At 32.1% G+C, this 144,179-nt stretch overlaps 5 protein-coding genes and 1 long non-coding RNA gene across 10 annotated transcripts; 2 read left to right on the top strand and 4 right to left on the bottom strand.

The window, feature by feature from the left end:
* Positions 1–25,213: 25,213 nt before the first annotated feature.
* LOC143054870 (trans-1,2-dihydrobenzene-1,2-diol dehydrogenase-like) lies at positions 25,214–37,980 on the bottom strand. 2 transcript variants are annotated; one of them, XM_076227950.1, is made up of 8 exons: positions 37,874–37,980; positions 35,710–35,817; positions 34,806–34,917; positions 33,483–33,646; positions 32,219–32,477; positions 29,756–29,883; positions 27,205–27,355; positions 25,214–25,472 (listed from the first exon to the last, which is right to left on the bottom strand). In XM_076227950.1, exons 2-8 carry the CDS (start codon positions 35,797–35,799, stop codon positions 25,351–25,353), a joined length of 1,026 nt encoding a protein of 341 aa, XP_076084065.1. In that variant the 5' UTR covers positions 35,800–35,817; positions 37,874–37,980; the 3' UTR covers positions 25,214–25,350. The 2 variants fall into 2 exon arrangements, with proteins under 2 accessions (XP_076084065.1, XP_076084066.1); XM_076227951.1 differs by having other exon boundaries at positions 37,749–37,876.
* Positions 37,981–49,177: 11,197 nt separating this feature from the next.
* On the bottom strand, positions 49,178–66,168 carry LOC143054869 (uncharacterized). 2 transcript variants are annotated; one of them, XM_076227949.1, is made up of 6 exons: positions 66,030–66,168; positions 63,962–64,060; positions 63,092–63,230; positions 58,739–58,794; positions 55,268–55,341; positions 49,178–52,916 (listed from the first exon to the last, which is right to left on the bottom strand). In XM_076227949.1, the coding sequence occupies exons 2-6, from the start codon at positions 64,053–64,055 to the stop codon at positions 52,776–52,778; spliced, it is 504 nt and encodes a 167-aa protein (XP_076084064.1). In that variant the 5' UTR covers positions 64,056–64,060; positions 66,030–66,168; the 3' UTR covers positions 49,178–52,775. The 2 variants fall into 2 exon arrangements, with proteins under 2 accessions (XP_076084064.1, XP_076084063.1); XM_076227948.1 differs by lacking the exon at positions 58,739–58,794 and having other exon boundaries at positions 55,268–55,397.
* A 142-nt stretch (positions 66,169–66,310) lies between these two features.
* LOC143054867 (uncharacterized) lies at positions 66,311–85,658 on the top strand. Its single transcript, XM_076227944.1, has 12 exons — positions 66,311–66,349; positions 70,009–70,082; positions 72,993–73,056; positions 74,055–74,159; positions 74,978–75,093; positions 77,506–77,560; positions 78,923–79,142; positions 80,706–82,395; positions 83,034–83,097; positions 83,858–83,963; positions 84,447–84,594; positions 84,912–85,658. The coding sequence occupies exons 2-12, from the start codon at positions 70,010–70,012 to the stop codon at positions 85,022–85,024; spliced, it is 2,754 nt and encodes a 917-aa protein (XP_076084059.1). The 5' UTR covers positions 66,311–66,349; position 70,009; the 3' UTR covers positions 85,025–85,658.
* Positions 85,659–87,408: 1,750 nt separating this feature from the next.
* LOC143054868 (tetraspanin-1-like) lies at positions 87,409–107,630 on the bottom strand. 3 transcript variants are annotated; one of them, XM_076227947.1, is made up of 8 exons: positions 107,529–107,630; positions 97,645–97,751; positions 95,681–95,896; positions 95,073–95,147; positions 94,114–94,224; positions 92,890–93,054; positions 89,744–89,827; positions 87,409–88,485 (listed from the first exon to the last, which is right to left on the bottom strand). In XM_076227947.1, exons 2-8 carry the CDS (start codon positions 97,714–97,716, stop codon positions 88,414–88,416), a joined length of 795 nt encoding a protein of 264 aa, XP_076084062.1. In that variant the 5' UTR covers positions 97,717–97,751; positions 107,529–107,630; the 3' UTR covers positions 87,409–88,413. The 3 variants fall into 3 exon arrangements, with proteins under 3 accessions (XP_076084062.1, XP_076084061.1, XP_076084060.1); XM_076227946.1 differs by having other exon boundaries at positions 107,533–107,628; XM_076227945.1 differs by lacking the exon at positions 107,529–107,630 and adding an exon at positions 107,346–107,454.
* Positions 107,631–113,906: 6,276 nt separating this feature from the next.
* Positions 113,907–116,533, bottom strand: LOC143054866 (uncharacterized). The gene is made up of 2 exons (XR_012971854.1): positions 116,434–116,533; positions 113,907–114,331 (listed from the first exon to the last, which is right to left on the bottom strand). It is a non-coding gene; the product is annotated as an uncharacterized LOC143054866 (long non-coding RNA).
* A 9,791-nt stretch (positions 116,534–126,324) lies between these two features.
* On the top strand, positions 126,325–142,133 carry LOC143054865 (putative inhibitor of apoptosis). The gene is made up of 4 exons (XM_076227942.1): positions 126,325–126,487; positions 131,402–132,811; positions 139,745–140,123; positions 141,657–142,133. Exons 2-4 carry the CDS (start codon positions 131,846–131,848, stop codon positions 141,851–141,853), a joined length of 1,542 nt encoding a protein of 513 aa, XP_076084057.1. The 5' UTR covers positions 126,325–126,487; positions 131,402–131,845; the 3' UTR covers positions 141,854–142,133.
* Positions 142,134–144,179: the final 2,046 nt, after the last annotated feature.

Below are 144,179 nucleotides of genomic sequence, written 5' to 3'. Positions count from 1 at the left end.
CATTCAGGAGCTTGTCGTTTGTGTATGTGTTACATATTTGTTTTTCGTTCATTTGTTTATATAAATACGGCCGTTAATTTTCTCGTTTGAATTATTTTTGGGCCTTATATAGCTGACTGTGGTATGGGCTTTGCTCATTGTTGAAGGCCGTACGGTGACCTATAGCCAATACTGTTTATTTCTGTGTCATTTTGGTGTCTTGTTGAAAGTTGTCTTTTTGACAATCATACCACATCTTTTTTTATATTGTCAAACTGAATTTTACTGTTGCCTCCATATTGACGATTGTATGCTCATACTTGCATTGTGTCGGAGAACTTCATAAGTATTTAATACTAGATTCTTGTTTAATGAAGTTCGTGCTTTTAGAATATTACAAAATATTTTTGTCGGACTCATGAATAGGGTAAAATTTAAATGTACGTCATGATATATTACTCATTTTAACGAATGTTACCCTTATAACAACTTTCATAAACTACGATCATAGATCCTTCCGTTTTTTTTCTATGTTAAGAATAACGGCAGCTCGAATAGTTAGTAAACAACTAACGCAGCAGACATAATTCTTTCAATTCACCATTATTAAATTAACGAATTTCTGAAGGAATGTTTCTTTAAAAGAAAATCCTACCTTGACTATTAAACAATCTCTGTAGGTCTTTATACACAATTATTGTACCTTATCATGCAAATAATCAACAGAAGTCCCAAGGTATTATGAGTTATCAAAATACCGATACGTAAACATATTATACATCCATTTTTTTTAAATATATCTTTACGGGTGTATTAATTGGAGCGTTAATTTAATGTATTATTAGCCACGCCAAGAAATACAATCAATATATGTAATATCGTTTGCAAACAAATAAATAATAGTTTTATTATCAAAAATGGATTTGTAATTTGATATGAAAATCTAAAGATACCTCTGGTTGATTAGAAAAGGATTTAGGAATGGGAGTAAAGTGTAATGCATCATATACAAGTCACAATGCGTATGTGTATACTGTATAAACATTGATTTTCGTGGGGTTTAATTTCGTTGTTTTGTATCCAAAAGTAAGTTCGTGTGGAATTAATTTTCGTGGATTTTAAGTTTAGAAAACAATTATATAAATAACACTTCATAATTGACAATACTTAATAAAACTGATCTGAACCTTCGCCGTTGGGAAAAATCAATACTTGCATTTTTTAGTAACAGTGAGTACTAATCAAGTGTTGTACCCTGCACATGTGAAATGGCTTCACACACCTTTGGTGTTTTATCCAAGGACAATGATTGTGTAATACATGTATTACGACTTGATGGCATCACGGACGCATTAGCCTGTTAAATGACATTGAGATTGACAGTTCTTGATCATTATTTATTACTGTACAAACAACGGATTAGGATTATCGTCTGACTTAAAGAAAACCTTTGAGTTATCGATGTCTAATCAATTAACCTATTTCATTGTCTGCATTTATGTTCATCAATTATATGATGTCAATAAGATTTAGTCTGATCATAAAATAATGCTAATCTACAGTTAAATTTTCTTTAAGGTTTTAATTTCGTGGATAATTCTTATCCACGAAATAAACTAAATTAAATCCCCCACGAAAATTTATGCTTTTACAGTATGTATTACATGTATTAGCCGAATTTCTTTATTCATTACATTATCATAATCAATGTGTAAAAATCTAGATGATATGTGAAAGATTTTGAAGGGGTTCAATTATAAATTAATAATCGATGGAAAAGAAAAAAACAATAAATCGACGGCAGCTTTCATTAAAGTAAAGTCTTACCTTGATGTGTACATTGACCTTTAAACACAATTGATATACTGGTATGACAAGCTAGCAATAGACGGAATTTCCAAATGTATTTAAAGTTCACGAAATACCGATATCTAAAAATATTTGTCTTTTTGAAAATACCGTACACATGTTTATTCCACCGAAACATGCTTTGATATGTAATTATGAATAACCTATTCGACTTTCATCTTGTCTTTTTATTAGTTAGTATCTCTTTTCAAGCCATATTTTATAAGATCGTCCATTATAATATTCTTACAACATCGTGGTCTCGATGATAAAGAAAGGCAATAAAAAAAAATGTTTTTCGAATTTTTAATTATTTGTGTGGATTGGTCGATTCTTTGAATTTCTTCGAACTACTAGAAGCACAATGGTGTCATTATTGTAGTTGAGATAGCCATCTTAAACAATTGAGCTGTACAAAGGCAACCATTCATATAAGTCGTGTTTTTTCATTCGTTTTATCCTATATACCAATAATATTTACAGAACGTATTTATTCCTTGATGTCAAACAGACTTTTTAACACATGGTTGCACTAACCTTATATGATTTCTTTTTCAAATTCCGGATTTGACAAATAAATGAAACATACAATGTGTAGTAGAAATATTTCTGAAACATGTATGTGTACCTTTAAATATGACAAATAAGAAGGTTAATTATACCTTTACAATTTAAATCAAAATAAGGTGAAGAACTTAAGTATAAATGTTTACACAGCTACTAAAAAAGCTATAAATATATGAAGATCTTTAATAAGCGTAAATTAACAGCCATTGATCGACATTACACGTCAATAAAACGAAACAATAAATTTGGGACAGGCCAAAAATTTAACAATACTATTTGTATAATATATTCAACACATATTCATGGCTCTTTTGTTTTCTCCTCATATTTTGAAAATTGTTTAGAAAAATAATAATTATGAATTCTAAGCACACACCACTTAACACTTGCATTGATCATTTGCAAAACGAATATGTCTATGTTCCTACGATCTAATATTTCTTATAAAAAGACAGAAGATACCAATTGAAATTAACATTTCACAAATGCGACTAAAACAAAAGAGCATATCCAACTACATTGGTCATCACGTGACTTATAATAATCAATGGTATATCATTAATGGCCGATTGTTTATCAATGGAAATGAACAAGCTACATAGATTAAACGATCATAACTACTTTTATTGTATTGTCTATTTTACCTTTATAATTAGATGTATTCTCATTCCCGGTTGGTCATTTTGGCAAAACACTTTATACAAGTATTGCACATTCCAAACTAAAAGACAAATTGAAATATTTGGTATTGATTTGTTTCATAAAAAAGAATGGTCAACGAAGATACAAGTATCTGTTCTTGGAAAGGGATAAATCCTACTTTGTAAAGGATCACTCTGATTCAAACAAAAATTCTCTGAAACTGACATTATCAAGATGCTTTATTTCTTTATTGACAACATATTTGTTACTATCGGAGGACATGTTTTTCAACAGACTGGCGGCATTCCAATGGGAACGATTTGTGCCCCTTTTCATGCCGACTTGTTTCTTTATTATTATGAGGCCGACTTCATACATGAACTTCTTAGGAAGAAAGATAAAAAGTAAGTTAGTTATACTTTTTCCCGGATTTGTTATAACATAAGGAACACGACGGGTGCCACATGTGGAGCAGGATCTGCTTTCCCTTCCGGAGCACCTGCGATCATCCCTATTTTTTGGTGAGGTTCGTGTGGTTTATTATTTAGTTTTCTATGTTGTGTCATGTGTACTAGTGTTTGTCTATTTGTACTTTTAAGCCATGGCGTTGTCAGCTTTTTTTCAATTTATGAGTTTGATTGTCCCTCTGGTATCTTTCGTTACTCTTTTACCTCCGAACCCCGCGATGTACAGTTTTATTTTTCATTTTTACAATTATAAAATTTAATGTGTTAAGTGTTAGTTAAGAAATGTAATTTCTTGCTTCAAAATAAGCTTAAAACTTGAGGTGATATAACCACACGGACTCCATTGACTTCTTCGTTACAACTCGATAATGTTGTCAATTTTCTTAACTTCTCTATTTCATGTATTTTTCATAATATCTTCCAACCCCTAAAAAGATCTACAACTCTTTCAATAAAACATTTTGTAAAATGAAATCGGAAATCGAATCAGTTTAGTTAATAAACTTTCTGCTTCAAAATTTAAATAAACAGTTAACAGCTGCTTCTGATTAACTTGAAGCACGCGTTGCAGTGCCATCAAATCTGTCATAGAATTGTTCCCAAAAGATTTATTTATGATTCATGACTTATCTATGAAATGTGTTTAGACACCTCCAGATCAGTTTGTTATAAAATCTATTACTCTGATTCCTTTCATGGATTTGGCTATACTTTTTGGACCTTTTGGATTATAGCTCTTCATTTTTTATATACGCTTTGGATTTCAAATCTTTTGGCCACGAGCATCAATGAAGAGACATGTATTGTCGAAATGCGCATCTGGTGCAAGAAAATTGGTACCGGTGAATTCCTTACTCAAGAATAGCTGTAGACAGTTTACTAGAAAATTATTGATAGTACCGAACAGTTTTCAATTGTTGTCCCCTAGAACTTATAATTTTAGTTCTATTTCTAGAAATATTTCGTTAGTTTAACATATCTATACAGTTATAAATCTTATAATTTATTTCTTTTGGTTTATTTGTCTATGCATTTATTAGGCTTCCGTTCTTCCCTTTATTATTATTAAGTATCATTGATCTTTAAGTTGGTGAGCATTTGTTTTATGCAAATATTCATTTAATATAAGAGTTTGAAATGACAAATGTAAAGCAATATAAATGAGAAAACTAACGGCTTGGTTTATATAAACAACAATGATATACCTCATCAAATGAAAATCCCTTAAGTATATGTTCCATGCTTATGATAGACTGATACAGGATATGATGAAGTATAATACGTCCCTCTTGCATCGGTATATAGCAATAGAATGTGCACTGGAATACAAATCATCACTACAACAATTGAATTATACCAATTTGAAAAAAGACCATTATAGAAAGGCAATCACTTCTTCAATGTGTGTCAAATCATCAATAATTTTACCGGAATGTTCATAATGGTACATCATATTTAGAAGTTGTTTCCTCTTTTCAAATGAAACCTCGTATGTGTCTTTTGAACATTTCATCGGCCCGTTTCCATTTTTTTCAAGACGAATATGCTTCAGGTGGCTTCTTGGAAGATTTTTCAAGTATATCCAATTGACAGCAAATTGTCCTACCATACGAATACTATCCCAGTCACTACTGTCCACGTTGAAGTCAACAGCAGTCTTCATTTGTGCCATTCCACAAAAATAATAGCTGTCAACCACATTAAAGAACACATACACTGGACCTTTGCCATAATTCGCCCTAAATGATTGGTCCAATATTTTTTTCCCACGTGATGTGCTGCACCATAAGCGCATGCGTATCGAATGGTAAATGGTCTCTTTTCTCTGAGTTGTTATCACAAAGAATCTGGCACACTTCGGAGAGAGGTTAAAAACTTTTGAATTGCAAAGATAAACTAACTGGTCTAATTTATTACAGCATACCATCTGCTGTTGTTTTATTCTGTCTTTTAAGCTGGCATTCTGTTCTTCCATCATTGCAATTGATAGATTTGTTTTGTCTTGATTGAGGCAAAATGGGTGGACAAACGACTCTACCTAGTATAAGAATAAACATAAATAATCATTTCTTTGTTAATCTGAAAAACAGAAAATGTTTTTTTTTCTTCAGATTTTAATAACAAGCGATATTTATCTAAATGTATGTCCTTTCTTTTGCATGGGTTATACATTTGCGATTGTAATCCATCTAAACAAAAAAGGCTTGAAGACATGATGTATTTCTTCTTTTATCAATGTTTCTAAGTCCTTGGTAAATCGCAAACTAATAAATCATCGAGAATCGTAATTTTCATTAGTTTATTTAGTTGACAATTCCAACTCATTTGTTAACCTTTTAAATTTCCAAAAATAAATAAATTTAGTCATCTTCGAACACATATACTTATGGTAAAAGACTGGATACAAATAATATACTAGTTGAATTAAAGGAAATTTTGATTTTCATTGGCGTACTAAATATTTAACAAAATAAATGAACACCGACGATCATATAATTCACCACTAAAACTCTTATATCTCATATCCATTGTGTACATTAAGATGTTATTATTTTAACAAAACTAAAGGCACATCAAGGATAAATAAAAGAACTGCTAATATTAAAATGTAAATAACAACTGTCAGTTTTATAGGTTGAACATTATGCAAAGATATAAATCGACGAAAGGAATAGAAAATAATTTGGTAAAACTTCTGCGTCTGCCCGAAAAGTTAAAATAAACAAACTTCCTAATGTGTAAAAAGGAAGTCACATAATAAACTCATCATAGATAACAGGACTAAATTTAGTATATACGTCAGACGCGCGTTTCGTCTACAAAAGACTCATCAGTGACGCTCGAATCCAAAAAAGTTAAATAGGCCGAATAAAGTACGAAGTTGAAGAGCATTGAGGACCAAAATTCCTAAAAATTTTGCCAAATACAGCTAAGGTAATCCATGCCTGAGGTAGAAAAGCCTTAGTATTTAATAAAATTTCATAAATTTGAAAGCATTAAATTTATAAATATAACCATATCAATGACAATTCATGTCATCACAACTAGTTCTGACTACTGGGCTTGATAATATCAATCAAGGAGAATTAAAGCTGTAAATGTAAAATATCTTTTAATATGTCGTTATCGAAAATATTTAGAATTTTCGTAGAAACCACAGTGAATCCTTATCAAGGAAAGATTAATTATGTATCTTTATGTCCTTCATTAAACGCTTTGTTTCTAGTAGTGCATGTAGTGGTTCTTTCCGGATTTATAATGCGTTTCCATTCTGAAATTATAAATTTTACTTTCTGACCTGTTAAACCAGATTTTGTTTTAGATACACACGGTTTATATGTTTATGTTTATCTTTTCTTTTGATACAAAAATCTACATAAATCTACATACCTTGTCTTTTGTCATGTCTTTGATCTCTAACTCTGAAAAATAAAAATGTAAACCATCATGGTTCTACTTAACATCATTTTAAAGTTTTTATCACCATTCATAATTTGTTCGGTAACACGAAGGGTGCCACATATGAAGCAGATTTTTTTCCCCTTCCGATGCACCTGTGGTCACCCCAAATTTATAGTGAGTTTCGTGTTGCTCAGTCTTTAGGTGTTTTTTGAATTTTTTGTCTTGTGCACTTTTATTTGTCTTTCTTTTTTAACCATGCCGTTGTCAGTTTATTTTTGATCTGTGAGTTTGAATGTTCCTCTGGTATCTTAAACCCTTCTTTTAAGAATAAATAAAATACACAAGTGCTGCAAAATTGAGTGACATAAGATTTAAAAAATAGAGTGGATTTCACATGAGAAGGTACTTTGAAAAACAGCAAGTGTCTAAATACAAGATAAAAAAAATTCTCCGTCCACTTTGGTTTTTGTTCGGCATGGCGCTGTTAGTCTGTTTTTTGGCTGTTTTTTATTTCTTTTTTCCTGATGTCGTAACTACAATACCCTTCCCTTTTCACGAATGTGACCTAACGAATTAGTTTATCTACTGGATTTGTAAACAACATAAGCAACACGACGGGTGTCACATGTTGATCAGGATAGGCTTACCCTTCCGGGCACCTGGGAACACACCAAGTTTTTGTTTGGGTTCGTGTTGCTTAGTCATTAGTTTTCAATGTTTTGTCTTCTGTACAATTATTTGTTGTCAGTTTGTTTTCTATTTATGAGTTTGACTGTTTCTCTGGTATCTTTTGTCTCTCTTTCAATGTCGCCTAGTTACAATTTGAATTTGTTTTATCACATGCCCACAACTACGATAAAATATTTGTACACATTGGTTTTGGATAGGCTTGCATTTCTCAAATCTTGCGCATAGTGATTAAGATTTGACTGGTTTTAACGTTGATCGTATAGAAGAAATTAAAATAAATTGTAATGTAAACAATGTAATGTAAACAATCTAAAATGTATTTGTACACCTGTGATTTGTATAAAATATTGCTGATTGCAGAATTAATTATAATACTTTTCTAGATATCTACTCTATGGATATAAAAAAGAAGCCAAGAGAAAATTATATGGAATGGGTGCTTGATTGCTTGTGTATAATGCCACTTTTTTGCTTTATTCAGGCGATCAGTATTAATTTTTCTTAGACTTGTCATTAACACATATGCAAGCGCGTGTTTTTGGGAAACGACGTCATTTAACATTTCATCGTTGTGTAAGGGGTTTACTCGAACATCTGTGTTGTTTATAGAAAACTGTCGCAATCAAATTGAGTTGAATCCAATCAAAGAAGTAAAAACTTCAAACACATCAAACCCCACAGTTCAAACAATTATATAACCGTGTAGTCAAGATTACATTTGTTTCTATTTTCAATTTGCTGCTTTCACTCGGTCACACCGGTTGTTTTCTTTTTTCTTTTTTTTTAATCGCATACCACAATTAGGGATTTGTTTCTTTAAAATAGCACCTTCTTGAAATCAATGCAGCAGAAATTACACCAACCCATGGAATTATTCAAAATGTTGAATGCAGAAAAAGTAAATCAGCAATTATTTGTTATTTCTATGCCTTGTTGCATTTGAAAATATTTACGCGAAACAGATTGTATGTGGGTGTCGATGTGGGGGAAAAGTTGTCACTTATTCATATTTGTTGTCAATACATTAAAAAAAACAATAAAAAAATATATCCAATATTTTGTTTATATTTATCTATATTAACAAGAAATGACAGTTTCTGTAATTGTTTTAGGTTATTATTTTCGAAACAAATAAAAAAAAACATTATTTGTTTTATAAATTTGAGAAAATGTGAAAATAAACTCATCCTAGAAACTAGATTTAATATGTAGAGGTGCGTTTAATCTACAAAAAAATAATCGATGGCAATCGAATATTTCTTTTTATATATTTTACAAACTTTAAAAGGCTGAAAAATGTAAAAAGATGACGAGCATTGACGACTCAAAATTCAGAAAGGGTTTGCTAAATATAGATTAGGTGAACCTATACAAGGGGTAGTAATTAATTTCTTCGTATTTCGAAAAATTTATAAATGGACAGACAACAAGTATGATTAGTCTTTTTATCATTTTTATTAAGGTAGATACATGGTATACCGCCATCTTGAATTGTAAAATCACGGTATAAAATCGGTCTAGTTATTTACCTAAATCTGCAAATTTGGAGACAGATTTGTAATTTAAAGGTTAGACTGTTTAATAATATAAAGAAAACTTGGTAATGTATCGTATAATTCAAAATATTAAAAGTTATATCATTTTTTTTGTTTTGAGAATCTTTTTTTTCAAATAAACCATTTAAGGGAAGATAACTCTTTTATTAAAAAAATTTACTGGACTGATAGGGATATTTTTTGTTTTTTACCTGTAGCAAGAAAACAAGTTCGGTGACACTATTTTTTCTTTCTATTTTCTTAAAATGTATTACAAAACCTATCTTTTCATAATTTATTTCAGATTCTATCTCATAGATTTTTTTTATATAGATATAGGAAGATGTGGTGTGAGAGCCAATGAGACAACTCTCCATCCAAATAACAATTTAAAAAAAGTAAACCATTATAGGTCAATGTACGGCCTTCAACACAAAGCCTTGGCTCACACCGAGCAACAGGTTATAAAGGGCCCCAAAATTACTAGTGTAAAACCATTCAAACGGGAAAACCAACGGTCTAATCTATATAAAAAACGAGAAACGAGAAACGTATAAATTACATAAACAAACGACAACTACTGAACATCAGATTCCTGACTTAGGACAGGTGCAAACATTGCAGCGGGATTAAACGTTTTAATGGATGCACACAAATGTATTTTTCCATAAACAATCTTTCCAAATTTAGTCAATTTTCAACGACTCATAGCTTTTAAAATAGCACGGTTACCCATACTTTTCATTATATTTTTGAAAAGAGCATAGTAAAATCTTCATTTTTGCTAAGTATAAGAAAATTCTGTCTCAAAAAATATTAACTGATGATCTACTTGAAGTCAGGATATTAAAACCGTAAGATTAATTTTTCATTTGCATTAATCAGTGAAAGTATATGTTTTGCCATAAATCATATGATAAACTCCATTTTCATGTATTACAGAAAAAAAATATTCACTGGTATTTACAAAAAAGCGACCATTGAAAACTTTTGTCTTGTTTTCTTTAAAGCATTGTTTATCATATATATAACCGATTAGTTATACCGATTTCTTATTATGATGTTCTCCTATAATCTCATTCTAGTTTAGAGTATTGAGCCGTGAAAGCATAACGTCACTGGCCATCGGAAAAGTTGTAAATAATTATTTTTTCAACAACAACAAAATCTCACAGGTTTTGAAAATTTCATCGAAATAAATGCTTCAAAAATGTCGTATGTCGTATTTCAACTTGAACATTTTTGTAAATGGCGGTGAAATAAAATTTTGACATGCCTGGATTACCAAAAAACTTTATTTATTTTCACAGAAATAAAGAAATGTACAATAACTTGAATCCCGAAGCCATTTTACAACAATTTTTCAGTTTACTTACAACATTTCGGAAGCAATCTTTACAAACTGAGATTGGCAATTTTGTAACAAATTTGAATAGTTGGGTCAATGTAAAACTCGGTTGCAAAGACAAAAATCAGCATTTTTGGTAATTGTCCTTTATTGAATCACAATAAATAAACTCATCATAGATAGCAGGATTAAAATTTTATATTTACGCCAGACGCGCGTTTCGTCAACAAAGGATTCGTCAGTGACGATCGAATGTTAAAAACACAAAAACATTTTTGTTGTAGTTGTAATGAATTATTATAAATTTAAAAAGTATCTTGATAATGATTAAATCCATTTTTGCAATATCTGCACCAATTTTTAAAAAATAATAATATTGGAATTGACGTTATGCGCATTTTAAAAAAAAAATCAAAATAAGTTTCTTTAAAGTTGGAAAGCTTGTCTTTGTATTTTCTAGCTAATATTAATATCAGCAATGTCAGTTTTATGTTGTTCTACTGTTTTGTTTTGTTAGATATATGATTACTTTCGAATTATCAGCTATTATTAACTTCAATTTCGATAACCAAGTTGAAATTCGAATAATGAAATATATACGGTTGAGGTTGTTATCCATTTGTTTTTTCGAATCTAAATTAGCACGATAACTTTGAAATTATGAGCTATTATAAATGTTAATTTCGATAAACCTAATTAAAATATGTTTAATGAAATAAGGTAAATATCCATTTCTTCAAACTTAATCAGCATAATATTGAATAAGGAACCAAATTCAGGAGACCACTTTTGTTATCAACAAGAATCCCAGTGTATGTGAGCGGACAACAAAAAATATTTGTATTACCTCTATCATATAATGGCTCTATGGTTGGTATAATTTTGTTGTCATATATAACTTGAATGTCTGTTAATGCTTTTCTCACGTTTTCTAGACTATCTTTGAATAAAATGACAGAGTTTTGCAACACTTCTTCGCTGTTCTTCAACAACTCCTTTTCCATTTTTGTAAGCTGCTCTGAACAGGTTTTTGTATTAAGAATAGTAACATTGTTATCTATCTTATTGATAACAACGTCACCGACGATACCAATAGTGTCCTTCAACGTTTTAAGTGTTGATCTAAGCATGCGATGTCTTACTCCGAGTGTAAAGGAATCGGTCGAAGTGCTGCTGTAATCACTCAATTCTTCAGAAATAATGCTCGCTGTATCAGCCATGGTTCTGGTAATTATTCACTTTTGACAAAACGTCAGATTGTATGAAGTACACACTTTTTAGTTATTTGAAAACCACCGTTTATACAGAAATCACAAATGCAGTTTAGATTGACTTTTATAGATCCAAGTCATCCAAAATATAAAGACAAATTATCAGAAAGCTAAGCGTTGGACGCAATAAAAGTGAAAATACACAAGTAATTATGAAATCTGATACATGAAATAATAATTGAAATTTAAAAAAAGACCGAGTGTTATCTAATATGTGAATTCCCAAGGTCAATGTAAGTCATAAATCAAATCATCAAACTATAAAACATGTTTTATTTTATTTTTGAAATCATTTATAAAATCCTTCATAGATTCAAATAACCCTATAGTTTTTAAGTACTTGTTTATTTATAATGTTAACCGACATCATAAGTAGCTGTCTGTGTATTTCCTTTTACAAAGTACTGGATCATAATGATACTAACTGTTTGATTATTGATGGTATGTGAATTTATCCTGTCATAATTGTTTGGAGGAAGATTTATAAAATTTGGCTAATGGGACACACTACAAACATAGTTTCCCCTTTCTTTGAATAACATAATTATTGAACATTAACATCTACATTTCACATGTCGAAATAAACATTTTTGTCTGTCCTAAATTATCTTCAGGAGCTTGTTATTTAGTGATTGTCGTTTGCTTTATTGATTTTTATTTTTCGTTCATTGTTTTGTGCATAAACTACTTTTAAGTTTTCTAGTAGGAATTGATTTACGTATGTCAATTTGGGGCCTTTTATAGATAATTATGTGGTATAGTTATCAAAAGTACCAGGATTATAATTTTATACGCCAGACGCGCGTTTCGTCTACATAAGACTCCTCAGTGACGCTCAGATCAAAATAGTTAAAAAGCCAAACAAATACAAAGTTGAAGAGCATTGCGGACCCAAAATTCCAAAAAGTTGTGCCAAATACGGCTAAGGTAATCTACTCCTGGGGTAAGAAAATCCTTAGTTTTTCGAATAATTCAAAGTTTTGTGAGTTTTGTTTATTGTTGAGTGCTGTCCGGTGTGCTATATGTTAACTGCTATGTCATTGTCATTTTGCCATTAGATTATGTACTTTCCGAATTGATTTTCCTCTACGTTTAGTATTTTTGTGATTTTACTTTTTGGTCATAGGCGAAGATTTGTCTCATTTTCCCGTATCGGCAACTAAATTATTTAAATTTCCTTATTTTCATTAAAGCAAATTTACTAAATCTTAACATTTTTTAAAAGTTGTGAGTGGCTGAAGAGAGGATAGAGCATCATCAATATGTGGCTCAATAAGAGCCAGAAGCTAATATCCTGGTTGTACATCGTAGTTTTGACACTGGTTCAGAATGATCACACAGCTTCGATCAGTTAAGATAATTATGTATATATAAAGGGTCTCATCTTGAGCATTCATGAAGAAGGTAAATCCAGGAAAGTGCTTCTGACGCATAGATAATCGTGTTGTTTTCATTTTTTACACATACATGGTTTGATAGCTTTGCTGGTTGACTATCAGTTCCCAAAGGATATCATTAGCTTATAAGTCAGAACTTCTGTCCCGACTGGATTTTTAAAAATCCTTTCCAACATGTCTAATATTGTCAATTTATAAATTTCTAAATTAAAAAGAAACTAAGTTTTCAAGTCCCTCAGGCAAAGTTTGCCTTAGATGGATTTGGTTATTTGTCAGGTAATTTTAAGTCATATATCTCACCTATTGTTTCTGTTTTAATAAATACTTTGCTTTCAAATATTTGACTTTAAGCATTACTGATGAAGATCAATCCTGAAAAGTGCTTCAGAGGCATGAAATTATATAACGTGTAATTTAAAGTTATTTTGGTTCATATGGCTCGCACTTTACCATTTCTCTAAAATAGTTCTTCGTTACATTTATAAGTAAAATAAAGTTCTTCTCTTAGTTAATGGTCTAATGAACTTGATGTCGTTAGCTACATATAAACATTTTCAATTGTTCATGCCAAGGTCTACAGGCATGAATGTAGTTGTATGGGGAGGATGCACAAAAATAATCTGATCATTTATATTTTGCATCAATAAAGTCAATTATCGCGTATGTTTTAAATTGGTTAGAAATCTTAGTAAAATTAGGTGTTGTATACAGATTATAAGATGGCATTTTCCATATCAGACCCCGTATCAGCCCTATGCTTTGATATCAGCCAAAGAGCCGACAGGCTCGCGGAATGATTTTGTTCATGGGCTGATAAGGGGTATAATATGAAATAATAACATGATATGTTCTTCTTATCATATACTTAAACATCAGATATACAGACAAGATCTTTTTAAAACATTTTAAAATGCATTTATGGTCCATTATTTATTATGCAGTTTGAATAATATATTTTTCTTATGTCTCTTACTTGTTTTTTGTTATTCTACTTGGTAATGTTTTTTTCTCTAAAATGTACTACTAATGGGTTTTTATCCGGAATTTGCGGAATGACATCGAAATGTTTTGCGATAACGTTAGCGAAAGTCAAGCGATAATAACCGGAAGCAGTTGATATAAACCGGAAGCAATTAATATATACCGAAAGCAGTTGATATATACAGAAAACAGTTGATAACGAAAGTTATATCACACGGCTAAGACATTTCTTCAAATTTGATGAATAAACATATGAACATATTAGTTTTATCAAGGGGTACAATTAATCCATTACTTTCTATAACATGTATAAGTATATGATCAACAGGTATATTACGGTTTTTCATAGCTTAATGTGAAGAATATTTGAAAATTTGTATTAGCACTAGACGCGCGTTTCACAACCGACTCATCAGTGTCACTCCAATCCGAAAAAATTAAAAAGGCAAAATACAATTTGGAGTTTAAATTAATTGTACTTAGATGATTTGTAGATTTGACGATATTGCTTAGGAAATGTAAGTATGGTAAATTATAGTTTGATAATGGTATAAAAGTGATATAATTTAAATATTAGGACTTTCGAAAGTTTTTATAAATGTGGAAATCACACAAAATATGGACACTTTATGAACTGTATGTGGTGATGTCCGTGATTCCTTGTTTTTAATCCCAAACGTTGTAAGCAATATTGTGTATTTCATATCTGATTATTTGTTGAATGATAGATTTTCTCGACTTCATGTAAACAATGAAATTGGCAGGTTGTTGAACCTTGGAAAGAGATTTTCAATGTAATCAGCATCGTTATCAGTACACTGGTAAAAATTGTTCTTTTGTTGCGTCTCTGTTGTATTTTTTTAATGAAATTAATCAGTCCACAAAAGGTAAATTCCATTGTGTATCATCATCAAATCACGAGGTTTTTTTTGAATTTGCACGACTACGTGTAATTTAACATGTATAGGTCAAGTAACTACAGGTTACGAGTTTAAACATTTACATTTTGAATTAAAACAATGTTGAAAGTTGTAGATGAAGACAATAACAATCAAAACCAAGGAGTAAACAAAGACTCACACAACCAATGACATTTACATCAACAGTTGAAAATAATAAATAAGAAACAACACCGGGAGTTGAATCAGGTGCTCCGGAAGGGTAAGCATTTTCTGCACCGTATACGGCACCCGTCGTTTATGAAATTTGATATATCTAGAAATTGAATAGTACAAGGTAAAATAAGTACAAAAATATCTCAATTTTATTCAGTATATTGAAATATCTGCTGAATGAAGAAAGGTCGATTTCAAGACATCTTTAAAGTTGATGCTAAGGATACCTATATAATTGGGAAAAAAATGAAATAGGAAAAACCAGTTTCTGATCCGAGATTGAAATCTGTAGTAAAAATCAAAAGATAAGTCAAAGACTGATTTTTAGTTCTCTTATGTTTGATACGTTTCCCTTGGTCTTGGTTTATGGCCCGGATTTGTTTTTTCTCTATCGATTTATGAATTTCGAACAGAGCGCTGGTGATGACTTCTGTATAGATAAAAATTACAATTCGAATATCAAATCTTTTTTGAAATATTTCTGATATTAAAACAAAACAAAAAACTCGATCACAGATCACATATTTGCATACAATTGCTTTTATTTATTAAAATTTGCAATTATTCTTCCGATATGTAAACAATTTTCGCCAATTAAGTGTCCTGCAAATTGTTGGTAATTTAGTAACTTAACAGATAAAACTTATCATACAAAGTATTTTGAGCCTTTAGACTGTTCCACGGACAATGTCGTCAACAGAATATGTACTTTGTGGGGGCTACTTTATGTAAGTGAAAATCGAGAAACGTTGCGTTTAAAGGACGAACCAACATTGTTGAATAAAAAGTAAAAACACAAATATACTGAACTCCGAGTAGTTATAGTTCCACAATTAAGGGTACGGTTCAATGTAAACATTTGAATCAACTGGATCATATTCCTTCTTTATTTATCATGTTTATGAAAGAACGCATCATCGAATTTTTTATCACAACACATATAGACTAATACAAGATGTAAGAACTCCTTTCCAATGAAGATAAAGAAAACTTCTGAATAAGGTAAATAGATACTGTATTACCATATGGTTACAATCATAACACCAGAAAAGTCTAGTCTGCATTGATGTGAATGTAAAAACATGAACAACACGACGAGTGCCACATGTGCAGCAGAATCTGCTTACCCTTCCGGGGCCCCTAAGATCTACCCAGTTTTTGGTGGAGTTCTTGTTCCTCAGTCTTAAGGGTTCTATATTGTTAATACGTTTATTGTGTACTATGAATTTTCTGTTTGTCTTTTTCATTTAAAGCCATGGTGTTGTCAATTTATTTTCAATTTATGAGTTTGACTATCCCTCTGGTATATTTCGCCCTTCTTTTATGAACGTCTTTGATACTAAATTTAGACCTCAGCGTAGTCATGAACAAAACACTTTCCAATCTCAAAAATATAAAACAGTTTTGAACAAAATTCACCCTCTAGGTGCTTTGATGCCATTTTTTTACATACTCATCATCCGTTACCGTTACATTAGAATATTTGTTTTCATTGATTGTTCATTTTCTTTAATATTGACGAGTTAGTGCAGGTTACAGGGAATGCTTTCATACATTTTCTCAAATACAGAAACGGGACAGTTGAGTTTGTGATGTAGCTTTTAATATAATTTCCTTTTTAGTTTTTTAATTAGGGAATCGATGTTACCGAAATCAGCAAATTTTCTTTGCAGTGCAGTTTTAGTAACCTTATATGGATTATTCAAGCCTCTATAGAACTTCTGGGTAATTTTGATCTTTCTATGAATTATTTCAAAATCATTTGGACCATTTCACATGTGATATTAAAATGCTTTAAATATAAGAATTGTAGCATAAGCTGTCAGTTCCTATTTAGCATATCATACATCATATTTGGTTAACAGTGTACAGAATGCCAAATCTAGAATCAAGTGATCAATATGCTAGAGTTTCTTATTAACAACGTATTTGTTGAACTTAAAATTATACTGTATCAAAACATTTTCTGTATTCCTATGGTAACGAATTGTGTGTTTCAGATATATTGATGATGTTCTTTCCATTAAAAATCCAAACTTTGGTGATTAACTTTCAGCAGGAACGCTCAAAGCTGTATACTTGAAACAATTGAATAATTTTCTGACCAAAAAGATAAAACAATTATCAAAATTAATATCAGAACAACTTTGCTGATGCCTGAGGGAGTTGAATCCTGTGGTTCGTCTAATTTAGAAATTTATTAACGGACAAATCTAAAAAAAGGTTTGTTAAAAATCACGTATCGAAGTACTGTCTGAGCCGATGATGCCCTCAGAGGTATTTACATAGTACTGTAAAATATGAAAACACGTTATGGATTCTTTTTTGTGATGGATATGTTGGAAGGTGTCCCTTTTAAGTGTTTAATGAATAGTGTTTTATTGGTCAAATAAAAGTTTTTCCATATCAGCTTTCTGATGACAATAAGTCATAAAATGTTTTCTTCTTTTTAAAGACGGTCCTTTTGTCATTAATCCACACTTCCTGTAAGGAACGAATTATTATATCTAGTTTCTTATTAGTTACATGACATAGTGTTGATATAATTAAATGGAATAATCAATCTATTAATTTCCTTTTAGCATTCTATTCAAAATTATCAAGGATACTGTCAGCATGTTGATAATAATGCATTATTTCCAATACTTTCTTCCCTTTTTCCAATGGAACCTCTTGGGTATCTCTGGAGTTTGTTACTGACTTATTTTCATTATTTTCAAGGCGTATATGTCTTAAAACATTATTTGGAATATTTTTAATGTAAATCCAGTAGACGGCAAACTTTCCCTTGAATCCGGAGTGTTCCCAGCCACTAATGTATGTGTTAAAATCAACATAACTCATCATTTGAGCCATTCCACAAAAATGAAAGCTGCCACTTACACTGAAAAACATATACACGGGACCTTTACCATCTCTCTCTTTGAATGCAGCGTCTACTCTACGGCTTCCTTGTATTGTGCTACACCATAAACCAAGTTTGATCGAATCATGAAGACTCTCTTCTATCCGGGTCTTCATAACAAAAAATCTTGCACCTTTGGGTGAGAGGTTAAACTCGGCTGGATTGTATCGAGAGACTAGCCGATCTGATAGTGTAGCTCTAGCACTTTGTTGTGGACCTTTCTGTAGATTTGAGTCTGTGTCTGTTAAACTGCAGTCAGTCTTAGAAGTTGGTAGGAATTCATGGTTCCTGCTCGAATTTGGTTCTATCGGATCAGAAAGCGTATTTCCCTATCAAAACATAATGTCTTCAAAATCACATATTATCGCTTAAACTGACATACAATTGTAATACAATATTGATTTCTCTATTCTAATTAAACTTACATAAAACAACGTTAAATTATATATTTAAAATCAGTCGTGGTATGCGCTTGTGTGTTCGCTTCCAAAGCACCAATTGTGTATTGATGAAACGAAAATAGATGACATTACCCAATTAAATTGATTGTTACAAACGATTTTGCATTAGAATGCATGAGCAATAATTTGTTTATCCTGTAATTTAAAATTCACGCGTATACAATTTGTATTTATTTTTAACTATTAGATTGTTTTCCATGATGGAACTAACATTACTAAAATGCACACCACGATGAGAACTCCAAATTTTGATATAATCTGCCATTTACAACAGAAAACAGATACCAGGTTACAATGACTTTGTATAACGATAACAATACTCATATATCTTTATGTCACCTGTCAACTTGTATTTGTAGGAACGTCCAATGAGGATAAATGATAAGAACCATTTTTTTCCTACACAAGATATGGACATAATAGTTATCAAAGGTACCAGGATTATAATTAAGTACGCCAGACGCGCGTTTCGTCTACATAAGACTCATCAGTGACGCTCATATCAAAATATTAATAAAGCCAAACAAGTAGAAAGTTGAAGAGCATTAAGGATCCAAAATTCCATGAAGTTGTGCCAAATACGGCTAAGGTAATCTATGCCTGGTATTCGAAAATCCTTAGTTTTTCGAAAATTTCAAAGTTTTGTAACAGGAAATTCATTAAAATGACCACATTATTGATATTTATGTCAACACCGAAGTGTTGACTACTGGGCTGGTGATACCCTCATAAACATCATTTAAAATTGTAATTTAAGGAAAACATGTTGCTTCCTTGTCATACATTAAAATAAAACAAAAACCAGGAATATCGAACTGCGAGACAAATCATAGACAGAAAGATCCTAGAAAAAATGATATAATCAAAAGCTCAAACACATCAAATGTTGTCATATTCTTAACTTGGGACATTCATATTCTTATGCAAAAATGGTGGATTAAACCTGGTTCCATAGCTAGCTAAATAGCTCACTTGTATGACATAAAGTTCAATTATATTGACAACAATGTGGGAACAACAAAAACAGACATAACAGAACTCAAAGTTAACCATTACAGGTCAAAATAGGCTTCCGACACCAAGCTCTGCAATTATGGTGATAGACGTTAAGCTTTAAAATTTATATTGTTTACGTAATTTGAATGATGAAAAACGAAATAAATTCATATTTTTTTTACCTATTTCAGAACTAGTATATTTACGACATTATTCGCATCTGAGGTGTTCTTATGGTATTCTCGCGTATTGTGCCATGCTTTGTTTGTTATATTTCAATTATTTCATGATGGCCCCAGTGAAGGCAAGTTTTATCATTATCTTTGTAAGTTATGCTATTCGAAAGGAGAATTAAATCATTTTTATATATGATTCGTCTGAAATTTATCACAACAAGATAGATCTTCATATGTACAAACCTCTGCTTCTGGGATGTCTTTAAACTTTAAATCTGCAACATAAATATCTAAAATATAACTGCAGTATCGGATAAGTCTATGGTATTTCTTTAAATAAGAGTAAGCAAATTCCGTTTAATTTTAAGAGCACATATAAACATTGAAAGTTGTTGATATAATGATTGGTAATTAAGTAAACATTTTCGGTGAAATTCATCAAGTTCGTGCATATTCAAAACATGAACAAATAAACAATAAATAATAAATTTAATTATACAAGAGTGGGAAGATAGTTGATGCCATCAGTATGTCACATGTTAAAGCATGCACTGTAGTTATCCTCGCAACTTGTTTTCCTTTAAACCATTCATGTAATGTACAACTCTTTGAAAATATCCGTACGTCGCTATTGTAAGGTTGATTCAATTATAAATGTGTAAATATTCTGAATGAACTATATCGACATGAACTTAATCGTCATGAAATGGAAAGTTAAAATATTTTTTAAGATTCAAGTTTTGGATTATAGAATATAGTCTTTAAACAATCTTTTATAGGTATACAAAAAGTTGTAACAAATGTTTCAATGACTGTTTAGATTAATGTCCTTTTACAAGGTGCGAAACATTCCAAAGTAATAAATCTGCGGTTACCGCTTTGAATATTGTAATCACAAAAAGATAACAGCTCTAGTTTTTGAATAAATTAATTGAAATCATCATATATTTGTATTGTAAGTCCATATTACCTCTATTTTGTGTTTGATCATCTGTTGTTGGTACACTTGTCTGTTTACATATCTCTTGAATTTCATTTAATGAAATGGACATATTTTCGAGGCCATCTTTAAATAAAACAAATGCCTGTTGAAAAACTTTTTCGCACTGTTTTAGTCGATCCTTGTCTAGATTAGTAACATGTTCAGGACAGGCTTCATTGTAGAGATAATTCGCTTTGTTCTCTATTTCGTTCACAAGGACATCACTGACAATACCTATATTGTCTCTTAGTGTTGTAATTGTTGTCATAAGTATGCGGTGTTTAAGTCGCACGGAATATGAGTCTGCTGACGTGCTGCCAACAGCACTAGAAGCTGCTGAAACAGTATTCGAATTGTCATCAATAGCTCGCACAACGTTTGAATACATATTATCATATTCTACTTCGTTCTTATTTTAACACATATAGATTGTCATTATCTACATGAACTTTCATATTGTACATTTTAAACAAAGATATCGAATGAGATAACTGTTAAAATATTAAAATAACTTCAATTTATCTAAAATATATTGACATAAACTTAGTAGTATTACAAACATGCATTATCAGCTCCATTTCACGTGTACCTTAAAACAAAAAACGGCAAATAAGTGTATTAATTGTATCTATAAATATTTTTTCGTTTAACCCAATGAATATAATTACTAAAAACGTGTTCAACCAACTAGTCATCCAAGTAGTGAAGAGATACCATTACTTATTATTGGACAGGTAAAAGCGAAATAAATTTGGTTGATTTGTTTTTAAACGGAATAAAAACAAACATTGTTTTAAACACCAAACATACATCATTGAGTTATCCCTTCCGACTTAAATGGTCAACGGTTTATTAACCTTATTCGTATTTCTAATGTCGAGTTGCAACATGTTAGCCATTTTAATTTTCTCTAAGTTCGAAAACATAATATTGATTTTGTCCGTGTTGACTTTTAAAAAGAAATTCCAGATAGTTTTTTTTACAGTTTACCATGGAACAAATATTATATATGTCTTCACTTATCAAAGAAGCATTGGTTACAATTTAAAAAAAATACGATTCTTTTTTATTTAAGTATTACTTATAACATTTCAAGTATGTTTTTCAGTGCTTTTAATTGGCTGACAGCAGTTACGAAGAACGTCTTTATTAAACTTCATGTTTGTGTAAAATACAACAGCTATCCGTGATATGCTTAAAAAGTGTCCCAAAACCGCGGGAAACACAAATTCTACTGTGAACGTATTTTCTTGGATTGAGAAAAAGCAATATGTCTGTGTAAACTTACATTTGTCAAATTTATTCATCTAAAGTAAAACAATCGGGCGAAGTATTTTTTTTATTGATTGATTTTAGGGGACAGTGCATAATATATTTTTACTAAATTCTTCGTCTTTTAATCATGACAACATTCAATAAATATTTCATAAAATAGTTGCTATCGTATATAAGCTATGCTAACAAGTTGTCACGATTTAATGATATTGCAAAGTGATATTATTCATTGTTGCATACGTGAAATCAGAACTGATGACACTCATTAAACTGAGATAAACAGATAAATAAACTCATCATAGATACTATATATATATATATATATATATATAGGATTGAAATTTTATATTAACACTGGACATGCGTTTCGTCTACAAAAGACTCATCAGTGACGCGCGAATCAAAAACATTAAAAAAAGGCAAATAAAATACGAAGTAAAAGTTTTGCCAAATACAGCTAAGGCAATCTATTCCTGAGGAAGAAAAGTCTTAGTATTTCAACAATTCAAAAGTTTTTTAAACTGTTAATTTATAAATATGACTATATCAATGATAAACGATCATCGAAGGTGTTATTTGGGCCAAAATCATATCACTTGATATAACGAAAACGGCTACGTAAAAAAGTCATAAAAACAAACTTTGCATTGTAGAATTCAACTCTTTCGAAATTTAACAACTAGCATATTTTTTTTTTGTAAGCGCTTCAGTAAATAATCAGGCATATCGACACTGGAAATCTGACTCTCAACGATCTAAGCTATAATTTACTGTTAGCATTAAAAGGTACATTGTCGGACAATTTAGGTTTCTTTAATAATTTTAAAAATGGGTAACATCCACTGTCAGGTTTTAGATAAAGGTTATAATGTGTTTTGTTTATTTTCGATATAATATTTGAGTTTAAATCAACAATGCCCGAATCCATGTAATCAAACCTACATTGGGTCATTCGATATATATCTTGATTTAGATAACAGTTGCACTATTTCATTAGACATTTTAATTCGGATATAAAGTAATCCACGAAAACCACGAAAATAAATACCCACCGAATAAGACTAGGTACAGCACATTTAAAAAAAAAGTGAGTTGAACCTGGTGGCATCAGTCAGAGCACTGCTATCAAATGCCGTATTTGTTCATCTTAAAAAAATGGTATTTTTATGATCATTTATTGATTATAGTAATCCGACAATCGTCGCTTTTTCCACGTCAAGTTATGAATGCCTACAACATGATTATCTATAAACTGGTACAGAACTTCGTTCAAGAAAGAGAACACGTGTCGCCTTATATGCAATAATTTTGTTAAAATTATTTTCGATCCTTAAACAATGAGTAAATCGTCTTGTAAAATATAGTTGTGTCAGTATCGTTGTAGAAAACAAGTGTGTCAGCTGACCTCATACATAAGCATTATTAGGGGAATGGAATATCAAAAAGTAGTACATTTCTATCTGTGTCTTTTAAGATTGTCAATAGCTATATATACATTATGTAAAATAATCAAATACTTTCGCATCCTTCTATGTCTATGCCTCTAGTCTCATATGATTTTAAGTTGTAGTTCATTTCTACGTTTTGGAGTTCAGTATTATACTTCGACTTAATACCTGTTTGGCTTTGTCATTATTTTTATCTTAGCGTCTCGGATGGGCCTTATGTAGACGAAACACGCGTCTGGTGTGTCAAATTATAAGCCTGATACCATTAACAATTGGATAAACGTCAAAGGCAATATGTGTATTATTATGGTTTGTATACTTATCTGATATTATATAACCAGTTGGTCATAGAAAGGTCAAATATCAATCTTTTTTAAAGTGTTAAAAAATGTATTATATACACAACAGTTACAACTAAAGACTGAGAAACACGAACACTACCAAACACTGGAGTAATATCATGTTCTTCGAAAAGGTAAGCAGATACCGCCCCACATATAGCACCTGTCGTGTTGATTTTTGGTCCATATTTCTATTTGGACTTATGTCGAAATATTTCGTTCAAAAACTAACAAGCTAACCGATAGTAAACATAGTCATGTTAAGATATAGAATATGCATACAAAATGTCAATTTATTAAGGGGTAATAACTGTTAACAGTATCCAATAAGTTTTCCTATAAATAAAAACATTTAAAATAAACTGATTTTGAGCGACGTACATTCGTGACATTGTACTATATAATTATAACCATTGAAAGAGGTCGAAACAGGAATATGTGACATGAAAGAAGTATGTTGATTGGGGACGAGGTCCGAGGTCGATATACTCCTTTGAATCGATGTATCCTGTAATTGTTATTTCATTTATTTTCTGTGGTGTACATCTAATGTATTTTAAGTATTTTAAGTATTTTTTTTTCAAACAACTAATCATAGATATACTCTTTCAAAAAAAACTTGAACAAAACCATGACATTTATTAGATGAGGCGACAAAGTAAATCGCCTTTAGATAACCGTGAAATATCACTTTTTTTCGCCATTTATATTTACCTTAAAATATAGTTTAACATGTGATTAACCGTAAACAAGTCAAATAAGTTAATTATTCGAATTGATAATATGACTATTGATGACATTGTAATGATTTTCAAATGTCATTGTCACTTAACATCGAGATTCAGAATTGGTGTAGTGTGTCATTCGTATTCAGTTGATTTTGACAAGTTGATTTCCACTTAAAATGTCCCGTACCAAGTCAGGTATATGGCCGTTCCATTATGCAATGCACTTGTTGAAGTGTTGTTGTTGTACTATTTATTATGTCTGTTTAGTTCACGCATCATTGTAAATATAACGTAATGTGATGAGACTGTCGTATAAAATGAGATGTTTAGCGCTTTAAAACCAGGTTTAATCCACCATTTTTCTACATTTGAAAATGCCTGTACCAAGTCAGGAATATGACAGTTGTTGTCCATTCGTTTTTGATATGTTTTGTCATTTGATTTCATGTGATTAAGGACTTTCAGATTTGATTTTCCTCTGAGTTCAGTATTTTTGTGATTTTCTTTCTACTGTTGCCTTTATTTGTCTTTGTTTTAGTTTGTTACCCAATTTTTTTCTGTCTATCGATGTCTGACTTTGGAACTGCGGTATACTACAGTTTCCCTTATTTAACATATATTGGTATTCCGTTCAAGTCCTGGATTAAACTAAAAGATGATTTCATTTCGATATTGGTGTTTATTATTAAGTAAGAAGGAAAATGTTATAACATTTGAGTCTGTTCATAGTTTTGTTTTTGATATCATGTTATCCATACATCAGATTACTTTCAGAAAATAATAATTACACTATTCTTTACATTTCAACGTTTATTGGTGTATGTGGTATATTTCGACCAATCTGTTTTGCTGCTTCATCTATTATGGTATGAACAATTTCTGATTCCTTATGTGTAAAATCAGGGCATTCCAATAAACCTGTAAAGATCATTATAATAACGAATAATAAAAGCAGTTTGTTGTTTATTTTCAGAGTGCATTACCAATAAAAACATGTACAAATGTAATTGTCCATTGTTGAATAGATCATTGTCATTTTGTTTATTTTCTTTTGATACATCTTCTGACATCAGACTCGGACTCTCTTGAACTGAATTTTAATGTTCGTATTGTTGTGTGTTTACTTTTCTACATTGGCTAGAGGTATCGGTGGATGATTGAGATCTAATAAACATGTTTAACCCCGCCGCATTTTTGCGCCTGTCCCAAATCAGGAGCCACTGGCCTTTGTAAGTATTGTATTATGTTTGATTTTAGTTTCTTGTGTATAATTTGGAGTTTAGTATGACGTCCATAGTCACTAAACTAGATATAGGAAGATGTGGTATGAGTGCCAATGAGACAACTCTCCATCCAAATAACAATTTATAAGGGTAAACCATTATATGTCAATGTACGGCCTTCGACATATAGCATTGGCTCACACCGAACAACAAGCCCAAAATTACGAGTGTAAAACATTCAAACGGGAAAATCAACGGTATAATCTATATAAAAAACGACAAACGAGAAACACGTACAAATTACATAAACAAACGACAACTACTGTAAATCATATTCCTGACTTTGGACATGTGCAAACATTTGTGCAAACGTTTTAATGGTACCAAACCTTCTCCTTTTTTCTGAAACAATAGTATAACACCACAACAGAGAAAAACACACGATAAAATATCAATTGGAAGACTTAACTCATCAAAAAAACGTAAATTAAAACACTATGAACAAATAAATATGATCTGCGATACCTGAATGCAAATACTAGTACATAGTTGATAAAATTATTAGGGACAAACATTCATGGCCAAACGCAAACAAACAAGTCCAAACAAAGCCATGGCAAGACACCACCGCGAAATATTTAAAAACCCTTGGAAAGTCATCCCTTTTGAAAAATAACGGTTTCATAATATATACAGGTAAATGAAAAATAAATTTGTCGTTAGCATATATATTTGTTTAGGGCCAGCTGAAGGACGCCTCCGGTTGCGGGAATTTCTTGCTTCATTGACGACCTATTGGTGACCTACTGCTGTTGTCTGTTTTTTGGTTAAGTGGTTGTCTCCTTGACACATTCCCTGTTTCCATTCTCAATTTTATCATCACATTGATTTCACCCATGATTTTCTACTAGGCATTTTGTTCCTGAACTTAATAGTTATCAAAGGTGCCAGGTTTATAACTTAATACGACAAACCCGCTTCTCGTCTAAATTAGACTCATCAGTGACGCTCAGATATATATAGTTTGAAAGCCAAAGACGTACAAAGTTAAAAAGCATTGAGGACCCTAAATTCCACATAAATATGCCAAATACAGCTTAGATATTCTATGCCTGGGATAAAAAATCCTTAGTATTTCGAAAAATTCATAATTTTGTAGACAGGAAACTTATAGAAATGACCATAGTATTGATATTCAAGTGCTGACTACTGGGCTGATAATACCCTCGGGGAACATTTACGTGTTGTATTTGATATCTTTTTTTTTACCTTTTTGGGTTGCATTTGTGTTTGTTATTTCTATCACTGCTGATGACAGCTGTTATCCATATGTTTGACGTGTTCAAATTTTCATTCGGTAATTTTGTAATTTCAATTCTTCATACAGAAAAGAGAAAATGAATTTGATAGATATAGTGTGCACCTACCATTTTTGATACAGCGACGAACCTCGTCGGCTTCATATCGTAATCCACTCGCATTTATCCAAATGAATGGACAAAATCCATGGGGTAATTCGTTTCTAAATATCTCAGAAGGTAGAGTAACTTCTTCTGGACAGTAGAAAGGGCTTGCAACCTATAACATAGTGAGATTTATTTTGAGCATTATATTATCTTTTAGAATTATATATTTTGTAATTTGCGACCAAAATATGAAAATTCTAATTTTTAAATCATGTAAATCTTGTGCTAAAATTCTCTTAAATATTATATATTCAAAATAATAGGAAACAAAATTTTAGACGAATGATAAGAATATTATTCAAACTAATAAGAATTTAAATTTTTCATAAAGTTTTTGGTCTTGAATCAAATACTAGAATGCTGTATTTCAATATACAAAAGAAGCTGTGATAAGACTGAAAATGAGACAACTCTCCACAAGTGACAAAATTACACATATATTAATAACTATAGACCACCGTACGGCCTTCAACAATGAGAAAAACCCATACCACATATAGTGAGTTATACAAGGCCCCGAAATGACAAATGTAAAACTATTCTAAACCAGAACAATAACAAATAGGTACAAATCTGAGAGTACTAGCAGTTACTGACAGCTAATTCAAAGTCATTAACAACTAATTAAAAAACATGCATCTAAGACTAAATTATCAATCAGTACACATCCAACATCCAATGGGTTTAGTGCAGAGACGTCATAAACAGTCAAAGAAAATATTACCTTGTGCAATACCAAGATACAGGTATCGACAGATTGTAGATTGATGATTATATAACAATAATATTTAGTTTGCTTTTAATTTTCTAATTTACATGTATGTTTGTGTAAATACAACTTTTTTATATTGTTAAACAACTTATCTGCTATTGAACTTAAAACGACTAAAACTATCTGTCCACTACAAATGTGTGCTCTCGGCAAATACAGAATAATTCGGTGATTTTATATTTCGTATTGATCGAGTTCTCACATGTCAAATACATGGCTTTGGGACATCACTAGTTTTTTTAAGATGGAAAGCCAAGACAAATAGTTATCATAGGTACCAGGATTATAATTTAGTACGCCAGACGCGTGTTTCGTCTACACAAGACTCATCAGGGACGCTCATATCAAAATATTTACAACGCCAAACAAGTAAGAAGTTGAAGAGCATTTTAGGATTCAAAATTCAAAAAATGTTGTGCCAAATGCGGCTAAGGTAATCTATGCCTAGGATAAGAAAATCCTAAGTTTTTCGAAAAAATTAAAGTTTTCTAAAACAGGAAATTTATAAAAATGACCACATTATTGATATTCATGTCAACACCGAAATGTTGATTACTGGACTGGTGATACCCTCGGGGACGAAACGTCCACCAGCAATGGCATCGACCCAATGGTGTAAATAGTTATCAAAGGTACCAGGATTATAATTTAGTACGCCAGACGCGCGTTTCGTCTGCACAAGACTCATCCCTGTAAACGTGTAGAATTTTTTTTTAAATGAATTCATTTAAATTAAAGTTTTTTGTCTTAATTTGAACCAAAATACAGATAAAACAGTATATTACATTTAACCTTGTTAGCTATAAAACCCGATTTAATCCCCTATCTACATAAGAAAATACCTGTACCAAGCAAGAATAAGACAGTTATTGTCCATTCGTTTGGTGTGGGTTATAATTTGATTTTGCCATTAAAAAGTAAAATCACAAAAATACTGAACTCAGAGGAAAATCAAATCAGAAAGTCCCTAATCACATGACCAAATCAAATGACAAAACACATTCAAAACGAATGGACAACAACTTTTATATTCCTGACTTGGTACAGGCATTTTCAAATGTAGAAAATGGTGGATTAAACCTAATTTTATAGCGCTTAACCTCTCACTTTTTACGACAGTTTCATCAAATTCCGTTATATTTACAATGATGCGTGAACTAAACAGACATAATAAATAAAAGAGTCAAAATATTGGTACAGCAGTCATCATCGTGTTACAATTTCAACCGGGGGGTTATTGACTATCTTTTTAGGTTTAACTGTGCCGACATCACTTGCCAAATCATACCCTGTTCTAACCAGAAAACATTGAAAATCATACCCTGTTCTAAACTGAAATATTGAAAAACATACCTTGTTGTAGAAGCACTCAGAAAATGTATTCCCTGTTCTAGACCGTATAAAAAAGATACTGTTCTAGACCCGGGTTCTATACCGTATTTTAAACAGTTAATAGGCGATCCGGTTCTGAACAAATACTTTGTTTAAAAAAAACCTGTTCGCACCAGCAGGGCATGAACACGCGACCCTGTTCCGTCCAGCAGGACATGAAAAAGGAACCCTGTTCTAACCAGCAGGACATGCCAAAGAGACCCTGTTTTGCGGCACACTTATACCACTAAAAATATAGGATGCAACCCCCCGGGCAATTTTAAAAGAAACAATTTAACAGAACACAAAAAGGTCTATCGAATTGAACATTTTTCTATCATCAAATTAATTCATGTTTACAAAACTTACCTCAATACTTCCTTTAGTTCCGTTTACAATGGCTGTATTCCTTTCATGACAACATTTGGAACTACACATGAGGCATGCCTTCTGGCCTTTGCTGAAGGTCAAGATAATACATTCATCCACGTCATAACCTGAAACACATATACTTCGGGTAAATTTTTGGAAGGATGAGCCAAAGGGTTACGATTGGCTCACAGTGGTCTGTCTGATGTTAATCATCAAATTACCCAAAAACAGTATATTTGATTGACAACATGAGAGTTATATTAAATTTACAGATATTTTTTCTGAATTGTTTACTGTGAAAGTACTTTAATTCGAGGGGTAACATTTTTTGTGGTTTTCGTGGATGACTTTATCCACGAATTTAAGTGTCCAACGAAATAAAATAACTATTGTCCAAATCAAGACATGGAAGATCCCTATGACGGTTTGACTACTGGATATGATCTAGAGAATACATTGAATTACCTCGAATCTGAGATAACTTTAATAGCAGTCACAGAACTACAATTGCATGCAGGATTATGCCCATTTAATCTTTAATATCCTATACTGTACAACTTTTGATCTTTTAATTTTCATAAAAATATTCTTTTTCAATGAAAGTCAGATTTCCGGTATTGTTATGCTAGTATGATAAAGTGTTCATTTTATACCAACAATAGTTCTCGTACATATGGGAAATAATAATGACATGCTGGGCTTGATTTTGATAAGAATTATTTGACAATTCAGGATACGTTTTTAGCATTTGTTTATAATACTGATTTCTTTAGGTGACATGTTTATAGCCTAATTAACATCTTTGATGGTCCTTAATCTGTTGATCACTTTATCTTGGATTAATTAGTGTTGTCACTACGAGTTACACGGGTCAATTCCTTCGACTATTTGTAACCTTCGTTTCTGAAGGCTTTAATTTTTCAATAATTTTTTTGTTTAGAAAACTAAAATCCACGAATTTAAAAACCCATGAATATGTAAATATTGCTCAAACCACGAAAACTGATACCCACGAATTAAAGTACTTTTACAGTATCTACTCAATCTCAAAACGATTGGAGGGTTGTGTAACAGAAAAAAATATTGAACATATGTAAAGTCTGCTCTATGAAACAGTTTAGTGTAGATAATTTTAAAGTACAAAACACTTCCATTTCAAATCTACATCACACAGAACAAATACAAACGAAATCAGATTGAAAATCCCATCTTAATTACACTTAAGAAGACTCTATAAGAAAATGTCTTTTATTAAACAGTATTATATTAGATAACAATAACAATATTGACTGTACATTTAAGATATTGAGATAAATATATGATAAATATTTGTTATTATGATAAACTTACTCAATTTATTACCACACATGAACAAATAGATATTTTTCTTTTGTGTAAAGTTATTGGCAAGAAGACGAAATCAATTTTAAGTTTATTTTTGATAGAATATTGTTTTTTAATTAGTATTAACTGAAACATAAGATATCGTTTATACACTACTTTTCATTGGACAGGAAGTGTTGGTTATTTTCTAATTTTTGATCTCGTCTGCAACTTTTTCAATACAGACTTGTTCTGAATGCTGTATTACACACATCAAATGTGAATACAGGGCCAATATTTCCAATATGGACTGGCAATGATGTGAATATAGGGCCATTATATCCAAAACGCACTGGCAATGAATCCTGAATTACATGCACACTATAAGTGTACATGTAATTCAGGATTCATTGCCAGTCCGTATTAGAAATACCGGGCCGAAAAGCCAGATAGATCACTTGAATTATATGACCAGGAAGACGTCACCAGTATGACACATGTCGTTTTTGTATTTAAAGGGCGGTTTTTATTGTATTTTTTAAGAAAATAGAATTTTATGGGACTATCATATGAGTGATTGGTATTGCTAGCAATAAAACCAGCTTTAATCCACCATTTTCCACATAAGAAAATATCTGTACCAAGTCAGGAATATTAATTTGTATCTGGGCTTTTTGGTTATGGATTTTCCGTTTTCAATTTTCCTTCAAGTTGGGTATCTTACGTTTTCCTCTGCCACCCTATAAAGACCATTTGCAATTCTGGAAATATCAGCGTTTGGTGAAGACATTAATTTTTTAAAATAATAAAAAATCATCGTAGTCTGCAGCGCAATTGGTTGAGGAACTTCTTTAATTTTTTCGTAGTTTAGATTGAAAATTAGCGTTAAATAAGGGCTTTATTATTTTAATATAAATAAAAAGATGCGGTATGAGTGCCAATGAGACAATCTCCGTTCATGTTACAATGTATAAAATATTTTCGAAAAAGAACGGCTTTTAACACTTCAAATTGTATTGTTTTTAATCTATTTTTTTGGGCAGACATTGATTTACAAATTTTCGACAATATATATTATTTTCAAAAAAATACTATCAGTTTTATCATGTTTATTGAGGCTTTACAGATATATCTTACCATTTTCGATAACTTCTCCGACCGCTGTTATTGATACGGGAATTTCTCCGTAAACCATAAGAGCAAACTGTACAGTATAAATACCAGCTTCAAGCAAAAAACCTCCAGTTTCGCTAGGGTATTTCTTATTACTAGATAAATCATGAAAATCAACAGGCGTACAGAATCGAACAGACACCATTTGTGGATCACCTATTGTACCGGCCTTTAATTCTTCTCTTATTTTCTTGTAAGTTGGAAAACACCGAACCCATAGACCCTAAACAATAAAAATGTATTAGATATAAAGCATATAACACCTGACATAGGTCCACCGTAATATTTTGTTAAATACTATAAAGCCTTGCAATACATAATCGAGTTAGATGACTGAACCCGTCAATCATAAGATGTGAACTTGATTGTTTAACATTTATCAGCGGTTTCATACTTTTACTTTAGTTTAAATCTATTTATTTACTTTTTACCTGAATAATTCATCCATTATTTTTATTAACTAGTATGTGTTTGCATTGAAACACAGATCAAATTTATTCGTTCATCGTGTGATACATTTTGTGATCTGTGTTACAATGTACTGCGTTTTTTGATTGAGTTAACCCTTCAAATTGATATTTTATAGTGTGTCTTTCTATGTTGTGATGTTAAGCTATTGTTTCAGAAAATAGCGGAGGTTTGTTATCAACAAAACGTTTAATCCCGCGCTGCAATTGTTTGTAACTGTTGTAAGTCAGGAATCTGATGTTCAGTGGTTGTCGTCTGTTTATATCGCTTTTAATTGTTTCTAGTTTCCCTTTTTATATAGATTAGACCGTTGATTTTCCCGTTTGAATGGTTTTACAGTAGTAAGTCGTAGGGCCCTTTATAGCTTGCTGTTTTGTGTGAGCCAAGGTTCGTGTTGATGGGCGTACATTGACCTCTAATGATTTACTTTTATAAATTGTTACTTGAATGAAGAGTTGTCTCATGGCCACTCATACTACATCTTCCAATATCTAATTAAAGCGATATATAGATAGAAAAAAACCAGTTACGGGCTGTGTGTAGTTAAAACATAATAACAACAAAAGGGCCGACTACTTTCTAACCAACTTTCAACAACAACTATATGTTGATGCTCACCAAACGCGTAATGGTAACACGCTGAGCGTTCGAGGGCTAAGTACTCATTCAAGGTCGTAAAACACACAAATACGCCCGCCCATTTACTATATTAAAACATGTATCCTCTCCAGCAAATCTCTAATATGACAGTAATATATACCTCCATAAAGAACAAATGTTTCTCCTTAGCAAGATTGTTCACCATTTTGACCTCATCGGCTGATATTGAACATGGTTTTTCACATAATACATGTTTCCCGCCATTCAACATAATAACAGTCAGTCTTACATGTTCTGTGCATACTGAACCGATGTAGACGACATCTAAAAATAGATGATAATGACGTCAGATCGAATATTATCAGTTAAGAAAAAATATGATGATTAGGTTAACAAAGAAGCACGGAATATAAATCGTTTACTTTCGTTTAAATCATTTGAAGTGTTGAATTATTAAAATATTTTATGCGTTTCCCTCATATTTTGTTTGTAGCCCGGATTTGTTTCGTTTTTTCAATCGATTTATGAGTTTTGAACAGCGGTAGCCTACACAGGCAAATTTCACTCACATCAATTTCATGTGAATTTAATTTCATGTGAATCTCACGTGAAATTCACATCAACTTCACCTCAAACGAGTTTATACGTGAAACTCACGTGAACTCAATTTTTGTGAGTTTCACGTGATTCTCATGTGAAACTCATGTGAATTTCGCATGAAAATCACGTTAATTTTTTTCATGTGAAATTCACATGAATTTTTAGAATAGAGTAATTCAAATAACATCTAAATTTTCAAATTTAATCGAAATTATGAAAAATATAAAAAAATAATTGTTGTAAATTTCACGTGAAATTTATGTGAAAATTTCACATCAGATTCATGTGAATCTCAATTCAAGTGAAATTCACATGAAAATATTCACGTGAGTTTCATGTATAAGCTTGATTGAGGTGAATCTCACTTGAAATTTTTCATGTGAAATTCAAGTTAGCAAATTTTGCCTGTGTACTGTTGCCTTTATTTCTTTATAGCAAATATGTTTTCAGTAATAAGGATCTTAGTGAGGGTTACGAAAAGTGAATTGTAGAGAAAACAATATCGAAGATAGAAACGTCATAAAGAAATTAGAATAACAGACATTAAGATAACCTCATAAAGAAAATATAGAGATGAAGACAATCTCTACCGCGCAATCAAGACCTTCAATTATTCTTACCCTTCCGGAGCACCTTAGATCAATCCGAGTTTTTGATGTGGTTCGTGTTGTTTATTCTTTAGTTTTCTATGTTGTGTCATGTGTTCTATTGCTTCTTTCATTTGTAGCCAGGCGTTGTCAGTTTATTTTCGATTTATGAGTTTGACGATTCCTCTGGTATCTTTCGTCCCTCTTTTATTCATGGAAAATCAGTATTTGCTGAAGGCAAACACTTCTTTTAAAAGCATTCTAATTCTACTAAAGAATTATGACATAACTGTTACCTATTTCTGGATCGTTTGCAAATTTTTCGTAGGAATCATACGTCTTCGGAATTGCGAATTTAGAAGCAAACTTCTTTGCGCTATCCATAGACCGAGAAACAACCGCAACAATCTGCAAAAGACAAATGACAAAACAACTGTCCAACGTATGATTAATGAATCTGGTTTGTATATTGTCTTTCCAGTTGGACGTATTTTGTATCGTTCATAACGGTTAATTGTCGAATTTCTAACGAGGTATGACGGTTAGTCATTTCATATGTCAGCGAAAGTACGGGATGACAACAATACAGCAGTATATTTACCCAATTTTGATCAAATATAGGATTTTCTTTATAAGGTATTTTATTTACATAATTTTGTTCTAAACGTAGCCATTTTTAAAATTTATTCATCCGATAGTTATATTTGAAAGATCATCGGACCTAAAGAATTATTGGTAACGGTAGTCATAGTAAAAAAAATGAGAAACAGAACACAGAAATAATGGTAACCTTGAAATTTAGTATAATGTTGATAATATAGGAATGATATCTCTTGGGTAGCAGTATAAAGTATTTATCTAGATCTGTATTTCATTAACAGAATAAAAATACTACTCAAAAGGTCATTCAATCTTATATATAATTAGTTCTATACTTAGTTATCAAAGGTACCAGGCTTATTATTTGATACGGAGACGCGCGTTTTGTCTACATCAGACTCATCAGTGACGCTCAAATCAAAACAGTTACATGTAAATATCCCAAACAAGCTGAAAAGCATTGAGGACCCTAAATTTCAAAAGTTGTGCAAAATACCTTTTTATACCGCCAAAGTAATTTATGACTGTATGTAGTTACGACCATTTTAACCTCCCGATATATATGATCATACCATACTACATTAATTAGTTCGTTCTCACCTGATGATCTTGTGAGGACATCGACTTCAGACAAGAACAGAAGTCATTACAAATCTTCCCTGTGCTGCATATACCCCATTTGAGCGCCATTATAAGCTTGATCTTTTACTGTTTAAATAATAATAAATTCATTCTTAGATATTAAATTGCCATTGATTTTTTTTACTTTACTTGATAGAACTTTTGGTATACTTATTTCGAATGTATTCTATTTCAAAATATACAAGTCAAAAAAAAATAACGATACACAAGTTTGAAGTCCAATTTATCATGAAATATGATGAATAGGAAAATTTTAAAATTAATATAAGTTTAAGTTCTTAAATCAATTTTGGAAATTTTGGGAAAAAATACGAAATTACGAATTTTGAAATATCAAGATTTTCCATAACAAAATTCGCGTATTTGCCTAAAATCAATGTTTTTGATAAGAAACTAACACTGTAAATATTAGACCAATTGGGCAGTTATTTATCTTGATACAGTGGATCCAATTTTTGAAAATGCATTGCCTTCTGTCGTTTCTTTTATCAACTACTATATTGATAAAAGGATTCGATAAACTGATCATAGATACCAGGATTAAATTTTGTATTTAAGCCAGACGCGCGTTCCGTCTACAAAAAACTCATTAGTGACTCTCGAATAAAAAAAAAATAAAAAGGCCAAATAAAGTAAAAAGTTGAAGAGCATTGATTACAAAAATTCAAAAAGTTTTGCCAAATACAGCTAAGGTAATCTATTCCTGAGGTCTTAGAGTTTTGGAAACAGTTAATTCATGATATGACTATATCAATGATAATTCATGTCAGCATAGATTAACATATTCTTCTCCTAGAAAAATGGTACTTTTGAATGCCCGATCCAAAATATTTAGATATTCAATCCCTGATATAAAGATAGAATTAATTACAGACTAAAGAATTGCTTCATGGACTTATTCAATATAGAAACTAGAACCATATGTAATACTGATCACAAGAATTTTTGTCTACCTATAACTTCATTATTTATTCTAGAGTTGATGCCAATTCGTAAAGAAAGTTATATATATATATATATAGTTTATTTGTAGACACCAATAAACAGATTTTTAATTACTTCTTATTTATGATTATGCTATAATGAATATGATGATTAATAATCTTGTAACTTTTCAATGTACTGGTATCTTTCTTATTTGCATCATTATTTGGCTTTTTTGCTTGTGAACAAGTTTTAATGTATAAATAGATTCGTAAAAATATTACACCAGTTATCTCATTTCGAATTGATTTGATGAAAAACAATATTTGCCATTATTCTACAGTACATCTATAACTATGTATGTAACACTTAAGTGTCTATTTCAGTTGATTTAATAGTTTATGTGAAAGAGTTTAACTGATTTAGTCATAAAAAAACCCTCCGATTCAGGTTTGTTTCTGAAAAATCTATCAAATATGCCCAAAAATGTTACTTTTTAGATGGTTTATGTCAAAAATGAAAGTGACTGCATCCGTGTTCATCCTCAACCTTTACATAATTATGTTGTGTATTATCATCAAATGCAACTAACATTTCAATATTAACATGATTAAGATGAACACAAAGGCGGCCACTTTCATTAAAGACGGAAACCGTCTACAATTTAACTACAATTCTTAGATTTTTAAGATTTTAGTAATTTAGCATGACTTGATGATGCTAGTACCCGATATATGTGCATTGTATTATCGAAAACAGCCCATATGTATATAGCAGAAGCATTCTAATTTCCATTAAATAACTTAAAGTTTACATTTTAATAATTTTGTAAAACTGCTGTATTTCGAGGCCAAAAGGGGGTCTTACTGGACCTACTCCCTCATTTTTATTCTAAATAAAATTATCATCCTCAAATAGATGAATAAGCAATAGTTTAACTACTTATTGTGGTGTACAATGTGACATCCTTGCGAATGAAAATATTTCTTATTTCATATATATGTTCTTAACCATGTTAACATAGTGATATACAACATGCCATCAAAATCACACCCAAAGTATCTGTTCGTTACCTTATTGTCTTACAAATTCGCAAAACCCATGTGTGTAGTAAGGCTCCATCATAAAAACATTTGAAACCATTTTAAAGATAGAACCAACAACATACGTAAAATAGTGTAACACTAATTTGACTTACTACTTTAATGTCACTTCCTGTTGTGTACTTATATAAGCACTTGTGTCAAGGTAACACTCGTTGCGTTACATTATGTTTTTAAAAATTCGAAATTCTTGCTGAAAATATTTTTAATTTCATTTTTTCAAATAATAGGTTTGGATTTTTATGTCACTCTATCATTGACGTCTAACTCCATTCACGCCACCGAACACTTTTCTAGAGTTATCGGCATCGGTCTGTATCGATGAAACTGGGTGTATATCTTAGGTTCTAAATATAAATCACGTGCCAATGATATATTAGTGCGTACATTTACAAACTGTTAACACATCACACTTGATAATATACTAGTCAACAAAAGAAACGATACACGACTTTGAAATAAAATTGATCAAGAAGTATTAATCATAAAACAAAATGAAATACACTATTTTAAAAAGCTTTCATTTGCAATGTATGCACATGTGATAATGAAAATGAAAACTTGTCGGAAAGTATCTAAATTCCCTGTAAACGACTTAAGGGTGCAAATAAGTTTTGCGGAAATTTGAATAAAAAATCGACACGTAATTTTTTAAGTACTAAATAGAATTTCAACTTTGTTTAAAAATATTCAATATGCTAATCAAGTTGTGTTTCATGTTGTAACTAATGGGTTGAAATATTGTTTTTTCAAATTTTTGGGAAAAAATGTTTTTTTGAAATCTCAAAAAATGCAAAAAAAAATTTTTATTTTTGTCTCAAATCAATGCTTTGGATATGAAAACAATACACAGTAAATTTGGAACATTTCGGTTTAGTTTTAAGATTGTGACCGCTTTTTGAATATCACTTTACACATACTGTCTATGGTAAATCAGTTGATAATGTATACATTTTAACGATTTCTCGTGGGGCCGAACTTTGGTAAAGAAATAAACGATGAAACTTTATGATTTTTAAAAACAAATTGATGGCAAACATTGTCTTTACCTTTAAATGAGAGGTTGGCATCATTAGTTGAAACTTCTGTTTTTCAAATTGTCGTTTCATGTAAATTTTGTAAAAAACAAAAAAAAAATCGTCAAAAAACATCACGAAAGCAAAAAAATATTTTTTTAAAACGGATTTATATTTCCATAATGATTAAGTATAACTACCTTCTATATTGGTCCTATAAACGGAAAACTTTATCTTAAATTTGAAAAAAGTCTTGTATCGTTTCTTTTGTTGCCTAGTATACTAGTCTAGAACAAATTCTTTTAAAAATAAAAACATTAGTGATATCAATTGTATTGCACCAGATGAACATTTCGACGGTTATTATCTCTTTGCTGATGAAAATTCAAATGTTAATATTAAAAGATCAAACACATCAAATGAATGAATAATAGCTGTCATATTGCTTACTGGGTAAGGGCAAATCATCACGAGTTGGTTGGCCGGTATGAAATATCCGTTGTATAGATGATAATCGGATGTGTTTCTTGCGTCGTAGCTGCAGTCCCGTTCCCTTTTTAGGAATGTGACCTACCGACTTAGACTTTTAACATTTTATTTTGTTCACGCATCAATATCAATATTATTAAATTCGATTCCACTGTCGTACCAGTAAGATGTTTAGTGCTATAAACCCAGGTTCAATCTAACATTTTATACATTTGAAAATGCCTGTACCAAGTCAGGAATATAATAGTTGTCCATTCGTTTGATGTTTTTAGTCATTTGATTTTGCCATGTGATTAGGGACTTTCCGATTGATTCAGTACTTTTTTGTTCTACTTTTTTCTTATGTAGAAAATCGGATGATGAGATTATATAACTTAAAGACATAAAAAAAAGCAAACCCGCACAAGGTATCAGAACTATATGAATAAGGGGGATTTATCTATCTACATTTTTTTCTAAATTGTATAATAGCATATATACTTACCACAGATTCGTACTAACATGGGCAATACAACGTCCTACTGCTCATTGGTTTTTTATGTTGTGTTTTTTGTCATGACGTCCTCATTTGTAGTTTTTTTTGTCCAATGAGTTTGAATGCTTCTGGTTTTCTTTCGAAAATCTTTAATCTATAACAGTATCCATATTTTAAGAAGTACTTAAAAGAAACTTATAATCATGAAAACTCATATCGTCGAACTCAGACGCGCTGTACAAACTTAATGTTGATAGAGAAAGTGTAGTTTTCTTAACGCATATGTTTTTCAATCTCGGAATGATAACAGTTAGTCTCACATAGTCTGAGAATATCGTTTCGAGGTAGATGACCCTAGTGATGTAAATATAGTCAAGTGTTCTTTAACAAGCAATCAAAATTCCCATTAGAACAAATTGTGATTCTTGTCTTGCCCCCTTCTATTGTTTATATCGAATGAAATAAAGAATACGGTTAAGTCTGCCTTCTATTTTGATCTTAATATTAACAGCATGAACATTGAGGGTTGATTGAAAACAAACCTTTACGACAAAAAAATGATTTCAGTTTTCCAGTTGTGAACTTTTAATTTCTATGTAGAAATAACGGCGGTTATCTATGCTATATGTATGTCTCAAATTGGTACGATAGTCCAGATCTTCCTAAAATGGTTGTCTTAACAAAAAGTTGCTTCTGATAATAAAACTATTGTCAAAATTACAACCTGTTGGATTTAACCAGAATAAGGGGTGAGATTTCAAACAATATCAGAAAAACAACAAAAACTTTGAAAAAATGCCACAAAAAAAATAACGTACACAAGTAAATAAAAATAATTTTGATGCAAGGTATACAGCCATGGAGTGCAGAAATATTACATAGTAAGAGAGCAGAAATGAAAATTTATAGTCATACCAAAAACAAAGCTGATATATATCTTTTCTAAATAGTGAAACTAAATAAGTAAACATTAAAGAACAAAAAATGGCATTACGTCTTGTTGATTGCTTGAGTCACAATGATTTGAATATTTCTCTAATTATGTAGAAAAACAAAATTGTGTCTAGTCTTCAATATCATATGGGAGTTAATCTTATGATTTTGTATGATTCCTATCCATTAAAACCGTTATTCGTATATATCTCATAATCACTTCAATAAAATTATCGTTTTCTCTAATGTGCTAAAATTAACGATTTATCTAATCTCTAATGAATCGTTTGTTGTTTCAAACTAGTAAAATATTATTTTCGAAGATCTGTGGAAAGAACTAACACCGACTCATCATAAAAGATTACAAAAAGATTGGTAATTATAACATTTATAGTAATTAAGCTAACTACCTCTGAGACCGTAGAATTCAATGGAAAAAGTTTGAAAGCGTCTATAAAAGGACGGCTGTTGTCATAAGCTATTGTTACATCGGATATTTTCGAAGAACATTAAGGTAAGGAATGAGATGTTAACTATCAGATCATTGCACAATTATCTTTCTAAAAAAAAGTAACAAAAGGAATTTGCTGTTTTACGATAGCCAAAATAAAATCAACAATTTATACTTTTGCTGCGTCCGACGCTTATTTCTAAAGGAGTAGGTTCAGAAAAACCCTATTTGGCCCCAAAATATAGCAGTTTAACAAAATTGTGAAAATGTAATCTTTTTACCTTTTTACTGAAAAGTAAAATGCTTCTGCTACATAAATATGGGCTGTTTTTGACAATATAATGCATGTATATCGGGTACCAGCATCATTAAGTCATGCTAAAAAAAGTAAAATCACAAAAATACTGAACTCAGACGAAAATCAATTCGGAAAGTCTATAATCACATGGCAAAATCAAATAACAAAACGCATCAAAAACGAATGGACAAGGACTGTCATATTCCTGACTTGGTACAGGCATTTTCAAATGGAGCTAAATTACTGAAATATTTACAATTTTAGCCCTTTCCGTCTTAAATGAAAGTGGTTGCATTCGTGTTCATTCATGATATTGAAATTTAAGTTATATTTGATGATAATACATAATATATATAAAGGTTGAGGATGAACTTTCATTTTTGACAAAAACCATCTGAAAAGTGATGATGTTTGGCATATTCGATAATGTTTTCATATTTAAGCTTGAATCGGAGCGTTTTTAATGGCTAAGTCAGTTAAAATCTTTCACATAAACTATTAAATCAACTGAAATAGACACTTTAGTGTTTAAAAAGTGTCCAAAATCTTTTGTTTGATGAACCTGAAATTTGAGGCCATAATCGGCCCTTACCGGACCTACTCCTTTATCTGAAAAAGGATCGATTGAATAAAAAGACTTGCTAAAAAAGAGTATAAATCAAACCTGCAAACTAATACTAAGGTAATCGCCATTTCCATTGATCACGTGTGCAATGTATGCTTCATATGCAAAAGCACCACTAATAAATGTAATTAATGTCACTATATGCGTATTTCCAAACAGCTACTTTGAATAGGTGAAGTTGCAAATAAAGTTATTTTTGGTCATGGAGAGATATATTATAATGTCTTTATCATTCTATAAAAGAGGGACGAAAGATACCAAAGAGACAGTCAAACTCATAAATCTAAAAACAAACTGACAACGCCATGGCTAAAAATGAAAAAGACAAACAAACAACAGCACACATGACAAAACATAGAAAACTAGAGAATAAACAACACGAACCCCACCAAAAAGGGGTGATCTCAGGTGCTCCGGAAGGGTAAGCAGATCCTGCTCCACATGTGGCACCCGTCGTGTTGCTCATATCATAACAAATCCGGTAAATAGTCTTAATTCGGTAGGTCACATTCACCTTTTGGAACTCTTGGTTTAATAGCTTCCTTGTGAGCAGTTACTCTCTATCAAAAAGGAATCCCATAATATAAAAAAGAAGATGTGGTATGATTGCCAAAGAGACAACTATCCACAGAAGACCAAACTGACACAGACATTAACAACTATAGGTCACCGTACGGCCTTCAACAATGAGCAAAGCCCATACCGCAGGCAGGTTTGTTTTTTTGAGGGATTCGTGTTGCTTAGTCTTTAGTTTTCTATGTTGTGTCTTGTGTACTATTATTTGTTTGTTTGTCTATTTAATATTTAGCCATGACGTTGTCAGTTAATTTTAGATCTATAAGTTTGACTGTCCCTCTATCCCTCTTTCTTAGAAAATAGTAAATAAATAATAAACTCATCATGTTACTAGGATTAAAAATTTGTATTTGCGACCGACACGCGTTTTGTCTACAAAAGTCTCATCAGGGACGCTCGAATAAAAACAGGTAAAAAAAGCCAAATAAATTTAATGTTTTAGAGCATTGATGACCAAATATTCCTTATAGTTGTGCAAAATACAGCTAGCTAATCTATGCCTGAGGAAGAAAAGCTTACGTTTTTTTCAAAAATTCAAAGTTTTGTAGACAGTTAATTGAAAATTATGATTATATCAATGATAATTAGTTTGGTAACCATTGAAACATCAACTAAAACTAGAGGCATTCATTTCCAATAGGGTCCTATGTTAAACTAAATTCCCCGCTGGCGGCCATCTTGAATGATGGATCGGCTACAAAGTAAAAACACTTGGTCATAACCTGATAAGGAACATTCATGCTATGTTTGGTTTCATTCCATTCAGTGGTTCTCTCAAAGAAGTCATTTGTATATATTTCGAATAGGGTCCTATGTTAAACTAATTCACCCGCTAGCGGTCATCTTGGATGATGTATCTGCTACAAAGTAACAACACCTCATAAAACATTCAAGCCATGTTTGGTTTCATTCCATTCAGTGGTTCTCTAGAAGGAGTTCAAAATGTAAAATGGTAACGCCGAGGAAGACAGATGACGATGCCGGACGCCAAGTGATAAGAAAAGCTCACTTGGCCCTTTTGGCAAGGTGAGCTAAAAAGTATTAAGTTGCTAATATCAAAAATACTGATGTTTAAATCAATCCAAAATTGGTAAGATAATAAAGATCAAAATGGATCCTTTACGAGAAATTATTTTAAAAATATCTTCTCTTATGAATTTTAATTTTTATTTGTTTCTGTTTTTAGGTCTGCGATGACGTATTCCACTCCTCTACTTTTGCTGTCAGCATCTTTATTATCGTACCTGGCTATAGTTTCCTCGACGTTATCTCCAGAAACTTCTGAACTTGTTAATGAAAAGGCTGAAGATGAGGCATGCAAATGTGAGAATGGAGATGTTGGATTGAAGTACCTTTGTGAAACTTTCACGACTGATATTCAAGGATGTATGATGTTTGCTACCAACAATGTACGTGCTGCATACAAACTTAATGATGGTTCGTTTAAGCGTGTAAGAAAACAATTGTCGTTTAATGGAGCGATATCATCCATAGTCAGCATGTTGAATGGAGAAAGATCACGAAATAATGGCGATTCTCTCAGATCAAGAATAAAGATGATGGGTTGAAAATTCAAACAAACCCAAATAATACATTTTGCTCATTGACATTTTTATCAATTGTTTCAATATATTTCTTTACATTAAAGATCTAAATCTAATAAAAAGTTATTACATATAAAAACATGAAGATGTGGTATGATTGCCAGTGAGACAACTGTGTGTTGGCGGTTTTTTTTTTTTGTTGCACTTCAGAGTTTCAGAGAAAACAAACCAGGGTTACAAATTGAACCCCAGGGAAACACATCAACTATAATAGGAAAACAAAACGAAATTACAGAACACAGAAGTGCAACAAAAAAAATGCATCATTCATAGAAACGAGCAAGTCCATATTCCTGACTTGATACAGGACATTTTAAGACAAGAATGTACACTGAAATGTCTTGCCTTCTTTACTAATCATTGATATTATGTTGATAGTCCCAAATATAAAGCTTTATTACAACTGTCACATAAACTTAACATTAACCAAGAAAACTAAACTTTGACCAATGGACCATGAAAATAAGGTCATGGTTAGAAGAACCATGCCAGGCAAGCATGTACAGCTAACAATTCTTCCATACAACAAAGATAGTTGACCTATTACTTATAGTTTAGGAAAAACAGACCAAAACACAAAAACTTAACACTTAGCAATGAACCATGAAAAAGAGGTCAAGGTCAAATTCAATCTGAGCGACTAACACATAGATCATAAAATATTCCCATACACCAAATATAGTTGACCTATTGCATATAGTATTAGTAAAAAAGACAAAAACTTAAAAACTTAACTTTGACCACTGAACCATGAAAATGAGGTCAAGGTCAGATGACACCTGCCAGCTAGACATGTACACCTTACAATCATTCCATACACCAAATATAGTAGACCTATTGCATACAGTATAAGAAAAAGAGACCAAAACACAAAACTTAACTGTAACCACTGAACCATGAAAATGAGGTCAAGGTCAGATGACACCTGCAGGTTGGACATGTACACCTTACAGTCCTTCCATACACTGAATATACTAGGCATATTGCTTATAGTATCTGAGATGTGAATTTGACCACCAAAACTTAACCTTGTTCACGGATCCATGAAATGAGGTTGAGGTCAAGTGAAAACTGTCTGACAGGCATGAGGACCTTGCAAGGTACACACATACCGAATATAGTTATCCTATTACTTATAAGAGAGAATTTAACATTACAAAATATCTTAACTTTTTTTTCAAGTAGTCACTGAACCATGAAAATGAGGTGAAGGACATTGGACATGTGACTGACGGAAACTTCGTAACATGAGGCATCCATATACAAAGTATGGAGCATCCAGGTCTTCCACTTTCTAAAATAAAAATCTTTTAAGAAGTTAGCTAACGCTGCTGTAGCCACAGCCATCAGATCACTATCCCTGTGTCCAGCTTTCTGCGACAAAAGTCTCAGGCTCGACAATAAAATGGTGGGTTGAACCTGGCTTTGTGGCTAGCCAAACATTGCACTTTATGGCAATATTAAATATACCACTAATACAGAACAAACTCATATAAAATATCGTTTGCAAAAAACTATATGTGATGATTATAAATCCAATTGAAAAGCATCATACACAACTCATTTCCAGTGTTCTACAAAGGCATGACAACAAAAGACAATAATTTTTTATTTATTTATTAATTTTCTTTTAGTTTTTCTTTGATTTTCTCATTATAAATGAACAAAACAGAACATCACAGGAACAGATAAGAAAAGTATTTTTTAACAATTCTATCAAATACTAGAGTGTCTACAACAACTGTTATCCTTCACTTTTCATTTAAATATCATTTTAGAGTACACAGTCTATTACTACAGAAAATTTCTTCTTTTAAATGGGTTGTTATTTTTGTTTTATAATTATTCTGCATTTCATTTTGTGCAGAGGTTTACTTGCGCATCAAAAGATAAATTTCCTCTTTTAATCAATATTGATGATTTGTTCAAACTCTCAGTGCAGGTGAAATTTTCAAATATTTTATGTGATTTCAAAAATTTTGAATAATACCAGCATATAAATTCCGACTTAAACAGTATCAAATCATGATACTTAAATTATTTTATACTAATACTATGAATATGATTATCAAATCTAATAACAGATCTTAAAATATCCAAATATTGAAAATCAAGTGACCTCAAGTAGTTCATAAATTTGGAGATGAAGGTTACAAATTTCATCAGATATGATTTGAAGAATGTTCACCTGAATGCACTTAAATGTTTGAACTATATTAGGTAAAGATGAAACTTGGGGATATACCAAAAAAATATCAAGTCAGTGAAAAGTAAAATCACAAAATAGGGTTAATTTAAATTTCATGCAACCTTTTTAAATTTGGTGTATTGTTTCAAAAATACCCATTTCCAAGGCATTTTCAAAAAAGGGAAAGTCCATAAAACTAACATAATTAAACAATATCAATCAATTGAGCAAGTTAAAATAACTGCAATATTCCTAACTTGGTACAGACATTATCCGAAGAAAGGGCTCAGCATTTAGAAAGAAGTAGATATTACAATTGTTGTTTCTTTGACACATTCCCCGTTCCCATTCTCAATTTTATCTCTTATGAGATCTAAATGAAGATCTGTTCTAAAGAAAAACTTATATACAAAGTACTGTCAAAGCAGAAATTTTCATGGAGGATTTTATCTTGTTTATTTCGTGGAAAGAATATATCCACGAAATTAAAATCCCAATGAAAATTTAGCATATAATATCACTTCTATTTAATGGAAACCACGAAATTAAATCCACATGAAATCTTAAGTAGAGACAAAACCAAGAAATTTTAACCCAACGAAAAATAATGTTTCTACAGTAGTTATTATCTGTTCCAACCACAGCACAAGACATCAATAATACAGTATATAATGTTAACATATTAGAAAAAACAAGCAATCGGAATAATCATAAAGCGCTTTCACCATTTGAATTTAAATCAAAACATGTAATATACATGTTATTTAGTGTGGATTAATTTTTATTTAAGGGGTACCAATTTTGTTTGTAAACATGAGCCATGAATTTAAATGTTCAAAGAAGTATACATTTTTAGATATGCTTGAATGCTGACTTCAGCAATTCCATGAATGAAATGTCCATGAAAAAAAATATCCCTCAATCCATTAAAAAATGGTATCCATGAAAACAAATAAATCCATAATACATACTTTAAGTTAATCTTTTTTTTTTAATTTACAACACATAGTCAACTCTTAGAAATAGACAGTAATAAACAAAAATAAACACAATAAATGAAAATGCCTGGTAAATGTTATGATTTATTTTATGTTTGTGTAAAATAAATAAATTTGAAACATGTTTAATCTTACTCCGTTTAAATCAAATGTTCTGTTTTCTCCATCTGTGATTCGTACACAATTTGGTAGATGGACAATTTTAATTTTTCAAATTCTCTTCTAAAGATTGTCTTGAAGCATTGATTTCTTTTTAAAATTTTCCTTATTTACTGTCCATAGTACTTTACCAATAAAAGATATATTTTAAAGAGATTCACCTCATATAGCTATATATAAACAGATATATACACAGAAATATCAACACAATTATTCCAAAACCATGGTATCATGACTTGGAACACAATTCATTCATTTACAAACAAAATATCAACATAATTCTTTACATTCTGATCTCTGGTGGTCATATTAGTGAATTAATAGAATCTTTTAGCAGGAAAAAATCAGATTATTTACCGCAAAATATTACCTATTTAGGTGAAAAAGAAAATTATATTAGCTGATTTCAGAGAAGGAACTTTCCAAGAATAACCATTCAAATAGTAATTTAAATGACCTCCTTTCAACCTTATGTTTGGCAGTTTGTATATGTTGCATTTCAAATACCAAAGCTTGTCAAGAAGTTTTTTTATTTGCTTTTTCTTACCCCTTTATGTATTTTGATAAAATGTACTTAAGGAATGTATTAGGTATGTTGCCTTGAATGTTAGATTGCAAAACATCAGAAAGTAAGGAATCCTCATTCATGTAGTATGTGTAAATAGTAGTTATCATAGCACATATGTCAAGATCATATCATTTTTTACCTATAAATTTACTATTTATAGTAATATATATCAATGTCATAGATATTTCATTATTATGCATTCATTTGCAACAACAAAATTATCAATTAATCTCATTATCAATTCAACTTTACAGCTGATTTCATTGAGTGTGAAGCCAAAGCTAATATCTTTGGTTAGCTTAAGGTAGCACAATACAAAGATTTTGTCACTCCCAATCAGACAACTTTAAACTGATGTAATTCATTTCATCCTTCTTTATATTTTATAAATGAGGTACCAAAAGAAAGAAGAAAGATTAATCTTTCAAATTGTGATAATTTCATTATGACATAATTATTACATAATTAATTATTATGTAATTAGTCGCTATATTGTGATGTCCACACTTGAATGAATTTAGCGTCTTTGTTTTTCATAGCATCCCAAAATATTTTATAGATTCTTGTACAACACAGCTTGACCTCCAAAACTGTGTCTCAGATTTCCAAAAACATCAATAGAACAAATTTTATACCCAATTGAACTTAGTGGTCTCTAATGAATTGATGTTGCAAACTTCATTGAAGATTTATGAGAGAATGAAATACAATAGGAAAAATCTGAGACACAGTTTTGGAGGTCAAACTGTGTTGTGCAAGAATCTATAAAAATGTTTAGGATGCTATGAAGAACAAAGAAGCTAAATTCATTCAAGTATGGACATCACAGAATGGCAACTAATTACATAACAATTAATTATGTAATAATTATGTCATAATGAAATAACCACAATTTGAAAGATTATTCCTTCTTCTTTCTTTTGGTACCTCATTTATAAAATTTAAAGAAAGATGAGTGGAATTACAGCAGTTTAAAGATGTCTGATTGGGGATGAAAAATCTTTGTATTGTGCTACCTTAATCTAGCTGAACCTTGAAGTCATTATTAGGTAAGGTATACTACCCTCCTTTCAAAGCCTAGTCCAACAGACAAAAGATATATGTTTACCTGTCGGACTTACAAGCAAGCTAACCAAAGATATTACCTTTGGCTACACACTCAATGAAATCGGCTGTAATACAGAAATATTTCAGATGTAGAAGATTATAAATTGGTTTTGTCATGGTTAACAAAACACCATCAGCTTCCCTTATAATGAAACATGCTGAATTTTATATTTTTGTTTAATAGTGTCTTCTTTCAAACTGTGAATTTAGTCTGCATTTAAAAATACCACTGTATGTCCTTTATTCGACTAAAAAATGTGTGAAATTGCCCATATAACATGATATTGTGATATGATTGAGATGGATTTTACTGAATATTCCCTTAAATGACTTCATAGGAAAACCGTAAATTATAATAATGGTAATTTTAAACTCACTTTACCTCCTAATTATAATGAAAATGAACATGATAAATGACAAAGAACATAACATATGCAAGTTTATCTGTCATAAAAAAGAATGACCACTCAATGGTATTTTTAAACATGTTATAAATGCATTGTTTGAATCCACAAACAAAACATTTAAAAACATTAATACTACGAAAGACAATCCATCAATGAATTCATACACAGCATTAACTTTTCCTATTTTTTCATTCATAAAAATTAACACGACAGTGAATATATCTAGTACAATATTACATTTCAAGAGATCTGTGAAAAATAATACTTCTGAACACAAACTGATACAAAAAAAACCTGAACCCAATGAGCAACAAGCTGAGAAAATACAAATGATTTCAATACCGGCACAGTAACGCATTTGATGTCATATTATCTAGTAATGTTGTTCTTGTGGCTATGCTTAATATTAAACAGATTCAATAATGTTTTAAACAGATACAATAACACTATATATCTTATGATGATTATATGATTAAAGAGATATGCATGTTACCCAAGGTCATAAACCCCAAGGTCTCAGGTCAATGATAGCCATGTTGAGGCTACCTAGTTATGTTGATCATTAATTTGAAATTGCAATGGTATTTCTAAACTTGTAAAAAAGTTATATGAAATTTACTAGAACACTGGCGTCCCAAATAAGCTTCCAATGGTATTTGTGAGTGATGTATAAAAACTGACATGATATGTTTTTTTTAAAGAAGACATATAATTTAGGATTGGCCATGTACACTATATTAATGCATATATATGTAGGACTCGGAACCGCGATGGTACTCCGAACCGCGATGGTCACGCTGAAGTGCGATGGTCCATGCTGAAGTGCGTTGGTTAATACGCTGAAGTGCGATGGTGACATTGTGACGTTAACTAGTTGATAACTATACGCCGAAGTGCGATGATGGTTACGCTGAAGTACGATGGTCTTCCTGTGACATTGGAAAAAAAACAAAATGTATATACAAGCTGGTTAAATGAAATAATATCATAACGATTTGAGAAAATGTATAGCCCTTAGCCTCGAATTATGAAGATTTTAATTTTCTGTTTATGTCAAACAAAACTTAAGGCTTTAAATTTTGATTTTTTTAATCTAATTTTAAAATATGCTAATTCTCCGATTAGCACGCAGTAGTTGAGAGTAAAATAATATGCCGTTCAAGACGAAAAAAAAAAGATACAGCGTGTAGGTCTGTATAATAGTACCTAGAAGGGTCCATCTCATTTTATTATATATTACGACAAAACTTAGAAATGCTCACAACAATTATTCATCCATTTATATATACCCGATTGCTCACGGAGTAAAAAAACACTTTGTGCATTTATGTATGACAAATAGCGATCCTTGTTGATTATTCCACGAAAAAATTAGGTGATGACAAATTGGGAAGTACATGTAGGGATCAGTTACATTGTAGGTCAATTTTGGCCTAACATGTTGTAAAACATCAACACTGCAACCACTATAAAAAAAAAAGACTAGAATGACAGTGTTCTTACAAATCAGGATTCATCATCATAGCAACTTGATATAGCAAAAAACATTACTAGTACAATAGTACATTTTTTTTCTATTAAATTGTCGACATAGAATCACGAGACTTTTACTTAAAGGTAAATCCAAATTAATATTTAGATCAATATGCTTTATTTATTTGTTTTTGGTTTGTGGCATAATTCCTAACACTGGTTTTCCGATATGCAGACCAAGTTCATCCATCAGCTGCTTTGCTCTCAATGATTTGTTGCACGACTAGTTTGTAACCTCAACTTATAATGCTCAAAACTCTTCGGAACTTGAATAGTTCGGTACTTTCTTTTTCCCTTCGTTTCCTTTGTTAACATGAAACCTTCATCTACACAACCCTATCGTCCGGCCTGCGAATCTATGTTGTATTTTACTAAGGCGAAACGTCACAATATGCTAACATCAGACCAAACCATCGCACCTCAGCAAAAGGACCATCGTACTTCGGCGTGGACCATCGCACTTCAGCGTGACCATCGCACTTCAGCGTCCCCATCGCACCTCTGAGTCCTACATATATGTGCAAACTTTATCCAGATCAACTGTGTCAGTTAAAAATGTCAAAATACATTTTCTAATACAATGGTGTTTACAAATGCTATTTTTTAGATGAATTCTGTGCCAGACCCTTGTGGGTAGTCATGGTTATTAAACACGTTCTAGTAGGGATGAATGCCCCAGTTATTTTTTTTAATAGTAAACAATGATCAACTATCTAGTATCTCATCCTAAATATTTTAGATTTGTAATGTATGTATGATGAAAAAAAAAATTGCAACAACTGTGCTGCAATAAATAAGCTAAGCAATATTTTGATCTCAGCCATGAATATGGTGAATGCTGATAACTACAAATCTTAAGATTGCAAAACTCATACCCAGCAATGTATATGTATGTTAAAAAAAACAGTATATGTTAGCAATAAATGTTCAATTCAAATACATTTGCATCAGCAATGACGATCAATAGTCCCATTTCTAAGCTTACAATCAAGCATTGCAATATATGCTGGTAAATTTTCTGAGCGATGAAATTTCCAATATGTTTTCTGAGGCGATGAAATTTCCAATATGTTTTTTGAGGCGATAAAATTTCCAATATGTTTTTTGAGGCGATGAAATTTCCAATATGTTTTTTGAGGCGATGAAATTTCCAATATGTTTTTTGAGGCGATAAAATTTCCAATATGTTTTCTGAGGTGATAAAATTTCCAATATGTTTTCTGAGGTGATAAAATTTCCAATATGTTTTCTGAGGTGATAAAATTTCCAATATGTTTTCTGAGGTGATAAAATTTCCAATATGTTTTCTGAGGCGATGAAATTCCCAATATGTTTTCTGAGGCGATGAAATTTCCAATATGTTTTCTGAGGCGATGAAATTCCCAATATGTTTTCTGAGGCGATGAAATTTCCAATATGTTTTCTGAGGCGATGAAATTCCCAATATGTTTTCTGAGGCGATGAAATTCCCAATATGTTTTCAGCGGCCATGAAGGTTGATAAACTGATTATCTCATCAGCGATCGATGAATAGAAAGCCCTTGGACGACAAAATAATGATATATAATAATCATGTAGTTGACAAATCTTGCATGCTTTCTGTTAAAGTCTCTTCAGATGAGTCCATAAATTTACGTATCATAAATGCCTGCTGCATCTCAGGGGGGAGTTTACATGTTCCTTCCCAGTGGGCCTCGTGATATGAATGAGACTGCAAAACAAAAAGATAACAATTAATTAGGCAAAACAAAAAGATATCATATAATTAATTTGTTGTCACTGGTTGGTAGCTGACCTCAGCAGTTATAATTTATAGTGTGGTTCATTTTTACTATTTTTGGTCTTATGTAAGGCAATGCAAAAAGAGATTGTTGGTTTCACTAAACTGCTGGGTCATTTTGTAGGTAGCCTGGGATGCCATATAGGTTTTGTTCATTGTTGAAGTCTTTCAGCAACCTATACTTTATATCTACATTATTTGGTCTCTGGTGGAGAGTTGTCACATTGGCAATCATACAATATCTTCATTGTTATTTTGATTTTGATTTTGAGCAGATTCAGATAACTGTATATCTTTAAAGACTTGTGTTGTTGCTTTGATGTCTCAATATTGATGTTCATTCAGCATTTCCTTTTAATATGTTTAATGTCATTCCAAAAAAGTGTACATTTGTGTAAAATTGTTCAAATATGTCTTAACCCTTTCACCGATTGCTGCCCAGACAGAAGCTACTCTGAGACGATGGCTTCCCTGGCTACTTTTACTCAAGTGGGAGATCTTCATAATAAATGTCAATAACAAGAGCCTGTCACGACAGCAAACCGGATTTATTAATATTTATTTGTGTCCTGGCAATATTACAAGAACCATTACTGATGAATGGTGAAAGTGAAAATCGTCAATATCAAATTTGACCTCCATTTTGTCATCAGTATCAACATATTAAAATTTCAAAAGCTTTGGTTGAATGGTTCATGAGAAAATGCACGGACACACCTGGAAACACCATTTTTCAATCTTTCAAGAACCATAACTCCTGAACGGTAAAAGTCAAAACCGTCATTATTTAACTTGACCTCTATTTTGTCATCAGTTACAACATATTAAAATTTGGGACGCTTTGGTAGAACAGTTCATGCGTAAATGCACGGAGACAACTGGAAACTCCATTTTTCAATCTTTCAAGAACCATAACTCCTGAACGGTAAAAGTCAAAATCGTCATTATTGAACTTGACCTCCATTTTGTCATCAGTAACAACATATTAAAATTTGGGAAGCTTTGGTAGAACAGTTCATGCGTAAATGCACGGACACGACTGAAAACTTCATTTTTCAATCTTTCAAGAACCATAACTCCTGAACAGTAAAAGTCAAAATCGCCATTATTGAACTTGACCTTCATTTAGTTGTCAGTAACAACATATTAAAATTTTAAAAGCTTTGGCTGAACGGTTCATGAGTTAATGCACGGACAACATTTGATTGCCGCCCGCCCGACCACCCGGCCGCCCGACTGCCTGGCCGCCCGACTGTCAGGCCGCCCGCCGCACATCCCCAAATCAATAACCGACATTTTTGTCACAAAAATCCGGTTAAAAACTTGTTTGTAGTTATTCGTGTATTTATTTCATTCACTAACACCATGTTCACAGTTTTGTTCATGTTTTGATAATTTATTCTTTATAAAATATTCAAATTTTCAAATTTTCAGCATTATCTAGGTGAAATTCTCAAAATTCTGCTCTAAGACCCCAAATCGTAATTTTTCAACCCAAAACGGCAAAATTTTGAAAAATTTTATGAAGGCTGTACAAATTCCTCGCACTGAACGATGTCCATTCCAAGTGTTTTGTACATAAAACGACATTTTATGTCAAAAAAGTATACTTGTTTGGCTTCAATTCTTCCATATTCTTTCAAAAAATGTTCCCTCATTTCAAATTCTCGTAAATTTCGTCTGATTTTGACACTGTTTTCAACAAACGGAAGCGCCATGTTTACACTTTCATCCGGGTATTCATCAAAGAAAGATAACTCATGTTTGCACTGTTTTGAGCAGGAAATATAAAAGAGGTATTCCGATCCCGGTAAAACGGGACTCATCGTCAGCTGTCTGAAGCGTGAATCCCGGTAAACCGGGACTCATCGGCGAAAGGGTTAACTATGAATTCACCACTATTCTGTTGGTAAAAGTTTACAAATTTTTCAAGCAGTATTTTTCAAATCCTCCTTTATTCATGAAAATTCAGTTTTGGTAATGTTTTGATCTGATGAATGTATAGTTTTGAATGTTAAATTAAGAAATATCTTTTATAATATTTCTAACTCTTATAACATAAATCATGAATTGATTTTTTTGACAGTATCTATATAAAATAAATAAGTTAGTTTTCTTGTTTGAGTTGTTTTACAATTGTCATTTTTGGGCCTTTTATAGCCAACTATGCGATATGAGCTTTTCTCATCTTTGAATGCCATAAATTGACCTATCCTCTTGTGGAGAGTTGTATAATTGGCAATCATACCACTTCTATTACATGTAAATGTTCGTCAACTTACTAATTTAACATTTCTGGTCCATGTTTCATTGCACTGGCCATTACATACAGGACAAGGTCTAGTCATAGGAAAGCCTTCACATTCTCTACACGCTGCAGAACATTTACTGTCATACCAACACTCCCCACATCTAAAAATATAAAATAGGAAAACCTTCACATTCTCTACACGCTGCAGAACATTTACTGTCATACCAACACTCCCCACATCTAAAAATATAAAATAGGAAAACCTTCACATTCTCTACAGGCTGCAGAACATTTACTGTCATACCAACACTCCCCACATCTAAAAATATAAAATAGGAAAACCTTCACATTCTCTACACGCTGCAGAACATTTACTGTCATACCAACACTCCCCACATCTAAAAATATAAAATAGGAAAACCTTCACATTCTCTACACGCTGCAGAACATTTACTGTCATACCAACACTCCCCACATCTAAAAATATAAAATAGGAAAACCTTCACATTCTCTACACGCTGCAGAACATTTACTGTCATACCAACACTCCCCACATCTAAAAATATAAAATAGGAAAACCTTCACATTCTCTACATGCTGCAGAACATTTACTGTCATACCAACACTCCCCACATCTAAAAATATAAAATAGGAAAACCTTCACATTCTCTACACGCTGCAGAACATTTACTGTCATACCAACACTCCCCACATCTAAAAATATAAAATAGGAAAGCCTTCACATTCTCTACACGCTGCAGAACATTTACTGTCATACCAACACTCCCCACATCTAAAAATATAAAATAGGAAAACCTTCACATTCTCTACACGCTGCAGAACATTTACTGTCATACCAACACTCCCCACATCTAAAAATATAAAATAGGAAAACCTTCACATTCTCTACACGCTGCAGAACATTTACTGTCATACCAACACTCCCCACATCTAAAAATATAAAATAGGAAAACCTTCACATTCTCTACATGCTGCAGAACATTTACTGTCATACCAACACTCCCCACATCTAAATATATAAAATAGGAAAACCTTCACATTCTCTACACGCTGCAGAACATTTACTGTCATACCAACACTCCCCACATCTAAAAATATAAAATAGGAAAGCCTTCACATTCTCTACACGCTGCAGAACATTTACTGTCATACCAACACTCGCCACATCTAAAAATATAAAATAGGAAAGCCTTCACATTCTCTACACGCTGCAGAACATTTACTGTCATACCAACACTCGCCACATCTAAAAATATAAAATAGGAAAACCTTCACATTCTCTACACGCTGCAGAACATTTACTGTCATACCAACACTCCCCACATCTAAAAATATAAAATAGGAAAACCTTCACATTCTCTACAGGCTGCAGAACATTTACTGTCATACCAACACTCCCCACATCTAAAAATATAAAATAGGAAAACCTTCACATTCTCTACACGCTGCAGAACATTTACTGTCATACCAACACTCCCCACATCTAAAAATATAAAATAGGAAAACCTTCACATTCTCTACACGCTGCAGAACATTTACTGTCATACCAACACTCCCCACATCTAAAAATATAAAATAGGAAAACCTTCACATTCTCTACACGCTGCAGAACATTTACTGTCATACCAACACTCCCCACATCTAAAAATATAAAATAGGAAAACCTTCACATTCTCTACACGCTGCAGAACATTTACTGTCATACCAACACTCCCCACATCTAAAAATATAAAATAGGAAAACCTTCACATTCTCTACACGCTGCAGAACATTTACTGTCATACCAACACTCCCCACATCTAAAAATATAAAATAGGAAAGCCTTCACATTCTCTACACGCTGCAGAACATTTACTGTCATACCAACACTCCCCACATCTAAAAATATAAAATAGGAAAACCTTCACATTCTCTACACGCTGCAGAACATTTACTGTCATACCAACACTCCCCACATCTAAAAATATAAAATAGGAAAACCTTCACATTCTCTACACGCTGCAGAACATTTACTGTCATACCAACACTCCCCACATCTAAAAATATAAAATAGGAAAACCTTCACATTCTCTACACGCTGCAGAACATTTACTGTCATACCAACACTCCCCACATCTAAAAATATAAAATAGGAAAACCTTCACATTCTCTACACGCTGCAGAACATTTACTGTCATACCAACACTCCCCACATCTAAAAATATAAAATAGGAAAACCTTCACATTCTCTACACGCTGCAGAACATTTACTGTCATACCAACACTCCCCACATCTAAAAATATAAAATAGGAAAACCTTCACATTCTCTACACGCTGCAGAACATTTACTGTCATACCAACACTCCCCACATCTAAAAATATAAAATAGGAAAACCTTCACATTCTCTACACGCTGCAGAACATTTACTGTCATACCAACACTCCCCACATCTAAAAATATAAAATAGGAAAACCTTCACATTCTCTACACGCTGCAGAACATTTACTGTCATACCAACACTCCCCACATCTAAAAATATAAAATAGGAAAACCTTCACATTCTCTACACGCTGCAGAACATTTACTGTCATACCAACACTCCCCACATCTAAAAATATAAAATAGGAAAACCTTCACATTCTCTACACGCTGCAGAACATTTACTGTCATACCAACACTCCCCACATCTAAAAATATAAAATAGGAAAACCTTCACATTCTCTACAGGCTGCAGAACATTTACTGTCATACCAACACTCCCCACATCTAAAAATATAAAATAGGAAAACCTTCACATTCTCTACACGCTGCAGAACATTTACTGTCATACCAACACTCCCCACATCTAAAAATATAAAATAGGAAAACCTTCACATTCTCTACACGCTGCAGAACATTTACTGTCATACCAACACTCCCCACATCTAAAAATATAAAATAGGAAAACCTTCACATTCTCTACATGCTGCAGAACATTTACTGTCATACCAACACTCCCCACATCTAAAAATATAAAATAGGAAAACCTTCACATTCTCTACACGCTGCAGAACATTTACTGTCATACCAACACTCCCCACATCTAAAAATATAAAATAGGAAAACCTTCACATTCTCTACACGCTGCAGAACATTTACTGTCATACCAACACTCCCCACATCTAAAAATATAAAATAGGAAAACCTTCACATTCTCTACACGCTGCAGAACATTTACTGTCATACCAACACTCCCCACATCTAAAAATATAAAATAGGAAAACCTTCACATTCTCTACATGCTGCAGAACATTTACTGTCATACCAACACTCCCCACATCTAAAAATATAAAATAGGAAAACCTTCACATTCTCTACACGCTGCAGAACATTTACTGTCATACCAACACTCCCCACATCTAAAAATATAAAATAGGAAAACCTTCACATTCTCTACACGCTGCAGAACATTTACTGTCATACCAACACTCCCCACATCTAAAAATATAAAATAGGAAAACCTTCACATTCTCTACATGCTGCAGAACATTTACTGTCATACCAACACTCGCCACATCTAAAAATATAAAATAGGAAAACCTTCACATTCTCTACACGCTGCAGAACATTTACTGTCATACCAACACTCGCCACATCTAAAAATATAAAATAGGAAAACCTTCACATTCTCTACATGCTGCAGAACATTTACTGTCATACCAACACTCACCACATCTAAAAATATAAAATAGGAAAACCTTCACATTCTCTACACGCTGCAGAACATTTACTGTCATACCAACACTCGCCACATCTAAAAATATAAAATAGGAAAGCCTTCACATTCTCTACACGCTGCAGAACATTTACTGTCATACCAACACTCGCCACATCTAAAAATATAAAATAGGAAAGCCTTCACATTCTCTACACGCTGCAGAACATTTACTGTCATACCAACACTCACCACATCTAAAAATATAAAATAGGAAAGCCTTCACATTCTCTACATGCTGCAGAACATTTACTGTCATACCAACACTCACCACATCTAAAAATATAAAATAGGAAAACCTTCACATTCTCTACACGCTGCAGAACATTTACTGTCATACCAACACTCGCCACATCTAAAAATATAAAATAGGAAAACCTTCACATTCTCTACACGCTGCAGAACATTTACTGTCATACCAACACTCACCACATCTAAAAATATAAAATAGGAAAGCCTTCACATTCTCCACATGCTGCAGAACATTTACTGTCATACCAACACTCACCACATCTAAAAATATAAAATAGGAAAGCCTTCACATTCTCTACACGCTGCAGAACATTTACTGTCATACCAACACTCACCACATCTAAAAATATAAAATAGGAAAACCTTCACATTCTCTACACGCTGCAGAACATTTACTGTCATACCAACACTCACCACATCTAAAAATATAAAATAGGAAAGCCTTCACATTCTCTACACGCTGCAGAACATTTACTGTCATACCAACACTCACCACATCTAAAAATATAAAATAGGAAAGCCTTCACATTCTCTACACGCTGCAGAACATTTACTGTCATACCAACACTCGCCACATCTAAAAATATAAAATAGGAAAACCTTCACATTCTCTACACGCTGCAGAACATTTACTGTCATACCAACACTCACCACATCTAAAAATATAAAACAGGAAAGCCTTCACATTCTCTACATGCTGCAGAACATTTACTGTCATACCAACACTCACCACATCTAAAAATATAAAATAGGAAAACCTTCACATTCTCTACACGCTGCAGAACATTTACTGTCATACCAACACTCGCCACATCTAAAAATATAAAATAGGAAAACCTTCACATTCTCTACACGCTGCAGAACATTTACTGTCATACCAACACTCACCACATCTAAAAATATAAAATAGGAAAGCCTTCACATTCTCTACACGCTGCAGAACATTTACTGTCATACCAACACTCGCCACATCTAAAAATATAAAATAGGAAAACCTTCACATTCTCTACACGCTGCAGAACATTTACTGTCATACCAACACTCGCCACATCTAAAAATATAAAATAGGAAAGCCTTCACATTCTCTACACGCTGCAGAACATTTACTGTCATACCAACACTCACCACATCTAAAAATATAAAACAGGAAAGCCTTCACATTCTCTACATGCTGCAGAACATTTACTGTCATACCAACACTCACCACATCTAAAAATATAAAATAGGAAAGCCTTCACATTCTCTACATGCTGCAGAACATTTACTGTCATACCAACACTCACCACATCTAAAAATATAAAATAGGAAAGCCTTCACATTCTCTACATGCTGCAGAACATTTACTGTCATACCAACACTCGCCACATCTAAAAATATAAAATAGGAAAACCTTCACATTCTCTACACGCTGCAGAACATTTACTGTCATACCAACACTCGCCACATCTAAAAATATAAAATAGGAAAGCCTTCACATTCTCTACACGCTGCAGAACATTTACTGTCATACCAACACTCCCCACATCTAAAAATATAAAATAGGAAAGCCTTCACATTCTCTACACGCTGCAGAACATTTACTGTCATACCAACACTCACCACATCTAAAAATATAAAATAGGAAAGCCTTCACATTCTCTACATGCTGCAGAACATTTACTGTCATACCAACACTCACCACATCTAAAAATATAAAATAGGAAAGCCTTCACATTCTCTACACGCTGCAGAACATTTACTGTCATACCAACACTCACCACATCTAAAAATATAAAATAGGAAAGCCTTCACATTCTCTACACGCTGCAGAACATTTACTGTCATACCAACACTCGCCACATCTAAAAATATAAAATAGGAAAACCTTCACATTCTCTACACGCTGCAGAACATTTACTGTCATACCAACACTCGCCACATCTAAAAATATAAAATAGGAAAGCCTTCACATTCTCTACACGCTGCAGAACATTTACTGTCATACCAACACTCGCCACATCTAAAAATATAAAATAGGAAAGCCTTCACATTCTCTACACGCTGCAGAACATTTACTGTCATACCAACACTCACCACATCTAAAAATATAAAATAGGAAAGCCTTCACATTCTCTACACGCTGCAGAACATTTACTGTCATACCAACACTCGCCACATCTAAAAATATAAAATAGGAAAGCCTTCACATTCTCTACACGCTGCAGAACATTTACTGTCATACCAACACTCGCCACATCTAAAAATATAAAATAGGAAAGCCTTCACATTCTCTACACGCTGCAGAACATTTACTGTCATACCAACACTCGCCACATCTAAAAATATAAAATAGGAAAACCTTCACATTCTCTACACGCTGCAGAACATTTACTGTCATACCAACACTCGCCACATCTAAAAATATAAAATAGGAAAGCCTTCACATTCTCTACACGCTGCAGAACATTTACTGTCATACCAACACTCGCCACATCTAAAAATATAAAATAGGAAAGCCTTCACATTCTCTACACGCTGCAGAACATTTACTGTCATACCAACACTCCCCACATCTAAAAATATAAAATAGGAAAGCCTTCACATTCTCTACACGCTGCAGAACATTTACTGTCATACCAACACTCGCCACATCTAAAAATATAAAATAGGAAAGCCTTCACATTCTCTACACGCTGCAGAACATTTACTGTCATACCAACACTCCCCACATCTAAGAATATAAAGGTCAAAGGTAATTTTTTAGGTAATGATTTAATTACATTTCTTCATGTTCATTTGACTTTCGAATGTAAAAAGTCAGATCAAAGTCAGATCTACAAAATCATGAAAATACTGTGAATTAACTATTTTTTATAAATACTTTATATGTTACATTTACTTGTGTCTCATTACAGTTGCATATTTTTTTGTATAAATTTTCATGAATCTTTAGGATATATACATGATAGAGGCAAAACCAGAAATTTAAATGTTCAGCAAGTTAGAAACCTCCTGTAGGTTTATCATGCTTATATGAAAATTTGGCAAAACAACAAAATCAAGTATCCATGAAAAATCTCATAAAAATATATTAATCCACAGTAGGCATATTTAAACATTTCATCAGTGGCAAACTTTAAAACATTTTTTCCTTTTTTTTTTAATTTGTTTCTTTTTTCTATTGACACATGATTGACTACATTTCTAAAGAAGTTCAAACTAACAATAAAAGTATAAAATCTAGTAAACATGTATATTAAAACATAAAATCTCAATAAGTCTTGTTTCAGTAGGACTGTATACAATATACTGAACCAACTGAAAGAAGGCAACACACAATATTGAAACCCCCTTTTCTCATGTTTCTCAACAAAAAAAATTGCTGATGGTCCAAGCTTGGAACTACCTTGGCTTTTCAAAAATCAAGGCTAAAACAGGAAAATAACTGGAAATAAAATTTAAATCTTCCATTACCTCACACTACTATGCAATTTTGAAAATTAGCAATTAGAATTGTTATAAAACAATAATTTAAAATCAAATTTATCCTGGGATCAACCTTTCTACTATACTAATACAGGTGTACAGATAACACAAGCAATACATGTACATACTACATGTGTATAGTCTTCTGGTATCCTGCTTCTATTGTGAGCAAAAGCTTATGTCAAATTACTTTTACCATAGTCGAATTTGGGCTCCTCATTGCATTCTGTGTTAAAGTTATATTGATTTCATTCATAACAAACTCATTAATTGGGATGAAAAGGTTTCATAGCCTTGTACAAATACAGCTGATATTTAAAGTTTAAATTAAATTATTATAAAGACACTAAACAGTTATTTTCTTTACCAACAAACAACTTACAAATGACAAGTGTCTATCTTTCTCTGGTATGAGTCAATTTTCATCATTTGTTCGACTTCCTGTTTGCTATAATTTGTTCCTTCTGTAGTGTTCTGTACTGTGTAGTATACTGAAGCACTTTTGTCATTTAATACATCATCTGAAAATTAAAAAAAGTTACAGTCTAAATACCAAAAAATCGATTTATAAATATTGAAATTATGAGGAATCAATGTAAAGAAATTACAACTAAAATGTAACAGTCAGGGGTGTTTCTTAAAGAAGTGATTTCAAAATCACTTCTTTGAGTGATTTTGGCTGTGAAATATTTAAAATTTTCGCACAGACTTTTCAAAATCACTGAAACAAGTAATTTCAGAAATTAAAATTTAATCACTTCAATAAGTGTTTATAACATTTTTTGAATATTTTCCCCAGAAGCTTGATTTTTTTATTGGTAAACAGACCAAAATTCCATTGAAAAAACAACTATGTACATGCAGAAATTGTCAGTTGCTTGATAAACATTAAAATAGTTTGATGGCAATCATATGACATCTTCTTTTTTTGTAACACAAGTTTTACTTGATTTTGTCCTTTGACATGTCCGACTTATATGTACATTGTAGATGACAGGGTACATAAAAAGTGTAAAGAGCAGAAGTTTACTTTATACATCCACCTACATCAAGCTTCATGATATCATTATGTTTGTCGGTATATATATATACAAGTCTAAATTAAAAAAGTTCAGACCTATGATCATGTTGGATAACAACTGCAATTTTTATATGTGTCCATGCAAAACAAATTTTATACTACAGAGGTATATATGCCAGAATAAATATAAAGTTTAACATTGTTGTTGTATATGTATATGATCAGACTAACCCTCTGCAGTATCAGGAACATTCTCCATGGGAACATCCTCAGGACTGTCTCCGTCTGTAAAACCTTCATCGTCTGTATTGGCACCCTCCATCATTTAACCTATAAATAACAAATAAATTGAAATTTCATTGTACATTGTTGTAGTTCAAAACATGAAAAAGGACATGTACCAACATGACTTACATAGAGGCAATATATCTTATACTATTTTTTCTAGAAATTAAAAATTTTACAAATATCTGAATGTCTGAGTTTAATCACAACTATCATGACTATACAGTGGTATATGTCATGCATGTAGTATAAAATAGCAATTGAAAAATAAGGCAATGGAAACATAAACATGATGGAAAAAGTTATTTACAATTGTAAAATCATTTTAAGATTGATTAAAAGATTGAAGCCGTAGTATTCAGGTAAATAAGTAATTAGCAATGATTAGAGGAATGTAGTACAAATGTAACCTGTTGCATCACATGTTTTCCTTTTTGACTGTCAACAATGGTCAAGAACTTTGGACTGACAATATTTGGCACAAGATTCAAACTTTTGAAACATTTTACAAATGACAGAAAAGAAACCATATGCATACATGTGTTACTTTGTTTTAATTAAAACTCTGTCCCTTCCTTACTAAAACATGGGTCATTCTAATTCATTTGTAGATAGTGGAATGGTTGTTTCAATAAATTCACCTTCATGACATTAGAGCAGAGATTTTAATTGCACATATAAATATGTTTTACATGAGCACTATATTGAATGACTTATGTGTGTGATGGGTCTTAGATCCTTTGAATTTCAACAATGTAGACAATGGTCATGATGGTAGATGTAGATGAAATGGACGCAACAAAACGGACCATATATATGATATCGGGCAATTTTGTACATGAATATCTGAATGTAAGTTCCTTGCATGTCACGTTTAATATCCAGCCAGTCATCCCCCATTACTCAAATAAACTACAAGACACTTGTATGTACCATTTAAGTAGATGCTCACAGTACTAATACATGTACATAGATGGTACCAGCTGGATAATTTCCAAACCTCCGGATCTTTAACCTTCTTGCTGCAGGAGTGACAAATGTGTCCACACTGACATGACTGACTAAGCCAGAGGGACACATATGTCAATGTTATAATTTATGCAAGCCATTTCATTACTGGACAGTTTTCAAATAAAAGACCAAATATTAAACAGTGTTATATTTTTCTTCAGTGGGTCCCAAATGTAACGGTCATTATGGCGTGATGTCATATATCAAATGTATATTAAGTGACGTCATTGTTGGACATCTGATGTCATAGACGTTGAGCTGTCGTATTTTCTGGCACACAAGGTATGAGGTCTGTTCGCACCCAATACACTTTCGCACCCTACACGTTCGCACCTCGCACACAAGGTCTGTTGGCACCCAATTAAAAATCAAATTCCAGTTGAATAATTAGAAAATCATGATTGTTGTTTTGACTGATTGCTTTGATGTAAATACTGCATGTATTTAGCTTGGTATGAGTAAAACATTGAAGAATTTAAATGAAAAACTCAAAAGATAATTGTTTTTAACAGCTTTGCCCCTTTGATCTGAAATAATGAAACAAAAAATTATAGCAATACACTAACCAAAACATGTTTAAGATTTATTCAACACAAAACCAATAAAAATTGAGCGCGAAAGTGTAGGGTGCGAACGTGTAGCGTGCGAAAGTAAACAGGGGTAAACGTGAATGGGTGTGAACATGAATGGGCGCGAACGGACCAGGATTCAGCACACGAAAATGCAATCTTGAAAAACAACTGGCAGCAAGAGGGTTAAATAAACACTCTATCTGATGGAGCTTAAAATTTGGGATTTCATCATATGATCTGCTTGAGATTCTGTGACCTATTGCAAGTATCCCTAAAAAGGCTGACGCATCAACTAGCCCACTTCGCATAAGGTTTACTGTCTTGCATTGCTTGTGTCAAATGATTGGGATACCTGGTATTAGATTCCGATTTAAATTGATGAAATGTGACTGTCAAACGTATGTTTGGACTTTTTCAAAACAATTGTTTACCTGGAGATTTAATTTAATCAAGTTTAATTGTTACAAAGGATGCTACGAGAAGAAAATGCAGCTGAAAAATCTCCAAAATTTGATTAGCATTAGCAACCCGTTCACTTCCGGCAATCTTGCAATTTCTGTTTGTCGTAAATCTGAATGCTACCCTAAAAATTCGTTTAATTTTCAGTATTAAGAAGATATCAGTTCCTTTGAGCTTATACTTTTTTAATTATTTGTGCGATATCATAATAATTTGCCAAATATAATATGTTTGCATGGTCGTAAAATATTTACATAAAGCGTTTCCGGCGCCATTTCCAAAATCTGAAAAAGTAAAAAAAAAATGTGAATGAGCAAATATAACAGTGGCATCATTGAAACTGTTATTGTTTCACTTAATTTGTTTACAAAAAATACCAAAGATTTCATTTAACGCGTCAAAGGGCATAATTTTCATACAAATTTTCTGAAGTCTAGTCAAAAGTTTATTTCATTTCATTTTCACAATACAATATTTTTTCTCTGACCTAAACGGCTAAAGAATTTTTCTATACAATCCCATTTATTTATTGTTTTTATGCTTTTAGTCTGTTATATTTTATGATCTTCAAGTGATTTGCTGATTCCCCCGGTTCAATGCACATAGAGGCGCTTGCCACATGAACTTTGACTCTGGAGGCTCACAAATCAAATAGATTTGCTTTCATTATATTGCATGTTTTTTCATTTTTAGTGGAAGAAGACGTCAAGTCTTCTGAAGACTTAAGGGGCCGACCATTGGCTTTGAGTCTCCGTATGCCGCATTCATTTCGTGTATTACAATTTCAAAACAACTTAGATTCCTGACACCGATTTTTACACATGATTGGGCATCTGAATCATTTAATTTGTAAATTATGATTGTAAAACAATCACTATCGTAAATATGACCCTTTTATTTATGTAAATTATTAGATTTCATCTCATCCACATGAACGTAATTTGTTTTGTAACAGGATGTTTTAACTGTGGATATTTGTATTACGCATGTGTGAATTTGGTATCGGTACAACTCGCCCTGTTTACAAGTTCGCCCTTGAAGTTACGAATTTGCAATCCTGCAGACAAGAAGATTTTTATTTTTATATAAATAAAAAGGATATATAAAGTGTTATCTTTATTCATGGGTTTCCTTTGTCATGTGAATTAGATGCCCTTCGTAACATACATGTGAACCTCCCGTTTAGGAGAAAAAACTCCCGTGTATGAAATTTTTCAGACGCCATATTTGATCATTTCTTACTACTGTACGGGTGTAATTGACACCTGTGTTCAATTTTACCTGAACATCAAAGAAGATGTATAATTATATGGCTTCACTTTACAGCTTGGGTGTCAAACATACTGGTAATCAACGATGTTTACCTCCGGCTAACTGCCGTTGTGTTATCAAAACGATGTGTATTGGGAATATTGAAATACTTTTTTGTTACTTCCCTTTGTTTTATCCTGTTTTCAGTTATTTTGCTTTTAAAAATGTAAATGGTAAAAAGACTATAAATGATTAATATTTTAATCAAATAATCATAAAAGGATGTTGATTAAATGAATTTAAATGATTTTGGACAAATAAAAAAATTAAAATTTATAAATTATTTTATGAATTTAGACCTCCTTTCAAGGATTAAATTGAAGTTTATATATTAAATTTGTTTATACCCAGTTAGAAGTCAAGATACAATATGTGCAACTAGGCTAATAGTCTAGCTTCTGCTAGCTTCATGTATAATTTTTCTACCATTTAATATATAACTAGAATTATGCAAACAGACTTAAGGAAAAGGCATGTAAGTCATGTAAGTTCATACAAATATGACACTTTTTCTAGACAATCCAGATCTTGCAAAATACATCGCTAAAAATTGTAACCTTTAATTTTGTTGTTGTGCAGTAAAAACCCATATGGGAACTTTCAAAAACAATCCAGATCTTGCAAAATACATCGCTAAAAATTGTAACCTTTAATTTTGTTGTTGTGCAGTAAAAACCCATATGGGAACTTTCAAAAGTTGGCAGGTATGTAACAAGTCTTACTATTTTTATGCTCCATTTATGGGCAATATGTTTTCTAGTCTGTCCGTCCGTCCTGCTTCTGGTTATAAAGTTTATGGTCGAGGTAGTTTTTGATGAAGTTGAAATCCAATCAACTTGAAACTTAGTACACATGTGTTCCTCTTGATATGATCTTCTTAATTACTGCCAAATTAAAGATTTTACCTAATTTTCATAGTCAACTGAACATAGAAAATGATTGTACGGATGGGAAATCCATGTACTTATGACCTTTTCTTGTTTGCAGAAAAAAAATACATTTTAACGATAATGGAACAAAGCAGCCTGGGTAAGTGGGGCTGCTTTTATGGTAATTCAAGTTACCTTTTATTCACCTTCTTCCACTTCAGAGCTATCAGCTCTTTGATTATTTGGTAGTATTTGCATGATGCTGCATGATTTGTTATGTGGTAGTCGGTTAAAGAGCTCACCAGAGCTCATGTTTTATCTGTTATTATGTATATACATGTATATGCCGACTCTAAATAAAATTTACTTACTTACTTACTTACATCTCTTTAGATTACCATTCAAGTATCTGGATAAGCATCTGTAATCCAGTAATCTGGTACAGGGTAAAATGAGCATGCAGGAAGGCCTGACAATAAAAATTTGACAGTGGCTATAATTGCATGTTCAGTATGGGACCCTCACACAGTTGAACAAACCTCCAAAAACGAGATGGTACAAAGGCGAGCTGCCAGATATGTCTGTAACAGATACCATAACATCAGTAGCCTGACAGATATGATAAACACCCTAAACTGGCCAACTCTACAGGAAAGAAGAACACGCACAATTTAATAATGTTCTACAAAATAGTACATAAATCGTAGCTATACCATCTGCTATTCTCATACCATCAGACAGTAGAACCCGCAAAAACCATGATTATACTTTTAGACACATTTCAACCAAAAAAGATACATATAAATATTCATTTTTTCCATATACCATAACCTATTTTACGGACTGCTGCAAAATACTAGCCTTTCTTCATTTACAAGCGCTATTCTGCCAGCTAGGACAAAACAGCTATTTATATTAAGTTTTGCTATTTTGTCGATCTTAATTAAAAATTTAGAATAGACAAAATTTTAAAGCCTACACTTCATGACTTTAATAAGAAATCTCAGTCTATTAAAAAACAAATAGATATGTCTTCTTTTCCTGATCACTTACAATTTTCAAATGGACATTTCATGGGGTGGCAACAATGATTTTTTATTAATACAAATGGTGGTTTATTTTCTGGAATAAAATGGTTACAACAACATGAAAAAAACATTTCATGTTGTTTTCTTTCTTTTAAAGTGTATTTGATAGCCCTATTAACCTGTATTGTTTTAAGTTTAAAATTGAGTGGCCAGTTATTTAAAAAAAAAAGTATAAGTTAGATTTTAGAAGTATGAAAGCGATAAAATATTTACTGGTACACAACAGCCCGGGTGGATTTTGCTTTTTCCACCAGCCCACCGTGAACTGCCCACCCTTGTCCACTCCAACTATAATCTCTGTTTTGTAAAAATATTGATTACAAATGCTTATCTTCTTTTTTCAATTGATTATACTTGCAAGTCTTTTGATTAAACAAAAGAAATTGCATGCCCACTCCTATGGGTGGGCAGAGTGGACAAGCTAGAAATCTGCTTTCTGCTGTTCTCTTTGTAGTCTGCAATGATTAATATTCCTTCTGCATTCAAATTGATCACGGAAACACAATGTGTATATTCTATATATATATCGTGCTATCAAAATGTACCAAGTTTCGTAACGCTGCAGTGCCCTCATGGGAAAGATCTTTGACTATTATTCAGATGTTTTATATACATTTTGTACATAAATTTTTGAGGAAAAAATAATTATGACTAATTTTTTAAAATCTTAGTTCTATTTATAGGATGGCAGCAGAAGATAAGACATTTAAGGGCATCATTATAGAGGCATTGAATTTCCACAACAGAAAAAGTCGAGGTAAGATTAAAGCTCAATTAATTCAGTGTTCTCCCCAAATATTTCATTTAGCATCCTGGTAAACAGGTGAAATTGAAATATCATCTTGTTTCTAAAAATTATAGCATCACATCCATAACATAATCTATAAGAAAACCACTTTAGATAACATCACATTTAGGATTATAGCATCACATTACCACGAAACATGATGCTAAAAGGCCCTGGGGAGAACACTGTACATAGTCAGTGACTGTATATCACATATGAATAATTTGACTGCACAAATAGCACAGCTGCACTATATAATGATATAAAATTGAGAATGGAAATGGGGAATGTGTCAAAGAGACAACAACCCGACCATAGAAAAAACAACAGCAGAAGGTCACTAACAGGTCTTCAATGTAGCGAGCCGCACCTGGAGGCGTCCTTCAGCTGGCCCCTAATATATAATGATATATATCTATATTGCTGTAAAATAAGAAATGTGGTATAATTGCCAATGGGACAACTCTCCACAAGATACCCAATGACACAAAATTAACAACTGTTGGTCACTGTACACTCTTCAACATGAGCAAACCTATACAATCAGTCAGGGGTACTACTTGTACAAGTAATCTTTATATACTTGAAGTAAAAAGAATATACTTATACAAATTAATTATAATTTTTGAATTATCTCCCCTTAATTTTCTCAAAAATTCACTTGTATAAGTGATTTTTTTTACAATCCCACAACAATTCACAAGTTTCGAGATGTAAAAACATGCTTTTAATGATTTAATGGTTAGCTCGTCATTTTTTATTAGAGTTCAATGTTTCATCTCATTAATTCAACAAAGTAACTGATTGTGCAAATATTTTTTAAGTATTTGCACAAGGCTTTCAAAAATTGCTCCTTGGTGGCTTGTAAATGAGCATTGTTGTAAAGAAAACAGACAAATGGGATTTTTATCGTGTTCATTGTCCATGAAATAACACTTAAAGGATAAGTAAAGACATCTGCAAAGAGCAGACAATTTAAAATTCTATCAGAGCAAAGAAATCATAAGAATTCAATATAGGTACATGTATATTAATATTACTTCTTCAAGTAAATGAAAATTACTTGTACAAGAAGTACACTGTACCCCTGACTGACAATGCTAGTATATTTCAGTTTAACATGTACTAGTCTTTTTTTTAAATGTATCAATTGAATTCGTTATAGCCAAACCCTTGTCTCAAACATATGCCCAGTAATGTATCATTTGATACATGTAAATTAAATGAATAGTTTGGTTTGTTTTAACATGTTTAAGGCCAAATAAAATAATATGTGTGTTTCCTTTTTCATCTGAAAAAAATAAGGTAGGTACACTACAGTTTGTGGGAAGGGAATTTTTGTTACAAATACAATTTTTGTTTACATTGAGTCTATGACAATGTATGAGAGAGAAATTAAGAGTGTTTTTCGCAGGGCTTTATAGCACCTGGAAATGTATTGCTATAATTTTAAATTTGATGCTATAAGGTAATTTCATTTTAACTTGGTAACTAATATAAAAATAAGGAGACTTGGTATGATTGCCAATCAGACAACTATCTGCCGAAGTTAAAATGAAGTGGAAGTAAGCAATTATAGGCAACCATACAGCCTTCAACAATGAGAAAAACCCATACCGTGTGGTTGGCTATAGAAAATGCATTACAATTTGCTTTATCCAAAGATTTGCTCCTTCTGTTTTAACCCATTAACCCCTAATGACGCATATAGGCGTCATGGCGACAACCATTCTTTGATGGCACGTATGACCCTCCATACCTTTTTTGAATTGCCCAACTTGAACTGTGATGATAGTAGGGACTTCAACCAAGCAGTTCATGGTCCATTACCTCTTGTCAGACGTCTGTTCATGAAAATATGGCACTTTGAAAGCCGTTTAAGAGTTCAAAATCGGAAAAACGTGAAAAGTAGCCAAAATCAGGTGGGGGTGGGCATCTGTTGATGGCCACTACTTAACTGGTAGTCATTGTAGGTATACACTATTATCGTAAATGCATGCATAGGTGGTATAGGAACACAAAGAGGTATAATATGGCCAACAGGAATCTAGTCTGTAAAATCTAGGTCACCGTTTTGTCAAAAATCCGTAAAAACGGACATTTAGGCAGACCTGACTTGACGATAATAATTCGCCAGCAAGACACTTAAGTCCCATATACTCCCAGTTAGCATGCATGGACTGCTGTAACTATAGGGTAATACTTGAATGACACAGAAACACAGTCTGGTTAATGTTCACCTCTCAAGGTCGTTTTAAAATCGGAAAATAGACGGAAAATGACCATTTTTCAGTGGGGGTGGGTTCAAACCCACGAGAAAATGTTCCACCTCCCACCCCACCCCCCACTCATGCCATCCACCCCCAAATGTCAATACATAGTTTAATAGATGAGCAGCAGTTACAGCATCAAGAGTCTGCTAATTTGCATATAATTTGCATATTATTGCAAATTTTCGAAAATGCCTGATTTTCCAGAAATCTCTTAGGGGCCAATGAGTTAAAAACCTTTCATTGTCCTCTTGTTTTGTCAGATCAATATTTTCAATCTACCGCTTCATGCACCTTTTATTGATTTATAAAACACCTTATCATGATTTACAATAAACATGTAAGTAAATTAATCATGATTTACAATATACATGTATCTGATCAAGATTACAATATCCAAAGAGCTAATCGTGACTTGCAATATATATACATGTACTTAATCATGATTACAACATGTGTGTACCTTTTCATGATATATGAAATACCTGACAATAGATATATGTGTCAATACTTTCTCATTACAGATTATATAGAACAGATAGCTGAGTGGAAAGAAAGATTTACTACGTTACAATAGATATATATATGTGTCAATACTTTCTCATTACAGATTACATAGAACAGATAGCCGACTGGAAAGAAAGATTTGCTACGTTACAAAAGCAAAAGCAAAGGCTAGTACCAAGAAGTCATTAATTATTTTCTATAATCATGATAAGCATCTTTAAGTGAATTACCTCAGAAGTGCATTAAAATCTTCTCCATTGTTTTTTTAGGAGGAACAAACACATTTTTCAACTTTTATCAGGAACTTTAAGTTTTTATTGGTGTTCAATCATAGCTTTCTTTGCACTTATTCAAAACATTTAACATAAGGTTTTTATGTCTATATTTTATATCATAGATAGGATAAGCACGATGCACACACAAACAAAGGGCAAATAGCTCCTAAATGGAGCTTTAGTTAAAATTGACTGAAGCATCCTGAGGATTTAACAAGCCATTTAGAAAAATAAAAATTTCTTTTACAGTTGTGAAGGAAATGTGCACACCAGCAGTGTATTAGGAGATAATTTTTACAAAGAATATTGTTAGGTTACACAGTTAGGATCAAAATTAAACATCTATATCAAATCTCTACTAAAGCAATCCTGCGAAACAAAAATTACACACAAGAACTAAATTTATCGGGGGAAAAACAATCAGAACAAATACAATAGGTCTTTCCACAGAACCAGAAAAGTGCATCTGGAAAGACTTATGAATATTGATTAAATATCATTCTAACATGACGTCCTTCAAACGCTTTGAGTACACACCTGTGGTAAATTATTAGTATATTGCCAGGGCTTTTCCGATTGTACTCCCACGTCATATGCTTTTTTATGAAAGAGGTACCCGATGTCATAGAAAGATGACGTAAGAATATAAGCAATTTAGGGGAAAATACACACTTGTGAAACCAAAAATCATCACAACAAAGAAACGTAAACAAAAGATGCTAAAATCTGGTACAAGCCAATTATTTTTATACATATAATATTTAAGTAAATTATCATTTAAATTCATCCAAAACAATCTAAATATGTTATTGAAAATAGATTAAGCATGTCACTACTTCAGTTTACTCCGTTCTTTTACGTCAATTTAAGTGTGCGTTTATTTTTTCTAGGTATCAGGAGGAATACAGAAATATTAAAAGAGAAGTTGAGACGTATACACAAGAGAATAATAAATTAAAAGGAGAAGTAGATAGTTTAAGGCAGGTTATAAACAGGTGATTGTTTTACTTAGCGCACAACATTGTTTCCTGGGTCACAGAAAGAGATTCAGTTAATTTTACCAGATTCAAAACACAAAGCAATTGAGTTAGTTTTTATAGGTGCTAATTTCTTATTATTTTCCTCTTCAATGTGTTCATGGACTGACAGGCATTTACATACATTTATCTTTATAGTGACACATAGCTGAGCAAGCAAGATTAATAAGATAATCAAGCAAATGAATGAGAGAAAAAATAAATAAAAGTATTATATAACAGAATAAAGTTTCAGTGCCCAAACATGATTAAAGTACACACTAAACATGCAAAATGAACTATTCGGTACACTAAAAGTGATTTAAGTGAGGATGGGGTATACTGGTTTTACATCTGTCTTTCCCTTAAAATTTTCATTTTCTTTAGGAACTACAAAAGCAAATGAGTTATCAAGCTTAGTATGAATATACTATATTGTGTAATGCAGTTTCAGATTCATCCCTTAAGAACTTCATGTTTAAATAATACTTGAAACAATTGCCATGTATATTGTTTTCTCTCATTTTTTTTCAGGAACTACATATCAGGCCTTGCAGTCATAAAACTTTCCAGCACGATTGTCATTCAAAAATCAACCAATCAAATTATTGGATTTTATATTTCGAGCACAAATTTTGTACTCCCAAGTACTAAGTAAAGTTTTATGACCAAGAGCCCATGGCTCATCAGATATTTGGAAATTTTCACATGTATTGCTCATCAACTTCCTGTTTACCAAATATTTAGTGGGGTTGTTATTTGAAAGCAATAGCTCAAGTTTAACTTGTGTATTTTAGAGACCAGAGGAATGACAGATGTACAGCGTGCAGTAGTTTTCAGCACACCATACAGACACTTAAAGATGTGTATGAGAATACACTAACACAGAAAGATAACCATATAACTTATTTAGGTAAAATCTGGTATTGAAATGACATATGACTATCAAAAAAACATAAAAATGACTTAAACAAGTGATTACCCACAAGGCCTCTGTTCAACCCCATATGTATCATATAAGGCAACTTTTTTCCTTTCTTCTGCTTATATAACCTTAAAAATAATTAGTAGTACAAGACATGTAAATGGAGCTCCACTTATATTTTTGATCATTATAAGGTTATTACATAAATGTAGGCAAATATTTTGTACCCATTGAAGCTTAGGCCCATTAAAGTTAATTAGTAGATTTTCATCCAAATTTTTGAAAAAATGGGGCGGGTGGGAGAATTTTATTTTTTATTTTGTATTTCTAATGAAACCCTCTTGTGACGTGTTCTTCATATACGCAAGTATAATAATTATAATAAGCTTATATCATGTATATACATGTATTTATAAGGAATCTTACATAATTTTTCAAATCTTAAATAAAAATCTAGTGTTGGCAACCATTCACGGTTCTACATGTAATTGCTGTTTTAGAAACCTATTTTTAGTAAACAGCATAAACATAAGAGAAATGCTCTCTTCAGTTGGACTTCCTTCACCAAAGGGGTAGGTCCAGTAAGATCCCTTTTTGACCCTAAAATATAGCCGTTTTACAAAATTGTTAAATTGTAAACTTTTAGTTATCTATTGGACTGTAAAATGCTTCTGCTACATAGATATGGGCTGTTTTTGACAATGCAATGCACATATATTGGGTACTAGCACCATTAAGTCATGCTAAATTACTGAAATCTTCACAATTCTAGCATTTTAGTTAAATATTAGATGAATTTCGTGTAAAACGAAAGTGGCCGCATTCGTGTTCATCCTTAATACTGAAATGTAAGTTGTATTTGATGATAATGCATAACATATATAAAGGTTGGGGATGAACACGGATGCGGCCACTTTCATTTTTGACAAAATCCATCTGAAAAGTGACATTTTTCGGCATATTTGGTAGATTTTTCATATTTGAGCTTGAATCGGATCATTTTTAATGACTAATTCAGTTAAAATCGTTCACATAAACTAATTGAATCAAATAAAATAGACACTTAAGTGTTTTAAAAGTGGTCAAAATCTTTCGCCAGATGAACCTAAAATTTGAGGCCAAAATTGGTTCTTACCGGACCTACTCCTTTATGTTTTTTTGTTTCCATTAAATGGAATAAATATGCATGGGTATGCAACACAAGAATTATGAGTACAGAATAAAATGAAAACACAGTTTTGAAAATAATAGGGTTGGTGCTTTTATGATTCTTCTTATAGATGCAAATATAATTAATATGTAAAACATGAACTAAACAAAAAAGAAGGAGTTGTTTAATGACTCTATTGAGGGTATTGGGACAGAAGGTGTTTGCTGTTTGTCAACAAAAACACAATAGCCATGGGTAAATTTAAGTGTATGTTTGCTGACCTTTTGAACTCAACATACTGTCATAAATCTAACAAGTTCGTTCTTGTGTCAATTTGTTTAATCCAGTTATGTTTTTGTACCACTGTGTGCCACGACTTTGCTCTTTGGATATTATTCATAGTCAAAAATTCCTGACACAAAGTCATTTTATCAATTTTGCAATTATACCGTAATTAACGGTTCTTATCACAGAAATGTGTGTCATGCCGCGATTTGCGTTCTTGGACACAGCGTATTACTTGAATCCCGATTATTTAATGCTCTCTCGTAATCAATCTATATTCTTGGTAGATGATTTTGTCACCATAGTCATAGAGCTGCAGAAACATTTTAAAATACTCAGAAGAAATACGAAAACCAAAATTTAAAACGGGAAGTTTGGAATGAAACGAAAGTTTTGACGGTTACCGGAAATCATAAATTTTTTAAAATAAAATAAAATCAGGGCGGGGCTATTTCAGAGGGGCGGGCGGGGATGAAAATCTATCAATTAATTTTAATTGGCCTTATGTCTCTGATTAAAGAATCTTTGCTCCTCTCATTCTAATTTTTTGCCAGATATTTGGACTTCTTTGTTTTTATCCATGTAGTGCCATTTAAAATTTTATCCGCAAGCTGCTACTTTTCTTTTCATTATTTTATAACATAAAGTATAAAAAGCCATATATCTGAAAATCTTAGAAAATTTTATTAATTTTTTTAATAGTTTTTGAAAGAAAAAACATTGTTAAATGTCCATTCTTGACACAAAAAAACACACACAAAGCAAAGCAAAAGTCTGTTTGTTTACATGGCAAAACTTTTACAAGTACCACAAATGCCACCAGTTTTAAAGCTCTACAAGTGAAAGCGTGGGAATGGTTTGTTTTGTTATCACTTTGATAACTTTGCCTTCATACATTAACAGAAATTGTGATTTATAGCTTGAAAGCTGATTTAAATTTATATGATTATTTTTTTTTCTTTCAGAAAAAAGAATAAACGAACTAGAAAGAAGAAAACATAGTAATACAAATGGACAGTTGTAAGTAATTTGAAATTGGAGGAAAACAAAACTACAAATTTTTGTAATTAAAATATATCCAACAAAAAGTTAAAACACAGTATGAAATGTACACTATTTAATTTGATAAGCATATTGACTGATTCTCTTTATTTCCTCCATTATACTGAAGAGTTACATTTTATAACACAAATATACTAATTACAAGAAATCAACAACATACAATTAAAGGACACATAAGCAAACAAAAAAAAACGTTTACTTACATGTATGTATATCTATATGCTACATTTGTTGGAATCAGACATTTTAGTGACTAAAATTAAACCTATGCACAGATAATTGGCCTTCAAATTTCCTGTACAGATAAAATATATGATCTGCCAAGCAACACATCATGTTTCTCCAGTTGTCAGAGTTCACAGTCTTTGACCAAAGATATGCTACCCTCCTTTCAAAGTAGTCTAGTCCTACAGACAGATAGATTGGTCATCTGTGGAACTCATCTACTCTTAAAGGAGGATAGTTTACCAAACCTAAGAATAACTTCACAGTTCAGCTAGCATGCTAGCTTACTAAAGATATTACCTACACACTCAATGCAATCAGCTGTAATCTAATCAACATTTAAGGTGGTACCAAACTACTTGACTAAAATTAGTTTGGCTTGTTTAACATGTTTAATATTGATAAAATTTGACAAAATATTTACTTTCTCCCTTTCACAAACATAAAAATTTCAAAAAAATTAGAACATCATACTTTGTCTGAAAAAAATCATTGGATATATATATAGCAGTTTGTGAAACACTAGTCTAGTCATTTAGAAGCTTAATACTTACTTAACGATAGAATGTGATAAAAAAGAAGTTCAGCTTATTTTTACAGAGTTATCTCTCTGTAGTGTTATGTACCACCTTGACATGTTTAAGTCCCTGTTGTTTTGCTTTTCTAAAACTGCTAGAATCCATCAGACTTTTATAAATAAATATTGCATGATGAAAGTTAAATAAAAAAATCTTGAACTTTCACCATGGTTTTTAAACAGACAATGTGAATTATCCCCCTTTTACCATTGACCTAATATTTTTTTTTTTTTAAATGCCCTAGAGTCCTAATATTTTTTATTTTTCACAGTTTTATATTAAATGTCTAAAATATATTGGGTTGATATTGTTATAATGATTAAATTTGATTAAAATAAGTGGTGTGATAACAAAAACAGGATAAATGTGTTTACAGTTATCCCAATAGGGAATTTATCAGCTTTGTTTCATCTGATATTTATCTTATTGACCTGATAAATTCTGATTTTAGGACAATTACACACTGTGTTACTAATAATATCACTTTGTCAACATTTTCAAACTTCTTTTTTTATAGAAATGGAAATTTGAACATTGCATTATCAAGCCCAGATTCTACAAGTAAATATACACCACACAAGACTAAACAACAGCCTGGTCCTGACGATGGACATGCAGCTGCAGAATCCAATAGGAAGTCATATGACAAAATAGAGGAGGATCCAAGTCCTGATAGGCTAGATAAAAGTTTGAAACTGAGGTTGCCAAGGAACAAAAAGAGAAGCAGATATTCAGAGGTATTTTATTTAAGGGGATGACTAATGAAGTTAATTTTTATACGACCGCAAAAATTAAAAAAAATTTGGTCGTATATTGGTATAAACACGTCTGCGTCGTTATTGTCGTCCAAGACAGTTAATTTCCATATAATAGCTTTAGTATAAATAGATAGAAATTAATAAAGTTTTAACACAAGGTTTATAACCACAAAAGGAAGGTTTGGATTGATTTTGGGAGTTTTGGTCCCATCAGTTAAGGAATTAGGGGCCAAAATGGTCCAAAATTAAACTTCATTTGATTTCATCAAAAATTGAATTGTTGGGGTTCTTTGATATGCTAAATCTAACAGTGTATTTATATTTTTAATTTTTGGTCCTGTTTTTAAATTAGTCTACACTAAGTACAAAGGGTCCAAAATTAAACTTAGTTTGATTTTAACAAAAATTGAATTATTTGGGTTCTTTGATATGCTGAATCTAAACATGTCAACATGTCACATTTTCTTTTTTATGTTCTTAGATTTGGGATATTGGACAATAATAGGTAAATGTCCAATTTTATTTTTTTTTAATTTCTTAGACCACATTCATTCTGTATCAGAAACCTATTCTGTGTCAACTATCACAATCCAAATTCAGAGCTGTATTAAGCTTGAATGTTGTGTCCATACTTGCCCCAACTGTTCATATTCAACCTCTGCAGTCGTATCAAGCTGTGTCCTGTGGAACATCTGGTTCTCATACTTTTCATATGGTTGAAACTGGTAGAAATGTAAAAAAAGAAAAAAACAATATGGGTTCACTGCATGTTCATCGGATAGTAAAACAAAACAATTTGTCCTTTCCCTGACCTATTGCAATGTATTGATTATTTTTATTGAATCAATGTGTGGTTGAATTGATCTCCTTTCTTCATTGGTCAAAATTTGATTGTGACGTCAAATTCTCTTGCTTTCTTCTGAATTTTCTATTGTGATGTCTGGAAAAAATGCGTTCATGTCTGATGATGTCACATTAGAAGAACACATCTTTTTGCAAACCAGCATATATATATGTAAATATATGTATTACATTTTGTATCTTTAGACATTAGTTTTATATATTGTTTGGGGTAATTTTTTTACCTATATGATTTTTGTTGTTTTATATTCCTGGATTGCTGTCTCATTAGTGTTATTTACATTTGAGTATACAGTGCTTTGAATAATTGGAGAAAATTTGTATTGATGAGTCAATGTATAGCAAGTTTGATTCTTATGCTTATTATGATAAAATAAGCCAACAGAAAAGCAGTTTAAATTAGAGAATATATACGAAAGGGAATTTCCAATAGTGTTTCCAATCTGTTTCCCCTATCACCATAGGCAAGTAAAAAAGCAAAAATCTACAAAACCTAGTGTATATTATGTACTGTAAATTCAGAAGTTTTTGTGTACATGCATTTATGAAAACCATTGTTTAAACAATGGACACACATTTGAGATTAATTAATTTTAACAAAGCATATCCTGTTGCAATTTACACAATGATTAGAATATTACAATAATTTCTGAAATTAAACATGGAAGTTTTATTTTGTAGGACCCTTCACCAGAACAGAAAAGACCAAGAATGGAAGAAACAATGATTGAGATGCATTCAGATGGTATCGATAATGAAAGAATTACGGGAAAATCATCAAGGAAAGATAACTTGCAAAAGAGGCCCCATATTATTGTCCCAGAGACCTGTTTATTTGACGCTGATTTATTTGAAGAGGAAGAAGAAACAGTATGTGACGAAAAAGCTGACAACGCCAAAAATCTCACAGGAATTAAGAAAAATAAATGGACAATTGCTATGGATACTAGTTCTTCATCAGAAAATGAAGACAATGGATTGAAAATTCAAGATCAAGGTAAAAAGGAAAAGCAGGTCAATAGGTCATGGCTTCATAGTATGTTAAGCAGTCCAGATTTGGACCAGACAAAGTTGAATAAAGGTGAACAGTCTGAGGAATTTGAAGGAAGAAAAATTAATTTGAAGAAAAATAAAAGTGATCCTTCTCACATGTTAAAGCAAGTCAATCCTGGAAGAGAACAAACTAAAGCTAAAACATTATCTCAGCATGATAGCCCACTCAAAGTGGTGCCACTGAAAAATTGTAAAATTGTAAAGAAAACATCAAACCTCAATTGTACAAATTTAACAGATGATATAAGTGGAGAAACTGTTCATATTCATTCCAGTCCTGAGTTTTCATCACCTTCATTGGTCAGTAATGGTCGAATGGCCAGAAATATTTCAGCAAGATCTTCACAACAACCAATAGACATTCCATCTGACAACGAATCTCCTTTGACTTCTGAAAATGAACAAAGGTATCCTGAAGTGGATGTTCTGTTCGAAGATTCAGAATCATCACAATCAGACAAAATATTGAATTCATCGAAAGACAGAAGTGTTGATAAATTATCGAGGAAGGTCAGAGGGAAAAAGTCAAGGTCACAGGAAAAGTCACCTGACATTAACAGTTCTTGGAAAATGAGGGAAAGGAAATCAAAAGTACAAGAAAAATCACCATTAAAAGATACTTCTAACATGGATGAGGAGTTCAAAAATAAGTTACGACAAAGTACATTGAGTCAAGCTTTCATGAACAGCACGAAACAGGATACAGATTTACAGCAGGCTATAGAACAGTCTTTACAAGAATCTACAGGAAAACTATGTGATAAAGGTCAACCAAACAATGAATTGATAGAGTCAAAAGAAAACAGTCCTCCATTTAAAAAACCAGCAGTTCCAAAACCTAAATTTAAAAGAAGTAAGGTGAGAAAAACAGCAGACCTTGATGAAACTATTGCACCTGTTGGTGATGAAAAACATTTATCTGACATAGACATGGAAGAAACAATGGCTCCATCTAGGATAAATGATAAACCAAAGGGAGGTAATCCTGATCCATTTAGAATAAATGGCAGTTTGGATCCTGCGATTGAGCTTTCACAACTTTGTGCTGAATCACAGGACCTTGGAGATGAACTTGAAATGACCTTACAAAACAGACACAACAATGGAAAAACAGAAAATAGGGTGAAGGAAAATACAGACTGCATTGACGCTTTACAAGATTTCAGATTAGAAGATCTCCATGGTAATGATGATTTCCCTAAAACATCAACTTGTATAGAATTTGGTGAAGATTCTCAAGCTATTCCATGCAGTTCTACAAGTGTTAAGTTTGGAGGTGGACGATTAAAGGGACAAAAGAAAAAACTGAAAACTGGAGGTAAACCCTTGTTTTACTTTATCTGGGGACATTAATATATTATCTTTATCTAAGTAAAGTTTATATGATCTTTGGTGTGTTGCAAAAAATTGGATTTCTAAATAGTGAAAATGCCGCTAATATCAATAGTTGTTGGGTGATACTAATTAACTACATACATTTTTTGTAACACATACAATGTAGCAAGATTTTGTTGTCGCATTATTTTTTAAATCCTTAAATGCTTAAATGCTTGATAAGCATGATGAGACAACTAAGTTTTATTGCAAAAAAAAGGTTGTTGTTCATCATGTTCATATATTTTTTATAGATAGTAAAAAAAGAAATGACAGTGCATGTCGTAATATGTCGGATTATTATTTGCATGATATCTATAAGTAATGATCTTATCCTCTCATTTATTTAAGTTAGCCAGTTTGAATATGTTGAGTAACTCGTGGACTTGGAGAATTCAATATTGGCAAAATTTGTGAATTTGAGCGATTTTGTTTTTTAAGAAAGGGAGATAACCCATCAACTTTACAATTTTATACTTCTGTTTTTAAATAACTATCATGACTAAGTGGGAAGACTTATTTGTGTATTTGATCTAAATTACTAAAAAACAATGTTTTACTGTACTTTTTTATTTGTCACAGATACAGAAGATCTGGAAACAGAAGAACCACAGATAAACAAACAGATGGAAGATAGTTTTGATGTGTATGTATTGTTTTCTGGAACATTTATTTGATATTTTTAAAAGTTTAACTGATGAATTAGATTAAGATATTTTTTTTTTCAAGATATAAGGTTTTTATCACCATGATCACCAATTATTTGTATAAACCAGGAAAAAATATCCTTCAAGTAACATGAGTAACGATATCCCAATCACCCATTAAAGTTGCAGACGGAGGGGTTTTACAAATATGTGAAAAAGGTGTTCATTTGTCTGTTTAGATATTGAATGAATTTTGGATCAAAGCTGATTAGTAAACTACAAGGAATAGAATCGTGTTCATGTTATATAAGGGTGATATTTATCTGTGTGCAAATCTTGAACAGCAGGAATTTCATACAAAATGAAAATAAGGATATGTGGTATGAATGCCAATAAAACAAATTGTCATCAGATTTCAAATGATGTGGAAATAAGGATTTCTGGTCACTATAATGACTTCAACAATGAGAAAACCCTTACTTTATAGTCAGCTGTAAAAAGGCACAGCATGAAAAGTGTGGTTAATTCAACCTACCGTTTTCAAATACATGGGTTCATTTGTGGAGAGTTTTCTCATTTGCAATCATACCACATCTTCATTTTATATCAGAGAAAGTTGGGGTTCTCATTTTATCTATTCAAAAATTTTTGTTTACAAGTGTGTGGAATATTTCTATACCAAAGTTGAATGATTTCTTTTGTTCTTATTGCAAAATCTGTTTTGAAAAAAATATTTTAAATGTTTTGTCATTATCACAGTCGGCCAAAGACAACTACTGAGCCTGACTATGCCTATGTTGATGTTGTCCGTGGTAAAGATGACAGAAGGAAACTGAAAGCTTTTTGGTGTCAAGAATGTGCTGATGTATGTCATTATTTGTGTATTATAGATTTTCAGGCAATTTTGATATGTAATTCTTAAAAATCAGTATCATTATGATAACGCTCTTTTTATATTTAAAGAATTTTGATAAAAGTTGGTTCTGTAAGAGGACAGTATCCAAAAATTAATTTGTAAATAAAAATGCAAATTAGTCTGTCAACTATATAATTTATGATAATTCTATGATATATTTTTCCAAAGACTTCACTGTAGATTGACTGTATACATCAATGAGACAGCAACACAGTGACATCAACCTTGTAATTTATAATGTAATGAGACAAAAAGAAGTTATTATTTATACTCATAATAATTATAACAATCTCTATGTAAAATTTGTGGTATTTCTGCAAAACAAACCATCAAATTCTGAAGGCCAGGTGAGTTGTACTGGCTCAGAAGGAGCCTCTAGATTTTAATCATGTTCAAGTAGAAATAACATACAAATTATACTTCTGTTTTTAGTTCTATAAAGACACTGGTGAATCTGATGAAGCCATACAGAAGAGGATGCAGGAATGTTCCAGACATAGAGCTAAACATGCCCCTCCTAGTACCCCTGAACATTTCTGGTCTGTTGGGTTCATGGACACACCAGAATGTGAAGAGAGAGGTAAATTCAATTCGCGATTTCAGAGCCCAATGCAGTCTGAAAGTGTACAACAATAATTCATGGAGCCAATTACCCATCAAATGTTTTACAATAGAATTTGTTAACAACAAATGACGTTCCTACACATTTAGCATTGTGGAAAAGAAAGGATAGGGTACATATAGTTTTCTGGTTCCTGATTTAGAATCCGATCACAATTTATTCAAAACAAAACCAAAGTAACACTGTAAAAGTACTGTATCACTGTTCTTGATATAAAAAAAATCACAGTTTATCATTCCTGGAGTATTTATTATCTTTTTCTTTCCTTCTATCAGGGTATATCAACAGAGAAGAATCACCAGAAGAGAAGAAAGAACCAACGTTTAACAGAAGAAGTAAATACAGAAAATTGTTCAAATCTAAAAATGAGGAGGACAAATACAGCTGATAAATCACATGATAGTCACATGACATGAATACTTTGTCATAAACCTGACATCAACTGTACTAAGAAATTGTCATGTACATTACATATGGGCATATGTATATTTAATGGAGATATTGAATATTCAGGGATTTTGTACTTATTTATATTTTAACCAATGTTTTAGTTAGGGCTATTCCATTAAAATGTATGTGGGAGGGCGTGACAAATGTAGGAAGGGACTTTCAAAATTACTCTACATTCAAGAACCATTTTTAGGTAATTTTGCATAATGGTTATAGATGCATTGCTGACAAAAACCCATGACTCACATTCAATAATTCAACTTCCCTTCCTGCCCTCCCACATACATTTTAATAGAATTGCCCTTAATTTCTAACAAAGATCTCAATTAATTTTTTTATATTTATTTTTCTTGATATTTATAGCGCTGATGGGCATGGTTGTAGAAATTATAATTAAATGATATTTGTTTAATTTTAAATGTTTAAAAATTGTACTGGTATAAACTAGAGAAAAAGTCATGCTTGTGAAACGGGAATATCTCACCAAGTGTCTCATCATGAAAATGTATTCTTGTGAAAGTATATTCCAGATCATAATTGTATTTGTTTGTCTGTTACAAAATTTGGTGTCGTTCAAGAAATTTACTACCAGGCCTCACGGTCATAAAACTTTCGAGCATGATTTTTGTACTCAGACTCGAAAATCAACCAATCAAATTGCTGGCTTTCATGTTTCGAGCATGATTTTTGTGCTCCGAGCACTGAGCAAAGTTTTATGCCTTCAAGGCCAGAAGTTAAGATTGATAAATCTAAAGATTGCCAAAAGGCTAATAATTTTTTATATGGCCTTATTAAACAAGAATTTGAATGAGATAAAATACAAGTATTTTGATTAAAATGAACTTGGAATATGAATAAACTTATTACTAAAGGGCATTTATGTTATATATCAATCCTATACATTCCTTATGTTCAATCTGTATGATTTATTTCTTTGCTGAAAGGATTTTTGTTTCTCTTTTGTTTCTTTTGTATTAATTATATTGTTATGATTATATATATATACATGTATTTGTTTTAATATGATTTTTTTATATAAAATTTATGCGTTGTCAAATATTTGTTTTGCATATAATATATGTATAAATAATTGCTGTTATTTTGGTCCACATACCTCCCCTAATATCAAGATATATTTGCTACCCATACCATTATGATAAAAATAGAGATTTGGTTGATTGTTAATGAGACAAATATCCACCAGATATCAAGTGACAAATATGTAAGCAATAAGCAAAAAAGATAAGGCCTTCAAGAATGAGAAAACCGCATAATGTAAATTGAACAATAAAAGGCCCTATTGGTCCGAGACCACAATTATTTCATAGTGCATTTCTTTTAGAATATAAATGAAAATTAAAATAATCCCAACTACGCTTTCTCAATGAAATTTTTACAGTGTGCTGTACTACTTTTGGGACAAATTATATCAAAATTATAGAAAACTTCATCGGCTCCAACTCAAAATATGGACAATTTTATGTTTAGGGTGTCTTGAAATCTTTTGACAGCTTCCGCAGTGCTAATTTTAACCTTTTTCAGCTGGACCAAATCACTACTTTAAAATTCTGAACCCAAATTTTTTACAGTGTAATTCCACCCTCTTACTTGCAATTTGAGGCATTAAACATGGAGAAATAAATTTGGAAGGGGTATAAAAATTAATGGCAAGTAACCCACTGTCAACACTAGGGACTATATTTGTGGACAACGAAAATCAAGGGACAACAATTGTGGTATCGGACCTATTGTGTTAAACCAGGCACAAATGGTAATGCATATACTATGTGCATGGTATTTCTCTCTTTAAATTCGATCTAAAAACTGATCATATTAATTGACATGTATGGAGTTTTTACATCTATTGCCACATTAAATATTAATGTTAACACAAAAAAAGACATCAAGTTAACTGGATAGTGTCAGTTAACCTGTACAAAGAAGTTCTATAAAGTCCTGAGTAGGAGCTGCAAGCCCTTATATATCAAATGGTTAAGAGATTCAGGCTTATTGGAACCTCTACCTTCAAAAATCTTAATGACTCATACTGAACACTAAAGATCAGTGGAGACACTTAAATTCTAATGCAATTTGGATGTAACAATGGTTTTCATTGGCTAAAAGTTGCCTTCAAATCCACAGTTGACCAGGCTTAACTAAGGAGGGACCCGCCATTTTGAATTGACGGTCGCAAATCTCTGTTTACTGTCTCCGCTATGCCTCGCCAGTATAACTGCATTTGCGACCGTCAAATCTACAATTCACAGTGGCAACTCTTCAACTACAGTACTTTTATTCCTTAAATATAAAGAGAATGAGGCATCAACGCAAACAAAAAACATTTCTTTTTATTAGATAAAAATAATTTTCAAATCCTCAAATAGATAACGTAGTTGCTGGATCTCATCTTCTTTCAAATAAATATTAATAGCACCAACAATTAGAGCACCTCCACACAACATTCATGCATATTGTGATTTTACCCTCCATGAATTCCAGTTTTACTAGGATATCATTGTTATGGTCACTAAACGTTTGAAAAAAATGATGCCATTGTTATAAGCCATATATGCTATTGCTTGTATTTTAGTCTTTGTTCATTCTTCGAGCACATTCCTATAATATTAAAGTACATGTAGATGCAAAGATTCTCAGAATGTTTTGACCTATGACCTATCAATATACTTGGCAATGATCAAGGTCAACCGTTCACATTTTTGATACAGATATTAGTAGTTATTTGCTGGAAATGTGCATTTCAAGTAAATCCTCTGCTCTTAAAAAAATGTAATGACTGTGCAAACGTATTGACTCTCAAACGGTTGATTACCCATGTAGAATCTGATTGGTTGGTTTTTAACATCCAATCGTCATATTCCAAGTCCATCTTTGAGCTGAGGCGTTGAGTATTGATCAGGATTGACAGTTCAACGTATGTAGATCTCATTTGAATAATCACATGGGTAACGATGAGACTAAACAAATTCTATTGATATATTCACATTTAAACACAATTATATCAATAATTTTGCAATAACTAGAAAAATGTAAAAATCCCACCCTCGCAATATATTGCATGGCTAGCACGCATGATCGATGAGAAATACCCTACCAGAATCAGATATTCCAATGTCACAGTGGCAAGAGGCTTATCACGGATGCTCCATCTTAGGTTCTCAACAAAAAACAATTTCCAGACAGTATGTTGACAACAGTATTAAACGAACAGAAATTATCAAAATAGTTAAATAAAAATGTATGTTCAGACATGAATATGAGTATATTGCTATTTATAATATCAATGTTCAGCATAATTCTGTGTTGGTGTTACTCTTTAAAGTTGTAAGAATTCTCCACTTTTGTACACATCATCAGGAAAGATAAGATCATCATAACTAACTGTAAAAAAATAATTTTGATGAAATTGTAATGGCATTCCGAGAGATAAAAACATGCTTATTTACATATTGTGTCATAAATCATTCATTTGTTCAGTGTATGTTCACTAATATTAATATGTCTTTCAATTGAGTTAAGCCATTTCAATTGATATTTTATCGTCTGTCTTTGTATGTTGTGATGTTATACTATTGTTTCAGATAAGGGTGAAGGTTGGTACCTACTGTAAATTTAGAAATTATTGCGTGCATTTATTATTGCAATTTAGTCATTTTAGACTTAAATGCGATTTTAATTTTTACGATTTTCAGAAAAAACCTGTTTAATTTATATAAAATAATTTCAAATGCGAGTTTGAATTATTGCGTTTGCATCTCTGTCGCATTTTTCGCAATAATAAAAATGTTGCAATAATTTCTGAATTTACAGTATTAAAACATTCAAACCTACTGCATGTGTTTGCACCTGTCATAAGTCAGGTCTCTGGTATATATTTAATAGTTGTCGTTCATAAGTGTTTCTCAATTCTCGTTTTTTAAATAGATTAGCCCATTGGTGTTCAAGTTTGAAGGTTTTTACACTGTCTAGTCTTTTTGTGACCCTTAATAGCTTGCTGTTTTGGTGGGAGCCATTGCTCTGTGTTGAATACCATACTTTGATACAGTGTATTTGATGGTATGGATTAGTCCGTTGGTTTTCCCGTTTGGATTGTTTTACACTAGTAATTTTGGGGCCCTTGTGTGGCTTTTTCGGTGTGAGCCAAGGCTCCGTGTTGAAGACCATACTTTGATACGGTGTATTTCATGGAATGGAGTAGTTCATTGGTTTTTCCATTTGAAAGGTTTTACACTAGTAATGTTAAGGGCTTTTCGTGGCTTGCTGTTTGGTGTGTGCCGAGGCTCCATGTTGAGGATTGACCGTGTTTTGACCTATAGGGGTTTACTTTTACAAATTGTACATGAATGGAGAGTTGTCTCATTGGTACTTATACCACATCTTTCTTATTTCTAAGTACATATTTATTAAGTAGTTCATTAGTAGTTTCTTATAAGTTTCTTATTAGTTCATTAGTAGTTTCTTATTAGTTCATTAGTAGTTTCTTATTAGTTTCTTAGTAGTTCATTAGTAGTTTCTTATTAGTTCATTAGTAGTTTCTTATTAGTTTCTTAGTAGTTCATTAGTAGTTTCTTATTAGTTCATTAGTAGTTTCTTATTAGTTTCTTAGTAGTTCATTGGTAGTTCGTTAGTAATTCATTACCTGACAGAAGACAAGCGTCGCAGCCACTCCAATGATTACAGAGAAATATCTTTCAAATAAATCTGCTAACGCCTCTTTACATCCCTGTAAAAAATACAAATATCAATGTAAACTTTACTCATATATTCTAAACAAGAAATTGACTTTTAAAATCATATGCCTTAATCCACCTTGTTTGTATATTAACCATTGTCTAGATGTAGACGTTCTACAATTCTCCAAAACACAAAAGCAAGTTATCGTGGTTCATTACGTCTGCTGCTTCAGAAGTTCAGTTTCCATTTTGCGTATTACTTGTTGGCAGTGTTTTCTTTGCAATTGACTTCTTGGCAGAGTTTACTTTACGATTTATTTTCTGGAAGTGTTTACTTTGCGTTTTACTTGCTTTCTCTAGAGACATTTAATTTAGTATATTCTCGATTGAATTGTTTCATATTTATCAATACCGGGACCTTTAATTGATTGCCTATGATTGTTTATATCCATTTCATTTAAACTTAAAATGGACTGTTGTCTCAATGGCAATCATATCACATCTCCGTATTTTTATATTGTTCAGGACAAAAATATTTTTATGGGAAATTCAAAATGAATATGACATGTGTTGTACTGGACGAACACAAGGAGTCTAAACTCATATAGGATAACATCTAGCATAACGAAAAATCAAAGTACCACCAAGATTTTTTTATTGATTCATAAACTGACCCCTTTTCAGAGCACTTGATATATTGCAAAATAATGTTTAAACACCAATTTTAAGAAGATATTTTACTCGTCTCCGTTATTATCAGTAGGCTACACCCTTTCTTGGAGAAAATCATCATAAATATTACTCCGAGAAGAAAAAAGAGTTCAAATATGCTATTCCCTGTCAATAAATAAGGAGAAACTATATATCTCTGAATCATCTAAATTAATAAACTCAAAAAATTTATAGCCTTAATAGGTTTTTTTTTTGTATAATCCTTTCAACATTTAACTAGTAATACATTCAGTAGCCTTTTATACCCTCTTACAAAAATATCTCTTGTGCTATGAGTCATTAAAAATCGATTTGATGAAATAAGCACCTTTATATATATTAATTGCAAGCTGTACCGTGTGTTATAATTTAAGAGGGTCTGATTGAGGGATCCTTCATTTTTGTGGGGAAAATGTTGTTGATTATATAGGGAATCAATGTAGCGGGTCCTCCTTAAGTCAGTCAGCGGGCCTTCCTTACAAAAGGTTCTGGATCTGCCGTGCATAACTCCATTATTCTACATTCTCTATCTTTTTGACTTTTTAAAATCTGTGCCTGACTTTTTTACTCTTTATTCTGCGTGCCTATTATTCTCTGTTCTGTAGACCCCACCCAGATCCTCTTATAATAATGTTGTGATTATGCACAGGTGTATGATACATACATAGAACAAAGGGAAATTGATCAATACTTCTTTTAATGATAAATGTACTTTTTCCTTCTGCATGTTCTATGTCAATAACAATGAAAGTTAGATTATAAGTCAACTTTTAAAGCATGCACTGTCTTGAGAAACGTTTAAAGTCCGTCGGATCGTCCTGAACATACATGAAATAGTTGCCACTGGACGTCAAGCAACCAACAATTAATCGATAGTCGATCATGGAAGGGCGATAAACGGATGACCCGTGTTAAGAGAGAGAGCAAAATCTCCTGCACGAAAAAGACACTGTTGTAGATTTCGAAAAAGAGCTGGCTAATGCCGCTACAAGGCAGCGCTCGCATCAACAAAGTGAAAAAGGATTTATATAAGTTGCAATAACTTGTTTCCCAATCCACTATACAAAAATAGGTTTAAACTATACGTCAACTAGATAACTTCCAAACAACAACAACATAAATAGATCAAAGACAAAAGTGAATGAAGACTATAGGTCACAATTCAGCCTTAACAATGAGCAAAATCATACCGCATAGCAAATTTAAAAAACGTCCCGAAATGACTAAGTTTACATTAATATTTCAAGTATTATTTAAACCTTTAAATTTCTAAAAACATTCATTAAAATAGAATTATACATGAGATGTCTATCGAAGATGTAAACAATTATAGAGCACTGAATGTTTTGCAAAAAAAAAAACATATTGTAGAATCAGCTAGAACAGTCCCGAAATGACTAAAGTTTACATTGCTCGATTATACTTCACATATCATTTAAACTTGAACATGTCGTAAATATTCATTAAAATAGAATTACAATGTATAGATATGAGGCGTCGAATGAATGCAAATGAAACACTATCAGAAATTTAAATAACTATAATAGAACACTGTACGACAAAAACCACATATTGTAGATTCGGATAAAAAAGGTATGACAATCTAATTAAAAACCGATCTCTCATCGCTCCTGTTTCTGATATGTCGCGCGACATATCAGAAACAAGAGCGATGAGAGATCGGTTTTTAATTAGATTGAAGGTATGAGAAACTCAACTGTCTTAAACAATAAATGAAGAACAAATATGACAGATAGTCAACAACTTTTTTCTATTCAAGCGTCACTAATACATGTGTCTGTCTTTCGAGCACATATGTAAAATAAAAAGCTTGCGGTAATTTTGTTGAGTTTTCAACGCTATAATGCTTTGAATTAGAATAGCATTTCAAGTGTAATTGATGAGTTATTTATTCAATCTACCATATTTTAGCTGAAATAAAAATAACATCTTTTAGTTGCTTTGATAGCAGAGAAAATATATAATATATTATTTATAAACAAGACTGTGTCCATAGTACACGGATGCCCCACTCGCACTATCTTTTTATATGTTCAGTGGAGCGTGAAATTTGGTTCAAAACTCTAATTAGGCATTACAATTAGATAGATCATATCATAGGGAACATATGTGTACTAAGTTTCAAGTTGATTGGATTTCAACTCATCAAAAACTACCTTGACCAAAAACTGTAGTCTGAAGCGCGACAGACGGACGAACGGAGGAACGGACGGACGAACGGTCGAAACGAACGAACGAATGAAGGCAGACCAGAAAACATAATGCCCATAAATTTGGCATACAAATTCTTATTGAAATTATATTTACCATTGTACAAGAGTTCACGGGTGTAGGATTTACCTCAAAATATTTATACTTATAAATACGTATATATATTTACCATTGTATACGAGTTGACGGGTGTTGGATTTGCCACACATTGATCTGATAACGTCATGTTTTTACAGCATGCCGGAGGGATCTGTTGAATGACGTTGTCTACAGTTGTGTTCCATTTAGTAGCCTTAGAGAAATCGGCCGAATTATTAAAACCACAGCACTCCAACTGAAATATTTATTAAGCAGACATTATATAATTGAACAACATTCAACTGAAATATTTATTTAGCAAAAATTATGCAATTGAACACCTTGTTGGTGAAAACTTGAATCTTGATATGGGTTACTTTTTACCAGTCGTTTCGCCCCCGCCTTACATTGAAGGCACTTCAAATGTTCTATAGCCTTTAATTTTGACTACATATGTATAGTAGCCATATTTAAATAAAAGGGGTTTATTCTGGGTTATGGGAGATAACTCTTCAAATAATATTTATGTTTGTAAAATTAAGGGCTGTGGTTTTATTCTTTACAATGAAACATAATTTAAATTCTCTATTACTTCAAAGCTTTCGATGCTTTTATGAACACGGTGGAAGTTTCAGTTTTTCTGTTACCTAGGTCTGCTTTTTTGAAAATTAAAAAAAAAGTTGAATTCATTTAATTGCTTCTTTGGGGACGGGCAAATGAACCTGATGTCACTGGGTAGTGGTCAACATTACAAAATTGTAATCAAACATTGTACATATTGTTTAATTGTATTTTTAGATTAAGTGCACAATTCAGGCTTTTTGTGTCATTTTGGTCTCTTAATTGAGGAGAGTTGTCTCATTGGCAAATATACCACATCTTCTTTTATATTTCTTTTCTGGTTTGGAGCTTTTGGTTTTTTTTAAATCAGGAGCAATTACACTCTTTGAAGAATTATTGCCATGTTTGAATTCCTGATCCACAACCACATAATTCTTTTCCAGCGATAGTACGTTAATAAAAATATACAATTGTCTTATATTACTAACTTTTTAATGTATTGCAATAATTGTCTTATATTACTAACTTTTTAATGTATTGCATTAATTGTCTTATATTACTGACTTTTTAATGTATTGCATTAATTGTCCTATATTACTAACTTTTTAATGTATTGCATTAATTGTCTTATATTACTAACTTTTTAATGTATTGCATTAATTGTCTTATATTACTAACTTTTTAATGTATTGCATTAATTGTCTTATATTACTAACTTTGTAATGTACTGCATTAATTGTCTTATATTACTAACTTTTTGTTGTACTGCATTAAAATGTATGGTAAATGCATTATCGCTATCTGCTACTCCTTCAAATTCTTCTCTTATACTTCTTCCTATTGCCTTCTCCATAGTATTTTCCACCTAAAACACCATGTTATTCAGATAATTTTTTCACGAACAAAAAGAAATTGGGATTGTTTTTATAGAAGACAACAACCCAACAATATAATCATACACAAAAGGGACGATATTAAAGGGGCAATATAAATTTATAACCTAAATAAACATTTGTGTAGGGGCTAGCTGAAGATCGCTTCCGGGTGCCAGAGTTTATCGCTGCATTAAAGACCCATTGGGTGGCCTTCGGCTGTTGTCTACTCTATGGTTGTGTTGTTGTCTCTTTGACACATTCCCCATTTCCATTCTCAACTTTATGGAAGTCGTGTAAACATTTTTACGATGTAGGTAATTAAAAAATCACTACAAACAAAGTCTACACCGGATATCTTTATCTCATGTGGAGCAGGATCTGCTTACCCTTCCCGGAGCACCTGCAATCACCCCAGTTTTTAGTGTGGTTGGTTTTGCTTAGTCTTTAGTTTTCTATGTTGTGTCTGCTGTACTATTGTTTGTCTGTTTGTCTTTTTATTTTTAGCCATGGCGTTGTCAGTTTATTTTCAATCAATGAGTTTAACTATTCATCTGGTATCTTTCGTCCCTTCTTAATTATTACGGCATCAGATGATTTAATTATTTGCATTAATAAATGAAAATGTGAAAAAAGAATATTTCAAACACAAAATAGGCGTTTGAACATAATTACTTTTTGATAGGTAGGTTATAGTGAGATAGATACACAACAGAACCAAGTTAAAAAAAACGCATTGTATGGTGCATTCAAATTATCTGTTTTTGATGGAATTTTAAAATCGAAATGATTTATAGAAAAAGGCGATTACTACATAACAAATTTTATATAATAATATTACCGTATGTTTGAAAACCACTCCCAATACTGTTGCCGCTACTTCGACAGCCATCGCTAACGCAATTAACATTGTATACTGAAACAAAAAGTGAAACACCATTTTGATATTACAAACTATCCCCAAAATTTAAGACTATTTTAAAAAATGGTTTAATAAGGAAGCTTGTTTTATGGAAAATAGGTTTCGAAATAATCGACAAGTAAATAAAACAAAACTTGAAGAATAAAGCTTCCTCTAGTATCAGGCGACTTTAGTTAAGAAATAAGATAATCTGGATTTGTGGAGTAGACATTCAAATTTCTCTAGATTTCCTTATTAATTATATTAGGGACGACATCAAAAGTTCAATGTAGGATAACAAACTTAATTCATATAGTTTTTTCACTGACCCTCCTACCCCCCCCCTTTTCTCAACTTAATTTGGGAAAAAAATATTGACCAATAAGGATATATGAAATCGGTTTCAATTAAACAAAATTTGTAGCAATTTTGACCCCACTCCACTCCCAAACTATTTGAATTAAAAAAAATTTGTATCCTTCATTGATTTTTTTATGTCGTCCCTTACACTAGTAAACATTTCCCCAATCTATTTCAGCAATACGTACTGCAGCTAATAGTATCATACTTTCTGTTGCTGCAGCTACGATACCCAGTATACCGAACAGTGCTACACCAAAACCACCGGCTACAATGATATAAGAGCCAGTCTTTACATAGGAAGTATCGAACAGTTCTATTTCATCCAGATGTGTAAAATGCATAAAACTAGGGTCATCCATAGCTATCCATATCCCAAGCCCTGCTGCTACAAGACCAAACAGCTGAAAACGGAAAAAAACTGCATTATAAATTTGACATTAAAATTTTGATCTCTGATGGATAGTTGTCTCATTGTCAATTATAACACATCTGCTTATTTTTATATTATTTCATGTTTTCACTAACACCAACATCTCAATTCATAATATCATTTTGCAATAAAAATATGGCTGCAATTTTCTCAACTTTTAGGTAGCTTAGTGGTCATTCAATATAATATATGGTAGCTATTTACAACAAAGGGCTGGAACACAGTTTATCTAGGGTTTTGTTGATAGTCTTCGAAAGATAAAAAAAGATCCAAATAAAATATATAAGATACATGTATGTGAAAAATAACCAAAGGCTTTGAGCTACATGTACTTTAGAAAGTCATTCATTTTTCAAAGATAAGAAACTATAGGGTCTTATAACTAACACATTAAGACAGTCTAGATTACAAATGAATCTCCATTCCTTTAACCAGGTAAAGGGAATATTCGTGCAAGGTTATAATTAATTACAAAATTAAATAAATAACGATCTTGGCTTTGATGAGTTTTAAAAGTAGTAACACACACATCTTATCCATCTTTCTTTTCCCTAGTAAAACATTTCTGGTCTCTGGACACAAAAAGAAGGTCGCCTTAAAAAAAGATTAACCAGAATATAATATCTATATCAAAGCATTGCTTTTGTCATTTGATTAGGGACTTTCCGTTTTGAATTTTCCTCGGAATTTAGTATTTTTGTAATTTTACTTTTTATCCAATATGGATGTCGGGCATTTAAGATTTTGATTTATAACATGTAATCTGCAGTTACAAATTACTCTGACAACTGCATCGGTTTGGCTGACATCCATAACAAAGATGACAGAAGGACAAATTAATAGACATATTTAATCCAAGGTTATGTTTTCTTTCATTGTACATACAAAATACAATATGTTGAACATGGTGAAGGAAATATTCTCTTGTAATAAAAAATATATTGAAAAAGAATGTTTTGGTGATAGACAAATAATATATGAAAAGAAATCAGATTAGGAAAAATGGGAGGGCTCCACTCTCGCCTAACTAAATTCTTTCATATGATCAGCAAAAATTGGATAATATAAGTTATATGGTTTGCTACTGACCCCTTACGGAACCATAGAGGGTTGGTAAAATCCATAAGGGTGGGGGTCGCAAATAGCATTTCAAACACTATAGTGTAAATAGATATGCCGTATAGTAATATGCCTCTTCAAAGCCAGGATCATCGACAGTCAGAGATTGTCATATGATTGGAACACGTCAATGATTCAACAAAATACACAAATATTGACCAGTGTGATATGATAATTATTCACTTACCGCTACTTATATGTTGACCCTTATGATTTGATAGTTGATTATTGCTACTGGTATGTTAACCGGGATTGTATTATAATAGCTATAGTTCACTCAACACAACTGGTAATGTTGACCAGGGTGATATGATAATCATTCACTTACCGCTACTGGTATGTAGAACGGGATGATATAACAATTGTTCACACACCACTACCGGTATGTTGACCGGGATGATATTATAATTGTTCACTTAACATAATGGTACGTTGACCGGGATGATATGATAATAACAATTACCGTTACTGGTACGTTGACCGGGATGATATGAAAACTATTCACTTATTACTACTGATATATTGACCTGGATGCTATGATAAATGTTTACTTAACATACTGGTATGTTGACCAGGACGATATGATAATTATTCACTCACCGCTACTGGTATGTTGACCAATATAATTGTAACTTTGATGCATGTTCTCCGACCTCCTTCTTCTAACGTCATTATGGAATAACTAGACTAGCACACAGAATTTAAATCTACAAAATAAATCGGAATTGCCATAAAAAGACGAGTTAAAATAAGCTTCTTGCAATTAGCCGTTTCAGAATCTAAAGAATCATGGGTAATTTCATTGTTCGTACCCCAAAAGGGAAATAACGCCACGTCATTGGTTGAATTTCCATTGTTTATGACATTTTTAACCAATCAGGACGTTGTGGTGTACACTTTTGAAAATATTACTTAGGATGCAATAGATTCTGAAACGGCGAATTCAGAGTTTAAACTAGATTATAAAGAGGGACAAGACAAGAAGTATACCTTTCTCATTTCTTTCTCTTCTTTTCTATCTTACCCTTTATGAGTCCGACTAACTTTCCAGCTACCTTCATAATAAATGTGTGTTAAAGAGTTTTATTAAATTCAAGTTATGTAATAAAACAATACCTTACAACAATAGTTTGATATTAAAGCAACACACAATGTCATATAATTATATACGAAATTTTACGATACATTCTGAGCATCGATAATAAGCACTGTTTAAGAAAGGACTTGTGTCGAAATGTCGTTTTTAGAAATCATATGATTTTGGCGATGCTTTCCATATTTGAATTGAATTAATTAAGTTTATAAAAGGATCTATTTGTATGGTTTTAAGGCACGAACGTCAAGTTTCATGCAATTTATTTTTTCTTTTGGTGACTGTCTCAAGTAATGACATTTTGGGATTTAAAGACTAACTTTGTTTCGATTGGTTGATCGAAGACAAGTTTCAAATATGTTTTCATTTATGTGGTAATCACTCCTTTAACTAACATATTAAATTATTTATTTATCTACTTTGTTTTATATCTAGTGGCAAATAGTTCATTCATATTCAGGACGAGCTTTAATTGTAAAAATTAAAAATGAAAATGGGGAATATGTCAAATAGACAATAACCCGACCAAAGACCCGACAACAGCCGAATGCCACCAATGGGTCTTCAACACAGAGAGAAAATCCCGCACCCGGAGGTGGGCCTCACCTGGCCCTTTCATAAACATGTGTACTAGTTCAATGAAAACGAACTTCATACTAAACTCCAAAATGAATAAATGAACTAAAATATAAAGCATACAGGACTATCAAAGTCATCAAAGGTTAGAGACTCCTGACTTTGGACAGGCGCAAAAATGAACTGGAGTAAACATCTTTTGTAAGATCTCAACCCGACTCCTATATCTCTAGCCAATGTTGAAAAAAGAAACACACAGAAATACGCATAGTGAAACTCAGTTTAAAAGCAGTCGTCCGAGTCCAGGGTTGATCGAAGCGAAGACAAATATCAGATATATAGATTTTAGCATTCGGTGCTTGATTTATCTAGTTTGCTTTAAGTCCAGTGGCAAATAGTTCATTCATATTCAGAATGAGCTTTATTTTGTTAATAAAGTTTGACATTTATAGACAACAAATAAACAAATAATTTTTAAATACTTCTAAAACAACTGTATTATTAGAATTATGGTTCAATATGTCAAACTTGAACAATTAACAACGGAGTGGCTATTTGTCCGGCTAGCCGGACGAATAGTGCCAGGGCTATTTGTCCGGCCATTGCAATGCGCATGTCATATAATGTGCCTTCGGAAGTGTGTGTAATATTATCTTCAGTAGCACCGAGGGGGCGCGTGTAATCCGATCACTGATGTTTAACTTTAAGATCATGGCTGAAAACGGCGATATCAATATTTGTGATCAATTTTGCAGTTTTCGGAATTTGACAATGAAAAACGATAGTATGAACTTCAAAAAATGATATAATCTTATGAAAGGGACTAAAGAAAGGGGGGAGGAGGTTACAACCTTGAAGAGGGGATGTTGGATATAGGATTATAAAAAGTGGGATAATGAAATACAGGGGACAACAAAGATGGGATTAGGAGACAAAAAGAAAATGTGCAATTTGAGAAAAGGAGAACACCGTGTCACCCCGACCCCTCACGTAAATAAAATAAAATCCAATCCAGAATTTCTGAACAAGATTTTAACAGTGTAGTTTACTTTTTTTTTCTTTTTTTTTTTTGGGGGGGGGGGGGACAATATTATAGAAAAATCTCCAATCTCTCACTCAAAATATGGATAACTTTACGTCAAGGGGTCTCTATAATTCTCTTTGACAGCTACAGACATAATAATTTTGTACCTTTTTCAGCTACACAAAATCCTTTACGTTAACTTAAAATGCACTATACTGAGTCAAACAATACTTAAAAGTTTATTTTACTAGCAATTTATTCTCTCTACTTATTTAAAAAATATGGAATATACATGACTTTTCTATAATTATTCGTCATCCACATTGGTCTATATTCTGGTATGAAGAAAACAACAATTTCAATTACTAGTAACAAGATTAGGCCCTAACAATAAAGATTATACAAACATGTGCTACCCCCTGGTGCTGCTGAAGATAATATTACACGCACACATAAATAGTGACATGCGCATTGTATTGGCCGGACAAATAGCAACTGCCAATTAACAACTTGAAGGTAATATTGTATTATCCAAAGGAATAATAATTTTATTTATTTGCATTTTTTCTCAGGGGGGGGGGGGGGGACTAGGATGATATTCATCATTAAGTTTTTGTAATTCTTGTCATCGTCGAATCGATTCTAGACTAAAACATATATACATTTTACACATATCAATATGCCATCCGATGCATGTAATTAACATTTAGCCACAAGCTGATACATACATGTAACACACAAACTCATTACAAGTCACAGTCGGATGAGGTGTTACAACATTGAAATTCTTACATTGTAATCCAACAACGTTTATAATAGATCTTTAATTTCTCATTGATTTCAAAGGGGCGTATGAATAATTGCGTGGTTACTTTGAACAATAATGAGGGGCATAAAGGGGTATCTGCACGGAAGAATGCGAAATAAAATTGCAATTTCACTACGAACGAACAATTAAAAATTTCGTGCGTAATAATCTTTAAATTTTACCGATTTCACGAAACACTGTGAATAACGAACCTATTTCACGGTTGCATGTTAAATAAAAATGGCAAAACACTTTGCACGAAAATAACCCTTTACCACCCTCATTATAATGTTTATATTGATTCCTAACAAGCGAATTACAGCCATCTGTCTCAAATTTATTATAAAAATATTTTGAATGAATGACATGTTTTGAAAATCTTTATTTTGTTATTAAAGTTTGGTTGTTATGACATTTATAGACAAATGCACGTAAACAAGTAAACGAATACTCTGTTGCTAAAGGAATCTATTGTTATCTTCTTATCAATTCAATTTAAATTCAAGTTATTATAGATAACTTTCATAGGTGTCTTCTGGCTATTCCTACATTTTGTATTTTACTATTCTGGCTATTCCTACATGGGGGATTAGTGGAAGAACAATACATGTTTTTATTGCAAAATATGTTGTTTTAGTCATTAGTGTCTAATTAGGTCAAAGGTAAATTTACCTGTGGAAATTAAATAAAAATCATTATTCATATGTAAAAATGAGACTTTTTTGTTTGAAAGCATGCATAAAGTAATAATTTTAAAGTATTTTAGTACCATGGAATTTCTAAAAAAATAAAACTAATTGAAAGAAAAGGAAGTAAAAGCATTGGAAAAATAAAAATAAACTGAAAGATAAAGGAGTAAAAGCATTTAAATGTCTAGAAAGTTTAAAAAAAAGTATTTTAAAAGAAAATTAATAGTTACCTACACTTTATAACTTCAGCCTCAAATATACAAAGGAGATGTGGTATGATTGCCAATGAGACAACTGTCCACAAGAGACCAGTAGTGATTTACTATGCGGCTATATATATATATGTTGTGTACAAGATGTAAGTTTGTACAAATTATAATTTGAACAGGGTTTTTGTACAAGTTATAAGTTTTTTGACACCTACCTTCTTGCAACAGGTGATACAGGTTTAACTTATAAAATGTACCAGTGTAATGTTTTCAATTCAAAAAAATATACGTCAGCCTAACATTTAGTGCTATTATCATTGCCTTCAAACTGGAAATGAGGATACCTGAATGGTTTAAATTCTAATTTTATTTTTTTCCGTATACCATATTCATATCCATACAAAATCTTTGTGAGGTCTTATAATGTTTTTGTATCAATGCTCAGTATTAGACTGTATCATGAAGTTGTGAAAAATTGACAGAAGTATGCGGAGCATAAGACTGTGTGCTTGCATCATCCATTTTTGTTCAGCAGGTCACAATACACTGATAACTTGTACAAAAATTCTGTACAAATTATAATTTGTACAACATTACAACTTGTACACAACATATATATATGATGATAGTCCGTCGGAAGGGGACGATAAATGGCTGACCCGTGTTAAGAGAGAGCCATATCTCTTGCACATTAAAGACACCCTTGTAGATTTCAAAAAAGAGCAAACTAATGCCGCTACAAGGAAGCACTCGCACCCGCAAAGTGGAAAGGGATTAATATAAGTTGCAAAACTTGTTTCCCAATCCACTATAGATAAATATGTTTAAACTACAACTTTGAATTCTCTTATATGTTCAATCGTGTTCAATGTATTATTATGTGAGTATATATTATTGTAAATAATTGGAATTACTTGTGCATGCCATTATAGCTATAAATTCATATTGTGCATTTGAATATTATTTACATAAACAGTGCTATGAAATTATTAAATGAAATAAAAGATTATGATATAAATATAAATATACACCTAATCCAGCTATTTTGGGAGACATGGTGTGGATTCCAATTTACCATACTCAATGGAAAGTAATTGCAAGACACTTGCACAGATTAGTAAATATGGAGCCAGATCGTATTAATAAGAAAATATTCATATGGGCAGATGAGGTCAGTCTGAAACATAGAATTGTGAAAAATTGGAATTTCATTGTTAAAAAACATTTCACGGAACTTGAATTGGTTGACTTTTGTAATACAAACACTAATATTAATAAAAATATGTTTATTGATACAGTCATGTCAAGAATGTTTGATATTTATATTGCAGAATGGAAAAGTATTGTTAGTTTATCCTCTTCCAGACGGGGAAATGGGCATAATAAATTGAGAACCTATAATATTTTTAAGCATGGGTATGTTGTAGAAAACTACTGCAAACTGTTAATGCCTTTTTGTGAAAGAAGAGCCTTTGCAAAATTTAGATGTGGGGTGGCTCCTATTAGACTGGAAACGGGGAGGTATGAAAATTTGCCGCTGGAAGAGAGATGTTGTTTTAATTGTTTTAACACTGTCGAAGATGAATATCATGTTATTTTACATTGTCCTGTTTATAATGATCTTAGACAAGTTCTTTTTACTGAGTCTCTTAAAATTGATGAACATTTTAATAGTTTTACAGATTGTCAGAAAATGGTATTTTTATTTTCGAATCAAGATATTGTAAGATTATGTGCCAAAACCTGTAATTTTATTCTTAAACAACGCCGAAAAGTTTTATATTGTAAATAATAATTAAATACCTTTGTTGTATATTTTTACCATTCAGGTTTAATATTTATTATGTACATATACATATTCTTTTAAGTGATAATCGTCTCTCATAAATCTGTACAGATTGGCTTATGTATACAAAATGTATCTTTTATAAATGTATTGTGTAATTTTATACATAAGGTGAGACGTAAATAAAATATTGAATTGAATTGAATATAAATAATTCTTTTTTTTTAATTTCTACAAGAATTACCTGGATTTACCTTGATTCATTAGATCTCATTAGTTTAGTGTTGTTACAACATAGTCCTACATAATCCCATTGTTTACACAAAAATTCTGGGAACTCCTACATAAAATTTTACAATTTTACCTATAAAATTCAAAATGTAGGAATAGCCAGAATGAACCTTTCATACTATCTTTTTGGTGAAAAGATTAATGTTAGCCTGTATGGGGTTTATAGAATAAATACTACAAAGAGGCAAACATGAACATGATGAAAGAAAAGAGAAAAATGAGGTGCTAAAAAATAAAGAAAAGAGAATCATATATCAATCAAAAGAGACGAATGAATGCATCTTCTAAAAAATAATTTACTGTCTTTGTTAAATTAATTTTATTTCGTAATGAATTTACTATATATATGCGGAACATCTTCTGTCAGCATTAATTTAAAATGAAAGAGTGCGTTAACTTGTGTGATTATAACATTCGTATGAGTCTGTTTACTACAAGTTAACACACATGCACAAACAATCCGACCTGTAACCAGGGTTTGTACCGGAAGGATTTAAATGAAACTATTCGAGGCATTTTCATTAAGTAAACATGCGGTCAACAAGCTGATGTGCTTTATCCTTTTTTGTTTTTAAGCTCTTATCATCTAGTTTTAAGCATTCAAAACTATTGGTCTCAAATGAATGTGGCACCACTTTTGATGATTCCATGTGGAAAGATTGATTGGTTTATTGCTGTTTTATAACGTTCAGTTGCAAAAAGTTCATGCATGTTCAGGACGAAAACCTTTATTTATATTTGAGTATTCGTAATGAATATGATTATCAAAATAGAATTAAAAATATTTCCCCCATTTTTTCCAATGGTGAATTTAATATTCTTCAGGGCGTGGTTACGTATTGTAACATCCCGAACAGAAAAACAGTTTCCCTACTTTGGCAATGGTTTTAATGCCGGTCTTAAGAAGGACAAAGCAACCATATGTCACTTTCCCTTTCATTTTTGCAGCTCCAAGTGGAGAAATGGCATACTTTGTACATTAAGATTACATATAAAAAAAAATCTCTCTGACCTGAGACAGATAACATCTAGTACGTCCTTTTGTCTCCTGGTGTTACTTTTCTAATTGGCAACCATACCACATCATATTATTTTAATATTTAAATACTACCACATTAGTGATCATTAATGGTCGAATTCCTGATCACTTTTAATCCAACTTAATGTCAATGAACTCCCTATGATGCTTAGTAATTACTATTAACCTCCATGAAGTCACGATTTATTGATAAAATCTTCTTTTATTTCACTATTAAGGTGTGATCGTGAAATAGCAATGAACAATTTATTTCTAATCAATAATAATAGACTTTTGTTTTCACATTTATTCTCTCGTAATTTTGACCTCAGTCATTTGAACACCCCTTGTACCCTGTCTGTTTTATCTAAAGACTATCTGACATTTGGCATGGTTATATGTATGCAACCTCTAAAATCCTTTGGTGCATACTCTTCAACCATACTCACCATATATAAATGCATTTGTGACCACATCTAGGTTTAATATTCACTTGTTTTTGTGGCCTTGTTGGATCCCGGGATGGGGTGTAGTGTTCCTTGAGTTAAAAAACCCTTTTCTTCGATTTATTCTTAACCTTTTTATGTTTATTTCTTTTAAATTACACGAACGTTTCATGGCGTACTAAGGGTTTGAACACCATACCCTGTTTTGATTAATTTTTGACTTTTTTTTATGTTGATTTCTTTTTAATTACACGAAAGTTTTATGGTGTTTCAGGGGATGGAAACCCGACCATGATATTCAAAATGGCTGGATCCGCGCCTGGTTGTGCTCCCAATAGTCCTCGTTTGTAACAGCGTGAATTTAAAAATGTGTTGCATATACTAGGAATTATACATTTGCTGTACATACATTTATCTTTTATCCGAGTAGTTAATTTCATATTTCTCTTTTCTCATCCCAGGGGTCCTTTGTAATTGCAGTTGTTACATGATCTTAACCTTAAACTTTCATGATGTGTTAGCATGCTTTTACACACTATACCCGTCACATTATTTATGTATGTGCCTGTCCCAAGTCAGGAGCCTGTAATTCAGTGGTTGTCGTTTGTTTATATGTTACATATTTGTTTTTCTTTCATTATTTTATATAAATAAGGCCGTTAGTTTTCTCGTTTGAATTGTTTTACATTGTCTTATCGGGGCCTATTATAGCTGACTATGCGGTATGGGCTTTTCTCATTGTCGAAGGCCGTACGATGACCTAAAGTTGTTAATGTCTGTGTCATTTTGGTCTTTCGTTGATAGTTGTCTCATTGGCAATCATACCACATCTTCTTTTTTATATTTTAGACTTTGTCAAATATCTTCTTTTACTTATTACGATTTAGATTTTAGCTCACCTGGCCTAATAGGCTGAGTGAGCTTTTCTCATCTCTTGACGTTCGGTGTTCTTCGTTGTCGTCGTCCGTTAACGTTTACAACAATTTACTCCGTTGAAACTACTAATTCAAAATAAACCAAACTTCAACATTTGGGTATCTACTTAACAAAATTTGTCTGGTGATTACGCCTCTCAACCAAGATTGCTGACATGGCTAAAGTTTTACAAACAAGGGGGTAAATTGTAGGTTTTGTCTTTTTCTTTCAAATCAAAATATCACACTGGGCAGAAATGTTCAGAATATTCAATGGTCCACATTTTGCTCATCTTTGTTTTAAAACTCAGAAGACTTGTTATAGGAGTTATTGCCCTTTGTGTGACAATTTCACAATTGTTTTTACAATGTTTGCCTTTTACCGTGATATCTATAAAAAAAAAACCGGAAAGAAACCTCAATAACAAGAATGATCAGCAAGACAATATATATACAAATATGTCACCGTTGTCGAAATTGTCGGATGACACCTTATTAAGAGTATTGCAATTAAAAGGTTAATTTTAACTTTATTGTTTTTGTTTTTGCATATTTCAAAAGTCTTCTCCTCTAAAGCTACTGGGCGAAATTTAATTTAACTAGGACACAATCATTATCGGAATATGAAGTTTAACAAATTCGGAATATTAAGTTTAACAAATGTGTCGTCCGATGACCCGCCGTGAAAACCAACATGGCCGACATGGCTAAAATTTTAACATATGGGTAAAACGCAAGTTTTGTCTATTATCTTAAAACCCGCTATCAATCGAGAAAATCTGATGCGGAAAATGTTCAGAATGTTCAAAGTCTTCCTACTGTCCATTTACGTCAGTACTGTCATACGTTTTCATAAGAGTTATTGCCCTTAAATGTTAAAAAGATGTCTTTAATTTAGCTTTGTTTAATTTGACTATACTACCCCAACCCCTCCCTTGGAAGCATATGCAATACAACTCCCGGTTTGTGCTTACATGAACAGGATCTGCTTACCCTTTTGGAACAATCACCCTCAGATTTTGGTGGGGTTTGTGTTGCTTAGTCTTTAGTTTTCGATGTTGTGTTTTGTGTACTATTGTTTGTCTGTTTGTTCTATGAATCGTTTTTTCTTATGAAAATAATAGGCCTTTTAGAATAGTTTAATATACCTATCTGTCTCTTATAGAATCATTCTATAAAAAAAGTATTAATTAATAACTTATTATTAAAATGCATGAATTTATTTTTTTCTTCCAAAAAAATAAAGAAAAAGGATACCGTAGGTTATGTATCAAATTCTGTATTTTATTTTACACCACGCCCTAAATGATATTAATTACATCACGCGAATAAAGCCCTTGGTAGTATATATATAAACTCGGTGAAAATTCAGAATTTCTAATTTATCAATTATGTTTAAAAAAACCTACTATACAATTAGAAAACCTCAATTAATATAAACACTTACCTAAATTAAATGAAATGTTAAATTATCCTTTATTTACAAGAAAACGAAGAAAATTATTAAGCCAGGAAAAGAGATGACTAAAAATCAATGCCTCGCAGATGTTACCTGAATATTAATCCTTTACAAGTGTAAAAAACCTATTTCATCATTATATTACTTGTCTAAATCAACATGTAAACATACATACAATATAATGTGTTGCTATTCAACTTCACTTTTTGATATGTACATGCTTTTAAGGCTTGTTTATTGTATGTTGTTTTCTATTATTTATATGGATGGTATATAGATCTCAGTAAGATAGATATCATACGTCATTTTGTTGAGGGGGAGTGTTGGACATTATTGTCATTATACAATTTAATTACGTTAGAGGTGTCACATGTGTGTACTGTTGATATAATGGAAAAGATGACACATTGTGTATAAACCTGTGACAAAAGTGTGTATTCAAATTACTTAATTATATTGTATTCCGGGTATGCGGTCCGATTTATAATATTGATTAATAAAAGTACAATTACGGAGAAAATTTAAAATGGAAAGTCCCTCATCAAATGGCAAAATCAAATGATAAAACACAGCAAACGAATGGACAATAACTGTCCGACTCATATTTTTGATTTGGTACAGGCATTTTCTAATGTAGAAAATGGTGGATTGAACCTGGCGTCACTGATGAGTCTTATGTAGACGAAACGCGCGTCTGGCGTATTGCATTATAATCCTGGCACCTTTGATAACTTTTAATAGCGTTGAACCTCTCAAATGTATGACAGCTAGTCGCATCAAATTCCATTATATGTACAACGTTGCGCCAACACAACAGACATAATAGGTAAAATATGGGCACAGCAAAACAAACAAATCAGACATAATAGGTAAAATATAGGTACAGCAGTAATCACTGTGTCACAATCTCAAAACAAACAAATATTTTACAAAAAACACAAAAAGCATCTATCAAATTTAAAAACCACATGCATTGCTTTGCGTGTTTGACCTCATTCAATGTAAACGTTACATATGAAGAAATATAAAATAATTTAGCCGTTCAATGTTTTTTTCAAAAAAAAAAAATTATTTCACATTGTTTTCTTGACTGTTGAAAAGCTGCAGTGATATCAATTTTCATAATTGAATTAAACCACATATTGAGACATATAATTATATTATTATATTTGAAACCTAATCTATAAATCGTACGTCCTGTACATAATTTATACTTAAAACGAAATACCTTGTGATAATGATTTTTGTTAGAGGCGGATTTAGGGTGGGGGCAGGGGTCCTAGTCCCCTGCTTATGGAAAACATTTGGTTGATTATATAGGGAATCACTGAAGCATGACTGGAGTGGCCGCCTCTAGCTTAGCAATCAGTGGGTCCACTTATAAAACTTCGAGATATCGAAAACCCCGGTGTAATAATTTGTCAGTTATAGCTAACTGCTGTATCACTAGCCTTTTAACACAGTCGCTGTGAATTTGAATCCCTCACGTGACAGGAAATATATTTTTTATTATGCTTGAAGATATGGATTTGATACCAAGTTACAGATAAAAATGATTTTGTTTTCCATTCTGATAATTATTTTAGCAAATAAAGGTAACAGTATTATACCGCTGTTCAAAAGACATTAAATGATCGAGAGACAACAAATCAGGGTTACAAACTTAACCGAGGGAAATACATCAGCTATAAAACGAACTATTAGATAACAACTGCAATATTTCTGACTTGGTACAGGACATTTAAAACAAATAATGATTTGAACCTGGTTTTGTGGCTAGCAAAACCTCGTGCTTTATGGCAATGGTAAATATTCCTCTAAACTGACAACATAACATGACAGGAATGCAGTATAATTAAATGCAGGAACACCCATGACAGAGAAACACATAGATAAATAATATATAGTACATTTCGACATGTTAACCACAGAATTACAACGAATAATTAAAATCCATCTTGGACCGTACACATAAACAGCTTAACTTACGAACGAATAGCATACTTTTCTTTTCATATTCTCCGTTGATAGATTAAACAAATGATTGAAAAGGTAAAGATTGAACTCCCTAGGATGTGTTTGGTTATTATTTATCTGTTTTATTAGGGATCACTATTTAACTTCAAAGAGGGGGAGGGGGTTAAGTTTTTTGTCTGAGTCAGAATATCTTTTTCGCGCAAAGTTTGTTAGTTTGTCAACTCTATCAATCAAATTTTATTTTTTCTTCAAAGTTTAAAATTTTAAAGTATGGGTATCTGGATTCAGAACATTTTTTTGTCATCTGCTGGACCATACTATTTTTTCTTCATTACATAGGGCTCAAAATATTTTTTGGAAAAACCATTACTCCCATTGAAGTTAGATGGGCGTTCCCTTATATACATGTAGCTTTTACGAGTGAAGACACTTGTACATGAGTTGCTTTCAAAGATTTCAGTTCAAGAAATCCTGTTAAATATAAATTTATAAAACGCTTCAGACATATAAAATCTATAAAAGATCATTTTCACTTTGTAACGCAGATACTAAATTGGTAGGTATTGTAACATGTATTGCACCAAGTCATCAACAGGCCACCCTAAGAATCGTCGAGAAGATCTTTAACGGCAGAAACAGACCTTTAAGCTAGTAACTGATGCATGTCCAAAGTATTATAAAAAACATCAAATATTTATGAAACCAAATAATATTACTTTTCAATAAATAAGTAAAAGTTAATTATTTAATGACTTTGTAAAAAAACCTATATTTTGGGTCCGAAAAGGGGTCTTACCGGGCTTACTCCTTTCAAATGAAGTGGTTGTACACATTGTCCGCTCATGGTTACATTTGAATTGAGGTTTTCTTTTTCTCACTCATAATCTTTCCTCATATATACTATAATCTTTATTCAGTTAAATTGAGGACAGGAGCTAGCATTTCAGTAACTGCTAGTAGTTCTTTGTTAATTTATGTATCAATATCATTTGCCTAGTTTCTTTTAATACATATTCTAACACCAGACTCGGACTTCTTTTTACATTCCGTTTTTGTGTGTTTGTTTATTATACATATGCTCGAGGTATAGGGGAAGGGTTGAAATCTCAGAAAACACTTCTAACTGCGACGCATGTGTGTGACTGTCCAAATCAGTTTCAAGTGTGACGTCCATTTTCACTCAAATAGTTCATATCTTGTTAAGGGGGCAGCTGAACCCCACCCCCGGGTCCGATATTTTTTCTCGTGGTGTTGAAGAACCATTTGTTGACGTTGTTTGCCAACTTCGTACTTTATTTGGCCTTTTTAACATTTTTGGATTCGAGCGTCACTGATGAGTTTTTTGTAGACGAAACGCGCGTCTGGCGTATATACAAATTTTAGTCCTGGTATCTATGATGAGTTTATTTATCGGGTTGTTATCTCATTTACATTTTCCCCATTTTCATTCTAAATTTTATAGTATATCTATATATATTCGGATTACTTTTCAACTGATTTTGTGATCAATTCTAAGGCCTTATCAATATAACTGTTGATGTAAATATCCTTTGGTTGTTTTAGTCTTTGTTTACTCCTTGGTTTTGATTGTTATTGTTTAATCTAAATTTCATCAGTTCAAAGATAAATTTAAGGTGTTATTATACAACCTACAATTTGATGAAAAGTACTCGTTTACACTTTTCTAGTGAAACAGAGCTCAGTTGTCTTTTGGTCGATAGCTAGTCTCGAATCAGGAGGTTGTGGATTCATCCGTTCCCGGATCAAATCTAGGACTTACAAATTTTTTCTTCATTTTTCCTAATTGTCCTCTTTGTATCCGGCATTAAAGAGCTAGGTCAAAACTCTGGTGGTTCGGGGTCAGAATAATATGAAATGTCTTCCTTTCTGCTTCTCCCTTGTGAACTTATAAATTAGCACGATGAGGTACCAGTAAGGGGACGACACTTTGATACTCTTTGTATACTTGTAAAGTCAAGTCATTATGTATCATTTTATCAGAATTGATCATCATCCTCTGCAGAAATGAATTTTCTATATTCCCAACTGCATATACTTGTATTGCCTACAAACACAGTATTAAAGTTTGATTGTAACTAGGCTCTTTTAAAAGTATTGACAAACCTGTTTCGTCGAGCGGAGCGAGGGAAATTTTATTTTGAAGGGTTTTGGAACCGCTGAAGGCCCAAGAAGCTATAGAACAAATGATGCAAAATCATGCTTTCTGGGTGTTCCCTAGACCCTTTCTTAATCTGAAAATTGAAGTTCTGTTTTAATAATTTTTTGACAGTATTTTGGTCTCAAAGCAAAATGTATAGATTCAATGTAAGACTTCAGTTTCTAGGGACAAGATCAAAAGACCAATATGTATGATAAAGCAAAAATTTAATTCACATAGTTTAGTTTGTGGCTGCTGTTTTTTTAAAACTCAGGATCAAGTTAATAACCAAATTACTAAATTACAAAATGAATGCAACACTAACAGAATACAGAGGGGCAATCAATGAACAAAAGACAAATAAATAAGAAACATTGATCTCGAAAAATAAAGGACTACGTCTGAGGGAGAAAAGAACTTGCTTCTTGCAAGGCACTCACGGTGAACATAATTTGATATGGAGACAAGCGTTTAGTTTTGAAATTTCCTGCATTAAGCATTTGCCTCAATGTAGTTACGGCCCTGTAATAAAAGTGAGGTAAATGTTCCTGTGACAATATACCTCAAGTTAAAGGAAACAAATTTCAGACATTTCGAGTATATTCAATAACATTCATACTTTTATTATTAAAAGATTTGGGAAGTGTTTACCGATTTAAAAAAAAAAGATAAATTTATGAAGAATATGATGCCATAGACCTGCTGAGTTATTTAATTTCTATACATTGCAAGTAGGTGATATTTTTTAAACTACCAAAGAACAAACCAGTTATTTGTTTGATTATCAAGCCTATCCATTCATCGCCGAGTGTACGAATTCAAAGTGAGCTCGCGTTAGAACAGATCTCCCTAATCAATATAAAAAGCATTTAAAAAAACCCATAAAACTTAATTATAATGTGATAAAAAACTAACATTTGTGTTTTTCTTTCTCTAATTTCGGTATATTATCCGTAATTGTTTTTCTCTCACAGTCGATTTCAAATACCCATTCCACCACATATTACAAACCACGTGACCGGCATTGCTGTATATATTCTTCCCAAAATCGATAATATGACATCACTGGCCCTTTGAAACTGCAAAAAAGCAAACTAGTGATTACTTTTTTGGAGCAAAAAGTCCGCCGATTTGGCATGTGATCGATCACAATTTAGTTGTTCCTTTTACGTGATAACAAATATGCCTACTGGACCGTCTACGCCGCATATAAGCAAACGAGTCCTTGTCTTATTAAAGCTGAGTGTCCTTGGCCTAGGAATCATATCGATCTTTATAACACTGTGTTTACTTCCATCAGGGGAGATGATAAGCACATTTCCGCCTCCCTGATCACCCACATAAACCATTCCATTTTTGTCAACAGCTATACCTCGTGGTGCGATCAACGATTTGTCCTTGAATTCCCAGGAAAATGATTTATCGACATTGTAGCACTGTATGGAATGACATACCGGATTAGTACAGTATATTTTACCATCCTGCACAGCGACATAAGCATCACACACCTTATTTCCAATACCAAGTACAGTTACTATACCACTCTCTATATTTAGTGAGATCAGTCCTACATCAGACGAATGGACTATCAAGTTCCCGTCCGAAAAGGATATTCCATAGCATATGTATTCAGTGTTGATGGTTTTCTCGACCTTTTTTGTCTTCAGGTTGACGATAAATATTGTGCTGCTATATTTTGATGTCGTAACTGCTAATGTTTGTTCATTTATATAGGTAATGTCATACGGCTTATCAGGTAGAGTAATTTTGTGCATCAAAGATTCATTTGTATTTTTCAAAAGCAATGTTTTTGTATTCGGTCCAGCAATACATAAAGCATCATCATCCAAAATTGCACATCCACATACATAGCTTCCCGCAAATTTAACTTCTTTCAACAAATTCAGATTGATGTCATCAATCTTTTTTCTCTCAACTGTAGTCTGTGCTTGTTGCTCTTTTGGCTTTGTGTAAATGGTTGTTGATGGAGTAATCTGTATTCCAATATCACCGAAAAAACTAACGTCACAAGTAAAAGAGGCAAGTTCTATATTTTCTTGGAACACAATGCATTTTATGTCTAACGAATCATCTTTTGCCAATTCGTCAATTTCATTCTCCCGCCTTCTTACTTCTAATTCGAATTCCTTGGTTCCGAGAAATATCTGAAGTTCTGACGCATGATTTTGCATTTTTATGAAGCCTTTGTATAAATCATCTATTCTGTCCTCCTTCCCTTTTAAGTCCCTCGAAATTGTTCCCATCTTTTGTAGTGCATTATTTTCTAGCTCAGATACCTTCTTTAGAACATCCCTCTCTAAACAATCTAAATGCTGAATCAGTTTAAGTCGGGTGAACATGACATGTGCAATGATAGCTTTCGACTGGGTTTTTATTTCTTTTGCATTTTCCTCTTTTTCTTGACAGAGACGCTCATAGTACTCTTTAAGGTTCTGTAGACGTTTTTGAATGTCTTCTACAGATGCTGACTTGCTAACATCTTTGATGACCTCATCTAGAGGTGGCATATCTATACAGTTCTTATGGGTAGAGTTGATACATTTCCTACAACATGGTCGTGCATGACTTAAACAATAGTTCTGGAATAGCGCTCCATGTTCACCACAATGCTGCTTTATTTTAAGTACGAAATCAGGGAGCTCTTTCTGATCACTTACATCAATGACGGCATGACCTTTTGTTGACTTGGCGTTGCTATGGTACTTTAGGCAGTCGAAACAAAAGGTTTCCTCACATTCTGAACACCACTTCACAGCTGCTTTCATATCGGACTGTGCCTCACAAACAGTACAGTTTGTACTTGTTGCATCTGCCATGTCTAAAATAAAAATAAAACTAGTATTTATGTTCGACTATCACTTTGGTCTCTATGACTCACGTGAACATATCCTCCGCTTACAAATATTGTATGGATATTAAAGACATCTATTTGATGTCATGTTCAATGTGTTGTCATCCTGAAATCAGGGGCTTAGATACAGGAGTCGATGCTTTTGTTTTCTACCAATTGTTTTTGCATTGAACAAACGTTTGTCTGTTCTTATACCACTTACTTCAGCATAATTTATTTTACATCAGCCTATGCTTATGAAACGAAGTCTTTGTATATAAAACGTATAATAACAAAAATACCAAAAAACGAACGAAGAAAATTCAAATCAGAAAGTCCTTTATAAAATAAGAAAACCAAAGGCTCATACACAACAAGTTAATGACATTGTCATATTCTAGACTTGGACCTTGCATTTACTTATGTTAAAATGGTGAATCACACATTGTTTTATAGCTGACTAAACCTGTCATTTCTATAACAAAAGTTCATAAATGTAACTTAGTTTGTGATTGTAAAGTTTCATCGTTATCAAAGTTACCACGATTATAATTTAGTACGGCGTTCGTCTACATAAGACTCATCAGTAACGCTCATATCAAAATAGATATAAAACCAAATAAGTACACAGTTGAAGACTATTTACGAATACGTAAAAAGTACATATAAGTAGTGATGATTCCACTACCACGTTACATTAGTACTAAGATGTATTTTTGTTATACTTACCCATAAACCGCTCACAATTTGAAAACAAAATTATCATTTATTATTCTCTTATGTTTTTAAAGTTGAGAAGACAAGTATCCATAATGATTTGTTAAATTGCCTTTTTAGTCCTTAAGTGGATTTGTTTCTTTTTTCTTATCTTGTGAAAGAAAACGATTCCTGGACTTGTCTTATTAGACAAAAAAAAGTCTCATAAAAATATATTAACAAAAATACCAAATTATATAACTGCATCATTTCGAGATATTGATATTAATGTAATTATATATGTTTATTCATAAATTTACAAACGAATACGGTACTTCCGATATACTTACAAGACACCTCACACAATACTAATATTTCTATGTGTTACTTTTTACCAATACCGGGACTTATTATTTCTTTGTTTTTTTGTTTTTAATTCCACTAAACATTATTATTAGAAATGATATATAAAAGATTCAGATTTCAAACATAAAATTTAAAAATCATCATCAGACTGTTCCATATCTGTAAAATATTTTTTTTTGAAATGTAATTAAAAAAAGTGACCAATCTATTGCTTATTCTATTTCATACACTGAAGGATGTTTATGTTAAGACTTTATTACAGTTTGTTTCAAACTTGTTACATAAATTTTAAAATTAATTAATCAAAATATGTAGTTATCATTATTTGTGAATATAACCTATTTCCTAAGACTCATTTTCTAAAATTCTAATTTTCTTATTAATTTCCTGTTGAAAAACCTCACAAGTGCTTGTGACAAAAAATTCCATTTAAATGCTATTTTCTATTCTCTTTTAAGTATACACTTCCTTTACACATCGTTTATTATAAATGAAGTTCAAGTATGCTTAGTTATAAACATGGGTTTACAACATACATGCTTACAAAAGTGATTTTTTCCCTATCATTCAATGTTCTATGTTTGAAGACACATCTCACTTGTTCTTTTAATATCATGTGAAACTAAACACCATCTAAGAACGTGCACTATTCTAATTAAATAATATATATTGTAGAATTATTGAAATGAATCTTTAGAAAACAGCTCAAAATAGGATTTGAAAATAAAACCATCTTAGGAAATAAATAAAGGCAAACATAGTGATGACATGTCTTAAAGCGGACAATTGAAACATTAAACTTTTTGTTATCGAAATCTTTTATACCTGAATATTGTAGCCCAGGCTGGACACGATTTGTAGAAATGCGCATCTGGTGCAGATAAATTCTAACCGTTTCTGTTAATTATTTTGCTATCCTCCGGGTCAATGATAAGATATATCATTTATTTTGTAGATTTGCAGTTTAATATGTAACAATTATATACCTAAGTTAATTCAGATTTTATCTTGTAATAAGTTGAACTTACCAGGGATGATAATCGACCTCGTCGATACAGATTAGATAATGTAGTGTAATTCAACTTCCTCAATTGTATGTGGTCATCCAGTTCATAACGATTATGTGACCTTTATTAATTAGGCGTGAAACTCGCTATTAAGATATGTATATGACGTATGATTGCCAATGATATTACTATCCACCGAAAGCTAAACAAAGTTGATGTTAACAGTTATAGGCAAACGAACAACCTTCAACATTGCGGAAAAACCCATACCATATGGTCGGCTATAAAAACATGAATAATATAATACAAATCAATTGAGAAAATTTAGACCTAATTTATAACAAAAATACTAACGAAAAACAAGTATGGTAGACATAAAATAATGACAACCACAGAACTATAGACTCATATGGCGGGGTTTCAACCGCACAATTCTTCTCTAAACGCGAACCGAAAAGTAACAGCAAACTTAAGAACACAATCAATTGAAAAGGCGAAACTAATCAGATCGATTAAATGAAAAATGTCAAACAGACAGAGCGTTGCAGGGTATATATTTTCACCACAAGTAGCAAGCAACAAAACAAAGACAGTAAGTTACTGACGGCTAGTTCACAGTAAATAATAACAAAGTAAAAATTGCATGTACACATCTAAATCCAATGAATTTAGTGTAAACACGTCATCAAATGTCAGAGAAAAAAACATGACCTTGTGCAATGGGTTATCGACAGATTGTGTCACGCGTTCAATTTGATAAATCATTTTACAAAATTGACAGTAAAGCATCATTCAATTGATGCATACATGTGTCACGTGGGAGCGTCAAGTCGAGTTACATTTTTCGAAAAGACTCGAATTGACTTTGATGGATTTAGCTATTATACGGTTATATCAGTCTTTTGGGGCGTGTTGGTTGTGCTGTATGAATTGCTCAGTTGTTTAAATTCCCACGGGACAAATATCTGTTATATCATCATCCAACGTTTGTTTTCTATGTTATCATTTGTATTCTGTTGTTTAGTTTTTTTTTCGTCGTTTTCCCAATGTCATGATATGTTATGAGCTATAAATAAAATTTATATCCTTCGTCTATCATTTTGAACATTTAATATAAGGTATCATGTACAAGACACTGATGTGAATATTCTTTCACTTGTCGATTACGTGACATAAAAATACCGGCTGGTCCGTCATCACCACATATATGCAAACAAGTCCTTCCTTTATTGAAGTTGCGTGTCCTTGGACTCGGAATGCTATTAATCTTTATTGCTTTGTATTTGCTTCCGTCGGGAGAGGCAATAATCACATTTCCACCACCCTGATTACCGACATAAACGATGCCACTTTTATCAACAGCTATACCTCTTCGGCCTTTTAGTACTTGGTCCTTGAAGTCCCAGACAAGTGTTCTATCAGCATTGTAACACTGTACAGAAGGACATCCAGTATTAGTAGAGTAATTTTACTATCATGCACTGCGACATAAACACCAAACACCTTATTTCCAATTCCAAGTTCAGTAACTATCTCATTATCCAGATTTTGTGAGAGCAGTCCCAAATTAGATGAAAGAAGTATCAAGTTCCCGTCGGAAAAGGTAATTCCTCGGCAACTGTCAATAGTCTCGATGGTTTTCTTAACTTTTCTGTTGTAACAGCTAAAGTATGCTCGTTTGTACATATTATGTCATACGATTGAGCAGGGATTTAATATTGTATAGCGACGATCCAGTAGTATTTTTACAATTAAGGTTTGTTAAATAAGATCAGCAAACCATACAGTATCATTTCCCAAAACTACACATCCGTATATATCGGGTTCCTTGAAGTTAGGTATATTAACTAATTTTAGACAGATATCATCAAAGATTCGTCATTTTATTGTGATCTGTGCCTGTTGTTCTTTTGTCTTTATGTAACTGGTTATTGATGGTTTCATTTCTATTGAAATATCACCAAAAGAACCACAGTCAGAATGAAAAGCTGAAAGTTTTATATTTTCTTGGAATGCAATACTTCTTATGTCTGACGAATAATCTGTTGTCAATTCGTCGAATTCTTTCTCCCTCGTACTTACTTCTAATTCGAATTCCTTGGTTCCGAGAAATATTTGAAGCATACTTCCGCATTTTAATAATGCCTTAATTTGTATAATTCATCTATTCTGTCCTCCTTCCCTTTTAAGTCCTACGAAATTCTTTCCATCTTTTGCAGTGCGTTTTTTTCAAGTTCGAATACATTCTTTTGGTTCTGCAAACGTTCCTGTATGTCTTCTACTTCTGTTGACTTGCGAACATCTTTGATGACATCATCTAGAAATGGCACATGTACGCAGTTTTTATGCGACAAGTTCATGCATAAAAAAAAACCTTGTCTGGATCGTTTCCTCTATAGATAGACCACTTCAAGATATTAATACTAGAATCTATGATAACGTGATGATTTCGTGGTTTTACTGTATCCGCAAAAAGCTTGAGTTCAAATTTTTAATTTGTATGTCGATCACTTTTATGGTTAAACCGTTTCTCCATTCGGCTTCTGAAACAATTGTCTATCGAGATAGATTTCTCCTTTAATTAATAAAACATTATAGAAATTCGACAAATAATGAATACTAGTATAAGAAGTCAAGAGTAAAATATTGATACGTTGATCTTTATTTAATACAGTTTCAAAGGTAGTGATCAATTGGTTTATAAGTTAATTTCCCGTGTTCCGTATTACGTAACTAAAATTAATTTAGATGAAATACTATTTATAATAATTAATTGAAAAAAAACACATAATTAATTCTAACGAAGCATGATATTTCAATATTTGACAGTTTAGAGAAACACATTTTTACATATAAAGGTACTATCTGAACGGCACTTGATGTAGATATTTTTTCCACAAACTGATCACCTGACGTCGAAAATGCCAGCCTGACCTCTAACATTGCAAACAAGCAAACGTGTCCTTGCTTTGTTGAAGCTAAGTGTTCTCGGTTTTTGAATGTTATCAATCTTTATAACTTTGTGTTTGCCGCCATCAGAGGCGATCATAACTATGTTTCCGCCGCCCTCATTCCCGACATAAATGACTCCAGTTCTATCAACAGCTATACCACGAGGTCACTTCAAAGATTGGTCCATGAATTCCCAAGCAAGTGTTTTATCAGCATTGTAGCATTGTATGGAAGGACATATAGTGTCAGTACAGTACATTTTGCCATCATGTACTGCAACATATGAATCATGTGTTTTACTTCCAATATCAAGCTTGATTAAACTGTCATTATTGTGATTAATTGAGAGTAGTCCATCGTTTTTTGAATTGCAAATCAAGTTCCGACCGGAAAGGGATATTCCAAAACATTGATTCGAAGCCTCTATAGTTTTCACAACAGATCTGGTTTTTAGATTGATGATAAAGATTTTATCTCTACCTGTTACAGCTAATGCATCGTCGTTAACAAACACGATGTCGTACGGTTTTTCAGGGAGAACAATTGAGTGTAAAAAAAATCCACTGGTATTTTTCACATGAACGGAGTTTGTGTTATAAGCAGTATAACATACAATATCATTTTCCGAAATTGCACATCCATACATGTCTACCTCGAAGTTAAATTCATTAATCAGTTTGAGTCTGATATCATCAAACTTTCTTCCCTCAATTGAGATCTGTGCTTGGTTTTCTTTAGGCCTCGTGTAACTGGTTATTGATGGTTTCATCTCCATTACAGTATCACCGAACGAAAAAACATCAGTAGTAAAAGCTGAAAGTTTTATATTTTCTTTAAAATCAATGCTTCTTACGTTAAGCGAATTATCTTTTGTCAAGTCTTCGATTTCTTTTTCCCGTGTACTTATTTCAAATTCGAGTTCCTTCGTTCCGAGAAGAATCTGTAGTTCTGATGCATGATTTTGCATTTTTATGATGCTTTTGTTTAAATCATCTAATCTGTCCTCCTTATCTTTTAAATCTCTAGAAATTCTCTCCAAATCGTGCAGTGCATTTGTTTCAAGATCGGATACCTTCTTAAGAACTTCTCTTTCTAAACGATCTAAATGCTGATTCAATTTAAGTCGGGTGGACTTCACATGCTTAATAATGGTTATCGACTGAGCCTGTATTTCTTTGGTATTTGACTGTTTTTCCAGACAAAGACACTCGTAATACTTTTTAAGATTTAGCAGACGCTCTTTAATGTCTTCTAATACCATTGAATTTCGAGCATCTTTCGTTACATCTTCTATAGGTGGCAAATCTGTACAGTTTTTATGAGTCGAGTTAATGCATATCCTACAACATGGTCGTTCATGACTTAAGCAATAGTTCTGGAAAAGCGCTCCATGATCTTCGCAATGCTGATTTATTTTCAGTACGAATTCAGGCAACTCTTTTAAATTACTTACATCAATAACAGCGTGACCTTTTGTTAACTTAACGTTGCTATGGTACTTAAGGCAGTCGGGACAAAATGCTTCATCACATTCGAAACACCACTTCACAGCAGTTTTAACAATGTACTGTGATTCACACACACTACAGTTTGTACTTGTTACTGTAGCCATGTCTGAAAATAAAAACAATTGATAATGATAACATGAGCTTGAATATTATACAAGTATAGAGATATATAACATGTACATATAAATCTATTACAGTTAGTATTGTGCCTCATAACATTAATTTTTTGACCATGCATGTTTATGGATTAGAAATCATTTCGTAACTGTATCGAATATACTGTCATTTCTACATCAGAAAATGTCTGTGCCTAGTCACGAGAAGGACAGCTTTAATCCATTTGTTTGATATGTTTGAGCTTTTGATTTTGGCATTTGATTCCGTTTTGAAGTTTCCTCGGATTTCGGTATTTTTTAAGTGATTTTGTGTTCGATTCATAATGCATTTCAGCAAATGTTCGAATCTTCGAGAAATCACTTAAGCCCTTCAAATTATTTTTTGGTAAAAAAATCTTTACTTCAAATTTTCTATTTATTTAGGAAAACTAATTTACTTTCTCTTTACTTATAACCGTATAGTGCTGTTGTATGGGCTGTTTGTACTTCCATATACTAGTATATCAGTATAGAATTTTAACATTTGAGAAAGTGAATGCTAAAAATCAGTTAAAATTACCACATGTTCACGTTTATTTTTATCTTTTTGAATTTCTTAGTAGCTGTTTCAAATTGTAGCTAATGTAATTTGAATTGCATCAATTTAAGGAATTTAAGCGTTGAAGGCTTATCTCTGAAAAAAATGATTTAAAATCAGAACTACACGTATAGCAACAGCACCACATATATAAAATCTAGGTATGAAATGGGAGACGAAGGGCAGTTGATTATTGTAGTACACAGTTTGGCTGATGATTTTGAATGATATAAAAAAAAAATGTTTCAAGGAATTCTCAATTGCATATATTTCCTGATTCTCAGATATCAAATACCTGGTTTAAAGTGTCCAACGTTTTGGTAACCATTACAGTTGTCTTTATGCAATTGATTTTTACTCTTAGATACAATTATAAAGTATATGTTAGATTTTCTTTTTAGTAAGCTTTTGGTAAATGATACACATTTTAGGGAATGAAAAATATTCAGCCAACGGTGACCAATAAACGTATCTAAGATTTATTTGACGAACTTACCAGTTATAATACATGAATTTGCGATTACAAGTTGGACAATGTCATACAATTTACCTTCCGTGATTGCATGTTTACCTAGGTAATAATGATCATGTGATCGTTGTTTGGTGCATGTCGACTATAGATAACATTTATGCCTCCCTGTGTGTGTGTATTTTAAATTTGTATTCGTTGAAAACAAACATCAAACAGTAAAGCAGCAAAATGTAAATACACTGGATATTTATTATGAGAACAGAATATTCAATGTGAGAAGGCATCGGCGAGTGACATTTGTGAATAGATTTCTTATCTAATAATTTAAATGCATCCAACATACTGCTTTAACTAAAGCTTCTTCAAAATATAAAAAAAAACAATATATTTCTTGAGACAGGGGGCTCTTTTAATTTGACAAAATAAAATTCTTTTTTCGATTGTAAGTCAGGGAAAGTGTTGCACTTATTATGAACAATAACTCTGAAAACAGTCTTTTTGTATTCCGTTGATACCACTGACACCGAAGATCTGTTTCATTTCTTGAATGTTTCCTAAACAATGACACAGATGCTGATGTACTGGAGGTACCCGTTGTGTTACTCTAAAAGGTTGATAAGCTTAATTGGTCCATTGATTCGGCATCTACGCAACACAACGGTTGCAACACCTATAACACACAATATATCTCCCAGTTTTTGGTGTAGTTCGTTTTGCTCATTCATAAGTTTTCTTTGTTGTATTTTGTAGACTATTCTTTGTCATTTCTTTCGATGGAATTGTCATTTCTGTTTCGTAATTTAAGAGCCTTAATATCCAATTGATCTTTTGCCTCCCTTAGAATATAAAAAAACATGTTAAATGAACGGTGTTAATGTGAATAAAATGGAGAATTGAAATGAGGAATGTGTCAAAGAAACAACAACCCGACCATTAAAAAAAACAACAGCAGAAGGTCACCAATAGCTCTTCAATGTAACGAGAAATTCCCGCACCTGGAGGCGTCCTTCAGCTGACCCCTAAACAAATATATACTAGTTCAGTGATAATGAACACCATACTAATTTCCAAATTGTACACAATTGTACAACAAATTGAATGTTTTCATGATATTCTAACTAGATGTAGGAAAATGTGGTATGAGTGCTAATGAAACAACTCTCCATCCAAGTAACACTTTATAAAAGTAAACCATTTTAGCTGAGGTCAAGGTACAACATTTAACACGGAGACTTGGCTTACACCAAACAGCAAGCTATAAAGGACCCCAAAAATAACATACACAGAAAGACGACTTTAAAGTAGAATCGATGACAAACAGCATTATTTCATTAACTTTTATTTACGCGGTCATATACTTGCGATATAAGTAAAGTCGCTGAATCATCAATGTCAACAGTTGTGTTCTCGATTATTACATTCAGACAGATTGGCGATTCTGGCGGTAGATGGAACATAAATAGAAAAACTGATTTATCGTGTCTATGCACTCGAACTAGGTTTTTTTTTCTTTTTTAGAAGTTGCTGTAAAGGCAAGATTAGTACACCGCTGTTCGAAAATCATAACTTGATTGAGAGCAAAACAAACCGGTTACAAACTAAAACCCAGGAAAACATATAGAAAAAAAGAAAAACAAACAAACAAACAAGACGAAACAACAGTAACACTGAAGTCTTATAAGTTTTGACATTTCTATAACTACTTATGGTTTTATTGATTAGTGAAGTTAATATAAAAAAAGAAGATATGGTATGATTGCCAATGAGACAACTATCCACAAAAGACCAAAATGCACAAACATTAACAAATATAGGTCACTGTACGGCCTTCAACAATGAGCAAAGCCCATACCGCATAGTCAGCTATAAAAGGCCCTGATAGAAAACTAACGGCCTCATTAATGTAAAAAAAATGAACGAAAAACAAATATGTAACACATAAACAAACGACAACCACTGAATTACAGGCTCCTGACTTGGGACAAACAATTATTTTTAATGCCAAAGCTCACAGATTTCTTGTCAAACATTTAAGGTACCGATTAACACTTGTAAAACATAATATGTATAATTCTGTGTTAGTTATGTCCCCACCGACTACACAACCTTTTGATTATTTAGTTTCATTGAGCGTTAGGTCCTTTCTGTTAATTGAAAATATGCACTTGGCTTCATCTTATGCAGAATACAATGTTATCATAAGTAGTCACGAGAAATCATGATTACTCAAAAGAAAACAATAATCTGCTGTAATCGGTTGCATTTGAATTGAGATGTAGTTGTAATGGTATCGATTACATTTTATTAGCAAAAAATTGTAATCAATTCCATTGTAAAGTAACCATTCTCATCCGTGAGCTGAACGAGTAAACTAACTGTGCATTGCTGACTTGATGAAGTCAACGATAGCCATTAAAATCATTTTCTCTAAGAATCAATCTTCCGCTTATGAGTCTATAGTTCTGTCTCTGGTGAATACAAAAATATATATCTTTCATCGGTGATGCTACTAACTATAGTCAGTTGAGCTTCTTGTTCGCAATGTTGGACGGGTTTCGGCGAATCCAGTATGCAAAAAACTTTTGAAGTACTTTCAATGATAAGCCTTCACCAGAATGCTCATCCTGAACATTTGACAGATAACTATATTAAAATTAAAATACCTGAATATATGAAAAGCTTGATGAACAAAAGGAACCTTAGCTCCTTTTTACCCAAGTGAGTCGTAGTTTCTGTGACCCACCGAATTAGAGTGTTTACCGGATTCGTTATCACATCAGCAACACGACGGGTGCTACATGTGGAGCAGGATCTGCCTACCCGTCCGAAGCATCTGAGATCACCCTTAGTTTTTTGGTGGGGTTCGTGTTGCTTATTCTTCAATTTTCCATGTTGTGTCATGGGTACTATTGTTTGTCTGTCGTTTTTGTTTTAAGCCATGGCATTGTCAGTTTATTCTCGGTTAATGAGTTTTACTGTCCCTCTTTTCAAACTCAATTCGTAACTGCTTACTCCAAATCAACACAGTTGCATAAAGTCTATTTTTTTTATATGTTTTACTTATCTAAGTATTATCGTCTATTAAAGATTTGCTGGTTGGTCGATTTTGTAAATCATTGGTGATTGGTCTAATTACTATAACCATTGGCTTACTTCAAAGCAACTTTGATTTTATTATCTTTGTTCGATATTTTTGTCAGGTGTGTTGTATTTCTGTGATGCTTCATTACACAGTTTTTTTGCTGAATCTCAATTATTATCACATTTTTCTATTGTGTTTGTTGGATTCCTCATCCCATTTTGTGAATACAACGAAAATATAAACAACAGTCATACAAGTGGTAGGAGTAGCTAGCTGTAAATCCAGACCATTTTTTTTTTAAATGCCCGTATCAAGTCACGATTAAAACAGTTCTTGTCAATTCGTTTAGAATTTTATGGTTGATAACCTTTAATTTTATAAGTTTTTGTGGACTTTCTCTTTTAAAATTTATCTTGAAATTCGGTATTTTTGTTATTTTGTTGATGACATCATACTGTAAATAATAGTAAAATTTACAGATTGTTACTTTAAAGATTAAACTGTCACATGACGAAATAATTACGAGAAAGAGGTCGATACTTTATTTGATCAATAATTGTTTATCCTGTGGACCTTTGTAAACTAATAAAATCAAGTGTAAGATCAATGCAAAACATTTTGTATTCAAATCCCTCGTAAATAGAATTTTTCATTTAGTGATGTTTTGTGAAGATATCGACCGTACCACGTATCCCATTACCTTTTGTTTAAAAAAAACGAAGCTATTCTTACCCACTTTCAATTTATATTTATAATTCAAATTTTTTCTTTTTTTATTTGTTTACGGCTTCACGCATTAGATATGCATGCTATGTATCAAATACAAAGTTTAAGTGCACACTATTTCCATGCATCAAAACTAACAATTATAGTTAACGATCAAAACAAAAACTGAAGTAATTAAAAAAAAACAAGAAATTTAATCGTAATATTACATGGATGTCAAAATTAAATGATTTATGTCCGTTTAACAAGCATTTAACTTTGTAAATTTGAAAATTTTCAACAAGTAAACCATGTCATGTAAATCCCTAGGTTATTTATAGATATGTTTAACTATTTGATGAATGTATTTTTAGAGTTAAAAATAATCTAAAGATTGTATATCACTTGTCTTTTTTTAATAAATTATTGGTAATTTCCAGATTTCTACGTATATAACAGAAATAAAGTACTAAAAGAGGTGTAAAGTGGTGGAACGTGGATCTTATAAGATTTTGAAAGCATGTTAAGATATACGAACGCATATGCTTTAACGTAGTGCTTGTTTATTTCGATGGCATAGCATCAGTATTTCGGATATCTATGCACACTTTAAAAATGGATTATTTTCTGAACTTGGAAAATGTGTATGTCGGATATATCCAGGTAATTTTCACATTAAAACAATGAATGCTTTAGTCTTGAAACTATTGCATTGTAATTTTGATGTGGTTTAAAAAAAAAAAGATTTTATTTACATATTTATTTGCATATTTTTTTTATCACCTTGAAAAATGAATAGGGAACATATGGAGGAATTAAGATGTAGATATAATTATATCAATTACATGTTTTAATTTAGATAAGTGGTTATGTCGCACGGCACATAATGTATCATTGTATTTTGGGAAAAGAGGAATGGGTTGCTAAAGTTGCACTAGCTGTCAAATTCCTGTTCATCGATTTCACTCAAATTCTCATATTTTATTTATAACTATGTAAAACATCTATGCAAGCAATTGAAAGTCGTAAATAAACAGTTAATAGGTCGTCCGCCTGATAACACGTAGCTTCGTTGCGTATGTATTTTAGTCTGAACTATCTACTCTTACTTATTAACTATCAATTTGACACCGGAACACCTATGATGACCATACAAGCGATATAAACATAAGTATAGATATAAAAAGATTAAGCAACTCGCGCAATTAGAGTTTTTATGGTCTGTTTAGTTTCATATTATAGACGAAAAGTATTTGTTGATCCTCGTTTTTACCTGTATAATTTTTTTTTTATGGTGGAACGAATTAGTCAATTAAATGATTTACCTTTGTTTAACTTTTGATGTACATTATTTCCCTTTAAATAACTTTACACGGACAATGCATGTGTTATCCATCTCTAGCAATAGGATTAAATTGAATTGAATACGGATTCAATGAGGCCGAATTTTTCATTTGCAAGCGAAAAATTCATAGTCAATGTTTCTTAGCTTATTTTGAATCATACTGGCTGTTAAAATCGAATAAATATTTTACTGTTTCTCTTTCATTAAATAATGAACCAAACACATCATACTTTAGATTTTTAGATATCTGGTAGCTATATATCTCATGATCTTGATTTGTACGCATTCCTACGATTTATTTACAATATTCAGGTTGATGCATCGTATCTAACAATAATGAGAAAGTTTCTTGAAGAACACTGTTTTTTTGCAAATTTAAAGTATATGTCTGTTTTGAAATTAACATGTTTTTGATTCCAATTACAATGAACAAAAAGATTACCTGGTGGATATTCGTTAGTTTCTAAAGATAATTTTTTTTGAATTATAAAAGTATTATTACCATCTTCAAATAAAAAAGTTTGTTATCAACAAAGTAACTGTGTTCTCATAGTGCACTTTTGGTTTACATGTACTGTTTACTTGTGTTTTTTTTCATGTTGACATAATTCTGCAGATTACGGAAAACGTTGATATGATTGGACGAGAGGACTTCCGGTAGTTGATCTTGACGTTGGTTTTATTTTTCGATATACGACGTTGACCATAATTCTTTTTGTAAACTATGTAAACAAGGTGACAGCGATTATAACACAGATGTTATCAAAACTTATTTTCACTGCATGTTAATTGTTAAATTGAATAATAAACACAAAAACATTCGTTTGAATGAACATGAGAGTTTATGAAGTTAATTTTTTGTCAGATAGCAAATTTCATTTAGTACATATATTTTGCGTTAACCAACATATATATTCATGCGCCAGGCCTATTAAATGACATAATTTCATTTACGTGTGAAAGGGGTAACGAGTGTGGACAAATATATTCCCGATCTCCAATTTTAGAGAAGTATCAGGATTTAACGCGTATTTGACAGAATTTATTGGTGTATAAACTGGACTAACACACTCAAAAACATATCAGGACTTTTATTTGTTTCTCCAGATCCAATCCTATCTTTTGTACATGCGCAAGTGAAGCGATTAATTAGGAAAGTACCTTAGGAGTAAGAAAATGTTTCATCAGCTTCGTATTTTATTTTGTATTTAAACTTGATTCTAACGTCGACGTCACTATTGAGTCTTTTTGCATGTGAAACGCGGGCCCGGTGTGCAAACATTACTAATGGTATCTGGTATATTTGATAAATTCCTTTACATGATATTAAGAGAATCAAATGAGAAGCTGGTTGTCAATTTCAACATATCTTTAAATATTTTGTATGTGTTGTTCGTCTACGTACGCGTGAAAAAAAATATTTGAAAAATTACATAGGATACTTTTTTTTACAATTTCCATGCTAAAACAATTTCTGTAAAGTCGACATTACTATCAAAAATATTTTGGAATTTTTAGATACCTCAGACTCTGCAACAATTGACCTGTTTGCATTAAAGAAAGCCAAATATATTCTACTTTGTGAACTTCTGTATCAAACGCATCATAAGATTTGTACAAATACGAGCAACACGACAGGTGCCACAAGTGGATCAATTTCTATATACTCTTCAAGAGCATGTAAGATCACTCCGGTTCATTTTGCTCAGTCTTGATTTTTTAATTTTGTGTTTTGTATACTGTTTGTTTGTCCTTTTTGTCATCTGTTGCCATGACATTGCCAATTTGTGTTCGCATTTTATAAAGTGACGCGAAAAATTCATAGAAGGACTAGACATCCTAAAACGGTAGACACATATACCTACAAGGTAAATAAAAAAGGACCAGTCAATAAAAGCTGACAAAATCAGAACGAGTAGACGAAACGCGCGTCTGGCGTATTGAATTATAATTCTGATACTTTTGATAACTAAATACAATGTTAACTTAGTCATGTTATTGTTTGTTTTTAGATCAACTTATTCTTAAAGGTTATCAATTTAACAGTTATGAAATATCATAGTTTTTATCTTTTGTCCCCTTTATATACCCTCTCAATTTTATTAATTTCTTATTTAGTATCATTTGATTTGTTTTAAACAAATATGAATGACTTTTAAAATGATGAACAAGAGATAACTGTATTGTATCTGAAGCTTTGCAGACGTCAATCGGTAGTTTAATGTCGTAAATTGAGTTTACGCGGGGACGCATAGCTGATGCCAGTAAACGGGTATACGCGACATTTATGGATGTCCAAGCTTCATATACAAAAAAGTAATCTAAAATACAGTCTACACTCTTTATCACGAAATGAGTCGGACCAAAGAATTATTTCGAGATACACGTAGTTCGACTCAAACGAAAACCGGAAGTTTGACAGACCAAGTGACACAACTCTTGCTTAGCTTGGTAATGCTAAAATAAATCCGGATTAATATGGGAAGGGGATCGATATTCTGGTATCAGATCGATGTTTTTTTTGGAATTTTGGATCCCTAATGCTCTTCAATTTTGTACTTGTTTGGCTTTATAAATATTTTGATATGAGCGTAACTGATGAGTCTTATGTAGACGAAATGCGAGTCAGGCGTACTAAATTATAATCCTGGTACTTTTGATAACTATTTCAGTATTATAATAAAATTATTTTTACTTATTCAAATGTTTCAGTTACAATTTTTCCTATGGCCTTTATTTCAGAGATTAATTTCCAATCGATCTTAGAGTTATTTAGGTCGTTCAAAGTTGACAAAATTGGTTATTTTCGATACAAGAGATTTTAGAAAATATAGATTTATCTCTATTTTGTTTCATCTCACTTTTTCTTTTCAAAAGAAAATACAACAAGATAAAAGACGCCGATTGAGTAGATTTTAGGGAACTATCAACGGAAGTCTTAATCCTCACTTTATACACACCCAACCGCATTGGTGTAAATCACTATTAATTGTTTTGTATACCTTGTTATGGACATAAACAATGTATCACTAATCATTTATGAAAATTCTATAAAAGATAATCTCAGGTAAACACTCGTGGAAATAATATGTCATAAATCAATTACAGTGGTCAGTGTATTGTCAGGTTAACTTTTCAATCCATTTAAATCCCGCTGGTCATGTTTTGACATATTTGTATTAGTTCGAGATAAATAATGAATTTTGAATGGTTTTGTTAACCTTGGGACTGTGAATTTAGTTTGACTCAATCGAAATTTCGACTCATCCAATTTTGACTCATCAGGAGTCGAAATACATACATTTATATGGAAAATGTTCGGAACCACGTGAAAACTACGACTCATCCGAAATTTAGAGTCAATCGAGTTCGAGACATGTATAATGTAAAATAAACAAATCATTCAAGTTAAGTCATATATTCATTGTAAAATTGTCATCAAACAAAAATTCTGTGAAATGATGTTATCGTCTTCGGCACCATACACAGTTAAAGTCATAGGAATGCTTCCGACATCAAACTAAGAGACGTTTTATTGCTTCTTATCTGGCTGAAGATTTCGAGGCATTCCAGAATTCATAATGTCGGCTATTATAGTTAAAAACAAGGAGACGGAAAATTAAGGCTTATTATCATTCATTCAAAACCATAGATACACAATAGATATCAGAATCGCAGTTCAAAATCCAGTGGAAACTTAAAATTTGTATTTGTCAAGGTCCTGCTTTTACAGACTGTTTATGCAATATCTTTAAGTTGAAAAACATGGTTATTTATTAATTATTTATCAGTGACTGTAAACTAAGATTAGTCTTTCACTAACATCAAGATCTCTTAAATTTTAAAATCTTATCAAATGTTTGGTTTTTAATGCTGCGAAATCAATTTGGCCTTTCGATTGATTTAATTTGAAAGTAACTGATGTATATTTTGTATAATAAATATTTGCTGTGCGAATTTAAAAAAACAGTCTGGTTTTAATGATGAGTTTTGATTAGAATGAGGGAATATATCTTATTTGTTACACTATTTAACTCCACAATTACATTGTGGAAAATTATTATATAGATAGAGGAAGATGTGGTTTGAGTACCAATTAGACAAATCTCCATCCGAGTCACAATTAATAAATTAAACCATTATAGGTCCATGTACGGTCATCAACACTAATCATTGGCTCACATATGTGCTGATTATATTTAAAAAAATAATTTCAGTGTTTTCCTTTACAGCAATCATCGAAGCCGTCATGGAAGGCCGCTGCAGGTATAGCGTTTACAGACATTGTTATAGTAAATATTCTGCGCAGTGTTTACCAAAGAGATTAACAGTGTAGAAATGTAAATTATCTTACAATACACACGATAAAAAACCTCGTCACAGGACTATGACTGAGTTTTGTGCAATAAACAAAGAAATATATATTTACAAAAATGAACCGAGTAGAAAGCCAGAAGTGTCTGTTTTCAAACAGATAATTTAAAAAAAAAAGATAGCTTTTGTACGATTTGTATTCAATGCTGGTACGTCTGTTCTTATGTTAGAATTATTATAATATCAACTGAAGAAAGACATCAAAGCATTTTGACAAACAAAACATTATAGACACAACTGATGTTTTTGGTGATCTATTGAGATTCTTTACCTCTCTAGAAATATTGATCAGACTTGATAACATGGATAAGTACTTCAATTGCATTGCAAAAAGTCGAATAACTAATGACTCGATGTCAGCTGAAATGCTACGACTATTTTCACTACGAAATTTTCCTCGAAGTATAAACATAAGTATGGTTCGTCTCGCCGGAGCTGGATTTTATTCTACGGGGAATTCTACTGAAACTAAATGTTTTCTATGTGAAGTAGTTTACCGTGACTGGATTTCCGGTGATAATCCTATGCATATTCATAGGCAAATATCTCCTACATGTGACCTCGTTGTGAATGGTAACAGGCAGAACACTATTACAGAGGAATTGCAAAATGTAAGAAGACAGGAGCGATTGGAAGTTATTCCATCTAATCTCAATGTTCTATCATCAAGACATGAAACGTTGCACTTAAATGAAAATATTTGTTTATCAAAAGTTTTAACCAGCGGACAGAAACAGGATGATGTAACTGATATTACATCTTCTGCTAGACATTTTCATCATCATAATATTGTGGAAGATCAACCTACTGTCGTATCGCCTCAATGGTCTCAAAGCAATGCTAGTAATACTTATAGTGATAAAAATCCCACCAGTAACTGTAAAAACGATTCACAAAATATTGGTATAACGAATAATTCTACAGCGTGCAATTATGAAAGAGGTTCTAGTAATAATCAGCGGGATATTGGTATTCAAAACCAAATTCCAAGATACGTGAGCTATGCTCCCCTTCAAATGCGAATAAGTTCATTTGAAGGATGGCCAGGATATTTAAACCAAACACCACGTGAGATGGCATTAGCTGGTTTCCTGTTTGCTGGGTACCATGACTACACTAGATGCTTCCACTGTGGCGGAGGACTCAGAAACTGGGATGCAGGTGATGACCCATGTGTTGAGCATGCTCGCTGGTTCCCGCAATGTGGCTTCCTGAAACAAAACAAGGGAGAGAGCTTCATACAAGCTGTTTTGAAAAAGCATTACATGGTATTCTTATTTTGAAATGTTATATTTAATGTGCACATAAAGACAATGTCTGTTTCAAATGAATTATAAATTGTGCATATGAATAATTAAGTGATTTTGTGAGGGTTTATAAATTGAGCCAAATTCATGATTTTTATAAAACAACATACTGGTTTAACAAACACATTATTTGCTTAATCCAACTGATCTGTGCAACAGGTTTTGCTACCGTTTTATTTTAAGAATTTTAAAATATATTTTGGGACTGTAATGATATTTGTTCCAATTTCTCGTCGCTTTCTGAATCAGGTATATGTATATTTAATTATCACATATTTTGTACTGATATGTACGTTTTTGCATGGCCAATAATAGCCGGAAGTCAAGGTTGGTTATCAGCCCTCGGGCCGATATCGATATCAGCCCTCAAAATCCATATCAAGCCCCTGAGTTTTACTTCCGGTAACCTGTCAATCAAAGACTATTTGTAAACAAGTTGAACACAATGAAAAGAAATTGAGAAAGTTACGAATCTGCTGTAGAAGAAAAAAGTAGAAATCAACAGTGAAAATCACAAAAGTGTTCGTAAAACTTTGACGTCATAAAGAATTTCGAAAATATATGAAGCCACACTGGAATGAGTAGCCATATAGGATTCTTCTTAAGCATCTTAACATATATTTGCAATTCTTTGAATTAATATATTTATTGTTCTGAATTATAACTGAAAATTTTCACTAAACGTTGTTAACCTACTGTGATACGTACTATTTTTTAACTCACAGTGATACATTTTTAATTTTTTTTCGTTAAATATTTTTTTGATTTTTGAAGAAATATCAAACATATTAATTTGGTGTAAGCTATTTGTTTTTTGTCTTGCTTAAAAATATGTGATAAATAGATTATTACATGTCATTTTTCATATGGTCCATGGTATCAGCCCACGACCCATATCAAGCCCTCGGGCTAAAGCCCTCTGGCTTGATATGGGAGTCTAGGGCTGATACCAGGGCCATATGGAAAATGCCATGTAATAATCTATAAATATATACTAGTCATATTTAAAACGTTTCCTTTGCTAATCTTTTCTGCATCGGGAAAAAGGGCATTTTTTTCAACTGATTTTCCTGTTTAATTTCAAACAAGTCGTGAACCCCTCATTTTAAATGACATAAGGTTTGATAAAAGATACCAGAGGGACATTCAATCTAATAAATCGAAAATAAACTGACAACATCATGGCTAAAAATTAAAAGACAAACAGACAAACAATAGTACACAAGACACAACATAGAAAACTAAAAAATAAGCAACACGAACCCCACCAAAAACTAGGGGTTATCTCAGGAATCGTTTGAAAATAATTTGTACCATTTTTTTAAAATTAGATAAATTACAGCAGAAAATGACAATATTCTTCTATCATCACGAACCTTTTATGAAATACAACTATTTTTAAAGAATTGTTATACATATTTAGAGCATATTTATATTTGAAAAATTTTCAAAATGTTTTTACAAAAAAACCGACTAGTTTTTATAATTAGGTGTATCCATCCAAAGGGTAGAAAAGGAAAAAAGGGAAAAAAAGGATTTGTTTTTTTTGATAAATGTCTCAAAATCGAACAAATTTATTTTTTAACATAGCACATGCATTTTTATTTTTTATTACATATATGAATTGGCTAAATATAAAAAAATGCGTAAATGAATTACCTTTTGCCCTAAACAGTCATATTAATCACTAGTATATTTATTAATGTTATTAGGCTAGTGACATTCAGACCTTAAAAATATTTTTAATGCACCTATCTAACACACAGCTTTATTATAAATCATTCGAAAGGAAAACATGTATACATTCTGTTTTATTGGTCGTAAAAATGAAATATGATGTATTTTTTTTAAATTGGGATCAAAGGTCATTCGTAAAAAATTGAAAGAAAATCACTTTTGTAGTATCATTGTCTTATTTAAAACAGCTAGAAATATAGTTAATTCAAATTTTACTTTACACGTTACTATGCTATCGTATCTTTGAATCTTAATGGCACATCGTTTATGATTTGGCGAAAGTTGATGTCATTTTGACGTTTTTAATCTGCTATAGTTAAAATAATACTTTCTACAAAAAAGACATATAATAATAAATATTTGACCTGTAATGTGTTAGTATGAACTATAATTGATGGTGTACCATCTAAAAAAAAATAAAAAAGATATGATGAAATATTTGTATATACGTTGAAAGGGGTAAAAGGGAAAGAAAACAACGAAATAAAAAGAGTAAAAAGTAGACGTCTTTGTCACATCAACAGTGACAATAGTCTCCTGTTTGTAAACAGCCTACAAGCCGTGTTAAGATCGGAAATCACTATCTAAGATGTTTAATACAATCACAAGCAAAGTTAAAGAGAATATATGCCCTTTTTAAGTCTGTCCGTCTATCAGTCCCCACTTGTTTGCGGCCCGTGTCGATTTAAATCAGGTAACTTATAAAATTGAGAATGGAAATGGGGAATGTATCAAAGAGACAACAATCCGACCATAGAAAAAAACAACAGCAGAAGGTCACCAACAGGTCTTCCATGTAACGAGAAATTCCCGCAACCGGAGGCGTCCTTCAGCTGACCCCTAAACAAATATACACTAGTTCAGTGATAATGAACGCCATACTAATTTCCAAATTGTACACAAGAAACTGAAATTTAAATTAAAATAATACAAGACTAACAAAGATCAGAGGCTCCTGACTTAGGACAGGCGCAAAAATGCGCGGGGTTAAACATGTTTATGAGATCTTAACCCTTCCCCTATACCTCTAGCCAATGTAGAAAAAAGTAAACGCATAGCAAAACGTACCTTTAAAATTTAATTAAAGAGAAGTCCGAGTCTGATGTCAGAAGATGTAATGTAACCAAAGAAAATAAACAAAATGAATTGTTATACATGTATACAGATATACAGTTCATCCAAAACCCAATTATTTCAAATATAAAATGCATTGCTTTTAACTATAGAACTGATGTTAAACGCACTTAGTGCAGAGATGTTTTATGGGATGGCACGTGGTTCTTCTTAAATTAAATCAGTTCATTGTGACATTGCCATTGACATTTTAGTCGTCAAGATTTTAAACATTGTTTGATTCGTGCTTGTCTGGTTCGTGTCCGGTCGATATCTCTTGAACCGTTGAACCTGGGTTTTCCAAACTAAGTACATGTATGCATATACATCATATAATAGGGGTTGGCCATAAACTAAAATCAGGTCACTGTGATATTGTGATATTCAATCATAATAGAATCTTGCCCGCGAATATATAGCTGCAAAACTGAGTTTTATCAAACTTCAGATACAGAAGTCGGTTTCACAAAAAACTTTAAGACAAGATTAATCCTTAGTAAACTGAACTATTCATGACTAACGACCAGCTTTAGTCGTAAGATTTGTCGTGAAACTGACCAAAATGCAAAATAAGAATGCGGCGATTACAAGCTAAAGTTAGGTTTCACGGTGATCTTTATTTTGACAATTGGGATTATATACTTTACAAACACTTTAATTTCTTAACGTATTTTTTTTTTATATCCACTGCTTTTATTTTCACTCACATTTGTGCAGTCGAAAGGTTTGCAGTTAAAAATGCAAGCATTAATTTCCTACCAGGATTCAAAGTTATGATATATATAGATATTTATCAACTAATATCAATTTGCGGGATTTAGTTGAGCTAAACTTATATATAGTTTGGTTTGTCATTCTGGAGGAGTTATTTTGAATAATCTGTTTCTTTAAAAGAAACGAAATAAATCTAATTTATTACAAATAATGCAATTTTCAATTTTGTGATTTTTAACAATATAAGAGAGTAGAAATTTATATTTTAAAACTGAACCTGTGAAATTTTTGCTTTACTGGAATAATTCCTGATTCTTCGCTGTTACTGACACAATTCTGTGTAACAGAGGGTTACAATGATTTCAGTACAGACACAAGTTTCCTAATGCTATATGCTTGTATTTGGTTTTCATGTTATATTTGTTATTCTCGTGGTGTTTTGTCTGATGATTGGTCAGTTTCTGTGTGTGTTGCGTTTCGGTGTTGTGTCGTTGTTCTCCTCTTATATTTAATGCGTTTCGCTCGGTTTTGGTTTGTTACCCCGATTTTGTTTTTTGTCCATGGATTTATGAGTTTTGAACAGCGGTATACTACTGTTGCCTTTATTTTTCCTTCACAAGAACAAATTTATCAAATCCTGACGAAGTGACCCTCTATAAGACTGTAGGGGGTTCATGACGCGTTAATGGTGACGTCATCTATCAATTTTGTTGTGTTACATTGTTTATTTTGTTTTATCAAAACGCAGCAGAAAAGTCCAGTGTGCTATAAATTTGTTGTACGAATAACAACTGACACCCTACGGATCCATAGAGGGTGAATAAAATCCATTGGGCATTCAGTCTCCGGCCTCACACCCTATGAATTTTATTAACCCTCTATGGATTCGTAGGGGATCAGTAGCGAACCATATAACTTATATTTTATCATCCGTACTCATACTTGAGTAAACCAAGGAGGTTATATCTAATAAAACCTCCTTGGGTAAACCTTCTGGCATATTTGTTTGTTATGACGCCATGTCTTTGTATGATAGCTTTCAGAACATGTAGTTTGAATGATGATGCACTTGGTGTTAGGCGTGACACGATGGCATTTTTTTGTGGTTAGAAGTCTTATATCTAGCTTGCTTAAACCGTCTTAATTATACTTAGACATACTTATTTTTGGTTTCGGACACTTTAGAGTTTTCTTGCAGCACCGATCTACGTGTCAATATGAATCTGTTTAATCTGTGATAGACCCGCCATCTATTGATGAATTCGAAAGCGTTAAAGAGAGTTTTCTTAGGAACAAAGATAGTTAACGAGCTGTTATAACCTGTAAGAGCATTAACTGCTGGTAAAGATACATATATATTTAATAAAAAAAAATATACATTCACAATAAACATGGTACATCGCCAACCATTATTCCCACTGATTATAGAACGCGTAAACACCACACTGATGTTCCATGTCTAGAATACAACGAAATGTCAGCGTTGACCCTCTAAAAATACTCCTCTTAAATTGATAATCCGTATTAAGAGTAAGAAGCCTTAAGATATCATATTATAAGCCCGGTACCTTTGATAAGTATGATTATAAGGACACTATGATCTCTGTATACCAGTTTTTTTTTTAGGTAAACAACTATAGCTTATCATATGGCCTAAAACAAGAAGCAATAGCCAACACTATATAATAAGCTATAAAGGTTCTAAAACAATTTCAATTATATACCTAAAAGCTTGATCCATGCTCAAAACTACAAACAAAAGCAAAAAGCATAAAAAGCATCTAACGACAACCGTAATGAATAACAAATCAATTTGAATGATATCAGGCATTTGATCGATTGTTTACGTTAGACACGCGTTTCGTCTACTTAAGACTCATCAGTGACAATCGAACCAAGTAAAACTTCGAAGAATATTATTTAAAAATCACGTAATCCTATGTAAATACGGCTTCGTTAATAATAGGCCTGAGGTAGAACATTTATTGTATTTCAAATATCAACGAAGAATTCAAAAATTGTCAACTGAATGAATAGATATCCCTATATATTAAAGTATTTACATAATGTCAACATGTAGGCTCTTGACGTTGCCCTAGCGCATAAACTATGCTTCCTCTAAAATACTAACCAAATTTGCACCAGCAATAAGTCTACTAAGCGATAGTTAAAACGGTAGGAAATTTAAAGGTGGACATATCTCACGTTCAAGTTCATGAGGAATATATCAGATTTGACACATTTTTTGCGTACTTTTAGTTGGAAAACTAAAATGTGCATTGCTCATATTGAGAAAGAAGCATTTTTCAATAGTTATTTATAATCTCTCCCTTTTGTAAGTGCAAATTTACTAAGAAAAAACGATGACATTCAGCTTTTATGATCCTTTAATTTTGTTTATACTTTTTACATATTTGTACCTAAAAAAATGCCTACATGGTTATTCATACTCTTTTTCGAAGCGTTTAGGTCCGTTAACTTGAGGGAAATTAATAGAGAAATCGATTTTGGAAATTTGATTGAAAAGAAGGAGTGTGTAAAAGGGTAAAAAATCCAGAATAGTACAGTGATAAAGATATATATTAAACAAGTAATGAACTTTTGAATAATACGAACATCATTAATTTGGGTTTTAAGCCAAAGATATCTTAGAAATGAAAAACAATTTGAAAATTAGCATGATTTTTACAAAAGAATAATTTTTATTCGCAAACATTACTTCTGATATTTTTAAAAAATATTTTTGATATAGTGACATGTTTAACGTACATTATGTTTGCATTGTTACAACAGAAAATTAAGCTTCATGTAAATTTTTCAAACTTCAAAAGTGTTGGTCATTTTTCAATTTGGAATTATTTTTCGATTTTAATTTAATTTTTAACCAAAAATGCACCGTACAATTTTTTTACGACAAACCAAGCAAGGAAGTTCAGGTATATACTATAACTTATACAAAGTTCAGCTGTGTGTTAGGTGGGTGCATTAAAGTCACTAACTAAGCGTCATTTTTGAAAATGTTACTTGCCTATATCTTCATGCATATTTTCCTACAGTGCAATTTTCATTTTTGGCGCAGTAATTCAAATCCTTTTATAAACTGTATATATCTTATACAAAAACTGGTTTTATTGGTTTGGTTATTCCCAGGCATAGATTACCTTAGCCGTATTTGGCACAACGATTTGGAAATTTTGGACCCGCAATGCTCTTCAACTTTGATCTTACAAAATATTTTGATGTGAGCGTCACTGATAAGTCCTATGTAGACGAAACGCGCGCCTGGCGTTCACTTTTTGTACATTTGATAACTATTTTATGGCTTTTCAGGATCAAAGAGGTAACGAAAACAGCACCTACAGTCCTAAAAACCACCAAGAAGATCGAACTGTCACATCTAATAGGAATACAACCATGGCTTCCACTTCTGTGGTCGGTTTGGACAAGAGTAAACTATGCACACCAAATTCCCAAACACGAGAACAATCAAATAGCAGAAATTCATCATCGGGTATGCAACCAGTTACTAATGATAGTTCCACTGTTGCTTCTAGGGTGAATACTACTTATAATTCTGTTTCCACAACAAATATAGAACACACAGAACGAAGGATATTGCAAACTATTGCAGCTAGAACTGTTTTAGAGATGGGATTTACCAGCCATCAAGTAATGGATGCTGTAAATGAAATTCAGAGACTCAACTCAGGTAAATGATGATTGAAATGTAAGGAATCAAAGTATTTGAATAACTATGAAAATTTCAAATTGACTGTTTACAAATTTTTGAATTTTTGAAATATTAAGGCTTTTCTACTTCAGGTTAGCTTAGCTGTATTTGGCAAAACTTTTAGGAATTATGGTCCTCAATGCTCTTCAACTTCGTACTTCATTTAGCCTGTTTAACTTTTTAGAATTCGAGCGTCACTGACGAGTCTGTTGTAGACGAACAGGCGTATATACTAAATTTAGTCCTGGTATCTATGATGAGTTTATTGAATGGTATGATTAAATGCCATGTATAAGTGTTTTGTTTTCCAGAAGAACAATTACTAACATCAAAAATTCCGCCTTGTTACTCTGACTCGAGTTAAAGATCACCAATAATGGTTTATCATATATTTTGCGGACGTGAATGGGCATTGTTTGTGTTTTGATTCATTAAAATAAATGAACTTTATTTTTTTTAATAAAAAAAACATAACTCAATTAAATATATTTGAAATTAAGGTTATTGATAAAAAACCAATTTGTGAAAGTTCCGTAATCAAATGTCCAAAATCATTTTCCAGTTAAAGGATTCTCAGATGTTTCAGCAACAGATATAATGAATGTTCTCCTCAGAGAGGACAACAACCAAATAACAGAAGTTTTGAATGTTCCAGAAACTAGCGCAACAGGAGGCATAGGTGGCGCTTCTTTTGATGATAAGAATGTAAAAATACTAAAGCAATAAACGTAGTACAAGCATCAACAACAAGTGATTACTGCTTATAACTCATGAAAAACTTTATGCATGATTGTTTTACTGAAATCATATTTTATGTCATTTTTAACACATTTATCACCTCATAATCAGAATTCCTTTGACAAACAATTGTGCTCTTTTGCCTTGATTTCTATCATTCATTTGGCCCTCGAATGGGTGTAGTTTGTGCTTTAATAAAGAATTAACTACCATATATTAGACCAACAGTATTTTTCCGAAGTAAAACACAAGGTAAGAAATCAAATCAGGATATTGCATGAACCTAAAAAAGGAGCAAGGAATATTGCGTCGACAGGATTTACGTTATCTGTTCTGCATACACCATCCGGTATCATAGTCCACACTAAGATAAATGTCATCATCAGAAAATATGTGGCACGGTATTGGTACAGATAAGGACTACTTTAAGACCAAACACTGCAAATACCGAACGTTGCTGCTATCAATTTGAAACAAAGACATAATCTATAACAACATTTTCCATGTGTATACTACCGAAAGAATTTAAAAGAAAGCTATAAATTAGTAATTTGATTTGATTTCACACTTGGATATATAAATGACCTAATTTCACTGATAACGCAAAAATTTGTATCAAATATAATTGCAACTAACCGGATATGTTTTTTTCATATCGTGACAAAATTCCAGAAATGACAATGAATATGAAGATTGATAGACATTTCGAATTTTGTAACTTTATTTTATATTCTCACTACTTAATTGATTGTATCCTCTTTACTTTTTATTCAGACACTCATTTGGTTTTAGAAGAAAACCGACAGCTACAAGAACAAAGACAGTGTAAAGTTTGTAGAGAGTTTGACTCTACTGTCGCTTTCTTACCATGCGGACATATCGTATGTTGTACAGATTGTGCTCCGGCAATGCGTAAATGCCCCGTATGTAAAACGTATGTTAAAGGTACTGTGAAGACATTCCTGGCATAAATGCCTGAAAATACGGATTATGACGATTGATGTGATGTAAAGTTTGAAAACTGTGTTGATATCACGTCACCTATATACATACTCATTAGATACTCATCAGACTGCAAATGTTTTTCCTTCGTATATACTTGAAGTAAAAGTGTATAAATGTCGTCATTTGGGTTGTCGTGATCGTCCAAAGACATTTGGTTTCTAGTCAATAACTTGAGTAAAAGTATATAGATATCTATGAAATAAACAACAAGGGTCCATACAACAAAAGAAAGGTTGCTATTGATATAAGGGGTAATGGCTCAAAATGTTGAAGTCGAAAGGGACGTTTTTTGTAATCAGTTACAACATGTACAAAGATGCCCAAAATTAACAAAAAAGGTATTACAGTAGTTGTCGTTTGTTTATGTAAAATAAACATGTTTCTCGTTTCTCGTTTTTCGTTTTTTTTTATATAGATTAGACCGTTGGTTTTCCCGTTTGAATGGTTTTACACTAGTAATTTTGGGGCCCTATATAGCTTGTTGTTCAGTGTGAGCCAAGGCTCAACGTTGAAGTCCGTACATTGACCTATAATGGTTTTCTTTTTTTTTAATTGTTATTTGGATGGAGAGTTGTCTCATTGGCATTCGCACCACATCTTCCTATATTTAATTATCAGTTGTGTTTGTGAAATATGAAGGGAACCCCTCCTTTTAACCTTAATAAGTATAGTTTCGTTCTTATAAAAGTATGGCGATGTCGTATTTTGCACAACTTTTTGGTATTTTGGGTCTTCAATGCTCTTCAAATTTGTATTTGTTTGGCTTTATGACTATTTTGATATGAGCGTCACTGATGAGTCTTATGTAGGCGAAACGCGCGTCTGGCGTACTAAATTATAATCCTGGTACCCTTGAGAACTATTATGTAATAAAAAAAAAATCAAAAAAAAAAAATCATAAACTATTTTTCCTATTTGAGATGTTGAGACTCCTCTGTTTATGAATTTACCATCGATTGTAATGATATATTTATCGGCATCTAGCCAGTAATATACCCCAAAAAAAAAAATTAAACCCGATTGCATTTTGTTTATTTTTCTATAGTCAAACACATTTCTTCCGAGTAAATTATATCAAAACATCCAAAACTGTCAAAACATGCCGGTTGTAAACTCTGTAACTCTCAATATATTAATAAAGATTGTAGAAACACTAAGATATTAAATTCTATTTCATAAAGACTGTAGATAAACACTAAGATATCAAATTCTATTCCATAAGATCTGTAAAATATCATATGGTCTAACAACGAATCGTAGCTATCAACATGGGCAATCCAAACTGATACTGTTACAACAATATATGCTATCATAGTAAACACCACAATAGTAATAAACAGTCCAAAAACGGTCTCCCTTGTTAAATACACAGACAGTTATAAAGGTAGCAATTTAAAATAGTAATCCATATGTTATACGGATTAATAAAGCCTGTCTCTTTTTGAGCTCACCTGGCCCTGAAATTTTCAGACGTTGTTTGGTTGATGCCACCAAATTAGTAATTTTAATGAAAATTTTGCAATTTTTGGTTATTATCTTGTATTTTATTATGGATAGAGATAAACTGGAAACAGCAATAATGTTCAGCAAAGTAAGATCTACAAAAAAGTCAACCAGACCAAAATTGTCAGTTGACCCCTTAAGGGGATATTGCCCTTTATAGCAAATTTTTAACCATTTTTACAAAAAAAATAGTATTCTTTTTAAAAGAATCTTTTCTTCTGAATCTACTGGGTTAATTTTAACCAAACTTGGCCACAATCATCGTTTGGGTATCTAGTTTAAAAATTGTGTGGCGTGACCTGGTCAACCAACCAAGATGGCCGCCATGGCTAAAAATAGAACAGAGGGATATAATGTAGATTTTGGCTTATAACTCTAAAACCATAGCATTTAGAGCATATCTGACATCGGATTAAATTGTTTATCAGATCAAAATATATCTACTCTGAAAGTTTCAGGCAAATCAGAAAACCCCTTGTTTGGTTTCTGCCGCCAAACTAGTAATTTTAAATAAAATTTTGCAGTTTTGGCTTATTATCTTGAATATTATTATAGATAGATATAAACTATACACAGCAATAATGTTCAGCAAAGAAAATCTACAATTAAGTCAAACATGACCAAAATTTTTAAATGACCCGTTTAGGAGTTATTGCCTTTAATAGTAAATTTTTAACAATTTTCATATTTTTTTGTAAATTTTTAGAAAATGTTTTCCACTGTAATTGTAAGCCAAAGTTCATTATAAATATAGATAATTGTAGCAACAATAATGTCCAGTAAAGTAAG

Source organism: Mytilus galloprovincialis, chromosome 12 (genome assembly GCF_965363235.1).
Source record: "Mytilus galloprovincialis chromosome 12, xbMytGall1.hap1.1, whole genome shotgun sequence".
Taxonomy (NCBI): Eukaryota; Metazoa; Mollusca; class Bivalvia; order Mytilida; family Mytilidae; genus Mytilus; species Mytilus galloprovincialis.
This window is presented reverse-complemented; position numbering and strand designations above follow the sequence as displayed.

Bases quoted from the DNA above. Each gene is read 5' to 3' on its own strand.
- LOC143054865 (XM_076227942.1), top strand. From the start codon at position 131,846: ATGGATAAGTACTTCAATTGCATTGCAAAAAGTCGAATAACTAATGAC. The intron at 132,812-139,744 runs GTATTCTTATTT...ATGGCTTTTCAG, and splicing joins TTTTGAAAAAGCATTACATG to GATCAAAGAGGTAACGAAAA. The intron at 140,124-141,656 runs GTAAATGATGAT...CTTTTTATTCAG, and splicing joins AATTCAGAGACTCAACTCAG to ACACTCATTTGGTTTTAGAA.
- LOC143054869 (XM_076227949.1), bottom strand. From the start codon at position 64,055: ATGATGGAGGGTGCCAATACAGACGATGAAGGTTTTACAGACGGAGAC. The intron at 58,795-63,091 runs GTAAGTTGTTTG...TTATATTTTTAG, and splicing joins AAGATAGACACTTGTCATTT to ATGTGGCGAGTGTTGGTATG. The intron at 52,917-55,267 runs GTAAGTTGACGA...TTTGTTTTGCAG, and splicing joins GGACCAGAAATGTTAAATTA to TCTCATTCATATCACGAGGC.
- LOC143054868 (XM_076227947.1), bottom strand. From the start codon at position 97,716: ATGACGTTAGAAGAAGGAGGTCGGAGAACATGCATCAAAGTTACAATT. The intron at 93,055-94,113 runs GTTAGTAATATA...TAAATATTTCAG, and splicing joins TTAATGCAGTACAACAAAAA to TTGGAGTGCTGTGGTTTTAA. The intron at 89,828-92,889 runs GTAAATATATAT...TATTTTTTACAG, and splicing joins CCGTCAACTCGTATACAATG to GGATGTAAAGAGGCGTTAGC.
- LOC143054867 (XM_076227944.1), top strand. From the start codon at position 70,010: ATGGCAGCAGAAGATAAGACATTTAAGGGCATCATTATAGAGGCATTG. The intron at 75,094-77,505 runs GTAAAATCTGGT...TTTTTCTTTCAG, and splicing joins TAACCATATAACTTATTTAG to AAAAAAGAATAAACGAACTA. The intron at 79,143-80,705 runs GTATTTTATTTA...TTTATTTTGTAG, and splicing joins AGAGAAGCAGATATTCAGAG to GACCCTTCACCAGAACAGAA.
- LOC143054870 (XM_076227950.1), bottom strand. From the start codon at position 35,799: ATGGCGCTCAAATGGGGTATATGCAGCACAGGGAAGATTTGTAATGAC. The intron at 34,918-35,709 runs GTGAGAACGAAC...TGTCTTTTGCAG, and splicing joins TGTCCTCACAAGATCATCAG to ATTGTTGCGGTTGTTTCTCG. The intron at 27,356-29,755 runs GTAAGTTTTGTA...ACTATGTTATAG, and splicing joins GAACTAAAGGAAGTATTGAG to GTTGCAAGCCCTTTCTACTG.